This window comes from Neomonachus schauinslandi, chromosome 5 (assembly GCF_002201575.2).
Source record: "Neomonachus schauinslandi chromosome 5, ASM220157v2, whole genome shotgun sequence".
NCBI classification, from domain to species: domain Eukaryota; kingdom Metazoa; phylum Chordata; class Mammalia; order Carnivora; family Phocidae; genus Neomonachus; species Neomonachus schauinslandi.
Genome location: NC_058407.1, coordinates 19,331,577 through 19,475,755, shown reverse-complemented (window position 1 = coordinate 19,475,755; position 144,179 = coordinate 19,331,577). Strand labels below are relative to the sequence as shown.

General features: G+C 39.0%; 1 protein-coding gene across 3 annotated transcripts; it reads right to left on the bottom strand.

The window, feature by feature from the left end:
• Positions 1 to 49,929: 49,929 nt before the first annotated feature.
• On the bottom strand, positions 49,930 to 120,843 carry IGF1 (insulin like growth factor 1). 3 transcript variants are annotated; one of them, XM_021687575.1, is made up of 4 exons: positions 119,973 to 120,843; positions 115,300 to 115,456; positions 67,363 to 67,544; positions 49,930 to 51,236 (listed from the first exon to the last, which is right to left on the bottom strand). In XM_021687575.1, exons 1-4 carry the CDS (start codon positions 120,033 to 120,035, stop codon positions 51,177 to 51,179), a joined length of 462 nt encoding a protein of 153 aa, XP_021543250.1. In that variant the 5' UTR covers positions 120,036 to 120,843; the 3' UTR covers positions 49,930 to 51,176. The 3 variants fall into 3 exon arrangements, with proteins under 3 accessions (XP_021543250.1, XP_021543251.1, XP_021543249.1); XM_021687576.1 differs by lacking the exon at positions 119,973 to 120,843 and adding an exon at positions 118,154 to 118,168 and having other exon boundaries at positions 51,007 to 51,236; XM_021687574.2 differs by lacking the exon at positions 49,930 to 51,236 and adding an exon at positions 65,703 to 65,858 and having other exon boundaries at positions 119,973 to 120,146.
• Positions 120,844 to 144,179: the final 23,336 nt, after the last annotated feature.

Genomic DNA, 144,179 nt, shown 5'->3' with positions numbered 1-144,179 from the left:
TGCTTAAGAGCTTAACTTTAGAAACAGCCCAATCTAGATTTGAGTCATAGCATGATCTCTGAGTTGGCTTCCAGAAACCCCAGGGTTCTCATCTGCAAAATGGAGCTAGAAATCCCCATCTCATGGGATAATGGTGGAGATGACATGGAATGCAGGTAAAGGGCTTAGCATATAGTACCTGGCCCAAGGTTTCAGACACTCAGTAAATATTAAATATTACAATTATCATTCTTGTTTCCTTAGGCAGAAATCTGAAAGTGAAGAAACATTGGAAAATTCAAGCAAAGAATGTCAGCGGTTGGTCCCATAATTTGGAATTGAGGATTGAAATCAGGCTTTATCTTCATCTGTTTTTGTTTCTTTGATTTTAATACAAAACTTGAGGAAGGCCCCAGAAATAACTGACCGCTTTTTGAGGGTGTCCCTAGATGCTTTGTGGGCTCCACCTGGGTTGCAGCTGTTATTCTACCTACTCCAGACAAGGAGGTCCCTGAGGTTAAGTGTTCTTCACAGCAACACCCAGGTCGAAGGCAGAGTTAAAGTATGCCCCAGGTCGCATAGCTCATTCTCTGTAAAAGCATCTTCCCTAATCCCCGGTGCCATTTGGGAATGGTTTCAAAGGCATTCCAACTGCAGAATCATGCCAGTGCACTGGTTATCAATTATTTTGTTGATCCTTTAGCAAATCCTCAAACTGATTTTTCTGCCCTCCTGGGACACAAATCACAAAGCTGACCTTAACCGCTTTGGCAACCCCCTCTACTCCCAAGGCACACAAAAGAGCAATGCAGGGCTAGTGATTTATTTTTTTCCCACTCAGGTCACCATCAAGCCCAGACAGATAGAGAAGATCTGTCTTTAATGAGAGAAATGTACCATTACTTGGTCATAAATTCAACTTAATGGTAATTTTAGTAGGGCAGCTTGCCCAGGCTTTGTAGAAACACAAATCAAAAATCCCAAATTCCAGGCATATCCTCCTAGAAACTCTTTTGGCAACTCCGTTCCCTTTGCTTTTTAAGGAAATCCATTTCCCTAGTTATAGTCTGTAGTTGCTTAGGGTAGATTTGCACAAAGTCTAGAGTCACTGTGGCAGCAGAGAGGGGAGTGGGTGGCATGCTGCTCAAATTATTTTTGCCAAGCAATAGGCCCTGACTTCAGTCGTCAAGGAGGCACAAATGAACTGACACACAGATTCGGTATACAGCCCAGGAAAAGTAGTTTGCAGTAAGAGTATTTAGACAATGCTGTCTAAGGAAAGGTTTTATTTTTTCAAATCCTCATGTCCTTGGCCAGTTCTAAACCAACTAATACTAGTCCTTACCAAGGACTTAGATTGCAGAACAAGTTTTTATCCCCAGAGTTGACTTAATTTAGTTCCTGGGTTAGAAATACACATAGATTATGTTCAGGCATAATGCTACCAGACACCCTGCCACACTCTTAGAAGTAGACTTGAATGTATCCTCTTACCTTGTATCCTATCCTGTGCTCACTTCCATTGTAACAACTAGCAGCTCCTTTTGTGCTTAATTATTCATGTATGTTGCCTTCCACTAAACTGTGTCCTCCCAGGTGTAGGATCATATCTGAGTATGTTCTTCTAGTTTCTAGCCCAGTATCTGACATGTGACAGATGTATAGTTAACATTTGTTGAATGAACAGAAGTATGAATAACCATACCTTTCCAGTAAGGTCTGACTTTTAAGTCAGGGAGCCTGGTAAATGGCCAATTCTTTTTATTTTCAGGATGATATACTTGGCTAGGTGAGGCAGTGCTCTGGAAGACAGTGTAGAAAAAACAGAACTGAGGACAACTGCCTCCTATAAGTAGGGTAACTGGAGTCTATTAAAAATATTACTTCATTAATTTAAGCAAATATGTATAGATTGTCAACATAGTTAAAGCATGTGTCCCAGCTACTGAAGAACATTCAACATGACTAGAAATCAAAGAATTTATCATCTATTAATCTTTAGTTCTAAGATCCAATGTATAATGTTATCGTAAATTGTTTTTTTCCAATAGCATGGTGCTATCCAGAGAAAAGACGTGAAATTCCAGCTCTCCTCTTCTGATTTGGTTTTGTAGGTGGGTCTACTGACACTCCTCTCTTCAGTTATAGAGGGGAGTTTAACTGACAGTTTATTTGTGTTGCTATTCATTCATCTAGCTTATGGGAAGGTCAGGATTAGAGCAGGAAGGGAGGCCTGGAACACCCATGGGGTGGCATGTTTGGATCCTTATAATTCTCTAGGAAAAGTGATGGAGAGCTATCATCTGTACACCTTCCATTTACATGATGTTAACTTACCTATGGCAATTATAGCTCTGTAAAACTGGAAAGAAGGAGTTCAGCAATAATGACAAAAGACAGTGGCTCTCAAGCTTGGGCAAGCATCAAAATCACCAGGAAGCCTTATTAAGACACAGATCGCTGGGCTCCACCTCCAGAGTTCCCGAGTCGGTTCTGGGTTAGGATTCCAGAAGTTGTATTTCTAAAAAGTTCCCAAGCAGTGCAGATGATACTGGTCCAATACCAGCTGATCTGAGGTAATCCCTGATATTTACCTTCAACCATGTCTTGTTCTGCCATTCTCTTGTGTAACCCCATAGGGTGATTCTATTTTTATGGCTTTGTCAGGGTAGCCTTGGACTGGGTTGAAAGAAAATCAGTTTGAATTATTTTGTAGCCATTTCTTAGTGACCCAGGGCAAGTTTTTTAATGTCAGATATTTTCATTTCGCCATTTACCCTATGTACTTATGAGCTGCCTCTCCTGCCATTAGTTGGAGATAAAAACAATGATAATATCAATGAAAGCAACACATAAACATACTGTTAGCAAAGACATGTATACATGTGAGGTATTTTACTCATGCCCTTAACCTTGTGTGAATAACTACCTGAAATGATGAATTTAACATTAGCTCTTGGATTCTTTCTTCTTTCCTTCATCTGCTCTGATTAGGAAAATAATTGTAGTTTCAGTCTAAATGGGGAAATATCAGCCAGGTCTTTCTGTCTTCTAGATAGTTCCTGTAGTCCAGCCAAACTATCTGGCTTTCTGATTAGACAGTTTTTATAAAAAGAAAAAAAAAAAAAAACTTTTTCCCAAGAATCGTTTTAGTTATTTTCCCATCTCATGATGAAAGGCTTATCTAAAAGCCCAAACTTCATTCAGGATTCTTACCCACTCTTTGTCATCACCCATCCTTCCCTGACCCAACTCACCCCTCAGACAGCCAGGGATTTAAAAATATGTTGGAAGATTTTAATGGTGTCTGCAGAGTAGAAATATATTCTTCTGTAATGTAGCATTCGGCTACTGAGCAGAAAGATAGCACAGTCTGTCTAGCTCTTTGTAATTAGTTTCATGATACTGTTTTAATTATGGCACAACTTAATCACTGGCTATGCACAGATTATGCCACATAGTTAAAATAATTATGGGGATTTGATAAGATAATTCTTTGAATTCATAAAATGCTTCTTTTCCAATGTGCTCCACACTTTAAAAGGAAAGAGAGCAAAGAAGGATAGCCAATTAATGCCAGTATTTGTCGTTTTCTGCACCTTGTCAGGACTGGCCAGGGCAATATTATTCCTTTATTTCAGGTCATCTTCTATCTGCCCAAAGAAACATTTTATCCAGTACTCAAAGATTCTGAGGATAGTGTGAAATGATACATAACCTGTTTGCAGGTAATATTTAATACAGACTACATACCTAGTAACCTACCCAAGCCTGTGTGGATGCATTAGTTCTAAATCCAATGCTTTGTTTACATAACTGATGGCTGCTGTCTGATCATAGATCTTAGAACCATTCTACAATTTTTATGGTTTATTGAACATTCATTCGTTCACAGTAGTATGCCTACTATGTGCCAAGTGCTATTCTAAACCCTAATAGTAAACAAGATAAGTAAAATTCCTACCCTCATGGCACTGATGTAGGGGACATCCCAGATGTAGGGGAACTGACAGTAAACAAACAATAAAATAATGACTTCAGATATGATTAGTCCTATGAGTAAAATAAATCAGGATTAAGGAATAGAGAGTATATAGAGTGGGGAAATTTTAGATAGATCAAGAAATAACTTTTTAAGAAGATAACATTTGAACAGAGTCCTGATGATGAGAAGGAATTCAACATGTGAAAATTAGAGGAAAGGGAATTCTAGGTAGAAGGAAGAAAAAAGGTAAGGGGCTGAATCTTTATTGAGTTTAGTGTCTCTCGGAACAGCAAGCAGAGTAGAGGGGCTGGAGCAGAGTGAGTAAAGGGGAGAGATGTTGGGGCTGAGGCAGAGGCAGAGGTCAGGTCAGAGGGCTGTGTGCTCAATGGCTATAAGATTGGATTTTAAGGTGATAGTAGGTCTTAGAGGGTTTACATTGGCTGATTTACATTTTTGATTTTTGATTTCTAATCTGGCCGAGGAGATTAGATTTATGAACAAGAATTGAGATGGGAAAGACTAAAGGATATAAGAGGTTTTTTTTAGACATTTGAGTTTGAGATAGTTATTAGTGAGGAGTCTAATATAAATCTGGAACTCAAGGGATAGGTCCAAGTGGGAGAGATATATGCGGAGTCCTTCTGTATACATATAGTATTTATTACCTAAGCTGGATCCAGGGCAAGTGGAGAAATGAGGCAATGCAAAGGAAATATATATGTCATTGCTCTATCCCAGAAGAGATTTTTAGAAAATGTTGTCTTTTTTTTTTAATTTGAGTATAGTTGACACACCATGTTACATTAGCTTTAGGTGTACAACATAGAGTTTCAACAAGTTTATACATTATGTTATGCTTTGTTATGATGCCTGTAATAAATAATAAGAAGTAACAGAGTATGACTTTAATGCATTTTTTGTTTGTTTGTTTAATAGCAAACAGAGCAAAATTTAGTTATTCAAATAAATCTTATCCTTCTAAGACCATTTTGGAGGGCTAGCCAATTGGCCTAACAATACTGCCATTGCTTAAAACTTTTTTGGAATCATTGGGACCTACTTTTATGTTTGCTTATGCCACATGAGAAAGTCAGCCTAACTTTTTCATAAAATTTTATCTCATTTTTGTTTAAAAAATAGAACTGACTTAAAAATTCACCTGCTATTACACTTGTAACATTAAAAAAAAAAAAAAAACAAATACTTCACCTAAGGGAAATGAGTTGACATCATTAATGATTTTAAAATGAATTTGTCACTTACTTTGGGGATTCTCAGAAGAGCATTTGGATATGTTTTGAGCAATAAGGGGATGACTGGGATAAGTACACAACCGCCCATGTGATAACTTTGAAGGAAATGCTGTTTTGGGGTTTGAAGCTTTAGTTTTAGTTATTCATTCACTTAGTCATTCATGAAAAAAATGTATTATCTGCCACATGGCAAGTGGTTTTCTAGGCCGTGAAAATGCAGTTATGAGCAATAAAAAGAACAAGACAATGCTAATTTTCAGGACTTTATCTTTGGCCTAAAAGATTAGTACGTCTTAGCCTTCAAAAATCCCATTTCTGCAAATGGCTCCATTAATCGGTTTATTGAAACAAAAACATTTATATGAAGGAATAACATTTAACATTACCTTTGCCTTCCCAATCTGTTTTCCTTTTCCTATCATATTCCCAGAAACCTAACTCTCAACCTCTGATTTTTAAGTTTAAAGTAATCTGTTCCTATATGCCATAAGATCCCCTTCAGACGTGGAACACCTTATTATTTTTCTTTCTCTCCCATTTTGCTACTAGGAGATGTTCACAAATTTCTGGAGTAGGATTCTAATTTATTAATTAATTCATAGTAAGGTGTAAATGACTTGATGCTGATTTACTATGGCCTGAATTTTTATTTTAACAACAGAACAAGATTTAGATCAAATACATCTGTAATGATGGAAAGTAAAGCACTTGCAAGTAGTAAAATGATATATTTCTTGGCTGAGAGCCTTCTCCATGTCTCTGAAATCACAGCCTATACAGCTTACTTAAATCGGCAATCATAATCTCTAGGAACAAGAAACTTTCAGTTTCCTCTTGATGCTACTATTTCTTTTTCTTTTTAAGAGATATTCTGTAGCCCTCCAGTGCCATATAATACATTAGCAAGCAATCTTCATAGCTTTGCTAGAGCAATGGACCAAATTTTGCCTTGGCCTTTGTTTAGCTGGAAGGTGCCTACCCACTGAACTGGGGCTCTCCACTACCATTGCTCCTTCAGCCTTGTGCAGCATATTATTACAATCAGCTTCACTTGTTCCCAGTTCTTTCAGCATCTGTAGTGGCAGCTGGCGCATCTCCCACTTCATCAGGAAGTGCATTCAAGGGTATCCGGCTAGAAAGCTCCCCTAGCAAGCATTTCTTCATATTACAAAATGAAGAAGCAAGGTTTCAGTTGGAGGTATTCAGATTTGGGGTCAAGTAAGGTAGAGTAAAGTTGGGGAGATCTTCCATCATCAAAATGTCTTCATCATGGGTGAGACCAGACCAGTAAAAAAAAATCCATTATTTTTTTCTAGTGGACTGGCATTCCTTTGACCCTGGTTTAATCAGAAAAGGGATGAGCAGAATTATGTGATTGGCACTGCCCTTGTTTGTTTTCTAAATTCTCAAAGAGAATTGCTCTCATACTATGGGTTTCCCTCAAGATCTACCATTCCGATTACTGCGGTTCACTTTTGTGTGGCATTTTCTGCATTTTGCCTTTGGACACCCATTTCCATCTTTATTCCAGCAGTTAATAGGAAAATCCCATTGTGCCATTTGTGGTTTTGTTCTTTTTTTCTTGAGAAAACAAACTCTATTTTCCTCCACCTGCTTTTACCTCCTGTATTCTGTACTAATGTGTAATTGCTTGTCAGAGAGGGGCTGATGGTGATCAGCACATGTCAGAAAACCATCCTGGTCAATTAGAAAGAGCTATGGTTTCAGAGGTTTAGCTCATGTGAAAATAACTGTGGCCCAGACAACTAACTTGTATATTTTCTCCCTGGGGGAGAGCTTTGGGACAACATCTCTCAAGGTCATTCATTTTTGCCTTTTAATATTTTAGTATGCTGTGCATCTGGTAATGAGCATTAGAGCCAGAAGTGTTGCTAGCCTTCAACAGTCTTTGGCAGATATTGAGATAGATGTGTCTCTTGAAGAAAGACTAATTGGAGCCTGATATGTTTAAGGAAACTAACAATTATCAAGTACTTACTTTGTGCCAGGCTATGTGCTAGGAATTTCTGCATGTATTATGTCATAAAGCCTCAAATTTTTTGTGTGTATTAGTTGGAATATAGATTTTACTTAGTTTTATTTAAATCTTGTTTTTATTAATTTGGTTTGAAGTGTTACCTATGCAGTTTTATACTAGAGGGAAAGTGAATTTGGTGCTCTAAAAGAACAATGGTGGCAGTAAATAATTTGGAATTAGACCTGTTTGTGAAGTATATAAATTCAAAGTACACAAAACAAATTTAAATTACATTAGGGCTAGTCAACACAACCAGGGTCAAGTGAGTAATTCCAAGAATTTGGTACTGTGGTAGTTACCAAGACTGTTCATCAATATTTCCAGACATCCCCCTTGAGTAATGCCCTGTGTCCTATAACATGTTAGTAAACAATCCTCATGGTTAGACTCTATTTTCCCACATCCTTAAAATTAGGTGTGGCCATGTAACTTACTTTGGCCAATGAAATATGAGTAGATTGATGAGTATCACCTTCAGGTAGAAGCCTTTAAAGCTAGTGCACAAATCACCATCTTCCCATCCTTCAGTCATTATGACTAACAGCATTCCAAAGGGGGAGGCTCTGCCAACTGAGTTTGAATGAGGATAATATGAAGCCAAATTCACTACTGACCCAATACAGCATGAGTGAGATGTCAACTTGTTCTAGGACATTGAGATTTGAGGATTGTTTGTTAATGGAGCACAACCTAGATTATTCTACCTAGACCTTCTCTCCGAATATAGGCTCCATCCATCCAGAATGTAAAAACCCCAAAAGTCCTTCCTAAATGTATGCGCTTTTCTTATCTGAGTGGTTTAACCAGAGGTTTGAATTGACTAGCCCCTTGTGATGACTGGATAGTATAAAGGATAAGAGGTCTGCGTCATCAGCTACGTCTGTTCATGTACTGACCCTGCTATTTTCTACCTGTAAAGACTTGAATGAGTTACTCAATCTCTGAATCTCAGTTTCCTCATTTGGAAAATCAGACAATTAAAGTTCCTACCTTACAAGGCTATTGTGAGGTGAAGTAAAATAATGTATAAAAACACTCAGCTTGGAGGATACCCTTTTAAGGTCTTGGGGAGGGAGGGAAATGGGGAGTTACTAAATATGGGCGTAAAGTTTCTGTCAAGCAAGATAAATCAACTCTAGGATCTGCTGTACAACATTGTGCCTACAGCCAATAGGCACATATTGTACACTTAAACATTTGCTAAGAATGAATCTCACTTTAAGTGTTCTTTCTACAGTAATTAAAAAAATGAATGTTAGCTATCATTCTATTATCTGGTGCCATTTGAGACTGGCTTTATGGATTCAGTCTTCTTGCAGTCTAATTGTTTGGGTGAGTGATCCCTAAAGTTCCTTCCAGCTCTAAAACTCTATGCTTCTATGAAATACCTTGCTTTCTAGTCCCTAACTTTACTTAGAGTTGATTTAGCTGTGGTTTGAGCTTTGAGGTACATGAAGGAACAGATGCCAGCAGAATTTCTTTGGCTTAACAAGAAATCAGTCTACCAAAAAATCAATTTATTTTGCTTCAACTTTCTCCTGTTAGTTCACTCCATTATTCCTTAAAGTTGCTCTAGAATTCTATTTAGCTTTGTAGTTGCTTGCTTCTTTCTCATTCTGAAATATATTTTTATTTTTGGCCTTTGACACTGGACAACATAAATTTTCTTTTTAGTAGACTTGCTTATGTATATAGTAAATAAAACCAGGGGTATGTCAAGGAGACTTCCCCAAGAGATTATGGAGGTTTTTGATGGTAAGTGTAGTGTACTAAGATCTTCTAGAGACACTGAAGAGGGGAGAGGAGAAACACTTGTTAGACACATATTGACTTTAATATTATACCAAAATATTTCATTGCACAAATTTGTAGGAATATTTCTGATTTGCTGTGTATATTTGCCAGTACTCTCTGGGAAAGAATGCAGTGTCCCCTGAAAAAGTAGTCATCATTGGCTAAAAATGTTTTGTTAAAATAAAAAAAGTGTAGTCTTTATTTTATTATTGCAGTTGGGATCAATGACTATGCTTTGAAATGCAGATGTGGATTGTGAAGGTGTGAACAGAACTGCACAAGGAAAATGGCATTGTCTAGGATGGAGGAAAAGGGCAGGACCTGTGTCAGATGTGACCAGGTAGTGCCAAGGTTATATGTAGAAAAGATGATGAGGGAGGAGGATGGTTGAATTCCTGGGACAATAGCCTGAGAGCTTGGGGAACTGGAAAGAGGAGAGGGCAGGAAAAGTGACCCTGGGTGTGGGGGAGGTGAGAAAATCTTGGCAGGAAAAGGACGAGATCAGAGAGGATGCAGAATCAAGGCAGGGCTGCAGACAAAGCCCTCAGGACCAAAAGCCAGAGAGAATCCCAGTTTGTTTAGTCCAGAGACAGGAAAAAGGACATCCTCTAAAGGGACCTAGGTTAAGGGCTGGAGGGAGAAGATAGATAACAGGAAAGAACCCAGCTTCTCTGGGGACCCAAAGAGCAAAGCCTGCCCTTCCACCCACCTACCCCCCTCTTTATCCCCACCCTAACCCTTCTCACAAGACAATAGCTTGAATCTGGAAGGTAGAAATGGAACAAACTGCCTGAAAGAAGAGAGAACCTGAGCCCCCAAGCCAGGGGACAGCCAGGGAAGGTCTGGCAGGAAGGCCAACATACTAATGGGGCCTGCAGTCACAGGCCATGCCAGGAAGGGCTTGTCTCATACTTTGAAAGCATTCTTTTATTGAATAAGTGAGTGTGTGGCGTGGGAAGCATTGAACTTGAGCTGAGCTTACCAGCAGCATGGCATTCGGTTCCAACTCTAGAAGCTGAGAGCCTGAAATTTCCTCACAGGTGGGGAAGTGCCTTGTCTGGAGTTGATGCTGAACAGGTACTGTGTGAGGGAGATGACTCCCTCCCAGAAGCTGAGTCAAATATGAGTGGGAGTGGAGAGAAGGAGGAGGAGAGGTACCCTGTGTTGGAAAGCAAGTGCATTGTGGCAATTCCCTCTTTTCTACCACCCCCCACTTCCCCAGTTCTCAGATTAGGTGAGTAATGGGGAACTCAGATTGATAACTCCATCACGCTACGGTTGCTTTCACATGATGGCATTGTATAATTTACTGTAATACTTCCATCATCTAGGCTATCTAAGGGGGTCACTGAAAATCCAAAGCAAATACAGGAAGAGTTTGTAAAACAACCAATGCTAAGAAAATTTCCAGAATCCTCTGTCAGTTAGGTGTCATGAGTCCTTAGCTATTTTTCCTTTGCAGTCTTTATGGATCCCAGTTGAAGCAGATCTGATTTAACCTTAAGGGACTTTGATTCCCCTAGTTTGGGTAACTAGATCCTTGACTTGAATCTTTTCTTCTGAGGGGTCCTCTCAAATGTTCTCTGGGAAGATAGCCTTGGGTGCTAGTACCTCAAACTCTGGCTCTCCACCCGTTAGCTATAGCTTTAGGAAAGTACCTTACTTCTCTGAACTTCAGTTTCCTTATCTATAAAATGGAGTACCAGCACTACCACGGGGAGGTTCTATGAATGGATGACATGATATATTTGAAAAGTGCCAAGGCATGTGGTATACAGAAGGCATCCAGTAAATATTTCCTTGCTCTCAGAAGACCAGACATCTAGTCTGTCTTACTGGGGCGTTTTGCCCCAGAAAAAAGCAAGCCAGCATGGTGTAAGGGTGTCAAAAACTGCTCCAAAGAGACAACCTTTCTTCTAAATAGCTGAACAGGCATGAGTAATGGACAGTCTCATTGCCGCTTTGATCCCTCAGCAGTAGAGCTCTTCTTAGAACTGGGTCAGCCACTAACCCCTCCATCAGTACAACAGAGGACCGGGCATGAGAACAGGTGAAAATGGGCACCAGTGCATGTATGTTTTATGTAAGTTATACTTACCTGAGGTCAACTTAAAGGAAGTAGGTCTTAGCAAGTCTGGGGATGATATCAAATAGGATCATTTGCTAAATGTGGCTTTTCAGGAATCCGCAAATCCTAACAGGAGATACAGTTAAGTGCTTCTTGGACCTTCAGCTATATCACCCTAGAACCCAGTGTGGTGACCTCATGATTGCACTAACATTGCATTCCTGTCTTAGCCACAGGTTATAAAATAATTTACACAAATGTGACCTTAATGATGACCTATCTTTTAGCCCTAGGCCTGGAAGGGGCTGAGTACCTCCAGCCTGGCTGTAACCTCCCCAGGCCTGCAGTATTGGTGCTGAAGGCTGCTGTGATTCAAGGGTCAGCAGTGTGCATAATGTGGAATCCTGTACCTGGTGGACCTTGAAGAGCTTATGTCATCTGCCTGCAGGGAGCTGCATTTACCAGGTTTCCTTGCCACCTGGTTTGCAGATGGGTTTGGCCACTGCGAGGTATTGGTGGAAGACCAGAAGGCAGGGTGGACCAGAGTATTTCTCCTCCTTTTTGCTTCAAATGAGGCCTCCAGCACTAACTGCTTTTGTTTGCTTGTTTATTTATGCAGTTTCAGCTCCTATCGGTCAATCCCATCCTCTGTGCTCCCAGCTACTGTGGAGTGGTCCCTACCACAGTTCTAAATCTCACCCACTGGCTTTAGTTACTGGCTCTGGTAATACCACATCTTCCCTGTGTCCCTTCAGCCCTAGGCTAGTGGCATCTTTCTGTTCTTGCTAATACCTGAGTTGCCTCACCATTTTCCTTGACTTCTTAGCTCTTTCATCACCTGTGTAACTAGTTCCTTTGACACAGTTTCTGTTTGAAATGCTTCTGGCATGTCTCTTTACCTTGCTAGACATCAACTTCTACACCTCCTTCAGTTAATGCTATTTTATCTTCATGTTGGACATGAGGCTCCCAGACAAGGTTTGTAGTCCCCCAGGCCATACACTGGGAAACTAAGCAATGGTTCTTTGCAACAATTAGGTGTCCATGAACATACCCTGGGTTTCACTTACCCCTTGGGCTTATGACCCTGTGAGGGAGACAGGGTGCTTGTAATTTCTTTTTTTTTTATCTTTATTTTTAATATTTTTAAAATTTTATTTTATTGTTATATTAATCACCATATATTACATCATTAGTTTTTGATGTAGTGTTCCATGATTCATTGTTTGCATATAAAACCCAGTGCTCCATTCAATACGTACCCTCTTCAATACCCATCACCAGGCTAACCCATCTCCCTACCCCTCTCCCCTCCAGAACCCTCAGTTTGTTTCTCAGAGTCCATAGTCTCTCATGGTTCATCTCCCCCTCCGATTTCCCCCCCTTCATTTTTCCCTTCCTACTATCTTCTTCTTCTTCTTCTTCTTTTTTTTTTTAACATATAATGTATTATTTGTTTCAGAGGTACAGGTCTGTGATTCATCAGTCTTACACAATTCACAGACTCACCATAGCACATACCCTCCCCAATGTCCATCACCCAGCCACCCCATCCCTCCCACCCCCCACCACTCCAGCAACGCTCAGTTTGTTTCCTGAGATTAAGAATTCCTCATATCAGTGAGATCATATGATACATATCTTTCTCTGATTGACTTATTTTGCTTAGCATAATACCCTCTAGTTCCATCCATGTCATTGTAAATGACAAGATTTCATATTTTTGATGGCTGCATAATATTCCATTGTGTGTGTGTATATATGTATATATATATACATATATATACATATATATATACACACACACACACACACCACATCTTCTTTATCCATTCATCTGTTGATGGACATTTTGGATCTTTCCATAGTTTGGCTATTGCGGACATTGCTGCTATAAACATTGGGGTGCACGTACCCCTTCGGATCACTACATTTATATCTTTGGGGTAAATACCCAGTAGTGCAATTGCTGGGTCATACGGTAGCTCTATTTTCAACTTCTTGAGGAACCTCCATACTGTTTTCCAGAGTGGCTGCACCAGCTTGCATTCCCACCAACAGTGTAGGAGCCCTTTCTCCGCACCCTCGCCAACATCTGTTGTTTCTGACTTGTTAATTTTAGCCATTCTGACTGGTGTGAGGGGGTATCTCATTGAGGATTTGATTTGGATTTCCCTGATGCCGAGCGATGTTGAGCACTTTTTCATGTGTCTGTTGGCCATTTGGATGTCTTCTTTGGAAAAATGTCTGTTCATGTCTTCTGCCCATTTCTTGATTGGATTCTTTGTTCTTTGGGTGTTGAGTTTGATGAGTTCTTTATAGATTTTCGATACTTGCCCTTTATCTGATATGCCATTTGCAAATATCTTCTCCCATTCTGTCAGGTGTCTTTTGGTTTTGTTGACTGTTTCCTTTGCTGTGCAAAAGCTTTTTATCTTGATGAAGTCCCAATAGTTCATTTTTGCCCTTGCTTCCCTTGCCTTTGGCAATGTTTCTAGGAAGAAGTTGCTGCAGCTGAGGTTGAAGAAGTTGCTGCCTGTGTTCTCCTCTAGGATTTTGATGGACTCCTGTCTCACATTTAGGTCTTTCATCCATTTGAGTCTATTTTTGTGTGTGGTGTAAGGAAATGGTCCAGTTTCATTCTGCATGTGGCTGTCCAATTCTCCCAACACCATTTGTTGAAGAGACTGTCTTTTTTCCATTGGACATTCTTTCCTGCTTTGTCAAAGATTAGTTGACCAAGAGTTGAGGGTCCATTTCTGGGCTCTTTATTCTGTTCCATTGATCTATCTGTCTGTTTTTGTGCCAGTACCATACTATCTTGATGATGACAGCTTTGTAATAGAGCTTGAAGTCTGGAATTGTGATGCCACCAGCTTTGCTTTCCTTTTTCAACATTCTTCTGGCTATTCGGGGTCTTTTCTGGTTCCATACAAATTTTAGGATGATTTGTTCCATTTCTTTGAAAAAAGTGGATGGTATTTTGATAGGGATTGCATTAAATGTGTAGATTGCTCTAGGTAGCATTGACATCTTCACAATATTTGTTCTTCCAATCCATGAGCATGGAACGTTTTTCCATTTCTTTGTGTCTTCCTCAATTTCTTTCATGAGTATTTCATAGTTTTCTGAGTACAGATTCTTTGCCTCTTTGGTTAGTTTTATTCCTAGGTATCTTATGGTTTTGGGTGCAGTTGTGAATGGGATCGACTCCTTAATTTCTCTTTCTTCTGTCTTGTTGGTGTATAGGAATGCCACTGACTTCTGTGCATTGATTTTATATCCTGCCACTTTACTGAATTCCTGTATGAGTTCTAGCAGTTTTGGGGTGGAGTCTTTGGGGTTTTCCACATAAAGTATCATATCATCTGCAAAGAGTGAGAGTTTGACTTCTTCTTTGTCGATTCAAATGCCTTTTATTTCTTTTTGTTTTCTGATTGCTATGGTTAGGACTTCTAGTACTATGTTGAATAGCAGTGGTGATAGTGGACATCCCGGCCATGTTCCTGACCTTAGGGGAAAAGCTCTCAGTTTTTCCCCACTGAGAATGATATTCGCTGTGGGTTTTTCATAGATGGCTTTTATGATATTGAGGTATGTACCCTCTATCCCTACACTCTGAAGAGTTTTAATCAAGAACGGATGCTGTACTTTGTCAAATGCTTTTCCTGCATCTATTGAGAGGATCATATGGTTCTTGTTCTTTCTTTTATTAATGTATCACATTGATTGATTTGTGGATGTTGAACCAACCTTGCAGCCCAGGAATAAATCCCACTTGGTTGGGGTGAATAATCCTTTTAATGTACTGCTGGATCCTATTGGCTAGTATTTTGGTGAGAATTTTTGCATCCATGTTCATCAGGGATATTGGTCTGTAATTCTTTTTGATGGAGTCTTTGATTTTGGGATCAAGGTAATGGTGGCCTCATAAAACGAGTTTGGAAGTTTTCATTCCATTTCTATTTTTTGGAACAGTTTCAGAAGTATAGGTATTAAATCTTCTTTAAATGTTTGGTAGAATTCCCCTGGGAAACCATCTGGCCCTGGGCTCTTGTTGGGAGATTTTTGATTACTACTTCAATTTCCTTAGTGGGTATGGGTCTGTTCAGATTTTCTATTTCTTCCTGGTTCAGTTTTGGTGGTTGATACATCTCTAGGAATGCATCCATTTCTTCCAGATTATTTAATTTGCTGGCATAGAGTTGGTCATAATATGTTCTTATAATTGTTTGTATTTCTTTGGTGTTGCTCGTAATTTCTTAGTGAGCTACTTTATATAAACACTAGTTAAGCTTCTTGAGATTGTCCTTGTCCTCCCTCCCATTGGTTAAACTAATTTCTTATTGAAGTCAAAAAACTTCTCTTAGTTCATCATCCATTTTCCCCTTTTCTTTGGTTTATGTTACACACTCTATGTTATTTCTCTAGACTTTGCTGCTAGAGACAAGCCTTTAAATAAAATGAATAAACACAAATGCAAAAGCAAGGCAGGGATGCAGAACATTGAGGACACACAGATCCATTAAAGTGATCAGCAGCTACATCTGATTTCCAGGAACAGCAATGGCCTCAGGGCTATCATTAATGTACTGTGTTAGTGGTAATGGCAATGGTGTCTTCACCAACCAGGTTCTGTAGTGTGATTTAGAATATGATCCATGAATGTGTAGAATCTGAGCCTGGTTTGCTGACTTTCCTAGAGATTTTGTGAGCTATCCAACATCATTTTTTTGGTAAATCATAAAAAATTTGTTTCTGATACTTATAGCTAAATAATAGATATAGAAATTGAAACCATGCACAATGTTTTCTGATCCATAAAAACCATACATTCTGGTGTGCCCACGTGCACTCTAATCTGATGTGCTTTCAAAATGGGTCCACAATATCTGAGTTCCGTATAAAAATTCACTAAAAGGGCCTGTGATAATTAGATAATTAATATGATCTGTCCTTTGAATGCCAGTAGGCCTTTGACCTCAGCTGTGCCAGTGGTGCCCAGTGGGCTCTTTACTTAAGTGGCCATGGCAGCAGGAACTAACCTACTAGCTTAATTATGTGGAATTCCCTTCACTAAGGATTTCCCAGAATCACCAACTTGTCAGCTCTAGTGACCAGCCCTAATCATCTCAACTGATACCATTCCAGTCATTCACTGGTGGCAGGTTCATCATATTTGACTTTTTGTGGAGGGAGAAGCAGTATATCCTTACTAAAATAGATACTATTTGGATTTTGATTTGCTTTCCTTCCCTCCATGCTTCTGCCAAAGCCATCATCAGCAGATACTCTGATTACCTTGTTCATTGTTACAGTATCTCACCCAATGTTTCCTATCACAAAACTCACATTTTAGGAAAGGAAATCAATGGGCTGATGCCCATGGAAATTCATAGTCTCACCATAAACTCTGTCCTGGAAGCACCTGGCTTTTTACAGTAGAATGATTAAGATAAGACTCAATTATTGTGCCAACATAAAGTAAACATCTTGAAATGTTGGGGTGCCATCTTAGAGGTGAGACTTATGTTTACTTGTGTTTGATATATGATGCAGACTCTTACAGAAAATATGGATCCAGGTACCAAGGTGAAGAAATGGGACTGCCACTTCTCACAATTACAGTTAATATTATGGTCATTATATTATGACTTCTGGGCAATAGTTGTATAGAAGCTTTAGTACTTGGAGGAGACATGCCCCTCCCAGAGGAGACAACAGAAACTGCCACTCTGCCATCCCAGGCTCCTTTTACCACTGGGCCAGGAAAATATAGGCCATAGCATTGGCTGGGGTGACTAATGTGACTGATCTTGGTTATGAGAACTTTCTGGTACGGTGGGGTCAGAGAGGAGTATGAATGAAATCCAGAGGAAACTCCTAGGACTTCCCTGTCCAGTCATAAGTTAAGGGAAGCTATTTCAATTCCCTCTAAGTGGGAACCACTGAAAGCTCAGATCCCTCAGGAATAAAATTTTGGGTCAGTCCACAGTACAAACACTGGCCATCTGAAGAGAAAGTAAAGGGATGAGTAGTGGAGGGTAGAAATAATACATATTTACTATGGTCTTCTTACCAGGGGAGTCATGGTTTGAGAGTAGACATGAAAAGAGTAGGAAGTAATCCTCATTTTCAGGAACATAAAGGAAACCCTCCGAATGTTTACTTTGCAACAAGAATAAAATCCAAAATTTACTCTGATTTACAAAAGCCTGTGTGAGTTGGCCCCTGCCTACCTCTCTCACTTCATTTCATTCTACCCATTGCCTGCCATGTTAAAGCTTACCAGTGAAGCTCCTTCTAGTCTCAAGGATTTGTACTAGTCGTTCCCCCAACCTGGAATGCTTTCCCCCCACCTGGAATGCTTTCCCCCCAGATATCTACATGATCTCATCTCTTACTTTATTTGGATTTCTGCCCAAATGCCCCTCATCAGTGAAACTTTCCTTGCCCACTCTATATGAACTCTCCACCTCCTCAACCATGCTTTAGTTCTTTTTTTTTTTAAAGATTTTTTAATTTATTATTTATTCATGAGAGACACACACAGAGAGAGGCAGAGGCAGAGGGAGAAGAAGACTCCCCACTGAGTAGGGAGCCTGATGTGGGACTCAATCTCAGGACCCCAGGATCATGACCTGAGCCAAAGGCAGATGCTTAACCGACTGAGCCACCCAGGTGCCCTCCATGCTTTAGTTCTAATGGGTATATTGCATATTAGATAATAGACATATGTATGTTTATTGTCTGTCCCTCTCCAATGGAATATGATCTCGATGAGGACAGAAACTTTTTGTTATTATTATATCCATAGGGCCTAGAATAGTGGAGGTGTTCAGATTTCATTGAATAAGTGATTTCATTAATTAATTGGGTAAATTATTATCTAATTTAGATAAATGTATTACCAGATAACAGAAAGCCTTGGATGTCAGATGAGATGCCTGTATCTCTCAAAGTTCAGACAACTTACTAAACATAACATAGAAGATGTTTTAGAGAGTTTTTGAAATTGCTCAGGGTTCTTTGCTATCTTCCAAATTCTTTAGCCATTCAGAATTGTGCTGATGGCCTATTCTACTCTGAAAATGCTTTTATGTTTTATGTTCCTATTCTTCCCAAACTAATCCCAAATCTCACTTCCAAATCTCCCAAATGAGCACCCTCATTTCCTTTTCCAGCAAACTACTGACTTTTTTTCCCCAACATTTTCTTCTCCAAGTGATATGTCTTGATTATCTTGATTATCTAGCAGCTGCTTCATAAAGATCGTGGGAGAGGGCCTTATATCTTTGTTATCACCCATCATCCTGCTTAATTAATGTGCCTGTTTACTTCTGCGTATCAGCTTTTGAAGTTATTCTGAAGATTTTATTTGGTATTTTCATTATCAGAATGTCCGCACTGCCACTCAGATGGCTGGCTCTCAAGAAATATAGTATGGAGTTAACTCTTTACTGTCCCATCAGGGTAGTCAAGGTGGCCTTCTTTTCCACTTGTTCTGTCCACACTATCCTGCTGCTTCAATGTTTGTCCAGAAATTTCTGCTGCGCTTCCATGCCTCACTGCTTTTCTCTTTGAGCTCACTTCACATATACTGGTTCTACCTCACATTTAAGCCCTTAATTGCAAACTGTTTGGCATTTTATTTCAGTGAGGGTTTAAACTCTTTTCTGCCTCCAGAAACTGGAGGTTTCTTACTGGTACCCACATTCTCATTACCAAGATTTCTCTTCTGTCAATGATCATCAGTAGTGGAGAATTTGACATGCCCTGCTGCATTCTATTTGAAAACCTCTACCTATTCATTTGTCTCAGTTATCTTTCTCAACTGGTTTGTAACTTCTGGGATCCTTGATTGTATCTCATGTTTCTACAGTATTCCTCCAAATAGTGGCTTAACATCTGGGATAGTTCTAGGCACATAGCAAGTACTCTTTTCAACAAAAAGTAATTGATTGATAGATTTTTTTTTTTGATTACTAACTGACGGTTATACTGAAATTTAGGTGAGTCATTATGTATATATATACACACACACACACATAATGACTCACCTAAATTTCAATATAACACTATATATATATAGGTTTATATATATGTATACATATATATATAATAACATATATATTATATATAATGACACACACATATATTTTAATACCTTTATTTCAATTCCAAACTTTCAGTAAGGCTGTTCTTGGATCGATGCCATGATTATGTATTGTTGATGGGGGTCCTAGAGCTCCATGGAAAGTCCGGTTTTAGTTCTGCAAGCATTAACTCCCATTTCAAGTATGGCAAAGAACAGGCACCCTGTTATCCTCAGGCCTCTTAGCCCAGCCTATGGGGAAGTGAAAGTGCCACTAGAAACTGAGCTCAACAATGTGAGCAATCAATCAATCAATTATAGCTATGTAATAAAACCCCAGTAAAAACTCTGGACACTGAAGCTGAGTTTCCCCAGTTGGCAATTACTGTGTTTGTATTGTCACACATTGATGCTGGGAGGGTAATGTGTCCTAAGAATGACACAAGCTTTGTATTTGGAGCTCTCTGAAACTCTGTCCTATATGGATTTTCCTTTTGTTGATTTTAATCCCTTTAATAAATATGACTGTGTATATAATAGCTTTCAATGAGTTCTGTGAATCTTTCTAGTGAATGATCAAAACGGAGGTGGTGTTGGGAATCCCCCAAACTTGCATTTAGTGTCATACATGAGTGAATTTTGAGAGACTGTGCCCTGAGACTTTGCAGTTTGGCTAACTCTAGTAATGACACCCCTATAGTCCCCCTCTTTCTCAGAGTTTGAAATGAGCAGAAGCACAACTTTACATTGTTGTAGTTTGGGAGAGACAGGGCTGACCTTTGCTTTTGTTCTGATTTATTTTCCACCCACTCAGTCTGTGCTGGCTTTGTTTCTACAGCCTTTCTCAGCTTCTGTTTTCCTTTTCCACAATGTCCATTACCTTATACTAAGCCTTACTCAGCTCTACACTTCATAGAGGTTGGATGGACAACAGCTGCCTCTCAGCTGGTGCAATTTACTATAGGTTCTCTAAAAGTTAGACATGGGACCTAGGGATGACCCATGACAAGTATTCCCCAGACTTCAAATTTCCCTCACTCTGCACCAGGTACAGACTTAGTACCACCAGGCCAGGTCATCAGGTGCTTGGGGATGCTGGCTTTCCTTTGCATTAAAAACTTTTTCTACCCATTCTCACCACTTCCTAAAGTTTCTTAGCCAGTTGTTTCATAAACCTGACTGATTATAAGGATCACTTGGGGCTCTTGTTAAACTTTCAGATTCTCAGCATATCTCATGAAAATTTTGTTTGTAGGTCTGAGAGTCTGCATTATTTGAATTTAAATAATTGTACCAGTTATTCTTATGATTATTAACCATATCCATGAGCCTGATTTCTGTTTCATATCCACTTCTAATTTTCAATTACCAGCCTATGTATTTTCCTTGTCCCTGCTGGTGTTAGGACACAAACCTGAATCTGTTTTGTATGCCCTCTGTGTTGAAAGAGTCATGCCCTAGCCTTGGTCCTGGGGCTGGCAGTCCTCCTACCCCACCTTGTTATGGCCAACACTCCTCTCTGGCACTAGGATCTTTCCTGTGCCTTATCCCAGTGTCTGTAGTCTTGCCACACATGGATGGATGGATATCAAATATGATGACCAACTCCACAAAAAAACTTCATTTAATTCAGTAAACATTTACTAACTTGAGTTATGTCCCAGGCACTGTGCTAGGTGCTGGCGAGATGAGAAAAGGAAAATACTCATAGTTTAAAGGGTGTGACAGACACATAAAGAAACAGCCATAATACCATATGATAAATGCTTTAGCAGCAGCATGTATAAAGTGGTATGGAAACTCAGACGGGGAAGTGATTAATTCCTCCCGGGAAGGGTCAGGAAAAGTCACGGAGAAGAGTTTACATTTGGGAGGTGACTGAAAATTCTCTCAGAGGTCAGAGTGAGGGAAAGGCATTCCAAGGAGAGAGCAAACCCGAATCAAAGCCAAGGAGAGTGAGAGTGCTCTCTGTGCTCAGGCAACTTGGACTGAGTATCCTGGTGGACAAAGAGCAGTGTTTTTTCCAAGTGTGGTCCTCATGCCATTTGCACCATAATTTCCTAGGGAGTCTGTTGAAAATGCACATTTCAAGGCTTCCACCTCTTACTCACTGATTTAGAATCTCAGGGGTGGTGACTAAGCCATTTTTATTCTTAACAAGTCTCCTAGATGATTCTTAAGCCAATTAATGCAGTGATTCTCTACTTCAGTATGCTAAAATCATCGGGGGTGAGGGAGCTTTACAAAATATTAATCCTGAGTCTCACTTTCAGAGATTCTCATTTATTGGATCTTGGGTGTGGCCTGGGCATCAGGGCAAGCTCCCCTGGTGGTTCTAATGTGGAGAACCATTCCACCCCACACTGAAAACCACAGGACCCCAGCATCAGATTCAAGAGGGTGAAATGCTAAAGATTATGATGGAGATGTAAGAAGTTCATGAGGGAGTTTGGGGAGATTGGGGAATTTGGTTTTGATTTTATGAGTGATAGAATAGGGGTGTTGCTCCTACAAGGTCACATTTTTCTTTAGGTCTCATTAAATGGTGGTGGTAGGAAACAAGACCCAATCTGGTTTGTACACACTTTGTGTTGGGGGAAGGGATGTTCTCCTGGGAGCTTGTCTACATGAAGTGGCTCAGCTGTGTGTGACTGTGCTTTCCTGGTAACTGGGCACTGAGTATTCCTGTTACTTCTTCAGAGATGCATTGGGCACCTATACTGTGCCCACTGTTGAAAAATCCCTGTCTGTATCCCAGGTGAATTCTGAGCCATGCTAAGCTTAAAGGAGGCAAGACTGCAAGGAGATTGGTAGTGGGGGGTTACATAGTCTCCTTTAAGCTCAGAGGTTAGAGGTATAAACTTCAACCAATTCCATGAGATTCACAAATAGAAAGAAATATGTGGATTATGTTGCCTTTGGAACATAGAGAAGTTTTGGGGTGGACCAAAATAGCATAGATGAGGGAGAGGTAGGAGATGAGGGAGAAAGTACAGGAAAACAGTCAGTCACCATCCCAGGCTAAGGTCCTGGAACCTTAGTGATCAACTTGATCAAGATAGAATGAGATATTTCATGGGTAAAGGTGTGAAGGGAAAGGAAAAGTCAGAATTCCAGTACAGGAGCCATCTGAAGGCCCTACCTAGCAGCTAGTCAAGCAGACCTCAGTGAAATCTCTTCCCCTTAGAGTCTGCTCCAATGACCCCATTTCCCTCTTCTGTGTTCTCCATACTTTCTTTTTTTCATTAACCTTCTGCATCCTCATTACCCATAGGGCTCCCAGGAACAACTAGCAAAGCCTGCCAGACTCAGAAGTTTTTAAATGAGCGCACGAGTCACAGCCTTTTTGAATGTTAGAGCTGAGAAAAGTGTGGCTGATTCTTGGTCCAACTCATTTAATTTGTAAAAGAAGGAAAGTGACTACCCAGAGAGGAGAGGATACACAACTAGTCAGTGGTAGAAATGAGACAGACCACTCAGTGTTGTATGTAAGTGATGAATCACTAAATTCTACACCTGAAACTAGGATTAAACTGTAGTTAACCAACAGGAATTTAAATAAAAACTTGAAAAAGAAATCAACCAACCAACCTCATAAACAAAAGACAGACCCATGTCTTCTGACTTTCTCCCTGAGACTGTGTCTGCTGTACTAAGCTGTTGTCACAATGGTGAATTCTTAGGTTTTGCATGCTTTGAGTGAGAAATTTTATATTCATCAGTTTGGTTCCTACAGCCACTTTATAAGAAGGCTATAGCAATTAGTTCATCATGTTGGCTAAGGCACCTGAAGAAGAAAACTACTTTGCTTAAAAACACAAGTTCCTCCAGAAAAGAAGAACAAATTTATAAAATAGGGAATTTCAGGCTCATATAATTTTAGGCCATATGATCAGATTTTTCATATAGTAGGTTCTAGAATTATAGTTTGCCATTATCACTATTTAGACTCCCAGAACCACTATCCTGGGACAAGGAAAGGCTTTTATGATTCTGTGGTTGAGTGCAGGAAAGCCCATTATGTGGTTACATTACTTTGGTGCTGTGACCTTTGTCTTACTTCCTTTTCAAGTCTTCTGACCTTATCTGCTGCTGCTCTCACATAAGAATGTGGTATATGAGCTCATTGCTTCTCTCACAAAGTAATACAGTGGTGCCTTTGGCTGTGGCTTTATGGAACTGGGGAACCCAACATAGTCTCACTCAGTGCCTGACACATAGCAGGTACTCAGGTTATCTGCTGAACCGAGTTGAGATGACATCTGCAGAGCTGGACTGAATTACTATCAGGGCCACCTTGGACAAGTCGTTTCCATTCTTCAAGTTCACTCTTTCCTCCTACAAAATAACAGACAAGAACCAGACACTTTCTGATGTTCCTTCCCACTCAGAGATTATATATATTTTGGCATCTCTTTCAAAAAATCTCAGAAATTTGGACCAGGAGTGACTTTGAAGGTCAATTAGCCCAACCCACAGCTTGTTCAAGCCAGAGCCAGACTATTCAAAAAAGTGGAGATTTGGCAACTTTGTGGTCTGTGTAATAGTGAAAGTCAGCCAAAAAGAATAATTCAGATTAAAAATCATTTGAGGGCCAGAATTATTCTTTTTTTTGCTCAATATCCATCAAGTCAATGAGAAATAGTTAAGTATCTGCTTTGGTTTTCTTTTTTGTTTCCTATGAATGTATACCTTACATACAGTAAAATGCACTAATCTTAAATGTACAGCTTGGTGAATCTTTACATATGTATCCATCCATGCAACTATTTCCACATCAAAATATAGAACATTTCAACACCAGGGGAAAGCTCTCTCATGCTCTCTCTTAGTCTTTGTCCTCTCAAGGAACAGAGCTCTAATTTCTACCACCACAGGCTGGTTTGGCCTAGTTTTGAACTTTACATGAATGGAATCATACAGAATATAACCTATTATGTCTAACTTTTTCACTCAGAATTATGTCTGAGATTTATCCATGTTGTTTCACATGTCAGTAGATTGTTTTATTTTTACTCGCTATATGTGAATTGTATGACTATATCACATTGTATGACAGTCATACAATTTAAGAATTTACCAATGCAGAATATTAGCTACAGCCCAGGAGAAAAAGCCAGAAGACTTGGGGTCTAATCTTAATTTTACCACTAAGTAGCTTTGTAAACTTCTCTCTGGGCCCATTTTCCTCATTTGTAAATGAAGAGGTTGGGCTAAAGAATCACTAGTAATTTTTCTTACTCCAAAGTTCAACAAATAGTATGAGTCACAGACTCAATAAGGAATTGGAAGATGGTCATAATCATATATCTGACTCATATTGAGAAGAACCATATCAAGAATGCATAAGGGACTCCTATAAACCAATAAGCAAAAATGATAGACAACACAACAAAAACAAGAAATATCCTTATATGCTCTGTGTGTGTGTGTGTGTGTGTGTGCTACTGTTGTTACGATAGAGGAGAAATTTGTTGAGTGGGAAATCTTGGGGTGTTATGACCATGTAATGAATATACTTAGACACTCAGATCCATTTGGTCATCTACATGCTGCAGAAACTGATTTTTTTAAAAGTATCTCTTTGTATTATTTTTGTAAGGGAGGCACCATATTTAAATGAATGCATGAAATATACATAAAAAGGCTTCGCAAACTGTAAAGCTCTCTGCAAATGAAAGGCATTATTATTATTCCAGATATATGAACGGAGCTGACATCAACCTCCATTCATCCCATTTGCAGGTATAACAACCAACAAGGGTATTTTCCTTTGTTCCTTTGCCATGGCCATGGGAGAGTTTCTGAACCCAATACACAAATAACAGCTGTGATTTTAATTGAGACTTTTGAGTGGATAAGCAAGGTGTACACTGAACACATAGCAACAGATAGACTTTCACTTGGGCAGCCACATTATTATTTCCTCAGACTTTGAAAAGGGAAAGTTTTAACAGACCTCTTGGAAGTGACCCTTGTTTTTTCCCCCCACCTGTTCACAGTTACTGTCACAGAATGTGTCATCTCTCTCCCACGCACACAGTGGGAAAACAACTTTGTCATGCAGAGTAAAGAGTATTTTGCTGTGTCAGGAATATGAGAATCTGCATATGGTTCACTGTCCATTTCCCAATTAGGTTCCCTCCCTAGGCACTGGAGTTTCCTGCCCAGAGAGCCTGTCTGGGATCCTTATCATTTCAGCAGAAATAAGTCATCATGAGAGGCCACTGCAAACCAGAATTTTGCCAGAATGCTTGTGGTCTCTGCCTTGCCCTTTCTAAAGATTTTGCAACTCTGGTCTGCCTTAGAAGGGTGAGAAATTGTCCCAACAATGTAATCAACCCAGATTGGTCAACCAAAGGGAATTTGCTTGTTCACTCACATTTGCTGTCTGTATCTTCTTGGATGAGGATATCCCCATGGCTCTGCCCCTTGACTAGAGTGACTAACTATTGGGTATTCTCTTTCCAGTAGTGGGGATAGGTGTGTTTTGGAATGTGTATTTGCCCATTAATGTTTCTCCTATGATGTACTTAGCAGCTCTATAGTAACACACACACATACACACACAACACACAATAATAGATGTAGAGTGAAAAGGGTTTCAGAGTCCATAAAACCTGGGTTTGAATCTTGGATTTATCACTACACCTGGATGATAAGCCTCAGTTGCCTCATCTGTAAAATGGGGATGAAAATACCTTCCTTGCTCTCAGGATTCTTGGGAAGTCAAGAGAGGCAATGCATGTACCCCTTCCCAGAGAGGTCTGGCTCATGGTAATTGCCTCATAAACAGTGGATTGTTCCATAGGTTGTGCAACTGGGACAGATTACCCAGTAGTGCAGGGAGGTGGCCAGCCCAAGTCTTACAGTAAGTTAATGGCAGACTTAGGACAAAAGTTAAAGCCCAGAGCTGTTTTCCACTCTGGAGCAAATCAGGCCATGTACAAGAATTGCTTCCTCAGGTTTTGGGAGGAGGCAAAATGAAACAAAAAAAAAATGAAACAACATACTTCAATGAAGTAAATTATTAAGCTTTGATGATCTCTTAAATTGAGTAGACTATGGTTGGCTGGCATGAAAGGGAGGTTTTTATTTTTATTTTTGTTTTTGAAATACTAACCTCTCTTTATGTTTCAGCATTTCTTCCATGTTTAGCCAAAGGCATCTATATTGCTTTGAGGAGAGTTAGGATTGTTAGATAAGGAAAGCAAAAAGAAAGAAACTAATAAAATATGTTCATGCAACCTACAACAGAAACATAGATTTGAATGTCAGAGCTTTTGATTTGTAAGAGACAGGTTTTGTTGATAGAGGGGGAAAAAAAAAACCCTTGAGAATCCAAAGGAAAGGTCCTTAAGGAAGCAGGCTAGAGAATCTATGGCATAAAATTAGGTGCCATTTAGGAGAGGGTCATGTTAGCTGTTTCAGCTTTTTTGTTGAGGACCTTCTGTAAACAGTGGCCTGCATATCACCTTTGCATGGGCTCTCAGCAGAAGCGAAACCCCACAATGTCCCAAGATTTTGCTAAGCTCCATAATAGCTACCTATTTAGATATTTCTCCTTTAGTGGCCAATGACACTAACAAATAACCCCAAAACAGAGCCACACTTCTTAGAAGGTGGGTGGAGATGTGGAGGGTGAGCCCCTAGCACAATTATCCTGAGTCACCAGCCATCTTCATTACTTAAGTTTAACATTAATTTTGGGAGTTAACACAGCATAGTGATTAAGAGTGTGTGCCTAATATTCTGGTTCTCTCTTCTTTTTAGATGGGAAACTTTGAGAAAATTTATGAGACTGTCAACCCATTAGTTTCCTTGTCTGCCAGATGGCATAATCACAATGTCTGCTACATAGGTTTGCTTTGGTTAAAATGAATTAATACATATGAAGGACTTAGTTAGAATAGTGCCTGATACATAGAAGAGTCCACTAATTATTATTTCTAGTTGTTCTTATTATCTGTGTTCAGCCACACCAGAACAAATTTCTGTGTGTGTGGTACAGATCTGACAAACTGACAGTTTTTTATAGTAACCAAGAGGTCAGTTACATTTCATTGTTTCAATTTCATAGATTTGTTCATTTGATTTTCTGTTTATTCATTTATACGTGCTTTAAAGAAATATTTATCTAGCCCCTTCTATCTGACTGCCAGGCACTGTGCAAGGTGGTGAGGATAAAATGACATAAGAGAGACATATTTCTACCCTCATGTAATTTGCACTCCAGCTAGTCTTTTCAAATAACTTCTTTCCCTTTATCTGATCTGGGGACACAGGATAATCTTCTGAGAATATTCCCTAGTGTTGGCAATCTGGGGTCTTGCAGCAGGTCATAAAAGGCATGGTATATGGGTTTAATAATGTCAGGGGAAATTTTCAGTTAATCCCTTGGACTGTGGGTACACTCAGGATTCAAAGGCCAGACCAAAATGGCATGAAGAGAAACAGAGAACTGGTAATTATCTGGTGAATTTGGGTCATGTGGAAAGCCAAACCAAATTACTTTAGCCAAGGAAAAAATGATTTTTTTCTCTTCACATGAATTGGTAGTTTTGCAAGATTTTGCAGGGGTCTCCCTTCCTCTCTTCGCTTTGTTCCACCAGGTATTTCCTAGAAATCAGCATATTGTGGGAAAGATCTGAAGACAAGGACTTTGAGGGAAATGACAACTGTCCATTATGGGGTATTATTTTGGGAACGCTGGTCTTCTTTCCAGTGCATATGGAAAATCAAAGCAAGGTTTTCAGTCATACTAAGTCGGCAGTGCTATCAAAAATCCAATCAACTCTTAGGTGCTCTAACTTTGAACTAAATCTGACAACTTTTCTTCATTTGTGAAACAAATGTTTTGAGTTAGGTGCTTTATTTTAGTTGCAAATTGTATTATGAATTTGTATTTCTAAGGCAAAAAAGCAAATGAAGGGAACATGCTTAATTTTTATGTTTTGAGTCATTTATTATCCTTTTAATAGAAGATTTCAATGTATTCCCCATCCAGGAAATGGTAATGGAAATCTCCTACTTCAACATGTAATCTATAAAATCTTGTTAAATACTGTAATGAGAATTTGTCACTTTGTCACCTAGCTGAACTTTTACAACCCTGAGACCCAAAGTGAAATGACACCTTCCCCAATTCAGATGAAATGCCCACATATTTTACTCTGCTCTTACCAAGAAAACCTTTCAGCCAAAATCCAACTAGTCCAAGTCAATTTTTAAGCAAAGTGCATAACCAGAAATTGGCACAAACATTTGTGTATCATCCTTTCCATATTCAAAAGCTGTCTGAGACTCATTTGATTAAGCATAAAAATAACTCTGCGAATGTCATTAGAAAGGCTGATGAACATTCCATGTCTGGTCCCTTGAATTTGTATTCTGAAGATGCATTATTAGGTCACTGCTAAATAGCTTCTCTTGTAGGAACCTGATCATGCTCTCTAGAGTCTGAAGGAATTATTTTTATATTGAGTTTAGGAGTTTTAATTTTTCTATTTCCATTCAACAGAAAGGAAACAGCTGGTAAATTAGGGAAAGCCATTACAGTTTATTTGACTATGTAATCTCCACTGGCTTCTTTGGTTAATAGAGCATCTTTATTCCAACCAGGGCCCCCTCCCTGCCAAATCTCCTCATTAAAATGAGTTGTGATTAGAAAAGAATAAATGACATTTTATTTCATATGTGGCTCCTTCCAAGCTTCATACTCCACTTTAAGTTTTCCTCTTACACTACTTTTCCTTGGCCTTAAGCATTTATTCTCCCTGGCAGCTCTTCAACACAGGATGTGCAAAAGTTTTGTCCAGTCTTATAGACTACTACTGAATGTAGCATCTCCTTGTCTCCTCCTTGGACTCAACTGTTATCCATTCATTTACTCATTCCACAAACAATTCTTACACACAAAATGGCCTTATGTACTTTAGACTCAAGCAGTCATCTCTAAGGATGATTTATTGGTTCAGACATGGAAGTCCTCTTTCTCTTTCTCAGATTTGTTTCTCTATTAGGTGGGGCAGTGGTGTGTGTGTGTGTGTGTGTGCGTGTGTGTGCATGCGATGCTTCTTTACAGAGTCAAGAAAGACCAAAATACACCTTGCATGTGGTAGAGTATGTTTCAAATGTGGACAGATGTTGACTGAAAAAGTATCACTTGAGGAGTTTGTTAAAAATGGAGATTTTAGGAGCTTAGCCTGAAGATGGTGTAGGAAGATCCTGAACTCACTTCCTACAGACACAACAAATCTGTAGCCACCTATGTAATGATTCCCTCTGAAAAGACCTGAAAACTTGCTGAACAGCATCTCCACAACAAAGGATAAAAGGACCATATTGAGATAAGCAGGGGAGGCAGAGATGCAGTCTTGCTAAAACCCCACCTCTGGCATGATGACCCACAGTTGTGAAGGATCTCACACATATGGAGCTTATCCCTAAGGAGCCAAGGGTTTGTGCTCCACATCAGGCACCTCAGCCCTTGGGATCTGTCCTGGAGAGACAAGTCCCCAAAACATCTGGCTCTGAAAACCAATATGGCTTATGTCTAGGAGAACCAGAGCGCTGTAAGGAATGAAGATTCCACTTTTAAAGGGTTCACATGCAGACCCATTTAGCCTGGGACTCAGTGAAAAACCAGCAGTTTGGAAAGCACCTAGACCACATGATAAGATTAATTTGCCAATCTTAAAGCATCTATTAGAAGGGCAAGAGCTTGTTAACACTCTCTGGGGACTGAGGCACTGGCAGGTGCCATTTTTGCATTCTCCCTCTAACCTGCTAACAGGGGGCCCACCTCTGTGCTGCTCCCATGGCCCTGCCAAAGCCACACATGCAGCTCATACAGGGGATGCCCCTTGAGCACTTAGGTCTGGTGGCCAGAGGGGTTCTCTTTCTTGGCCCCATGGATCTGAAACAATCAGAGAGATAGTTCCTGGTAGGCTACCACTCCAAGGCACTGCATAGACAGCGGACCAAAAAATACCCCAGTCTTCCTATGAAAAAGGCCAATCTACTCATCCTGGAGCTTCAGTCTGAGGAGAAGGCTCCACACATCTAGTGGCTCTCAAGGAACATAGGCCAGGGGATGCCATTGTTGTGCTCTCTCTTGACCTCACTACAGCTCACCATTCCCTCCCAGAAAGGAGCTCGTATGCTTGTCTGGAGCCCTGATTTTTGCAACTGTTGCCGAGGGGCACCTCCAAATCACATGGTTTGAAGGCCAACAGGGTTTACAATTGCAACCCCACAGGACTGTATATATTTACATATCTTAAAAGCTGCTTCCCGAAGTTCTAGCTTCCAATCAGCCTGAAATTAGGTGCTGACTGAGAGCCTGCCTTCTGGAACACTTGACATACCCTTAATAATCAGACTGCTTAGACAATCACAAAAGTTCAGGAGACAACCAAGAGCTAGGGCAACATTAAATGATAAGATTCATCTTCTATACAAGGCCACTCCTTCAAGACTGGGAGAGATGTTTCACCTAATACATAAAAATAAACACAGAGAGTCAAGCAAAATGAAGAAACACGGGAATATGTTACACACATAAGAACAAAATAAAACTCCAGAAAAAAACCTTAATAAAATGTGGATAAGTAATTTATCTGATAAAGAGTTCAAGTGGTCATAAATATGCTCGCTGAGCTTGAGAGAATGTATGAACACAGTGAGAACGTCAACAAAGAGATAGAAAGTATAAGAAAGTACCAAACAAAAGTCATAGAGCTGAAGAATACAATAATTATATAAAAAGCAGCAAGAGAAAAACAACTTATTATGTATAAGGGAACCCATGTAAAACTGTCAGCAAATTTATCAGCAGAAACTTTGCATGCCAGAAAGAAGTGGCATGATATGTTCAAAGTGCTGGAAAGAAAAAACTTCCAACTAAGAATACTCTACCTGACAAAGTGATCATTCAGAATTGAAGAAGATAAGCAAAAGCTATGGGAGTTTATCACCTACTAAACTGGCCTTATAAGAAATTATATAGTAAAGGCAATGGATCAATCAATTATAAAGCTAGTATGAAGGTTAAAAGACAAAGGTAGTAAAAATAACTATAACTATAATACTTAAGAGATATGCAAAATAAGATGTAAAATGTGACATCAAAAACATAAAACATGAGGGGGTGTGGAGTAAATAAGTAGAGTTTTAGAATGTGTTCAAAGTTAATGCGCTATCAACTTAAAATAGACATATATTTATATGTGAGCCTCATGGTAACCACAAAACAGAAACCTATAGTAGATACACAGAAGATAATGAGAAAGGAATCTAAGCATTAACATTACAGGAAAACCACAAGGGAAGAAAGCAAGAGAAAAAGAAAGGAACAGAAAGGAACTAAAAACAACCAGAAAACAATTACCAAAATGACAGTAAGTACATGCCTACAGTAATTACTTTAAATATAAATAGGTGAAACTTTCCAGTCAAGACAAAGAGGGACTAAATGGAAAAAAAGACCCATATATGTGCTACCTACAAGAGACCCACTTCAGATGTAAGGACACACACAGACTGAAAGTGAAGGAATGGAGAAAAGATGTTTCATGCAAATGGAAAACAAAGGAAGCTGGGGTAGCTATGCTTATATCAGACGAAATAGACTTTAAAACAAAGAGTGTAATAGAAGACAAAGATGGACATTACAGAATGATAAAGGGGTCAATCCAATAAGAAGGTATAACATTTATAAATTTTTATGCACTCAACTTGGGAGCACATAATTATATAAAACAAATATTAACAGACTTAAAGGGAGAAATTGACAGTGATACAATAATAGTAGGGGACTTTAATATCCAATTTACACCAATGGATAGATTACCCAGACAGAAAATCAACATCAGACTTAAATGACACATTAGACCAAATTGACTTAATAGATATATACAGAGCATTTCATCCAAAAGCAGCAGAATACACATTCTTCTCAAGGGCACATAGAACATTCTCCAGGATTAAACATATATTAGGCCACAAAGTAAGTCTCAAAAAATTTAAGAAGATTGAAATCATCACACATTATTTCTGACTACACTGGTAGGAAACTTGAAAAGAATTACAAGAATAAGATGGGAAAAATTCTCACAGATATGTGGAGATTAAGCAACATGTTACTGAACAATCAATGGATCAATGAAGAAATCAAAGGAGAAATAAAAATACCTTGAGACAGATGAAAATGGAAATACAAGATGCCAAAATATATGGGATGCAACAAAAGCAGTTCTAAGAGGGAAGTTTATGGTGGTGAGGCCTACCTCAAGAAACAAGAAAAATCTCAGATAAACAATCTAACTTTATAACTAATAGAACGAGAAAAAGAGGAACTAATGAAGCCCAAAGTTAGTAGAAGGAAATTATAAAGATCAGAGCAGAAATAAATTAAATGGAGACTAAAAAGACAATAGAAAAGATCAATGAAACTAAGAGCTGTTTCTTTGAAAAGATAAACAAAATTGACTAATCTTTAGCTAGACTCACTAAGAAAAAAAGAGCAGAGCAAGGGTTCAAATAAATAAAATCAGAACTGAAAGAGAAGTTACAACTGATACCAAAGAAATACAACAAAGGATCTATAAACAAGTATATGCTAACACATTGGACAACCTAGAAGAAATGGTAAATTCCTAGAAACATACAGTCTTCCAAGACTGAATCATGAAGAAACAGAAAATCTGAATAGACCAATTATTAGTTAGGAGATTGAATTGGTAATCAAAAAACTCCCAACAAACAAAAGTCCAGGACCAGACAGCTTAACTGGTCAATTTTACCAAACATTCAAAGAAGATTTAATACCTATCCTCCTCAAACTCTTCCAAAAAGATGAGAGAACACATCCAAACTCATTTTATATGGCCAGCATTATCCTGATACCAAAACCAGGCAAAGATATCACAAAAAGAAAATTACAGGCCAATATCCCTGATGAATATAAATGCAAAAAAATCCCCAAACTCAACAAAATATTAGCAAACCAAATTCAGCAGTGCATTGAAAGGATGATTCATTGTGATCAAGTAGGGTTTATTCCAGGGATGTAAAGATGGTTCAACATTCACAAATCAATCAATGTGATATACCACATTAATACAATAAAGGATAAAAACCATATGATCATCTCAGTGGATGCAGAAAAAGCATTTGGCAAAAGTCAACATCCATTTATGATAAAAACTTTCAATGAAATGAATATAGATGAAATATCTCAACATAATAAAGGTCATATATGACAAGTCCAAAGCTAACATCAAATTCAACAGTGCAAAGCTGAATGCTTTTCCTTTAAGATCAGGAACAAGAAAAAGATGCCCTCTCTCACCACTTATATTCAACATAATATTGGAAGTAGTAGCCAGAACAATTAGATAATTAGGAGAAATAAATAAAAGGTATTTAAATTGAAAAGGAAGAAGTAAAAAAACTGTTACTATTTGTGGATGACATGATTTTACATACAAGTGATCCTTCAACAACATAGGGGTTAAAGATGCTGACTCTCTGAACAGTCGAACATCTGTGTATAACTTTTGACTCCCTCAAAACTTAATTACTAATAGCCTACTGTTGACCAGAAGCCTTCCCAATAACATAAAGAGTTGATTAGCACATATTTTGTATGTCATATGTACTGTATACTGTATTCTTACAATAAAGTAAGCTAAAGAAAACATGTTATTAAGAACATCATAGGGAAGAGAAAATGTATTTATAGTACTGTACTATATTTATTGAAAAAAATTCATGTACAAGTGGACCCACACAGTTCAAACCCATTTTGTTCAAGGGTCAACTGTATAGAAAACCCTAAAGGCTCTGCCAAAAGCTTTTGGAGCTAATAAACAAATTCAGTAATGTTGCAGGGTACAAAATCAATACAGAAAAATCTGTTGTGTTTTTATACACTAACAACAAACTACCAGTAAGAGAAACTAAGAAAAAAATTCTATTTATAATCAAAACAAAAAGAATAAAATACCTATGAATAAATTTAACCAAGGAAGTGAAAAACCTGTGCACTGAAAACTATGACATTGATAAAAGAAATTGAAGAAGACACAAATAAATGAGAAGATATTCCATGCTCATGGATTGGAAGAATTAATATTGTTAAAATGTCCATATTACACAAAGCAATCTACAGATTCAATGCAATCCTTATCAAAATTCCAATGGCCTTTTCACAGAAATATAACAAATCTAAAATTTTATAGGATCACAAAAGATCCCAAAAAGCCAAAGCAATCTTTAGAAGGAAGAACAAAGCTGCAGGCATCACACTCCCTGATTTCAGAATATATTACAAAACTATAGTAATCAAAACAGTGTGGTGTTGAGATAAAAACAGACACTATCTATCAATAGAACAGAATAGAAAGCCTAGAAATAAACCTATGCATATATGGTCAATTAATTTATGATAAAGGAAATAAGAATATTCAGTGGGGAAAGGGCAGTCTGTTCGATGAATGGTGTTGGAAAAACTAGACAACCACATGCAAAGAATGAAACTATATCCCTATCTTATATCACACACAAAAATTAACTCAAAAATGGATTAAGGATTTCAGTATGAGAACTGAAACCACAGGGGCATCTGGGTGGCTCAGTCGGTTAAGGATATGACTCCTGATTTCAGCTCAGGCCATGATTTCAAAGTTGGGAGATCAAGCCCTGTATCGGGCTCCATGCTATGTGTGGAGCTTGCTTAAGAGTCTCTCTCTCCTTCTCCCTCTGCCCTTCCTCGCTCCCTCTCCCAAAAAAAAAAAAAAAAAAAAAAAAAAAGACCTGAAACCATAGAACTCCTACAAGAAAACAGAAGAGATAAGTTCCACACTATTGTTTCTCAGTTCATATATTTATAAAACAAAAAGAATACTGCTCATTTAATTGATGGAGAAGCTTTCAGAATAGCTTTAATGAAGCAACACCAAACAATATTCTCCAAATAATTCTTTGATTTCAAAAAATAAATGTCTGATAGAATGTACACTTTCTGATTGACTGTAAGTTTACTGAAAGTTGAATGAAAGTAAAACTTAATGCTGTACATTTTCTCTAGTATATTTAACCTATAGCCACGGAGAAGTGATCATATTGGCATATATATTTGTAATCCTCAACCTAAAATAGATATTCTCTGCTAATACATTTCCCTACTAAGGCTGTCCTCTTACCTACCACAATAAATGTATTTTAGACCTTTTACTGCCACCTCAAACTTTGACGTCCCCCACACCCTACACAGTCCTCACTTTTTTTATTATATATGTTTCAGGTGTATACAGCATTATAATTCAACATCTGTATACACTAAAAAATGATCCCCCCCCAAAAGTCTAGTTACCACCCATCACCCTGCAATTGGCTGCCTTTGCCCTCCTTTGCCCACTCCTAACCCCTTTCCCTCTGGTAACCACTGATCTGTTCTGTATATCTATGAGTTTTTTTTTTTTATTTGTTTGGTTTTGGTTTTAAATTCCATTCCATATGGGTGAAATCATATGGTATTTGTCTTATTCTTCTGACTTATCTCATTTAGCATAATACCCTGAAGTTCCATCGATGTTGTTGCTGATGGAAAGATTTCATTCTTTTTATGATGACCTTGAATCCTACCGACTTCACAGAGAATGTAGACATCATCAGACATGCACACCCCATTTTTTTTTTTGCTACCATGTTTATAAGCCTATCTGCAGCTGCACTTTTTTCCTCCTTCCCTCCTGTTATCATTGAGGAAGTACCCCCTCTCTTATCAAATACCACTTTTTTTTTTTTTCCCTGCAAGGGTCTGGATCATATCCCTTCTCATCTTTTCAAGGACTTTGTTCTTCAAGTTTCCCCTTTTCTCTCACTTTCATCTTTGATCTTTACCTTTTTACTGGGTCATTTCTTTTAATATACATACCTTCTCTAGTGTCTTCCATTAAAAATAACTCTTGGGCTCACATCCCCTTGTGTCTCTGACACCTTCTTGATCAAAAGTTCTCTATACCCTTTTCTTCATTTCCTCACCTCTCATTGATTCTTTACTTTCACCTTAATGTGTGTTCTCTCTCTTATCCACCAAAATTACTCAAGAAAAGCCACTGATATCTGCTATGTTGCAAAAGTAACCTACTAATCATCATCAATCTAGTGGAACACTGACAGTCTCCTTGTAACATTTTGTTGACCTCGCTCAGTAGCACCTCAATGTTCTGGTTCTCTTCCTATCTTTGTGATTGCAACTTCTCAGAACCTCCTTTCTTTCCCCAAACTCTGAGTAATATAGCTCATTGGGGTTTAGTTCTGGGTCCTTCACTCTTCTGCATACTCTTTCCTTAGCTGTTTTTATCCATTTTCTTGTTCTAAATGATCTTCCTTTCCTCCTCCCTTCTTTCCCTTCCCCCTCTTCCGCCCTCCTTTTCTTCTATCTATCTATCTAGTCTATTGCTATGGTCTGAGTGTTTGTGTCTGCCCAAAATTCATGTGTTCAAAACCTAATGGTCAATATGTTGATATTAGGAGGTGGAGGCTTTGGGAGATGCTTAGGTCATGAAGGTAGAGCCCTCATGAATGGGATTAAGGCTTTTATAAAAAGAGACTCCCCAGAACTCCTTACTCCCTTTTGTCATGTGAGGATACAATGAAAAGTCTGCAGTCCAGAAGAAATCTCTAACCTGATCATACTGGCACCCTGACCTCGGACTTTCAGTTTCCAGGACCGTGAGAAATAAATTTCAGTTGTTTATAAGCCACCCAGTCTGTGGTATTTTGTTATAGCAACTTGAATGGACTAAGATATTTATTATCTATCTATCTATCTATCTATCTATCTATCTATCTATCTATCTATCATCTACCTATCATCGCCATAAAAAATGCTACCATAGATATCATTCTACATCTTGCTTTAGACATCTATTCATGTACTTTATAGAGATACACCCCATTTTTAAAAACTATGTGAAGTGTTCATTACCATGAATACAATCACAGTTATTTAATCGTTTCCCCACTGTTGACATTGATATTATTTACAGATTTTTGCTTTAACAAATAATGCTGCATAAGATATCCTTGTGCTTTCATTTATGCACACACTTGTCAGGGCTTCTCTAGGGTAGTAAGTTAAATTGATGTAGGATATAGACATTTTAAATTTTGATCATTACTGCCCACTCACCCTCCAATGAACTAGATATACATCCACAAGCAGAATATGAGAATACCTGTTTTTCCATACTCTTGTCAATACTTGATATTATCAAACCTTAAAATTTTGTTTGAATACAGGTTTCAGGGGGATTTTTATTTTGGACTAAATATGCATTGGATGGTCAAATGTGTTGCTAAGGACAACTCCAAGGTTCTGAACTTGGTTGACTGAATGATGATACCATAGACAGAAGTTCAAAATGGTAAATTCTTTACATGGGTGGGAGCTGAGAGAGGAAAATGGGTTGAAGTCAAAGTGATGGAAGATATCCAAGTGGAAATTTCCAGTAAGCCTTTAGATGACTAAGGGATTCAGAGAATGTAGTCTCTTTCCAAATCTCTTCTTTTTGCCTATATAGAAAGTGTTTATGTGTTTCCCTGTGGCTCTGTTGATTACATTCTTATGTGTGGTTTGAAGCTTCTCTGGCTTCAAACCTGTATTTGTTTTGGGCATGGTTGGAGTAGAGTGCTAATGAGCCCAAGGTCATGGGTTTGATCCCCAGAAGGGCCAGTTAGTTTCAGAGGAAAACTGTGTTCTGTGGTTCACAGACTTCACCCCTAATCTTGTCTACTTGTCTCTAAACTATGTAGTTGGTCCCAAGGGGGCCCATGAGAAAGTGTGAGTGATTGTGTACAATCCATTAAAAATACTGAAAGAGTGGCTTCAAGTGGGTTTATCTGGGTTGCTTCTTTAAGAAATTTTGTCTGCCTTCTTCCTTCAGCTTGTGGACAGAGTTCATATTTTCAGAGACAACGTCATGACCAAAAGCACATAGAACTGTATTGTTTATGGCCACCCACATCTGTTTTCCCACATTTATTTACTTCTCAGGTAAAAGGCAGTATGATGATCCAAGACTGTGTTGTTCAGTGCAAGTGTCTTCTTGGAAATATTTGAATATTATCAGCCTGACTTTGGGAATTGGCTTACTAATATTGTACAAATAAACCCTGGAGAGCATGAATGTGCCCAAAAGACTCTTAGCAAACCTTTCACTGACAGATTTTCCTTATCTTATCAGGCTGCTCTAGCTTGCTGCATACTCTTACTGGGAAATACAAGTCTACACTCAGAATTCTTGCGAAATGGTCATACATGGATACAGCATAGAATGTGCTATGTTTAAACGAGTGACAATGTCCATAGAACAACCTTTGGAAAAACCCACAGGAGGCTTCTTCTACATAAGCAGAGTTGCCAGGATTTGCTGGGATAGCATCTGAAGTCTGTTTCTGTGGATACTGCATTTTCAAAAATCAATCCTAGAGGTTCTCAAATTGCTTTTCCAGTTGACTGATACATCCCTGGGTCCTGCAGGAGCAACCCCAAAGAGGATTTGGAATAATGTTACACACATATTGAAAGATTCAAAGTAAATCCTCACAGCTTAAGAAGGACTTGAAAATAGGTTCAATTTTCTTTCAGGAACTCTGTGTTTGCCACATCAGGGATATTTCTATTTGACATTATGGAAAATTTGAAAGGCTGAGGAGTAAAAGACCAGACCATCAAATATTATTTAATAGATTGCCAAGAATTACAGTGATGACTTAGAAGAATATGGCATGGAACAAATATGACTAAAAGTAAAATGTAGAATAACTAAAGGTATATGCTGATGAATCCAGGAAAAGTGGTTAAAAAATTCGGGGAGTTTAGGTTGTACATAATGACACACAAGGGACTTAATTACATTGTTTTCTTGAATTGATTATAGTGACAAGAGTAATTATTTTGGTAATATAGAGAAACAGCCTGAAAATACCATATAAGTAGTTAAAAATCATTATATGGAAAGTTTGTAGCCCTGATGGCTGGGCTGGGCTGGGGTGAATAAAGAGAAAGGATCAATGACATAGCAAAAAAATGCTAGATTTGAGATTTTACATTTGCCTTTGTAGTGCAAGGAATTTTAGGTTCAAACAGTACTTTTCACCTGATTTTGCTAAGTCAGAATCAAATTAGGGAAAAAAGTGACACTGATCACTTGGTCAGTGTCAGAAAAGTTGAGGCTATGAACCAGAATGTACACAGAAAAGAGTATGACAAGGGGTACTTGGATGGCTCAGTCAGTTAAGCATCCGACTCTTGATTTCAGCACTGGTCATGATCTCAGGGTTGTGAGATTGAGCCCCACCCCTACTCCCCTGTCAGACTCTGTGCTCAGCATCGAGCCTGCCTGAGATTCTCTCTCTCCCTCTCTGTCTGCCCCTCCCCCTGCTCTTTCTCTCAAAATTAATTAATTAATTAATTAATTAATATTTAAAAAAAGAGTGTGACAAGCCAATGGAGAGGTTCTACCCTGGATATCTTAGATCTTTAATTAATTCTCTCATAAGTAATAATAACAAGGGAAGTAGTGATACTGAAGGTAACTGTACAAACATTAGGAACCACACCACACAAGAGCTGATGAGTAGACCAGTGCAGGACTGTGCCAGTGTTTTAATCTAACCACAGAGAAACTGAAAGATGAAAAGAACAAATTAATACAAAGTGATGAGTTTCCCTAAAGGTTAATGTAGTAAACTTAAGAAACTTCCCTTTACTCTGAGATTATATCCATGTTATTTAAATAAATTCCCTTGTAATGACACAATGATCGATGTTTCTTTAAAAAAAAATCCTTATTTTAGCCAAATATATTTTTCCACCTTAAGTCAATTTATACTTTTAGTTTTGGAAATTTCACTATTTTGAGAAATCTAGAAGTTTAGGGACTTGCATGATAATGTTTAACCCTCAAATAATATGAGGTAGATTATATTTATTATTATTATTATTATCACTTTACAAAAGAGGAAACAGCCTCACAGACATTGTTTTAATTTGTCCAAAACATCCAACTAGAAGTGTCAGAATCACAACACAACCCATATCTGCCTGATTTCAGTGCTCATGCTTCTTACCACTGTGTTATTCCTTTGGGTATCTAGGTCCATTGAAGGAAGTAGAAACCATTCTAGGCATTGTAAACAGAGGGTGTTTAAAACAGGTGATGGAAGAAATGAGTAGCCAAATCAGAGAGGGGAGTCAACCCAGAGATCAATATCAGGAAGTCACTACCATCCCTAGGACTAGAGAGACCCAGAGAGGAGGTGGTGTTCCCATCTGAGAAAAATTACCTGGATGGGTCTAGATTCCCTCCAGGGACAGGGTGCTATTCGGGGTGGGGGCAGGGTCCATGGAGCGAGGAACTGCCATTGCTGCCAAAGATGCTACTTGAAACAGAGAGAGAAAACGGGGGGAAATACCCTGGCTTCTTCCCTCCTCCTGCCCTGCTTCTTTCGTTAGTGCCTCTTATTATTAGGCAAACCTACTCAGAACAGAGAACGTAGGGACTGGGAAATGTTCCTTGTGAAACAGAGTCAATGAAAGGAATGTTGGGAAATGGATAAGAGAGCAAACAGATAAACAACCAGTATATTATAGCCTAAATATGTATTAAATTATTTCAGTGTACCTTTTACTATGGCAGTGAGGTCTAGAGATACTAGAAGGAACTTTTCAATATTTACAGTGTAAGAGAATTTATTTGGCTATAGGAGGAGGATGGGCATGTTTCCATTTCCAAATGACCTTTAAAGCAGAGAGAAGCAAAAGAAATAAGGGGAGAATTTTGGTCTTGGGGTAACCGTGCCTTTGAGTATTTTAGGTTCTATAAGGGTGGCTGAATTAGATGTTCTGGGCCAAATAAGGTGACAGAGGCCAACCATGGGTATCATTTCTGCCTCTGTCATCGTGTCTCCTCTCCTCTTTAGAGGAACAGTCACTTTCTCCTCACTCTCTCTCTCCCTCTCTCAGAAATTTGGAGTTGCGAAGGACGGTTCCATATTTGTGGAGTAGAATGATGGATTCAGCGACCGCACTTATTTAGAGACTTGTCATGAATAGAGACAAGGACCTCCCCACCCCCTACTCTCCAATTTCCATTTGGAGAGAGAGACTGTTACTAGTGTTTCCCCTGGAGGAGGTTGGGGGCTAAGTAGGAGCCATTGAGTTAAATAAACAAAGTAAAGTTAGGAAATTATAGGACAGGTACTCCAGTTTTAACTTTCTTGGTAGTAGCCATTAAAAAGAGAAACCTCTTGGGGTGCCTGGGTGGCTCAGCTGGTTAAGTGTCTGACTGTTAGTTTCAGCTCATGTTGTGATCTCAGGGTTGTGAGGTTGAGCCCTGCCTCAGGTTCCTTGCTCAGTGTGGAGTCTGCTTGAGATTCTCTCTCTCCCTCTCCGTTTGCACCTCCCCCTGCTCTCTTTCTCTCTCTATCAAATAAATAAATAAAATCTTTAAAGAGAGAGAGAGAGAGAAACCTCCTTTCTAGGCCACATTTCATATCTTGCTTGAAATCCAAGGTTGAATTTTACTTCTGATGTACTGTTGCAATTGTCTCAAATCCAATTTACATCTGTTTCTGTTTTTACTGATTGCTTTATTCTTTTGAAAATCATCTCATCCCATCACAGGATGAAGGAAAGAACATTTAGAAACCAGATGTTATATTAACCATAACCATTATCCTTTATTGGGTCCCAAAGAGATTTAATCTCTATCCATAAACAGGTGAGGAAGACACCAACTTTCAGCTCAGCTTTACACTTTAAAGATGCCTCATCGAGAAGAGGGCAAAGGCTCTGACATCCACCTGCCATTATGACCCAGAGAGGATTGTAATTGGTATGTATAGCCCAGTGGTTCATTTCTAGCAAACCCAAAGCTCCCCTTTATGTAACAAATATTTTATGATATACCCTCTGGTGTCCCAAAGAGAAATTTATAGATAATGCTGACATACACAATTTCAATAAAAATAAAAATGATGCCTGAACCATAATATAAAGGAGAACTAAAATGAAAATAGTTTATAATAAAATAAAATGCATTACAAGATAGAAAGGCTCAGGCACAACTCCATTAGAACAGGTAATGAAGTGGTCAGATGTTTACACTTAATGTGGAGAATCATGAATGTTACAGCTGCAAGCTGACTGATCCACTCAGAGAATGGAGAGATTCAAACAGCATAATTAGCATTGTTATCAATGATGTTTTTTCTAAAATAGTGGACAACACTTGGTAAAGTTCCAAATGAAATAAAGTACCACCTTCCTCTTAATTTACATGGTAATTGCATTCCTGGAAAATTCAGTTTATATTAAAATCATGCAAAAATACTTTGAGTTTGTAAGTAGATTAGAGTTATAGCCTAGGCTTAGGTGATTACAAATAGGTTTGTCATCCACATGAAATGTCTGAAGCCCTAACCCCCTGCCCAATTAAATGCCAATAATGCCTTCCTCAATCATCATGAATGACAACCCCAAATGTCCCTACACATTTCCAAAATGCCATCTAGGGCTAGCATTATACCCTTTGGAACTCCTGAGAGTGGGATAACTAAGGCCCTTTCGAAGGGCAGAGATATAAGAACATGGGTCTCATGAAACTCACTCCCCAAATCCACATTTTTGTCTGTGGAAGCCCTGATTCAACCTTGATACCACACTGGCTTTGACAAACTGTCAAGAGAACAACAGGTGTATTGTTGCCAAAGCTCTTGGCAAGGTTCTTCATCATCAGCTTCTAGTTTTACTTATGTGGAAATGGCTTATTTCTGGACTGTATAAGGACCCAAGTCACACCTCCTCACTGAGGAATCCTGAGATTGGTTTAACATCAGATATTATATACACCATGTGAAGGTCTATCAAGAATTGACATTGCAGTGTGAATGAGCAGAGAAATGGCTGGAGTTAAGGTTGAAAGCCCAGTTAGATACATTAGTTGTTGAGCAAAAATGCTTATTTATCTTGATAATATAATATTCATAAATAGGTTATCACTCAAAGGTGCAATTAGCTATATTTCTGCCTGTAGCATGTAAAACCAAATTTTAATAGGAATAGATCTGTCACCATATGGAACTGTCCTTGTGTCTGGATTGGGGCATGAATGGCAAAGTACTAAAAACACAGGTTTTGATGTCCTCAGACCCAGATTCAAGCCCATCCTGCCTGTCTGTGACCTTAAGTAAGTTACATAATGTTTTTGAGTCTCCATTTTCTCACCTGTAAAATAGGGTTCATAATAGTGCCTGACTCATAGAATTTTTGCAAAGACTAATGAGATAATAGAGGTAAACCACTTGGCATAGTGACTGACCCCTAGCAAATGCTCAGCAAATATGAATAGTATTTTTATTTTATTTGTTTTTTTGGGGGGAAGGGGCAAAGGGAGAAGGAAAGAGAATCTTAAGCAGGCTCCATGCCCAGCATGAAGCCCGACGTGGGCTCAATCTCACAACCCTGAGATCATGCCCTGAGCTGAAACCAAGAGTCAGATGCTTAACTGCCTGAGCCACCCAGGTGCTCCCCGCCCCCCACTCCAACTTTGCAAGTTCTTTCTAAGGGAGAGGATGAAGTGTTGGATAGGAAGTAATTCTAGGGAGAGTTTGTTGAATGGAGGAAGGAGTCTTACTAAAATGACAAGAGACACATGAGCAGCCAGACTTTCCTTAATGGATTTTAGTTAACAGTGATGTTTGACATTAGCAGCCAATTTCTGCCGCGTGCTTTATTGCCTCCCACTTCATCATCCCCAAAACCTTTACTGAAAGGCTGTGCCCAGCTTAGCCTAGTGTGAATAAAGGGAGAAAAGCATTGTCTAGGGAGAGAAACAATGCAGTTAGAAGCTCATGGCCATAGGCAGCAAGATGCTCAGCACAAATAGGACAAGGAGGTCTGGAGGATAGGGTTAGGGAGAGCTGTGGGGACTCTGAGGGAGTGACGGGAGTCACGGTGAGCTGCACGTGGGAAAATAATAAACTGGTAGCTAGTAGTTCCTTAAAATCAAGTACAAGTCTCCTGAGTCTTTTTTATATTTAGGTAACTTTCCAAATAGTTCATGGAAGTTTTAAGAAAAGGAAAATAGAATGAGATACTTTCAAACAACAAGAGGGAAATTATTAATCTTTCCACCTTGTGCTTCTACAAATGCTGCTGTGAGTTTGATATTCAGTAAAGATTTAGAAAGATTTATTGAAATAACTCAATGCTGAGAGACCACATTCTTATGAAATCTCACAATATGGGTAAATATTGAATGCTACTTGTATATTATGTGCGCTATTTGATAGAAAATCTTTTCCCAGACCCTTTGTGTCATGGATTATAACTCACCGTTGGGTTACAGTGAGTGGGGTTGGTTAATTATACCTGCTTTATTGTTAATGCATATATCGTACAATTCATACATCTCTTACATAGTTTGTACAAGCTCTTTCAAACATTTATTTTTAAATATAATCTGTAAATTCTATAAGATATCTCCATTCTGGTGTATGATTAGTTTTATTTTTCTGGGTAAGTTTTCTTGTTAATTTGTTGCAGTGACCTTCATTAATAAAAATGCTACATAACAATAGAATTCTTAAGAATGACACATTACACCAACATTGTCCAAAAGAACTAATTAATCAAACATGATTAATTTTAATGTAATTACTAAAGAAAGATATATCATTTTATTATGACGCTCTAGCCATACATTTTTCCAAATATGCTTACTTAACAGTAAATGTAAGATAATGATTCAGTTAGTTACAGTTTTAGAAGTCATTAGGATCGATATTTCTCTGCCATAAATGAATAATGATTTCAAATACAATCAGAGTTAATTTAATAAAAAATATGCTTTTGAACTAAGATAGATATAACGAATGACCAATCATTATTTTCCGGTTTCAAAGCAGCAGGGAAAAATTCAGTGTCTGTAAGTGTACTTATCACACTTGGCCTGTAAGTGTGATAAAACCATATGAAGCAAAACACATGATGTAATCCCAGTTCTCATAGTTCATTAACTCTCTTAGTAACAAGAGATCTGACATGGTATTTGGGGCCTTTATGTAAACTGAATACAAGCTGCATGGTGTTTGAAAGTTTTTAATATTTTGAATAGACATTTTAATGATACACAGACACAGATAAGAGATGTGAGTAGACAGTTTGAGGTTTCAGAGTCCCTCCTGCAGTGTGTTTAGCAGCAGGTACAAGATAAATATCCAAACAAAATCAGATTAAGGGATTAACAGAAGTGACTTTGCTCTGGGTAGGTAAATGGGGCCAGTGGGTGACTTCGAAGGGATTTTTGAGTTTTGTTTTTATTTTTCCAACTTTTACATCAGTGCATTTTGGGCAAAAGAAAATGAATAATGTTTACTTTTAGGATGCAGTAGGTCTGGGCAATTAAATAAAAGGCAGATTCTAAGGCTTGCAAAAGGTCATTCTGAAGGTATCAGATGATTCAGCAGGGATAAAGTAGGAGAAACTATCTCCATCTTAACTCACATTTCAATTGGTCAGTTACATTTGGACTTTTGTGTTCCCCTTTTAAAATTAACATTTTTTTTTCCTTCAAAGACCCTATCAATGACAGCTGAAGAATGGGGAGAAAGAGGGGCCATGTTTAAGATCAAGGTGCAATCATAAATTAAGAGGGAACATGTGGAATATATGTTTTTTAAAGAGGTCCCTTTAATTCTAGGGTTTCAGCTTGGTCACCCCTCTATAAAAATTTGAGGCAAATACTAAATGAATAAGGACTGGGAGGAATAGAGACAGTTTCAAAAATTCCCTGGGCCTCTGTCTTATCTATGAGAGGTTTCCCCCAAGAAAGTATTGTTCTAGATAGGACTTGGTCATTTTAATTGGTATCTTTATCCTGTACCATATGCACTTTAAAGCTTCAGACAGTCCTCTCATCTCCTTTTTTTTTTAAATAGAAATCACACAAAAAAGATATCTATGTATCAGTTTCTAACACCTAACAGGAAAGTCTTTTAGAATATTAAAATAGCAATAAGCAAATATGTACTATAGGATTAAACACTAGCATTTAAACAAACCAAAAACAAAAAATCAACAAAATTTTCTCTTGTTTTTGCTCCCTCATATTCTGAACTTCATGATCATTGCAAGAGAGGGAATAAAGAATTACAATTCTTCTATTAAAATTTTTTTAAATAAATGATGCCATAATGACGGATAAATCAGATTTATCTTTTGAAAACATTGATGGGAAAGCCCAGGTGATTTGAGTGGGAATGCTCTTTCTTATGAAGAGAGCCAAACAGGAACTGTCTCTAATAAATTAGTACACTCTTTTAAGATTAAAAATAGCAAAACCATTTTAAATAGTCTGATTATAGCTTCAACAAGTCAAACATACACTTCTATCTAGCCTATAGTTTTAAAAAGAGTCTATGTGGGTTTAACTTATCATCCCTCATTCCAATATAAAAAAAGAAGAAAGAACCAAGTCATTTTTGAACATTAAGATATTCATAAAGACTGTATAAAGTAAAAAACAAAACAAAACAAAACCCAAAAACGAAAACAAAAACAAATCTTCACAGATTGTTAGCCATCTCTTTCAACGATTTCTCATAAATTCTTCTCTTTCCTTATCAGTAGATAACCCCCATCTCATAAGGAAATACTTTCCAACACTTCCCAATGAGATCAGTGATTGCTTTTTATGAGAGCTACTGCTCTTTGAGATGTTTAGATGAAGGGAGAGTATCTTCTATAAATCAGTAAATGCCAAAGAATGACTTAAGGGGGATGTGGCAGAAGCTATCTTTAGCAGATTTAATCTATGCATTTTTTCTCTTTGTTTTTATTTTCTCCACTTGCTGACTATCTGTTTTAGAGCAGAGAGCACAAAAATCAATAAGTAACTTCATCATGTTTTGTTCTGCCATTTGTGTGTAAGGTCCTTTTTTTCCCCATGTATACTCTATGCTCTTGGTCGAGGTGTTTGGATTGGATAACATATTGCTAATTTTGCTGAGTTTGAGAGCCAGCAGAATAACAGAGCCTTCTAACTTTACAAAAATTCCATCTTCTGTCCCTACACCCCCAAACTCACAATTTGGTGAACAGTACGCTACTTGTGATAAAAAGTTGAAAGGTGGTGGCGACTAGACCTCATGCTATTTTATTAAGCCATCTATCTATAGAATTGTTGTTTTCATACTTTAAAAAAATATGTCTATGCTTTCTTTTTTTTTCCTTTTTTTTTTTTTTTTAGTCAAGTACTTTCTTAAAGAAACAATAGCACCACATTGGCATAGCCGGCCAAACAATAAATGGGAAAGCAAAATGTGCTACATCATCCATTTGAGCAGTCTTCCAAGCGCATAAACTAGTAACAGAAACCCTGGAGCCACAGTGCATGAGATGGTGTCATCACACAAACATTGACATTCCAAGGAGGGGATGGATTCTCCAGGGAGGCTAGGCCTTTTCCCCCCCCCCCCCAATAAGTTTTTTCAAGGAAGTGATTTCTTCCCAGTATTCCATTGGACTCTTAGATTGAGTGTTTGTGTGTGCACGTGTGCGTGCCTGTCGGGGGGTAGGTGTTGCAAGTTTTTCTTTATTTTTAGAAGAGTGGATTCTGATGGAAGGGTACATTAACTTTTTCAGTGGATCTTCCTCATCTTAAGGTGTTCAAAAGATACTGTAATGTTATTTGGGGAACTGAGAACTGAAATTTGATCTAGGTATTCAGTATTGTCAGTTAAATTAAAGCTAAGCCTGTAAGCTGAAAGCTTATTCTTACCGATATTTACAGCTTTTTCATAAACATTTTGAAATTGCCTCATTTGAAAAATCCAAAGCAAAGCTTATAAAAGTTTTGAGATGTGAAAATTTAGGTGCTCCTTTCTATTGATCCTGGGTCATTCTGCTGTAGTATGTAGATCAACTGATTTTTGAGGTTTTACATTGATCTGTCTTCCAGTTTTATTTCATTTAAAAATAAGATAGTATAATTAGTTAATTTTTAGTTCATTGATTTATGATACAGTTGGAGAGGATTATGTGTCAGAAAAAATGAAGAAAGATAATATAGCTTTGCATATTTAAGCTTTCCTCACTAGGGTAGTTTTGGCTGTGAATAGAATTATTAAGTGAATCAAGTAAGTCATAGACACTCTTAGAATTACCATATCCAACTGTGCCTGGAAACCCATAGGTCTGCAGAAGATTGCATGTAAAATTGTTGCTGGGAGATAGCAATTTTAAAAGATATACATGAAGAAAAAGAAATAAAAACCAGAAGGGCCATTTTGGGAAGAGAGTTCCAGCATCTAAATCCACAGAACACATCTCTCTGGAAAACAGATTTAAGGGCAAAAATGACTTCTAGTTTCTTTTACATTTGTCTATAGTGATCACAACATTGCTCAGTATGACAGAGGTGCTCAATTCAAGTAATGCTGAGGGTCTGAGGGTTTAAGCACTTATTGGCTGAGCACGGGTACCCACTATATAGGGCTTCTTTTTGCATATGTTTGAAGATCCAGGAGGTCTTAGACGTTTTCTGATTTCTGAACCTTGAGGTGAAACAGTGGGATGGAAACTAAAGATGCTATTCTGGTTTTCCATGCACAATTTCCAAGAACAAAGAAATACACTTTGCATGAAGTAATCAAGCCTCGTGGCTTTTCACCAAAAAGTTTGAAGGCAGATAAAAAGATCTGAATGATGGATGATTCATTGTTCTAATAAGAAAATCTTAAAATGTAGATGGGAAACATTTTCTAGATCACCATGGGCCTATCCTCACTGTTGGATTTTCTTGATATCAATTTTCAGTTGAATGGATAAGATGCATCTGCAGAGGGCCAGGGGTCACTCTTGTCAGCAGACATAAAAGAAAATTTCTAGTTCTAAAGGAAAATTTTGCCTCTCAACTAGCAACTCTAGTCAAGCATATTTTAACAAAAATTAAAAAATTGTACATGTATATGTAAATATAGCTAAGGATAAGAGCAAAATTTATTAAAGAAAGTGATTTTGTGATTTTGTAGAATAAGATATTATTTCAATATTTGAAATCCTGGGACATTTTTTTAGGTTACCCAAAAAGAAGGAATAACTATATTGTTCAAAATGAATAGAGTATCATTTATAATTTTACAAGAAGTATTACTAGATTACTAGTAACTGCCTGGAGGAGTCAATGAGTGCTAACAGATGGAGTAGTCCCTCTTTCACTGGTGGAAGTCTTTTTTTTTTTTCTTTTTTCTTTTCCTTTCTCTCTTTGCACTTTGTATTCATAAATCCAAATGCAGAATTCAGATCTGATTGTAAATCAGATATTTCTTACTTATTTTGAAAGGGTTTTAAAAGAGATGGAGCTGGCAGCTTTTAAGAACTAGATAGTTGGATAGTTTGTGGGATAGCTACATTGACAAGAATTAGCACATCAGGAACATTCAGCTGATCAGTTTCCTAGCTATGATGTGAATGGGTTGTTTCTACAATTCCTTGCATCCCAGCAGCTGAAGGGCTCTGACCTTGTGCCCTTATGGCAACCCAGGATAAAATCTGGAGCTTTATCTTTGTAATCTTCATACCACCCCTGTGAGGTAGGTAGATGGCGTTTTGCCCCCATTTTGTAGATGAGGAAACTGAGGCACAGAGAGGTGAAGTGACTTGCCCAAAGTCACACAGTGGTGAGTCCGTGACAGAGTCGGCAAATGTTTATTTCTTCAGTGAGAAATAGAAGCCAGGACTGTTAAATTCCTAGCCTTCTGCTTTTTCCACTCCTCTCTGGACTCCCCAATCAAATTTGCATTAGCGGACTTTGTGTCTTAAGTTTTTCTTGGAAGGGATCATTGGGGGAATTTTGCCTTCTTTCCCAAATGGATGGATTTTTAGGACTCTTCCCCTTCGTATCATCTTTGGCTCCAGGCTTCTTCTGTTTTGCTTTCACCTTTTACCGTTTTGGCCAGACTCTTTCATATAACAAACTACAAAATAGCACCATTGTACTAAAAAACAGAGTTTTACATACTGTTTGTGATATATCCTGTATTCTTGATATGCTAAATTTACATAGTGCTCTATATGGAAAAAATAAAAAGAGAGAAGTTACTAATCAGGTTGCACATTAACTCATCATTTGAAGGAACTGTTGAGAGTTTGAGACTTTCTATGCTTAAAACATATGCCTAAAAATGATTGGCCTCAAAATTTTTTTTAGCAAGATGTGGAAAAATAAAGCTTTGTGTCTAAAATAAATGGATCCAACTTATATTTGGTACAAATGCCACAGATGGAATCTTTTGGGTTAAAATCTTTTGGGTGTGCTACTTGACTGCTTGTTGCTGCTCTTGAGGAGGCCAAATTTGGCAAATATAAAGATGAAGTGGGGGGAGGGTGAATATAGACAAACAAGATTATCAGACACTGTAAAACAAATGGCCTGTGTTGCGTAGAAGGAAGTGCAAATTAAAAAAAAAAAAAAAAGAATAAACCACTTAGACAAGACTGCTGAATGAATGGCTCCAGCAGCCAAGACTCAGAAACAAATTTAGTGCAACTGGATCTATACAACGCCCATGCATTTGTGGCTCTTGAGAAGCAGGGACTAAGATATATTTATATATATATTTTTCTCTATAGAACATTATTGATAAAGGATCAACAACAATCTACCAACTCCAGGACCATTTTTGCAAGGTGCAAAGCTTTTAACAATCACTCCTAAAGACAATGTTGGAATGTTTACTTGCGTATTTCATTGGGGGGAATGCCCATCTTATGAAATATTATCAAACTTATTTTTTTTGGTAAGTCTTCTGATGTTTATCAGGTAACTCCTACAGAGCAAATGATCCTGCTGGTGGCATGTCATTCTTCACAATTCAGGAATGTCTTCCTACATTCTGTAGTTCTTGTTTCCTGCACTCCCTCTACTTGCGTTCTTCAAATGTACTTCCTAAAAATAAGGGAGAAAAAGTGACATTAATTTGATGAAGTTTTATGTACCCTACCCATCTATTTCTAACACTGGGTCTCAACCTTTCATATTTGATACTTCATCAGTCAATCTCACGGACAGCTTGAGCCTGTTTCTTTTCTAAGAAAGACATATGTAAGTAGATAGGCCTTTAGTTTTTAGTTTAGTCAAACTTTACTCAGGCTACTTTTATGTGCCCCTGGTGTCATGGGGACTACAGATTGCTTTCTAATCACACAGAAATGTGTTTCTATTCATCTGCCACTATCGTGGATTCGTTGACCAAAGGAGACTGAAAAATCCAGAATTCTGGCCCGTGGGATCTTTTCCTACTAAGAGGGGAAAAAAAAAAAAAAAAAAAAAAGAACACATTCTGGGATCATCCTCTGTAGTTTTATTGCATTTTGTTTTGGTTTAATTTTTGTAAAAAGGAGACATTTTTCATTTTTTTTCTTTTTCTCCTATGGAGAAAGGGAGAGTTTTAGAAGTAGAAGATTGGGAAGTTTTATAATTGACTTAGAATCTGTAAAATCACAGACGTACTGAGCTGGGTTCAAATCTTGACTCTTTCAGTTTTAGTTATGTGAACTTGTGCAAGTGGCAATCTCTTGTGTCTCAAGTTCATCTATAAACTAGCATAATAATAGTTCCTACCTTGTAGGATTAAGAATTAAAGAATTAGTACCTAAAAAGACTTATAATAGGCCTGGCACATGGGAAGCACTACATAAGTATTAGTTATCATTATTTACTTGTTATTATTATTATTTCATCTTTATTGGAAACTATTCCTGCAATAAAAACCCTGCGTTCCTTGCTTTAGTGCTACCATTCACTTATTAGCAAGCAATGCTGTTATCCAAGGAATATTGAGTTTTGCTTAGAATAGAAGCCCTATATAGTAGAGACCCCTCTGTCTGTTCACTGTTATATCCCTTTCTCTAAAACAATGCCTGGAATATTGCAGTTGCTCAATAAATAGCTATAGAATGAATTAAAAGACTATACTGGGCCCTCTAATAATGTATAGAATCAAGTCATTATACTTTTCCTATAGTTATTATTTTATCCTTGAATATATTTAAATAGCAAAGTTTATACAAATAAGATATGGATTAAATCCAGGAGGAAATGGCATCTGCATGCATAAACATAAAGAGCTTTTCTCTTGGTTTCACCTCTAACCAGGAGGCCCTTAGAGGAGGACATAATGAATCATTATTGGTACAGAATAAAGTTCAAGAATCCACAATATCCCTTTTTCCCAGAACATGTTTTCATCATGACCAAAAACAAGAGTTTTCACTAAAGGTGTCTGGAATCTCCAAATTCTTCCTTCTGGCTAAAATAATGACCTCTCAACCCAATCATTCTTAGGAACTTATAGATCATTGTAAAGGACTTTGGAAAGTGTTCAGACCTGAGACCTGCAGGGTGTGAGAAGCTGGGACAGAATCGACTACAATCCCTGGAAATAATACCTATTGGCTAAGGCCCATAGGGATTTGGTAATTTTTCTTACACATATTTTTCAGCTCTACCTGAAATGTTAGAGTTATCAAGTCCTTCAAAAAAGCTAGTTAGCACTTTGTACGTTGATGGTCAATATCCTGTACTGACTAAATAGAAGGAAGATAGTTTCATTGTGTAAATATGTTTATTAAAATAACTAGCTCAGTGGCTATTAAAAACTTATGGGAAGAAGTTTGGCATTTGTATAGGATAGCTTGAAATGCATCTGTTTAAAATACTGGCACTTTTCCCCCAGATACCATACAACTTTACCAAGTCCACTTAACATGCATTTGTTGATATAAAAATATCCACTGTTAAGCTACCAGTAAATTTATATTCCTATCTTACATGTTATTCTGCATTCTTTTTTTCTTTTTTTTAGATGCAGTTTTTAAAAATTTTATTATATTATGTTAATCACCATACATTACATCATTAGTTTTTGAAGTAGTGTTCCATGATTCACTGTTTGTGTATAACACCCAGTGCTCCATTCAATACGTGCCCTCTTTAATACCTATCACCAGGTTAACCCATCCCCCCACCCTCCTCCCCTCTAGAACCCTCAGTTTGTTTCTCAGAGTCCATAGTCTCTCATGGTTCGTCTCCCCCTCCGATTTCCCCCCTTCATTTTACCCTTCCTACTATCTTCTTTTTTTTTTTTTTAACATATAATGTATTATTTGTTTCAGAGGTACAGGTCTGTGATTCAACAGTCTTACACAATTCACAGCGCTCACCATAGCACATACCCTCCCTAATGTCTATCATCCAGCCACCCCATCCCTCCCACCCCCCACCAATCTGCATTCTTAAAGGAGTTCTCCTGAAAAATGGAAGAAAAACAAATGGGGCTACAGAGTTGGATCACTATTGTCCCAAACTCCTTGAAACATTTCTGTTTAGTATGCAATGAACCCTGCAGATGGTATGTGGCTCATCAAAACCCCCACATGGCCATTATTAAGGATACCACTTCTCTACCAAACTACTAATCAAATTAAATAACAGATCTAAAAATATGCTAATTTGAGTTTGCCTTGTTTTCTCTTTAAGAGGCATACCAGCTTAGAAAAAGATTTTAAGAATCTGGATAATGAGCACACTAGGAAAAATGCTCAAGAATGAAATAGTAACAAATTAAAAGATGAGGTGTTTAATCTCCAGTCTCTCTCAAACCAAATTAATCCCAGATTTACAGAAGAAAAAATTCAGGTATCTTGTCTATGTCTGTCCCTCTTCAAATTCATGAAGAGCTGTAACAAAAAGGATTGAGGTTAGATTGGTCAACCATATGGATCTTATCCTTTTCCCCAACAGAGAGATTCTTCTTCTTTTCTCTCAAAGCAGAGGTGTAAACTGTCAATCTGAGCACCTATTTCTTCTGTTTCAGCCTTGCAGCAAAGCCACGGGCAGAAACTAACTTGAGTAGAGCAGACACTGCTCCAAGTAGCATGGTTCCCATGCACACACGCGTAAGGTGGAGGCCATTCAAAACCAGCTGGGATGTTGTCTGGTTTGCATTTGGCTCCCTTCCCAGGCTCTCACATGTGACTTCTTTGTTGCAGACAATGACAGTGACAAAACAAAAGCACTCAGGGATTTGGTCTCAGTCGCATCTGTTGCTTTGCTTATTGTCTTAATTTAATTACATTGGCCACCCTTGACAATGGGCAGCAAGTGGAGGCATGTTAGAAGCAGCCGGAACTGGCACCCACCTTCAATGCACTTCTTGAAGGGTTATGAAACTGTCCCACATTCAGCCAAGCAAAAACTTTTCACTTCAACAGCTTGTCCAAGACAAACAAACCAGCTGACACTGTTTCTAGTGTGCAACTAGACAGATTTTTGAAAGGAAAACAGTAGTGAGTAAATATTGTTTCCTATTGACACCAGGGAAGGTAAGATTATTGAAAAAAAAGAATGTTGGCCCTTTAGCTCACTCAGGTTGGTTGAGGAAATTTATCACTTCGAAGGAAATGTTAACCAACTCATCAGGGAATAAGTTTCAGAACATCTTAATTTGTGATATATATTAGAACACATTGTGTACCATACACAGATATTTAGGAAGCTGGAAAATGCCCTGAAGTATTACATGACATTCACATTCTCCCATTGTCTCTTGGCTCTTATCCTAGCTCCTGGCTTTACAAAGGAAAGCAATCCACAAACTTTTTGATTGAAAAGATCACTGAGAGCTAATAACAATGGCAGTAACAATAACCTTGATTAACATTTGCAGACGCTTTATAGTTTACATGGTAATCTCCAGTAAGGTGATATTATTTGCATCAGTCTTATTTATAACCCAAGGCTTGCTAAGATTTGGTGACTTGCTTGAGGTCACATAAAAAACAAACTGATAGACCTAGGACTAATAATTAGACAATTTATTATTTTAATAAGATACTTCTCTCGCTCAGGGCTGGGCACTACATTATATATGTTAATTGCACATATTTTTCTTATTTAATTTTCCTAGTTCTCTTGGGGATGGATAATATGTCTTGTTCATTTTACCTTTAAGGAATCTGAAGCTTAGAAAAGCAAAACAACCAGTTTCCTCTGATTCTGGAGCTCACCAGTTAGCCATTCTACCATATTACTTCCCCAAAAGATAAAACATTTTTGCATGCTTCAAGACCCAAATATCTTTCCAGTAATAATAATTGACAATGTTATAAGCTGCCCATGATCCCAGATGGTGGTATATGCTTGTTTAGAGGGTAAGGCAAGACTCTAAACTACGGAGGGGTACCGTCCCTTACCACGAGAGTGAGCTGGGCCCCATTTATATTATTATTGATAGGAATTTAGTAGCACAGTATTCATTTATCAAAAGCTAACCCTGTGGATATCATAAGCCCTTCTTTTTGCCCCACCTATCTTTATGAGATTTTGCCTGAGAAACAGTATCTAAAGAAGGATGATAATAGTCTCTTTAAATTTCAGAGAGGAAGCAGTGATGTTTTCAATAGACTATGTTTCCATCTCAACAACTCCAAACAAGTAAGTATTGTATGACATAAAGTCTAAGAAAAGCCTGGCACCCTATAAGAAATGCTGGGAAAATAATGTCCAGCATGGAATATTAGCAGCCTATTGTATATCAGATGAGATCGGATGCATTTAGGGTGATATGGCGGTAGACAGCAGCCTATTGTATAGCATAAAGTCCTAACTCAGCATTGACCTTCTAAAAAGGGCAAAATAGGGGGGAAACAGAGGAGCAGGTAATTGGAAAGATCGCCCAGATATCAGCTCTTTACCTGTAGAAAAGGATGTGCTCTAGCTATTTTGCTGGTTTGGCCTGGAGACACATGAAATTGTGGAGGATGATTTAGATGTTTCAGTATCAACTTTGATATCTCTTTACTTCAGGGAATCACAAGTTCAAATTCCAGGAGAGTTGGGTCAGCCTTTCATCTCTGGGAGCCAAGAGAGTAAGTGTCATGTGGTCTACTCAGTGCTTTGGGATGTGACTTTTTAAAACCAAAGGACAAAGGTGCACATTTCAAGAGACTTGTGCTCCTGGTGGGATGGTTGCCTCTTTAACAAGGTAAAAGGTATATAGATTAGACATAATGTCAGTCTGCTCAGCCTCTTCCTTTTTTCCTGGAAATTACCTCATCCTACCTTTTCTGTGGTTATGGTGGGAATGGCCATTTTTTCCAATATGACCCTTTTCTCTGGCAATGGTGAATGGCCCAGAGCTGACATCTTCCCCAAAGATAAGACTGAGTATGTTGGGGATACAAGGTAGACCCATTCCTGGGAAACACAAGATTCCTTTATTGGCAAACTTTTGATTCAAGGATTCCTCAGTGGCTTTTCTGAACGTTTCCTTAGACTGTACAGCAGTCCAAGACATTTCCACCCAACATTCTCTCCATGGGCCCTTCTCCTTCACTTGGGGTCAGACTTGCATTGTGTTCTGATGGCTTGCCCAGGCTTCCCGATTCCTCCCCGCCCCGCCCCATTTCACACAGATATTTCCCCTAATAAAATCCTGCTCATTTAACCCAGTCTTATCTGTTTCCCCAAAGACCTGGGCTTACACACCTGGTTTGGATCCCACCTCCCCACACAGGAATTAAGGGACCTTGAGAATCACTACATTGTTCTCTCCTCTCTTTCCTCTTCTGTAAAAAGAAAGGGTTGGGTAAGAGCACCCACCTCATAATGTTGTTATGAGTGCAGGTGATCACCCCTACACATTTACCTGGCATAGTGGTGTGTAAGAGAGCCTACTGTTTCAAGGGCCCTTGATTTTGATCCATTTTGTGAACTCATTTATTAGCAACATCAGTCTGCTCAGGCTTCAGTGCTATCAGAGTCCACTCTGCCTCTATCTTTGTTAGAGCATTGATGTGCTGTAGAGTAAATATGTCTGTGTTTGTTTCCCCACTGAAAAGTAAGCTCCTTGAGGACAGGTAACATATTTCCTTCACCTCTGTATCCTCCCCAGATGCATGGTGCTTCGAACAAGCATAGCAAATCAGGAAAAGCTTGCTAAATTGTTTTAATTTTTCTATAGAAGTAGTAGTATAGAGTTTAAATAGCAACCCTTGCATGGCTTCCTACTTCCTGCTGTGCTCTCTATGGGGACAAATAGCACAGAGCCCCTTCCTGTTTTGGAACTTACAATTGGTGGGTTGTGGTACAAGAAGTATCAACGAAAAATGCAGAAAAGAGAGTGCAGTGCATGGTTAACACACTGGAGTCCCTCTTCAGTTTAGATTCTGGTCTGGCCACTTGTTAGAGCAAGACCTTGGCAAGACATATAGCCATACTCAGCCCAACTTTTTAAATCTGTACAATGGGGATAATTTTAGTATTTAGCCTATAATCTAATGGTGAAGATTAACTGAAATAATTCACTATAATCCTTACCACTGGGTGTGTGTTTAATAAATACCAGCTATTCTTACTGCCCACTGCCCTTTTTATAGTTACTGTTGTCAAAGCACATCCCATAGGAGGGTGTTGCCTTTCCCTGGCGGGAAATCTACTTACTGAGTGCTTAGAGCTCCCTGGAATGCTGGGATACCAGATGTACACCTCTTTTTTTCTAGAGACTGGTGCATCCCCAGGAATCCCTAGGGATTTAGGGAATTTATATTTGTCCCATAATTATTCATGGATTATCCAGATTTAGCAACTTTCTTACTCTTCAAAGGATACCACCTGACTCTATTTCAAATGTTTCTGTCTGTGATGTAAGAAATCACTACCAAAATTGTTTAAAAGCCTGGAAAAAAAAAAAGAAAAGGAAAAAAAGTGCTGAAGGGTATTTTCCCTTGTTGGAAAGAGGTATTTACGTTGCCTTTAATAGTCTTGAAGGATGTTGTAAAACACTTCAGGGTTCAGATTGCTTACACTGTTGATTTTATGGGCAGCTTGTTTAGTTAGCTGTTTGTGTTTGTGTTACATTTTTAAATAAAAAAAAAGTTTAAGCATACTATCTTTCCCAGAGGGAGTTGACTTTGGAATTGCTGAAAGGTTCAAATGTTGTGGTATTTTAAAAAGTGAAACACCACATTCTAACAATTTCACTGATATGGGCTAAAGATTCAGCACATTTTTACCTAAAAACTGGATTTGATTATTTTTTTTCTCAAGCCTCCAAAGTGCCATACATCTGACATACAACTTATGCTGGAGTACTTAAAGTAGTATATGAAGTGATTTATATTGCCATGTTCTGAGGAGATGTGTGGCCCAGAGCTGTAGCTTTTGGTGTCATTTTAATGCCATAGTGATGAGTTCACAGGATCGGTAGGAAAGGGTGTTGCCTTCCTCCACTCATTCTTTGTATGTGTGACACATCTGGGCAGAACACTCAAATACTGTGTTCTAAATTTTCCTCCTCACTGAATTGAGAGAAATTTTGGAAGTTTGGAAGGCTTGTCTGAACTTTTAGGATGAACAAAATAACACTATGACAAGTTAAAGTGATTTGCATCTGTTTGAGGTTGATGGGAGCCTTTCAGCTTATAAAAGTAAACACTCATGGTGCCAGCAGAGCTTTTCCAAGACAGAAAATGGCGCAAGAACAATTCATGCGTGTATACGGTTTTTAGAAATCAGAATTGCTTCATTGTGCCAAAATCACTTCTACCTCTATCCTAATATTCATTTGAAGAAGGAAATAAATGTCATTATTTACAGAAAGACAAACCAGAGCATCCAACAGTGGCCTAAGTCAACCGATATTGACAAAGTAACAGTAATAATGCTATGTATTTATTGATTCATTTATACTTTCCTTATTTTCTAGTCCTGCAATGCCTCATGGAACTATTCAAGCATGCCACCCACACACCATGACATAAATATTGCATATTCCCAAGTCTACAACAGTCAACTGATTAGGAATCCTTACCCAACCCTCAACCTGCCATGGTCTTGTATCTAATCATTTGGAATTTTTGTCTTGCCATAATTGTTATTTATAGCTGTGAAAAGAGCACATCATATTTTCACAGATGGCAGGTATGATTGGTCTTTGATTACTTGACCTCCTGGAGCTGGCCAGACAGAAAGCCCCATATAAACATTTATATATTTTACACAGAATTTTATAAAAACATTTGGCATAAGAATCCCATCTTAGAAGACTGGGCTACTTGGTCAGTTTTGGGTTTGATGTATAATCTCTTGATCTCTCAGTGGGAACTTTGGGGTTATCTTACCAGACAGAAGAACTGCCATCATGCTCAGTGTTTCATAGGTCTTGCTCTTAACATCCCACCTTCCTATGGAAATTCTCACCCTACTAGTTAGAGAAGCCAGAGAGGATGGTATAAACTATTGCCTCCTTCTTTCCAGAGTGACAGTAATACACACCTACTCAAATAAATGTATGTACCTTTGTATGATCCAATGGGAACAAAAGTGTATATATGCCAGAGTGCACTGAGGAAGTTAGAGGTTTACAGTTATGGAAGGGGAAAGTGGTGGAAAAGGCATTGGATAGTTTTTGCCAATAACCCCAATCTCTAATAGAAGTAAGAGCAGGGGATGCTGGAATGAAGACAGGCTGGATGAACTGAACTATGATTGTGCTGGGTCAAGAATTAGTCCTGAAAGTTTCTAAAGTTGCAAATTGGTTCTATGTGAAAGTTTCTGTTTTCTGATATACAGAGCCATTCTTTCTCTCTGTAGATCAGATTGGAAGTAGTTGAAATCCATGGATCCTTAGAAGATATAATAGAAAGAAAACCAACTTCTTTCTCCCTCTTCAATAATGTTGCCTTTATTTCCTGAATAATATTTAATTTAGAACTAAACCTGGGCCTTTGAGAAGACAAAGGAATAATGTGATTTCTCCTGAATGATGAATAGTTTTCACATAAGAATTTGCCTTCACTGAAAGAAAAGCCAAGAAACTGTATTTACCTATAATTTTGGAAAGTGATTCACCCCAAATCCCTAGTGGTTGCAACAATGCTAGAACACAAAACTATGTAAACACACACACACACACACACAGAAAGTAGAGAAAAGAATCCCTTTCTCCTCAAAACTATTTTCTGTAGTTAATTACAGATTGTAAATTACCAGCAAGAACCTTTGGAATTAAAATTAGTTGGATGCATTCTTATTTCTATCAAACTACCACTTTTTTTTTTTTAAGATTTTATTTATTTATTTGACAGACAGCGAGAGTAGGAACACAAGCAAGGGGAGTGGGAGAGGGAGAGAGAGAAGCACGCTTCCCACTGAGCGGAGAGCCTGATGCGGGGCTCGATTCCAGGACCCTGGGACCATGACCCGAGCTGAAGGCAGACGCTTAACCGACTGAGCCACCCAGGCGCCCCCAAACTTCCACTTTTCAAAAGCGTTCATTTCCTGAACATTAGCTAATAAAATAAAGATAGGAATTTTCCAAAATGTTTTCTAGCTCTTGTTACTTATCTAGCAGTAGCCCATCAGATCTGTAATTGAGCTTATAGTATATGGTGAGAACTTTCCTGGCTGCTCGCTAGAAGTACCAGATACGGACTCACAGGTCCATTGTCCACATCTCGCATAATTTCCCTGCCATTCTCTATTTCTTTTTCTCTCTTTTTGAGTTTAAACATAAGTCAGTATTTCTAAATAATCTCTTTTGGTTGCTGGATAAAAGTGAGGTAGCACTAAAGGCATTAAAGAGTCCCATCAAAGATGAACCCCAAACATGTGGACATCAGGGAAAAGTGCTCCGATATCAGTTAGCACCCTGAGGATGGAAAAGCTGATTTTGACCTGGAAGTTTAGTGGCCACTGAAGAACATTTGCTAACCTCACCTGCTCCTTCTTTAAATGTGGGCTTGTCTTGCTTAGGTCAATAAATCACTGTCACTGATTTTTATAGCAATTAGTAGCTGGACTTTTAATCATTTTGATGAGCATATAACCTGAGGAATTCTTCACTGAAAGAAAAGCCAAGAAATTATATTTACCTATAATTTTGGAAAACAAGTCACCCCAAATCCCTAACCTCATAAAAGAGCATTCTGGTTTGTCTAAAACAATTTATCTTCTTATTGCTACCAAAGCCATCCACTTTAACTTCAAACTATCAACTTTGCCCTTAGATTAAAAGTCAGCTCCCTGCTACCTATTAAATAGTGAAAAAGCCTTATTCCCTTCACATAGACAAGTAAAGAGAATAGACCTCATCTTTCCCCCATAGATGCTAATGGACTTGAGAAATTGCAAAATGTATTACTTAAGAAAACATAATTTCCTGTTGGTGTTTGGTGGGAGGTGGTCAAGGGGTGAAGGGAGGGAGGAGGGGCTCTTGGCGGACTTCTTTTTTTGCCTTTTTTCCACCCTTACATCCTAACAGCACGCACATTCGAAGCTGTATGAGGTTTTGTTTGTTTTCAAGAGATGTTTGAAAGAAGATCAAATGCTTGTGAAAGGCACTGAATCGGCAGCCCTAGAAACTGAAATGTCCCGGAAGCTGTGTGAGCCCGGAAATATCCCACATTTCTATTTATTTTGGCAATTTTACTTAAAACTAGTAAGAGCTGGAGTTCATGCTACAATTAAATTTTCCTCAGGCACCAAGAAATGAAAACACATATTACATTTGATTTTAACTTGTTGAGAAAAATGGTGGTTTTCTGAAAGTTCATTCTGTGACCTTGAAATAAAAGTTAACGGTTCCATGGGAGAGCTGAGCTTCCACTTAAGTTGGAATTATTCATAGAACTGGGGTTCTTTGGGTTGGAACGGCTCTTAGGTCACTGAGTTCCTTAGGTCACTGAGTCTTTGCCTCACTTCTTTTGAATGAAGCTTATCATAGAATATTATTATAGTTTATCCAAAGCCTTGAGTCATAATTGACATTTACACCGTCAACAATAAATAGGGAAGAGATAATTCTCTAAGGAACTTTTCCATAGGACATGAATTATTAATTCTTCTGTGGAACTTGAAGAACCATCTGTATTTGCAGGCTACTCTCAGGTGGTGGTCACAATTAACATTGGCAATTAACATCTGCCTGAAACCCAGCTACCACCTCACCAAAAAGTGCTGGCAAGCTTGGCCCTGAAGGTTTTAGTGATACAAAAGAGATCTCGCTTCCATTTAAAGAGATCTATTACTTTTTCAGATGGCTCTAATTTTCAGAACTAGATAAAATAATATTAACTAAAACTCTAATAGTGATTACTATATGCCAGGAACCATTTTAAGCAATATAATATGTATTTGTACACACATGCTCACATATACATTTATATAGATATTATCTCAATAAATCTTCACAACCATAGGAGGTAGATTCAATTGTACCCTTGTTTGACAGATGAGAAAACCAAGGCACAGGTAAATGACATGATTTGCCCAAGGCCACACAACCAGTAAGTGAGTCAGGATTTGAACCCAGGCAGCATGACTCTAGAGTCTGTATTCTTAACTGCTATGTTTTACTGCCCCTTCAATCTTTATAATTTTCCTTCATGCCTAGTACAGAGGTTGGCACATTGTAGGTGCTCAATAAAAATATTTTTCGACAATTTGATTTCAGGATCATGATTCCTTCCATCTCCCCATTAGTTTTACACACAGTCATCAATTGGCACCAAGATATGGTAGAAACAGAATTTTAAATGATAATTAATACTCTGCCCACTTCAAGAAAGCACTGAGGAGAGAAATAGGTATATAACATTCACTATGAAGTACTACTCAGCCAGTTCCCACCTTTAGCAGTGGGTCCTTGAACGATTTCAGTTTAAGCTCTAGAAGGAAGTTCTAAACATGCAATGCAAGGCTTGTGTCAGTGCAACTCCTTTGCCCTCCTTTTTCTTACTCTGTCCTTGCCTCATTGTCCTATGCAAGGATGAGAGGAATCATTTCATCTCAGCAATGCTGCTTATTTTTATGGTCTGTCTGTCTCTACCACTATTCAGCTGCCTGTCTCACTTATTTGTCCATCTATTTCATCCATCTATCCATCCATCCATCCATCCACCCACCCATCCATCTGGCATTATATGCCATATATCACTAGGTGCTTGTGTATTGACACTAGAAAGGAGGAGATGGAAAGACAATAATAGGTTCTTCCTATTTACTTAGTTCATATTGTTCAGAAATCATATGTAGGCATTCAAGATGACTGCTTTAGAGTTGATAAAACCCATTCCAAAAAGAAGTGTATTTTAATCCACAGTGTGAGAGTTAAGCATTCTTTAACTAGAAAGTTCCATTCCTTTTTTTTTCTTTTAAAGTCTTTGCCTCACTTCTTTTGAATGAAGCTTATCATAGAATATTATTATAGTTTATCCAAAGCCTTGAGTCATAATTGACATTTACACCATCAACAATAAATAGGGAAGAGATAATTCTCTAAGGAACCTTTCCATAGGACATGAATTATTAATTCTTCTGTGGAACTTGAAGAACCATCTGTATTTGCAGGCTACTCTCAGGTGGTGGTTACAATTAACATTGGCTTATCCCTGAGGCTGGTCTCAAAGCATGGATGTCTTAGTGGAAGAACTCAGCATCTCCTGAATAAGGTGGCTGGCTAGATGGGCTTAGGCACCAGCCTACCCTTGTCTATTCAGATAGGCCAGGCTTTTGTAACCACAGCAGAAGTGGCTTAGCTCCCATCTGGGGCTTGACATGTTTCTGACTGGACCTTTTCCTCCTGGATTGAGCCTTGGGCGTGGCCTTATATGTTTTGTTATGTTATATTTATTATATATCCTGGGTTTTCACTGCACCATAGAGGAAGGATGATTCTGAAGTAGAAACAGCAGGGGCATGAAGGACCAGGTGGAAAGGAGGTTCCTTTATACCATGACATCTTCAAAGTAGGTTACTTGGATGAAATACTTCACTTCTTGGTTTAGTCATCGTCTTACCCCAAGTGTCATCATTTGCTTGGCTGACCACTTCTCTCCTACACCCTCTCTCAGCTCTTATAATTCACAATTTGGATGATCTTGAGACTTTTTGTTTTATATCTATGAAGACGCTAAGCCTACTAATTAAATCAAAGAAGCTGAAGGAGAAGATTTACAAGACCTAAATTCTGTGATTCTACTTAGCTTTTTTTATCTTCAGGGAAATCCAGGCCCTTGCTCTCATTCATGCCCTTCCTTCTGGTGGAAAACTATTAAGTTAATGGAAGATTTCATGTGCCGTCTATTTCTGCCCCATCTTTTCCTTTCAGAATTCTTTCTTAGTCCATGTTGATTATGTGCTCTTCTCTGCTGGCCAGAAGGAGGGCAGCTTAGAACTCAAGCATGCCTTTACCCTTTTATGGATCTCAGTATTCTTTTCTTTAAAATGAAGGGATTGAACCAATCAACTTCAGAGGCTTTTTGTCCTAGTGTTTCCATGGAACAGAAACTCACAGGATTTCATATCTGAAAAACTTGATTTGTGTGTGTGCATGTGTGTGTGTGTGTGTGTGAGACAGAGATAGACACATACACAGAGCTTTACAAGAGATAGGATTAGAAGGCAGTAATCAGACATCAGAAGTCTTCTGTTATGGGCTGAATTGTGTCTCTCCTTGGCCATTCATATGTTGAAGTCCTGACTCTCAGTACCTAAAATGTGTCCTATTTGGAGATAGGGTTTTTACCGAGGTAATTGAGTTAAAATGAGGTCAACGCCTTTATCTGAACTTCAAGCTTCCACAAATGTGTGAAAATATCTGTTGCTTAAGCCACCCAGTCTGTGGTACATTGTTACGGCAGCCCAAGCAGACCAATACAACTAATACATCTTTTATATCTGATTCCAAAGTGCAGAAAAAAAAAAAAAAAGGAAAGGTTCAGTGACCTCCTCTTGTAGGTTATCTCACCGGCCTCACAGGCCTTTAGGCAAATACTCAGTGCCCTTTGGCCTGAACCTGGACTTGACTAAGAAACCTAGCCTCCATGACACTGCAGGAAAGGAAATCTGGGAACTTCTATGACACAATTCAGTCTTGCTGAGAATTTTGGGCTAATATTTAACTCTGGACATACATTGACATGGCCAATTCTTCTATAATAGCTTCACACAAAATTTTAAAATGCATATAAAAGCCTTGATTTTTATCTTAATTCTTTTACTCTTATTTAATTGGTTTTTTTTTGGGGGGGGTAACGTAGTGTCTTATTTGCCTCTTTTATAATTTGTGTTCTTTTTTTCATTCTTGCCACTGTTTTTCTTTGGACTTCTTTGGGCATTATATTTTTCTTTTCATTCTCTCCATGTTTGTTATCCACATTCTACAACAGGTTCCTTCTCCTTCCATCACATGCATTATCTAGCTCCACCAGGCCTACTGTTCTTCATTCCTCTATAGCACTTCCCACTTTTCTTTATCGCTGTCTGCTTCTCTCTCATTGTCCTTGCCTCTGTCTGCTTAGTCCTTCTCTCCTCCAGTTTCCATTTTTTTTTTTTTGCCTCTGCATTCAGTTTCTAGCTCCAGTCTCCCTTCTCTGCTCTTTTCTTCTTTCCTTTCATCTGCTGACTTGCTTCCGTCCCCACCTTCTGTTCCCCTCCTGGGCGTTTCTTTGGCCCACCTTTCCTTCTCCTCTGAGACTTCATTTTCTTGGTGGTAGATGGGGGATGATACTGTAAACATCACAAAAATAATTGCATTGAGAACAGGTGGTTCCCTTGGTGTGTCCCAGAAGACAGAGCCTTTGAGTTAGCCCAGAATGCCCGGGCTCCATGTGGTACAGGAGACAGCATTGGTACTAGAGGGATGTCTAGGCCTCAGTCACAAGACCCAAACTTCTAGAACTCTGGGACTAATCTCTGACCCCCACCCCCTCCCCAGCTAGAAATTGCGAGGCACTGGGTCACCTGGGAAGAGAAAGAATTAACTTGCCTTTGTCCCCTCAAGTACACTTCTCAACCACATTCACCTAAGTTACTTCCGTGATGCTTGCTCCCTGACTTACCCACTGGCTACTGTGTTCTCTGTGCACCAGATTATGCCCAAGCCCTTTCCATCATTCATGGTGACTCCCTGGGGTCACTCTCCACTAAGCTCCCTGGTCCTCCTCCAGGCTCAGCTGCAGTGTAGGACCAGGAAGCAGCACATGTGTCACTGTGGACTTCTTGGTTTCTCTTCTTATGCTTTCTGCACAGTGCTAGTTTTGGCTCTAAAGAGTAAAACCACAGTTTTTTGTTTTTGTTTTTTGTTTTTGTTTTTTTAAACAGTGTCCCCAAGGAGACCTACTTGGGCTTTACTCTCCTTACCCACCCTTCCTCACTTTCTTTTTTCTCCTTCACCTATCCCCTATTTTTCAGTTCTCATTCTTTCTACTTCAGGACTAAAATTTAATCACTTCTCATTTGTTCACTCATTTATTCACTCATTCAACAAAACTTATCAAGTGACTAATATGCATCAGATGATTTATGTACTTTTGATGGCATAGATAGTAACTCTAAGGTTTGTTTGAAGTCTAGGTCATAGAAAAAGGCACCTACAGATTTTGATCACTAGAAATTTCTAGGTATTCTTAGAGCCAAACAGAAATTTCTATGTTTAATGGGTTTTTTCTTTAATTAAGTTTGCCATTGAATGTGAATTTCAAATAGTTCCCATTTTAGCATATTTTTTTTCTTTGCAACTTTGCAGAATACCAGGACTTGAAAAGTTACATGCTTTGTTATTAATTACAATTATAAAAGATGTTAACACTTGTCCAACAGTTACTTTGTGCAGGATGTGAAAAGAATTGCATGTGTATTTATCAATTCTTAAAATGACTTGATGTAGAAGGTATTATTATCCCAATTTTACTGATGAAACTAAGGTTTGGATAGGTTATGTTATTTGGCCAAGGGCTCTCAGCCAGTGACTGGTGAAGCTAGGACTTCAGTTTTGTCTGATACCAAAGCTTATGTTTAGTGACTGTTCTCCATTGTCTTCTGGTATCAGATAGTCCAGAGCAGTGGAAAGAATCTGCAATGTGGAGTGACCAAAGGGAGGGACATCTGAGGTGAGAATGCTGCTTTTTTTGACCTGTAAGCCGGGAGATTGTGGGGCATAATTTGTTTGGCCTACCCACAGTTATCCTCAATATCTTGAGGATGGTGGATCCCTCCCCACCAGCGGGCTTACCTTCTGAGCCTTGGGCATGTCGGTGTGGCGCTGGGCACGGACTGAGCGGGCAGACTTGGCAGGCTTGAGGGGTGCACAGTACATCTCTAGCCTCCTCAAATCACAGCTCCGGAAGCAGCACTCGTCCACGATGCCTGTCTGAGGTGCCCTCCGACTGCTGGAGCCATACCCCGTGGGCTTGTCTGTGCAAATCAAACAGAGTGGCCTGGCTTTAGAGGGGAATCGGCTATCTTCACAGTTCCACCCAGCCCCTGAAGCCTCTCCTCTCCCCACACCTGGCCAATCTACATGTCTCAACCTCTTCCTGAAACTTCCCCAACAATTCCTGACCTCACAGATCCTTCTGGATTCCAGTGTGTCTCTGGACTCTGCCCCAAACTCCTTAGCACTAACTCAATGCACCATGTACTTTATTTGTGTTAATTCTCGAGTTCTCAGAAACCTGTAGTCAAGAACCTTGTCTATGCACAAACCTAATCTTTTCTTATATATTCACTTAGTTTGGAGGCTGCTAAGAATATTAATTAAAAGAAGATTATGTTTTAAATTTTCTTCATCTTTTTAGCAAATCTGCATAGTTTTTGTGTGCAGGGTGGCTCAAGTGTTTGCTCTTTTGCTTAACTGCTTCCATTGTAACATCAGGTTGAGTATCAAAGGGGTTTTAAGTCTGGAAAGGGCTCCTCATTTTACTGATGTGGAAACTGAGACTCGGAGTGGGGAATGACTTGCTTCAAGTCATTCATGCAGTAAGGGGTTGAATCAGGATTTAAACTCAGATCTATTCCCTGCAGAGTTCAAGTGCCTCAGAGAGCCCAGGAGACCTGTTGTGTAACTATGGACAAGTTATTTAAGCCTCCTGGGCCCAGTTTATCCATTTGTAAAGTAGGTTTGATAGTATCTTTGTTATAAGGATTCTTTGAGGATTACATGAGATAATGTATGAAACGTGCTTAGAACATCACCTGATATAGAGCAGATCCTAAATAAATGTTGGTTTACTTTCTCTGAGTACCCTTTTCCAGGATCTTATATAGTCTGTGAAGAAACAACTTTAGTATTAAGTGCATCCAGAAGCCTTGGAGTTTAGAATTGATAACAGTACTAGTGTGGTGGGGCTTCCTCTCCTATCACCCTGGAGAGACCAGAACAATCAATTCTGTTTCTTATGGAATTACTACACTGAGACAGAATGAACTAAATGTCCATCTTTCATGTGATTCTAATTGCCCAGATGGCACATCATGAATCAAATTTCTTGCAAATTAGACCTCGTTACTTGGCAAATAGGTTTTCGTTTAGTTTTTTTTTGGACACACTTGTCCTGGCTCTAGAATTAAAAGAGAGGACAAAACAAGCTTATGTGAACTTGCCACTCAGGAACTTAAAATGTACCTGAGTTCCTTGTAAGCTTTTTGTTAAAGTAGAACTTCTGTTAAACCAAATCTTGCCTATATACCAATAGATAAAGCAGACAAAAGTGAAACTGCTCTGGCTCAGACAAAGGCAGGGGGTACTGAATCTTGGCTTTCTCTCATCTCCCTTACCTCCTTTGGGAGGTGGGGAGCCTGGTCTTCTGCACTGATATCCAGCTTTCCTGGAGGAAAATGTATGAACCACGGATCCTGAAGAATCCATCTAATCAATCTGGCATATATTCAATCTTTATTGCCGACACAGAAGACAATGTTATATTTTAAATAAAAAGTCTTATGTTTGTGTAATAATGGCACCATTCTTCAGAATGGCATTTTGAAAGTCAAAATCCCCATGTATATTTTGAACTCTCTAGTTAGGGAAGATCAGATCCATAGTAATGGCCTGCTACCAAACTAGTTTGGCTGCCTTGCTGCTTGAAGGGCCAACCGTTCATGGCATCCTCCACAAACCCAAATGTTTTCCTGATGTTTGGCACAAGAGCCAGGGGATGCTTCCTCCCTGTAAGGCAGGTTTATTGTCATTCTTAGGGCAGCTGGGGGTAGTAACTCAGTGAGGGTTCATTTGTGGTCTCTTTGGGTGGGTTCTGCTTTCTTACTTAGGGGCAAACCCAACCTCATGGTTGAGGGGTTTGGGAGGGACCAGGCAGCTGGCCCCAACTGAAGCCTCAGTAGTGCTTTCACTTGCCATTGCCACTAGAGCTGAAGACTCTCTGGTTCTGCTTGCCAGCCAGGCCCTGGCAAGCTGAGACTCGGCCAGTCCCCCGGGCAATGTAAACAATGTTTTTTGTTTTTTGTTTTTATAATCTTTTCCTGGGACTATAAATTAGAGGAAGGACACAAATGGGTTTACATGGTTCTTTGTAATCCACAAAGGACTTCTACATACTTTTTGCTAAGTGGTTATTTCAAGAGGTTGAAGGGGTCAGCCAGTTAAGAGGAGCTGATACACTGGTATTTCTCTTGAGGTGGGAAGGAGAAGGTGGCTTGGCCTACTTTGAGGTATCCCTGTTGTTCACCATAGGTAATGGTTGCTCTTTGTCAAAACTATACATTTCTTAATGGGACATAATTGGGATTTTTTTTGTTGTATAGTATAGAATAATAATTTTATGTTTAAAGGGGGTTGGTAAAGGTGGTTCCAAAAACCTTCAAACTTGGCTAACTCAGAAAAAACTAATTTCAAAATTCATGCTTATGGGTTGAAGATGGAGAGGTTAGGGTTTGCAATTCCAGGACCTCTTTATCATTTCTATTTCATGCATCTCTAATATAATCTTCATTCTGTAGGAAGACACCACCCTTAGTCTTGGGAAGGCAGAAAACACTGTATATATCACATATTCCATTCTTGGCGACTATCAATAGCCATGAAACTCAACACAGGTCTATTTCCTCTTATGAAATGGAAAGTAATCATCAGCACAGCAAAAAAATAATAACACACACTGGGCATCTGCTTTGTCCCCTTTCTTAGATGAGCTCAGAGTTTTACATGGCTCAGTCTATAAAATAGCTGTGTTTTTTCAGTCCATAGATCAATGAATTTAGGAACAGAAATTTAGGGCTTTTCTGTAATGTCCCATAAAAAAGTTTACCTTTTGTCTATATCTTTTATTTTTATTTTTTTAATTTTGTTATGTTATGTTAATCACCATACATTACATCATTAGTTTTTGATGTAGTGTTCCATGATTCATTGTTTGCGTATAACACCCAGTGCTCCATTCAATACGTGCCTTCTTTAATACCCATCACCAGGCTAACCCATCCCCCTCTAGAACCCTCTAGAACCCTCAGTTTGTTTCTCAGAGTCCATAGTCTCTTGTGGTTCGTCTCCCCCTCCAATTTCCCCACCTTCATTTTTTACTTATTGCCTTTTAAAGTTTAATTCATCCTTTGAAGTGTCCTATAGGCTCAATTTCTGGTTCTACATCAAGATATGTAACCAAAAAAATCATTTCATACTAATTGAGAGGCCACAGTTGAGGGTCAAAGTTTTGTCCTTTATCTTCAAATGCCTCGTATTACTTCTTTTTTTTTTTAAATTGAAGTATAGTTGACATACACTATTATATTAGTTTTAGGTGCACAACATAGTGATTCAACATTTATATACGTTATGAAATGATCACCATGATAAATCTAGCTACCATCTGTCACCATACAAAGTTGTTACAATGTTATTAACTAGTCCCTGTGTTGCACATTGCATCCTTGTTTTTCGTTTGTTTTATAACTGGAAATTTATACCTTTTAATCCCCTTCCCTTATTTTGCCCATTCCCCACCCCTTTCCCTCTGGCAACCACCAGATTGTTTTTTATATCTATGAATCTGTTTCTGTTTTGTTTTGTTTGTTCCTTTGTGTTGTTTTTTGGATTCCACATATAAGCTAAGTCATATGGTATCTGTCTTTATACATCTGACTTATTTCACTTAGTACGATACCTCTAGGTCCATCCATGTTGCTGCAAATGGCAAAATTTCATTGTTTTTTTATTGTTGAGTAATATTCCATTGTATATACTATATACCACATCTTTTTTGTTCATTCATCTATTGATGGACACTTAGGTTGCTTCCGTATCTTGGCTATTATAAATAATGTTGCAATGAACATAGAGGTACACATATCTTTTCAAATTAGTGTTTCATTTCCTTCAGATAAATACCCAGAAATGGAATTGCTGGATTATATGATCTATTTTTAATTTTTTGAGGAACCTCCATACTGTTTTCCATAGTGGCTGCACCAGCTTGCATTCCCACCAACAGTACAGTCATGTTACTTTTTTTTTCTAGAACTAAAATAAAGACATTTGTTGCTATGGGCTAAAACTACAAGTCTGAAACAATATAGTTTACTAGAAAGGCCGTAAAATCATTTGCTCCAGTATCAATTTTGAGAAAAATGGGGATTTTTAATGACTGTAAATTATAGCTGTTGTCATTATGATTAATTTTTAAATGAGATGGAATGAATGGTTCTATCCTTGCCTTTATAAATTCCTCATTAGGAACTATGTAATTCTGCTCCAGTGGGCAGTGTCAGAATTGGTAGGTGAATGGGAAACAAATATTGCCTTAATATAAGAAAAAACTAACAATTTGTACTCAAAAGTGTTAAAAATGGGACAAACTTCTTTTAAAGATAATGAACTTCCCATTGCTAGAAACAGTTAAGTAGAGGCTGTATGAACACCTGCCAGAGATCTTAGAAGCATATTCCTGTATTGTACACAGTGTATGACTGCCATGGTCCTGTCTATTTCAGAGATTCTATAACAAGTAAAGAAATGGAGGAGAAAGCCCTTCTAGGCCAAATATTCAGTATGGTTGGAAGCTACTTACATTGTCTTCAAGAAATAGGTTCAAATATTTTTTAACTTAGAAAGTGAAAATATTTTTTTTCTATTTATTACTTGAGTTCCCCAAGAGGCTTAAAATATTTTTCCTCACTTGAGACTACCACAAAAGAAATAGAATAGAAAAAGGATAGTCCTTTCTACAAGTAGGTACAGTCCCAGAGTTCTGTGGTACTGGTGTTATGAAGTGGCCATATACTCACTTAACCATTAGCATGAACAGATAGGCATGTATAAAATTTCACAGAATTTTTCTTGCTGATAGAGTCTTGACATTGAAAATTTGTATATATATATATATATATTTATTTATTTATTATTTATTTTGTTGGCAGTTTTGCTCTAAAGCTTGCACACCAAATATTGCTTAGCAGACAAGTTGGCCACCACTTAACCTAGGCTTTGACTCCACTAGGAGTAGACATAATGCACACAGTGCACTGCTGTATCTTGAAAGTTGGACAACAGACAGAATTCCAATGGTTAAGCAGCTGGCTTCTATAATAATAGCACTTCCCTTTAAATAATGCATGGTCAGTGGAGTAATTCAATAATCTTCAGGGCAAACTTGCTAGTTACAAGGGTTTTGGGCAGAATTGTGGCATCATCAAAACCACACCAATTAGCTGAGTCTCACATTTTGTCATGGATGCAAGCAACTTGCTACCCTCCATCTCTGAAGGAGAAGGTGTAATGCTGAGATTAAACTGGAGTCACCACTTCCAGAACAAAGAGCTCCAGTCATTCATTACTGGTAGAAATGGTACTACCTCTACTGGTACTATGTATGCTTGTGTTCCTTACAGGCTTCTCGGAATGCAGTTGGGATGTTGTACTCAATTTTCATTCCCTTTGAAAATTCTCCTCTTACTGAGAAAGCTTTACTTTAATTATTTTAACCCTATCAATGGAAAGAAGAGACATTGATTTGAAGAATCAGTATTTAAACAATGAAAAATGCAAACATTTTGCAAACAGGGAAATATCCAGTTCTGAAGACACAACTTGCTACTCTTTGGGTTCTGAGGAATAAAACTATTCTCTAGAAATTGCTAACAGGAGTGGGTTGTAAAGTCAATCATATTTTGAAGGCAGAAAAAAAGAAGTAAGACAATTCAAGTTGGCTATTTCTAAAAAAATTCACAATTATGTGTTTGATGGAAAACACAAATGAGGTTATTAAGTAGTAAGAAACTACTTCCATTTAACTTTGATTAACTGAGGATTGATCTCAAAATTAACTACCACAGTAAGAATCTACAGAAGCCAGGAAATTAGGTTTCTTACACCAACTATTTATCCAAAACCTCCAGACATGTTGACAATTTAGAGTAACTCAGAATGATTAATTTCTTAGGGCAACGTTTCCCCATGGGCCACCTTGTTTAATAAAAAAATCATTCAGTTGACATAATTTTGCATGGTATACTCTAGGAAAGTTTGGTAAAATATGAGTAATCGTGAAGTTGTCTCTATTTTAACATTTTAATTGCTATCTTCATTGGTGGAAAAGTGAGAATCACTTCTCAATCCTTCCTACACATTTTATGGCTTTATATGGAAAACTAGGCTCCTCTAGTGAATTCCTAACATAAGGAAAATTGCGATAAGACTATTTATCCAAACACAAAATGTGATACATTGATGGTTGATATTTTCTGAATTCATAGGATTTTCATTTAGCTTAAATCCTTTTGATGAGTCAATATTTTACCTTTAAAAAATTCTATGGAAATCACACTTGAATGAAAACAATTATTGAGATATATGTTGTCATATGCTTAGTAAAGATATAGAAAGAGGCTTTCACTTCTGTAAACTAGGCACATCATTATGCACTTAGAATAACATACATACAAACACTTACACATGTATCAGGGAGTCAAGTGACTTACATTCAGTATCAAGGCTACTGTCAAACACTTTGAAATTAGGATTGTTTTTGAAGAAGTTTTTCTAAAATGTATACTTATTGCCTGCCTTATATGTTGCTGGTGGACCCTATACATTTGTGCTTTTCTGCAGAAGGATCTTTCCAAGTAGGATTGACCTTTGACATCTGTAAAAGTGAACACTGAGAAAATGTCCACTTTTCTATGAACTACATGTCACAAACTTTTCTGGAAAACCTATCACATTTAGGCATTGATTTCATTTTGGCCTATGTTAATTTTTAACTGCTGGTGTTTGCTGGTCCTACTACTTCTCAGTTGGACAAGGTTATCTTTTCTAGGAATCTTGGCCCTATTGACCCACCCCCACCCCCACCACTCAGCAACTCTTTCTCAGCTACTAAATCCCCACAACCCCCAAAGACCAAAATCTTCTTGTTACCCAATCAAGTCAATGTTTGTGTATCTGTGGGTCTGAAAGGAATGAAGCAGAGATCTATGGGGCTTCCCCTTTCTTTAAACTCTCCTTTCTTTTGGAAGCCTCAACTCAAGGGCAGGTGTAAAAATAGTGCAATTTAGTCCTCCTCTATCTCTAAGACCAGGAAGCTAAAGCACAAGGCCTCGGGACAAGAAAACTGGCGATTCAGAGCAGAAACATTACCGTTTTAGGACTCTGGAGAAATGGGCCAACAGAGTGGGAAGCAACATGATGTATTACTTTAGCCTGATACAATGCCCTGGAGGACAAACGTCTTGCCAGGACAGCACAATTTACTAGCTTAGGTCTGATTCCAGGGCTTGGAGGAGATAGATGTAGCCAACAAAATTATACTTTGGCAAGAGAAATGCTTTGCTGGACAGAAATGTTGTCCTAAGGGAATGGTTTGGTTTATCAACGTCTAAGGTAAAAGATAATCAAATGCCAAGAGGTCATTTTTATGTTTGAATGACTTCAGTTGGGCCTGCTATATAAGTTAGCTACCATTTTCTAGTTATGTAGTTTCAGTTCTTTAGATCATATTACAGGATTTGAGTATGATCTGCCTGTGACATCAGTCATACCAATGAAGGAGGCAATATGTGGAATGGCTGAAAGCACAGGTTTTGGAGTCAGACAGGTCTGGATCCTGCCACTTATTCACTGTTCACCTTGGGCAAGGCACCAAATATTCTAGGACACAGAGGTTATATAAAATGGACATATGTAAAAGAGTACTTCCCAGGATTGATGGGAAGATTAAGTGATAATATATGTAAAGTATTTTGCACAATGTCTGGTATGCAATAAAGTCTAAATAAATGTTAGCTATTTTAAGTAGTATTACTATGGAGTTGAGTTGGATAACATAGCTAGCTGGGCAGGTATCATCTTCTTCCCTTACTCTTAAAAATGCATCCTTTCCAATGTTTGGTTGAAAAAGATCATTTCTAGATAAAGGAGGACTGTTTGCCATTAAAATAAATGACTAACTGTTCCTTTGAAAGGATACCCAAACTATATGTTGTATAGATTGTTCTAAATAGTTTAAATGTAGAATAGACACTCTGAAAATGGTTGCTCCTATCAAGTCAAACAAGGCAAAGTCATATGGGCTTATCTTGACCTCTTGTTACTTTTGATTTCTCCCCAATTCAGTGTTACCATCCCCATCCATCCACTTATTTCAAAACAGTGTTGCAAGGCATGAGATGGGTGTGGGCAAAATAGATGGTCAGAAGTGGTTTCCCAATCACTTTCTTTTCTTTTTTTTAAACTTTATTTTATTAAGTTATGTTAGTCACTATACAATACATCATTAATTTTTGATGTAGTGATCCACGATTCATTGTTTTCGTATAACACCCAGTGCTCCATGCAGTACATGCCCTCCTTAATACCCATCGCCGGGCAAACCCATCCACTCACCCCCCTCCCCTCTAAAACCCTGTTTGTTTCTCAGAGTCCATAGTCTCTCATGGTTCATCTCTCCTCCGATTCCCCCCCCCCTTTATTTACCCAATTTTTACATCAATATAATATGGATGGGACTGGAGGAGATTATGCAAAGTGAAATAAGTCAAGCAGAGAAAGTCAATTATCATATGGTTTCCCAATCACTTTCAACCAGCATATGTATTTTTCTTCTCTCTCTTCACTGCATGCCTCAGCTCTTTCTTTTCTCTTCTTCCTCTATATCTTCTCCTCTCCTGCTATTGACAGCCACTGATGTTTTTACTCACTGATGAATTTTTAGGACAAAAGTTGATGCTATGCAGACTTCATAGTGGGCTAGGAATTAGAGTTTAGTTCCCTCCCTGGAATGACTGAAAACTAGGGCTCCCTCTCCTGCCAACCTCACTTTGGGAATAAGCAGTCACCAAGTATAGAGTGTCACCAGGCCCCCTTAGTCACTACTCCATCTTGGACCCATGCCTGAATGAGATGAAAACAGACAACAGGAGAAAGAATACGAAGGGATGTTGAAGAATTACGTATATGGACTTTACTTATCTCATTTTTTTGAGAAAGACTATGACGGAAATTGTAAGATGAGTCTGGCTCCAACCTGGAGATTGTAGCCATGCTACCAACATTATCTCCTATACTTGCATTGTTATTGTTCGTTTACTCTTTCAAATGTGGTAAGAGAGGCCTTGTAGGCAAAACATAAGGCACACTGGTGAATAGAGGGTAACACCCCTCTCTCTGGTGCCACAGAAAGATGAATCAGCCAAAAGGGTATTAAAACACATTCTCTTTATTTTTAGTTTCACTCTAAAGTCTATCATTTCTCTTTTCTTTACAACTTGGCACCTGCTCTGCATTCTCAGGGGCCCTGTTCCCTGTCAGTCTCCTCACGCAGGCCTATGTGTTTTGCTCAGGGTACATCTGGAGATTTTCCCAGGGGTGGGTGTGACATGGTCAGGATGGCAGGTGAAGGGGTGACAGCTGCCAGGGCAGTCTGGCATGTCTGAAGGGAGAGTGTTGGGGAGGTGGAGGCCCCATAAGGAGAGGCACTGGGCCTGCATCAGGGAGTGAGATGTTGGAAGGCAGCCTCCACAGCAGCAGAGACAGCCCTTGGCATTACCGCGGAGAAGGAACAGCCCGAGTCAGCGACAGATTGAACACAGGGAGAGAAGGAAGAGGAAGGAGGGAGAAGGTGGCTAGGGTGTTACATGATATAAATAACCACATGGTATGCACTTTAGTGCCAGTTGGGTTGCTTGTGATGTCCCTTTCATGCCGGTGTGTCAACAGTGCTGTTCCTGAATTGAAAGGTTCTGGGAAGTGTTTCTAATAGCACCTACAAGAGTGCCATATGCATAGAGGGAATAAAAAGAAGGCAATGTGGTATATTGAAAACAACATTGGATTTTAGCCCCAGATCCTTTGTGCAAACTTATAAGTCACCCAAACTCTCTGAGATGCAGTTTTCTCATGTTGATAGCCTAAGTACTGGATAAAATCAAGCACTCTTTCTAACTATATGACCCTAAGGATTATCTGGATGGTTATGCTACCCACTTTTTAATCAATAATGTACATATGGCATATCAGCACTTCTCCCTAATAATAGGTTAATATATAGTGAAGAGAAGTTTGATGAGAGAACCAGGAGTTTCCTCTTTGTCAGGTTTAATGTTAGATGAAAACAAGATTTATAGGCTGAATTTAAGGAAAGCAGAGATCAGCGTTGGATTTGATGGAAGAAAATAAGGAATGTCCAATATGGAGGCAGGTTTGAGTAAGAGGAGGGGGCAAGACCATCTATGGGGATTGAAGAAACCAGTTCAAGGAGGATACAGGTGTGAATTAGAAAGAGGGTAAGAAAAGTCATTTTTCAGAGCTGTTGAAATAGTAGAGAGAATCAAACTACATTCTGGAAATCAGAGTCCTGAAGGCTTTGAGGAATAAGTGAGGGATGGGCTTTCACTTGTGTGGGCACTTGGAAATGAAAATTAGTGTGAAATCGTGGGCAGAGTCTTTTACCATTACTCTTTACAAAGCTGCACCTTCAAAAAATGAATAAGCGACAAGCCCTGGGAGGGTTGCTAATATTGGCCAGAATGCTAAACTTCGTAGCACTCAGAGTGGCCAACTTTTTATTTCACTAGTTTCCTTGGTGTCTGTGAATGGTATATGAATCCTCTGTGAGATATTCAGTTCCTTCCAGGGGGACATATGCATAGTTTCCCTGGAAAATTCCAGCTACCACCATATGCTATCTCATTTCTGATAAAGTGAATGGGCTTCCAGACACGTCATCATCTCTGCTATTGGTACCCAACATCTGCCCAGAGAACAAAATTAGAAGATGACCATTATAAACATGGTTTTTCAAACATCACCCCTTTTTTTTGGTAAAATAAACTAATGTTAAGGTTATTAAAATTTTAAAATCGTTGTACAAGGAGTCCTCAAGCAAGCTGCTATAATTTTTCTCCCTTTTCTCTTAATATTTGATGCTTAAACATGACGAAGAGACCTGAAGTTCTTTCCTCAAATTATTGTATTTTAGAATTTCATACATCTTTGGACATGATAGCAAACTTAAGGTCAACTAAAGAGATTTCTTAGTAATCTGGCAATCACTAAGCCTGTTAGCTTTTAACCACCCACTCATCCCAATCTCCTTCCCCCAAATATTATTTTTCTGAATTGAAGAAGTAAATTATGAATAAGGATAGGGAGAGGTATGGTTAAGTTGTGGCTTGTCTCCATGATAATACTGTTCTTAATTTTATTTCATCTAAGACTGATAGCATGCCTACCTCTTCAAAACTTATGAATGCTATTTAGCAAATACTCTCAGTTAAGAAAAATCTCTGATTCTCTTATTTATTTTACTAAATTTAGCAAAGAAAAATACTTTCATCTTGTGATATTGGGAAATCACAAAAGAGAAACCAGCTCCTTTCTTTTAATTTTTTCTCACATAGTCAAACATGCTATGAATGACTGCATTGCTCCGCTCTGGGATCCCACTCTGAAGCAGTGGCCTCTTGGCCTCCTAGCCAGTCGCTCACTTCCATGAATTTACTTTCTGTGAACTAGAGACGGTTGCCCCAGAAGTTGTTTTTCAGTTTATCACAAAACCTATCCATGGTTGGGGAATTAATTAGCCTCATTAGGAACAAGCAACCTGAGGACTAGTGTGTCATATTGGGGCAGGATACTGCCTGTGGGACATTTTATTTCCCTTAACACTTGCCTTCTATCTGCTCTCTTTGGCTCAGATCTGGGTTTGGGAAGGTTGCATGGTGGCACTGCTTATGCTAATACTTAGGCAAATTAGCTCTGTCTTAACTCCAGCATGAAGTGAGGGCCCAAGTGAGGGCTAACAGATCTCTTCTGATGCATAGTCTTTTAGCAGGGCAGCCTCCATTTTCTCTTCCCAGCTTTCCAGAAAGTATCTTCTTCCCTGTAACCCCACACCAAGCCTCTCACACTGGTGAGAAAGGAGAATATCAAATCCATTGACCTCTTGATGGGTATGGTCTCCATAATCTTCACTATGTCAATTAGATGCATATTTATATAAAAACTACATATAGAAACCTTCAGGTTGATGAGAAGAAATGATCCTGAAGGTCTTGTAGCAACTTCTATATACTTGGGCTGAGAGGAGAGAAGTAAAGCTTTTTGACTGAGTAGTATGGGTTCTGATAAGAGAATGTGGAGAGAGCTGCATACAACCTCATTTCACAGTTCAATCACTTGAACTGTGAGTTCAAGTCATTGATGATGACTTCTTAAATAAAAGAATGATAGGAAAAAGGGGGCTGTTGGTCTAGAAACATTTTAATTACTTCTAAAGACTTGCTAACATTTATTTTTCTTCTCAAACAACTTCTTGTTCTCCTCTTCTTCCTCCTCTTCCTTTACTTCTGGTTCAAGATGATACTCTGGTAAAGGTCACTTGTGAAGTCCTAGTCTTTACATATCTTCTCACTGAACCAGTGCTCCCAGGGTCCACTGAGATCTGCCCTTGGCAGGCATTTCCCACAGTCAGACTATGAATCGTCATAAATTCCTTGCATTCTTCACATCTGTGCCTTCTTTTGCCACATCTTTTTTCCTGGTACTCAACAGGCCACAAATTACCCTGGACTTTTCTTTCCAGGCTTTTGATGTCTTAACACTCTCTTTTCAAACCAGATTCCTCTCTTGTCCTTGGCTGTGGCTCTTGGCTTCCCAGACTTCTCATCTCCCTCAGCTGGTTAGTCATCTGAGGCATCACCAGCAGTGTCTCTTTCTTTTAGCCTTCTACCTGGCCTGAAATTATGCATTTCTTTAAATGTTAGAGTTACTATGCTCAACCATGCTATCTGGTTGGATGCTTAGTTAAACTCCCTAACATGTTTTAAACACCATAGTGCAGACAGTACCTCCATGCAGCAAGAACATTTGACAAGACTCAAACCCAGAGGATAATGATTAGCCAGTAGAAGAGAAAGAACTATATAACAAGACCCAAAGATACAATCAAATGAGGTTGCAAAATTTTCCATTAAATGCAAGTTTCTCTTGAGAGTGAAAGGCAGCATTTCATTCTTTTGTTCATTTTATATTTAAACTTATTTCTTTGACATTTAGAACAATGGGGGCCTTTGCAATAAAAACACTACCAATAGCTTCCCTTTGTTGAGTGCTTTCTATTAAACTACTATAGTAAATATTACTTTTCCTGTTTTTTTTTTTTAATTTACATCCTACAGTACTACATGGAGTAGGCATTATTACTATATCCCATTTTACATATGAGGAAATTGACACTTAGCAAGGTTAAGTAACTTGACCCAAATCCTACAGCTAGAAAGTTGCAGAGCCAGTTCCCTTCAACTTAAAACACCTTGAAAACGGGAGAAATCCCAGGTGAGGAAAAACTCTGAAGTTGATACTGTTACTGGGATTCTCAAAGGCATGTAATAATAATACCCATGAAGGATGTGGGTGAGGCCATCTATGTCAGCCAACCCCAGGGTTTGAACGCATGCAGTAGACAGTTCTAGAGAGTGTTAGAAGGAGTGCCATGCATGGCTTTTGCCCTTGAGAGAGAAGTCTATGCAATCCTGCAGTTTGGGGTACAGCTGGGTATGGGATGCTCACATCTCACTGTGATTCTTTCCATTTCCAGAAGGGGCAGCAGCCAGACCATCTTGTTTCCAGTTCTTTTGAATTGCCAAAGTTGTAACAACTTTAGCAGAAATTGAAATAAAGAAATTTTACCCATAATCTTGGTATCTCAACAAATATTATCTTCACTTAAAAGTTTTTTTCTAGTTCTCATCCAGATGCATACATCATTTTGACATAGCTACAGTCACAGCCTAAATATAATACAGTATTGTGTTTTCTTTGCTTAACATTATATTGCTAGCATTTTCCATATTGCTACACAATCTTCATAATTATAATTTAAAAGCAGCAGAGTATTTTGAGTAGATTTTTCATCATTTATTTCTTTAACCATTTTCCTGTTACTAGACATTTAGGCTATTTCCAGTTTTATCATTATTTTAACTTATGTAGCATTATTTTTGTGCACATATCTTTCTACTCTTTGAGATCACTTATAGGATTAAATTCTCAGTTGAGACGCCTAGGTGGCTCAGTCAGTTAAGTGACTGACTGCCTTCGGCTCAGGTCATGATCCCAGGGTCCTGGGATCAAGTCCCGCATTGGGCTCCTTACTCAGTGGGGAGCCTGCTTCTCCCTCTGCCTGCAGCTCCCCTTGCTTGTGCCCTCTCTCTCTCTGACAAATAAATACACAAAATCTTTTTAAAAAAAGAATAAATTCCAAGGAATGGAATTATTAAGGCTCAAAGGATATTGTCAGACAATCTAATTTTGATGAAAGACCATGGTTTTGCATAATGACCAGAAGGAAAGACCAAAGGACTAAAACAGAGAATTGTATCCAGATATTTTCCCAGGATTAGAAAAGACACAACCAAGGTGGAGCACAAAGAGAAATCTTACCTGCATCCCATGAATTAGAATAAAATAACCATTTCTGTTTTCAATTACTAGTACAGTTTCCTCTGAAGGAAATATGGGGTGTAACCAAGACTTGGGCTTGGTATCCAAAGGTTTGCTAAGTAGAAATAAAACCAGGGAAAATGAAATTGATGACAAGAGACTCTGGTTCTCAACATTCAAAATTACCAAGTACCTATGAGGTTTCTTCTCTAGGGTGGGGAGAGTGGGAGCTCAAGGAGCCAAGACAGCACCACACCCTACTGTATGGAGTAGGGGAATTTGTATTGTAAATAACAAAAGTCTCTGTTCCTGTTCTCCTTCTGAACCCAAGTTCTCTGTGGAATACCAGGCTCTTGCCCAATCTGCTTTTGGGGAGTAATATCCCTGACCATTGACCTCCCCATCCAACCCCAAATTTGGCAAACTGTATCTGTCCTTCTCCCACATTATTTTTCCCCTGCTTATTATCATTTAATCATGGATGTTTATGGAGCATCTAATATGTTCTAGATACTGCTCTCAGTACTGAGAATAAGTGAACAAAACAGACAAAAATGGAGGGACAGGTCACAGTTCCCTTTATAATCCTGATTACTGTGATAGGCTTGAAGGAGACTGTGTGCAGGGATGCTGAACTCAACAGTTCAATGACAGTTGCCCAGAACAATTGAAGTCTGAGTCTAGAAATAGGAGTCTCCTTCAGGCCCTTGTGAAAATTCTTGTCTGAGGACTTCATTTCCACCAACCTCTCTGAAGGTGTAAAATGATTACTTTATACATCATAACCAGCACTTACCTACCTATTAGCCTTTATTTTCTGTTTTATGAAGACTGGCACATTTTCCCAACTTGATTCGAAGCATCTTAAGAGCAGAAATTGTGTCTCATATTTCTGTGTCTAGAAGGACAGCACTGGGCACTAATCAGGCACTTCATAAATGCTTATTAATTAGTTGGATTGGTAAGTCAAGTGCACAAACAGTACACAAGGAGGTGCAATATGAAGACATTTTTACCTTGGTAAGAGTAATTCCAACATCAGGACTAGTCTGTTTATTTTAACTAATGCAGCCGTAAATATTTTCATTGAAATAACTTTCTACTCCTTGAGATCATTTATAAAAATAAATTATATTAATAAGGGGGCTATAATAGTATGTACCTCTATCAGGCTGTAATGAGGTAAGGCACAAAGAGAGCTTGGAACAGTGAGCAGCACAGAGCAAACATGAAATATCTCCTCCCATCACCATCCTTAGCATCACTATTCATGGATTAGTTATGAGGCTGTGCAGGGAAGTTATACCTCCAGAGCCTGTTTGCCTGAATTCAGATGCTGGCCCCACCATTTCTAACTATGTGGGCATGGGTAAGGTACTTAACATCTCAGTTCTCATCCACAAAAAGGGGATACAAATAGTACCCACCTCAAATGGTATTTGATGAGTGCATGAGTAAACATTTACCAAATGTTAGTTATAATTATTCAGCAAAAAGTCAATGAATGGCCATTATGTTGCCTGGACTCAGGGTTTAGAATACTGATGAGGACAAAGGAGACACAGTCCCTGCCTACACCCTGTCCCCCTGCCCCTACTCCCCAGGAGCCTGAGAGTTCAAGTGACTTATGAATCTGGAAGTTCCTTTGATTTCAAATGGTAAAATTTCCCCATCCACAACTTGTCTCCACTAACCTCCATGCAAGGATGGATTTCAGATTTATAAATCTGTGGGGATTCCTGAAGCATCCAGTGTGCAACATGATTAATGAACCAGGAGGTGGGTAGTTACACAATGATGCACATCAAGGCTTCTCCAACTTGAGCCTGCATCAGTATCTTTGGTTAAAACAACATCACTGGGTCCCACCCTCAGAGTTTCTGTTTCAGTAGGTCTGAGGTGGTGCCTGAGAATGTGCATTTCCAGCTAATTCTCAGATAATGCCAAGGCCAATGCCTATGTGTGATGAAGACTTCCAACATGTGTATGTAATATATGATTTAGTAGAACACTAGCAAGAAGGAAAGGGCCAATGAGGACAGTAGTTCTGGGAAAGACCTCTTACACTTGAAAAACTCCAGAAATGCTTGATATCTCTTTTGATAATTGCCTAATAAAGGTATCCATATGTTAGTCTGGTAGCAGGACCAGTTTTATTGCAAAAAGGAAAAAAAATAAAACAACACATAACCCTCCAAAGTAAGAAAGAAACTAAACTGAAACGAAAAACACATGTTGACCTTTTACCCTTCCCTGCATTTTTTATTTGCACAGTCTGTGTCATTCTGACTTCCAGCTAGCACCTGAAGACAAGCCAGGTCTCAGGGAAGGAAATTAGAGCCTTAACAAATTCCCCGACCACAGGGAAAGCTAGAAAGACAGGGACGTCCTCTGATATTGAAAGCCACTTTCTCTAAGTACCAGATTCAATTTATTTTTAGGCTTTCAAAATTTTCAGGTGGGTATTCAAGCCAATCTGCTCAATTGTAAAACTTACTTCAGAAGACAGACTTCCCAAAGACCCAAATCTACCTTTTCTATGCCTTCACCCTTTATAACCACCCAGGGTAAAGCAGAGAAGCCAAAAAGATGGGGTGGGGTTTTGGCACACCTTCAGGACCACATCATCAAAACATCTTTTCATGGATCATTCAAAACTCATGGCAAAGGAGAGTGAAAGGGAAGTATGTCACTGATGATTGCCTATAGAATCAAGGTGATTACATAAACCAGAGGACATTCAGTTTTGCAGAAAAGAAAAAAATCATAATTTGTTATTTGTCAGTCAGGCTACACATAATCATCAAAATTTCTCAAGCAAGTGTCAGGATCAATCCTGCTGAGGAAACAGGGTTAATTAATCTAATTGCCTTCATACAGAAGTGGCAGGAAGAGGGCAAACACTGCTCTATTTCTTTTTCAAGCCCTTCTCGTGAGAGTGTGTGTGAGGCTCCCGTAGCCCTAAATCAAACGGTACCCTGCAGGCAGGAAATCCATATTGGGAGCATGGGGAGGAAAGCAGGAGCCACTGCTGGCTTGGCAGTTATAACCCTCCTCCAGGTCCCTGTTTCCATTTCCCTTTTAAAGAAGAAGTTGGGCTTTTAATAATTCCCTTTCTAGTCACTTCCTTCTCGTTGCTTTGCTAGGTCATTTCAGTGCACGCCTTCTTCACAGATCTATTTCTGGAAAAGATCAGAGGGAAAATGATCTCATTCACTAATTGGGAAGCCAACTGGGTATCCCCATGGTTGGTTGGTACTTCTTTGTTGGGGGGTCTCCCCACTCTCCCTGGCTGTTTCTCAGGCAGCAGTCACCACAGGACCCTCTGGGGAGGCAACCACAGGCTCACAGATACTTATTAGCATCCTTTGTGTACTGAGTACTCCACCAAGGCTGACCAAGCTTGGGAAGAGGTAGAACACCCAGTCTCAAGAAACCCACAGGCTAATAAAAAATATGAACCAAGAGGTCTGTATGATCTGAGAGCAGAAACAGAACTTTAACACTGAACAGGTCCTTAGAAATCTTCTAGTCCATGCATGCGTTTTTGTAGGAGACCTGTGAACCCTCCACATGATGTGTAATTATGTATGTTTGTGTATTTTCCTGGAAAGAGGAAATTTGAGACACTCAAAAGACTCTCAAAATGCTCCATGATCTGCAGAAACAAGAGAAGTACAGGCCCAGGCTCATGGAGAAGCTCATTTTGTTTCTGTCATACCATTCAGAAACATCCAAGGCTAGCCTGCATACTGGGTGCTTATGATTTGGGATCATATCCCCAATGCCAAACCCAATGTCAAAAGACACCAAAGGATCCAAGACATCTCCTCAGCCCAGCATTCATCACAGAATGTTCTTTCACAGATTCCATGCCAAAAGCTTAGGGAACAGCTGTAAACTTCCCATTTGGGAGAGCCCTAAAGTTCATCAACCTATTCAAGGCTATAAGAAACCCTGCAGTGAAGAAATCTATGTGATGGTATTGAAGTCCATTCTCTCTACACCTAAGGGACCACTGGATCCTTGTTTTCCACAAATGTCTATTAACTGCCTATGGAACTAAGGCACCTGTATCCTGAAATTCATTTATCATTCCTTTTGATTAAAGAACATGAAAGAGTCCTTTGGAAATGTAAATAATTTACTAAGGAACAGTGCATTATCAGCCATTAACATCCCAGCAAAAGTTAGTTCTGGGTCTGAGAGAAGAGACCATGAGGAAGGTTTGGTTTGCTAAAGAGGATTGGTTCAGGATAGCAGAACCCTGCTAGGCTGTAAGGTCTTCAGAGCCCCCTCCTTGGGGAGGTCTCTCCTGTCTACCCCATCTAAGATAGCCACCACTATGATGTTTATCATCCCATTGTTTCTTTTAGAACATTTATCAAGATTTGACATAGTACTATTTATTTATTGGTTGACTTGTACTTTGTCTCCCTCCTCCTCTACTTCTCTTAGAATGTGAGATCCATAAAGGCAAGAGCCTTATATGTCCTGTTCACTGTTACAGCCTCTATACCCACCACAGGTTTGCAAAGAGTAAGTACTTCATGAATACATTTTGTATACCTTGTATGTATATGTTACTAGATGGATAAAGAAGTTATGATTTATCCATCACTATATCCCCAGTGCCTATCACTGGTGCTTGAAAAGATGTTTGTTGAATAGATGACTGGAGAAGGATGGTCTGCTATGCTTTTCATGCTCAAACCATGCTTGTGGGTATTCGGAGAAAATTGAGACTCCTTCCTCAATGAAATAATAGACTAGAATGTTTTTCAGATTGCACGAAGCCAGGAAAAGATCTTCAAATATTAGAAGGTAGAATTAAAATTTAAAGTGACCTTTAACAATGTAGAAAGGGGGAGGTCATTAAAAGCAGGAAGATGTTTAAAATGGATAAAAATGGGCTCCAACTGGCAGAGACAAGTACTATAGCAAAATAGCTGTGGCCCCCAAGTCAGCGAGAAAGTACTACAACAAAATTGTAATACGAGGCAGGCGTATGTCGAGAATTATGAAATGAAAGCCTAGAGAGTAATCCTTCTACAAAACTTGGCATTGCTGAGGTTTTAATTAGAGTGGGAACTCAGATTTCATCCTCCTATTTTAAGACTCATTTGGAGAAGCTGGAAAGAATCCAGCTAGGAGTTAAAAAAAAAAAGAAAGAAAAGAAAAGAAAAAAAAAAAGATTAACTGGGTAGAAAACGGAGTTAAGATTTAGTCCCCCAAAAAGGCTAATAGTTGACTTACTTACCACTGCCAGGTATAAGAAGTGTTATTATCACACAGAATATTCTTCCTCATCTCCACTAAGGACTAGACAAAGGTAAACAGACTAGTGCTATACAGAAAGTGTTTCCACTTAAATACTAGGAAGAATTTCTTGATTGTAAGGGGGAAACATGCTGACCCAGGGCTCTGTGGGAAGCTTCCCTGGAGATCTTTAAATGTAGGATGACAACCATCTGCCTTGGAAGGCTTAGATAGAGACAGGGGACTGGACCTAAGGACCTCTTGGATTTCCTTCCATCTTTGATTTTGTGTTCAGAATCATAGCCACTAAGCACCCCCATTCTACAGTAATCCTCCATTCCCGTCATAAGACAGACCCTGCACTGTCAAAATCTGAATGGCTTCCCCTGGGAGGAGCTCGATTGTTCTCTTCTGAATGGGAAGGAAACTGATAGTGTTGCTTCAGCTGCTTCCCTTCTCCAGCCCCCACAGAAAGAGGCCAGTTCTTATCCTGATGGGCCTTCCCAAATACTGGAATGGGCCTGCCCTCCATCTTGTGTGGGATTAGAAAATGTGGATCCAGTTGGAGACAATTGATACTTCCAAGAATCAAGGAACATCAGAGCTGCAAGGCATTTCAGAGCTAATTCAGACCGATCTCCTTGCTACTCAAGTGAGAAAACTGATATCTTGAAAGATTAAATGACCCTCTCCAGGTCACATAGCCAGTTCTTTCTGTATGGGACTAAAATCCAGACCCTCTGGCTCCTTATTCTACACTGTCTCTTCACTACTTGTGTTTTTACTTCAGTTTGAAAGAACATTTTTAATCAGGTAAATCTCTAAAAACATATCTTTGGTAACTAAACTGTAGCAGAAAAAAATGAGCAAGGAAGAACAGAAATTCTAGTAGTAGGTTATAGTTACCTGGCATCACTATTCAGCATGAGTGAACAAGGATAGGTCATCTCGACTCTCTAGAAGATCAATTTCCCCATATGTAAGTGAGGCATTTGGACCAGGAACATTTTAGGGCTTATTCCAACTGTAGCATGTTTTGATTCTGTAATTCTAAATTTTAGTTAGAAAAATAATAATGATAAAAACTCAGTTGCTGGTCTAAAGGAATGAGTTTTTTAGGAGACCATTTGTGATGTAATTGGATGATGCTCAGTTCTTTTGAGACCCCAAAATGGCAATTTTATTTCTTCCTTCCTATTTAAAAAAATAACTTAAAATTTAAATATTGGGATAAGGGGTATCATGCTTTGGCTATCATGTGTACAAGGAAACTTCCAAACCTATTTCTTTGGGCTGCTGTCTCTCTGAGCTTTGGACCGGCACCAATAATAGCCTTGGGAATTGTCTTCTGAATGCACCATTATGATTCAGTATCTCTAAAACCAAAGTCAGCATCTTTGCCATTGACTAAAGTCAACCAAAGTAAAATCTTCCTCTGGACTTGTCCATGTCTGCACTATCATCCTCTTGCTTATCCAGACTCAAAATTTTACAATCACCTTTGTTTACTTGCTATTCCTTTCCCCCTTTATCCAGGCAGGCAATATATTGCATCAAGTCTTATTTATAGCTCTCAAGGCTTCTGCCAAATTCCAGGCACTCACGACTCTCCTGCCCCTAGTTTTTTCCCACCCTTGATTCATCTTTTGATGTCCTAGAACAAAGGGGGCAGGTGACAGAAGAAGGCAGTTTCAGGAATCAAGAGTGACAACTAGGAGTAGGAAATAGTAGGGAAACAAACTGTGGAGTGAACTAACCAAGGAAAAGCCTAGTGCGCCAAATATTCAGAGCTTTTGGGCAGTGCGTGGGCTTCCCATGGAATGTGGAAAGAGGTCACAAGCCATTTTATGTAGATAGTGGATAAAAGTATGACCCAAGCAGACCAGAAAACCTGGGGATATTTGGTTTATACATATACTATCTCATTTAATTCTTAAAACAATCCTATGAGATGAACGCCATTATTATCCTCATCTTACAGTTGAAAATCAACCTTTGATTTTTGCAGTGCATACGTGAACACCTAAGTGATATGACTTAAAGATTTCTGGGATGGTCCTTCTGGCAGGGATTCCTTCTCATTGCCCAATATCCATTCTCCCTCTTTCCATGATAATGGAAACATTAATTTTCAACTGACTATATTTCCCAGCCTCCCTTGAAGCTATGTGTGACCATTTGCTCAAATTCTAGACAATGGAATATAAGCGAAAGTTTCACAAGACAGCTTCTGGGATCCTTCCTAAAAAGACAACCAGCATGTATCCTTTGCTTTTTAAAAATCTTCCTGCTGGCAGGAATGTTGTTCTAAGTTGCTCTAGCAGCTATCTTGGGCCATGTAAATGAGGGCCACACTATAAGCATGGTGAAACAGAAAATTAAAAGGAGGCTGGATACCTGAGCTGCTCTGTTCAGCTGATAGTTCAGCAGCTCTGAATTATGTATCTTGGGACTTGTTATGTGAGAGAGGAATAAACTTCCATGTTGGTTAAGCCAATGTAATCCTGGAACTGTTACTTGCACAGAATCTTAATGATAACTACTTCTTTAAAGAGCAAAGTTTATTGAAGGTCACTGGCTTATTATTGATGCCTCAAATGACCCCATTATGGCTTTGTCTCATTGGATTAGGATATATTTATACAGAACTTCTGGGAAGGAAGGCAACAGATCCCTCAGGGTGCATGAATGGAGTAGGAAGAGGTATAAAATAGACAAGCCTAAGGTTCCTATAATTCTGTGGCAGGGCTTACTAGGTGCTGCAGGGGATGGGGGGTCAGGATGAAAGGGGCAGAGCAGAGTTAGGGCCTCCTTTGCTCTTGACAATATGGAAGAGGCCCAATTTATACTTTGTCTACTTAACAGTTTAGTTCAGGGGTTGTTCTTTTCTAAGAAATTCACCCATATCTGTGATTACACAGAGCAAAAGTTCAGGTTACATCAGTTTTGGATTAATGGTGATGATGACACCTTTCCATCAGCAATACTAGACTGAAACAGGAGAGTGAGGGTCAGATAAATAAAGCATTCTCCCAGTGCTGCCTCAACTTCACAGGGGAAGAAGGAAGCACCCTCCATGAGCAGCTGTTCATTGATTTTTCACTCATAAATTCATTCAACAAACTTATTCATTGTCTACTATGTGTTAGACATACTTTCTATGGATTAAATATTAAGAGAATATTAAGGAAATTTAAATCTATGGTGACAAAATAATTTCTAATCTGGATAGTCTTCCTATAGAACTAAGATGGAATTCAACTTAAAAACAAGTCACTTTAAAAAACAAACAAAACTTTTTATTACCTGCCATTTTTAAGATGCACCATCCTAAGTGTTAGGGGTATGTGAAAATAGTTGGTAAGGCAAAACCCTTGCTTTCAAGGAGTTTGTGACCCAGCAGGGGATGAGATAACTCATAAATACCGTAATAAAAAAGCAGAATAAGGCTAGGTGTCTGAGCAGGTACAAGGTACAATGGAGGTTCAGAGAAAGAACCCTGCTGAATCACTGAGGGGTGACCTCTATTCATAAGAGATGACCATCTCATGGATTGGTATAACACCCCATTACTATGTTTTTCTGCTTGCAGACCATGGGGGGGGCAGTAAAGTTGGGGGGTTTCAGCAGAGTCCTTCTGTCAAGATGTTGAAGAGCAGAGGGATTTTTTGCAACCCTGTAATTCAATAGTCCCTCTATCTCTATTCTTTTCTTTTTTTAAGATTTTATTTATTTATTTGAGAGAGAGAGAGAGAGAGCATGAGCACAAGCAGGGGAGGAGGGGTAGAGGGAGAGGGAGAAGCAGACTCCCCGCTGAGCACGGAGCCCCACATAGGGCTCAATCCCAGGACCCTGAGATCATGACCTGAGACAAAGTCAGATGCTTAACTGACTGAGCCACCCAGGTGCCTTCCCCCCGCCCCCCATCTCCATTCTTGACAGAAACTCTTATCCTCTGGTCTACCAAGGGTTTCTAAGTCTTGTCATATTTCTAAGTCTTGTCACTATGGTAGAAATGAAGCACAAACATGGGTAGGCACAGAGACCTCTGAGGGACTACACCTCATGGGTTCTCCTTTTCATCTCTAGTAGATGTAGGGTAGAGAGAGGGGAGAGGGAGAGAGAGCAAAAGAAGTGTTCAACCACATTAAATGAGAAGGCACAAGATGAAGACTTAAAAAGCATTTAGTAAAGTGATAAATTTTTGTGAACTGAGAAAATCCATCCAGAGTGTATTTGTTTTACAAGTGTGGATTTTCACATAGTAGATTTTCTAAAGAGGAAGCACTCTTTTCCAGGGCTTTTATATTATTTCCCTATCACTCTTTCCCTCACTAAATTTCATGCTTTTCTTGCCCAATTCACTCAAAGCTAAAAATCTCCTTACTTTTACACAACTCTCATAGAAATTGCTCCATTACAGAGTAAAAGAGCAACACAAAGAGGTAAGTGAACTATTTTGGCTGTGACAGGAACCGTATTTGCCTTTTGGCACTGCTTTCTGACTTTCTTTGTGAAGTCTCTCTTGCTCTGATGGCCCCAGCAGCTTTCTGCATGAACAGAAACACAGACACCAGGCAATGCTCTACTTGGAGACAAATGGACTCCCAATAGCTCTAGGACTAAATTAGACCTGATAAAACACTGCTTTTCTGGATTTCTCAATCTCTTTTCACCTCCCATTTGAAGGCCAGGGTTTTCAACCATTTCATTTGGAGATTATGATTTTTACTCTGTGTTGGTGAATACAGATAAAGGACACATTGGCTCTTCTTTCAAGTTCATTTGGTGCACTTAAACAAGTTCTCTCCTATTCTTGATTTTACTTTCTCAAGTTCTACATGTTGTTTTCCAGTATTCTATCCTTCTATCTATGCATCTAATTTTGATTCATTCTTTCCATTCTAACAAAGAAAAGGATTTTGGAAAACCAAAAAGTCTGCTGGTGAGAAAAATAAACAATGTCAAAATATACATTCTAATGTCATATCAAGTGAGTCAGTTTCATATCTAATTTGATATGATTTTATCAATGATCCCCCACATTAAGTCTGGCTTATCTATTCCCAGAACTATTCTAGGTAAATCACTTGGCTCCTAGATTGGGATTGAGTTCATCAAAGAAATTGTATCAAAACCTGTGACTTCCTTACACATTCAATCAAGGACCAGAGACCATGCTCTTCCTTGCACAAGGCACTTGGATATTTATCAAACAAGTAATTTGAGACCTGCCCAGTGTTTCCTACCATTCTCTATTTTGTTTGTGTACACAAAGTAGGTAATAAATTTCCAGGAAGCTGGCACTTCTAGAAGCTTGAGATCAAGGTGCCAAGACATAGGCCCATGGACACTTTATTGTTTCCTTTACTTAACACCTCAGGAACTGTGGGCTTTCCCAGGACAAGAGACTCTAGTGTACATGAAATATCCCAGTATGTGTAGAAAAACAGAGGGAACAATGAGTCTGACTCCTGATAGAAGCAAACTAGTCACACAATTTAAGCTGCCTCCTTTGATTGTCTGGGATAAGACGAGGAAAGAGCAAGAGCCCAAACTGAACCTAACATCAAGGCTTCCTTGCCACAAGGCATCTAAACCAATGCCTGTAACAGTGGATATGCAACAATGCCTGCTATAGAGGGCAACAATAATAAGAGAGGGTAAGAAGAAGAAGATGGGAGATTGATTAGAAAAATATTCCAACGGTTAGGAAGAAAAGAAAGCTAGGGGCATGTATTGTATAGTTCTCCCCCCAGACAAATGTAGGGCATAGGAGTCTCACCATTCCTTGTTCACCCTTAGCCCTGGACCTTAGCACATTTCTGGCTAAACTCTAAGCACCTAAGTCAGGAAACCTGTCAGTTTGGTTCAGCACTAAATCCCTAACACCTGCTTCAGAGCCTGGCATATAATAGATGCTCAGTAAATAACTGTGCACTCATCCATCACATTTCAGCACTCAACTTTGCATATCTCAATTTGTGTAGTGTTGGCCTTGACAATTAGATAATTGTAGGTCATTCCACATGCTTGTCTGACATCCTTCCAAAGGCATCACACTGTGCTTACTTGTTGTTGACTCTCTGAACTTGGAGGTAACTCATGACAAACATTAAAAGGATACTTTTCTAAAAGGACATTTTAGACATAAATAGACATAGACATAACAAGACATTCTCTTCCTATTGGGTAACCTCACCTATGGGAGAAAGAAATCTTCCAGGCCAGAAAAGAGCTGGGTGAAAGAGGGAGAGATTGGGCTGGAATCTCTCTGAGCAACCTGGCCCTCAGTTATATCTAAGCAGTAAAGCAATTTAAGGACATAGGCCATAAAAAGAAAATAGTACCTGTCTTCCTGAGCAGTCTAGTCTGGAAATTGCTGGGTTAGCAACACATTGCACCCTGTGAAAACTTGTGACTTCAATGTGAAAAAAGAGAGGTTTTAATTAAATTGGGTGTTTTTGAGTCTCCCACAGGGAATTGGGATTTGGGGGTTGAGAAACCGAGAACTTTATTAGAATAAAGGGAGTCTTCTCAGAAATCCTGGAACCCCACAGCCCTTGGTGAGATACTTCATCCATGTGTGGCCACCTTTTAGCCTGTAAAAGCACTGTTAGAGTTAGCACTCTTTTGCAGCCAAGCAGGGTAACCCTGGAATGGTGTTCTTGGTCTGTGGCCTGTCCACATTATGCTTCTCCAAATGGTTTTTGATGGGCTGTAGGATTTCAGGAGTGGGGGAGTTCCCTGTAGGGCTCAAGATTTCTTAGTCTTTTGTTGTTTTTGTTGTTGTTTTGAATTTGGAAAGATGATATAAACGAGGTATGGTGGGATTAGGGGATATTTCCCCAGGCTTCAACCAGTGGACTCTGATATTCAATTCAGCTATGTTAATTGAGCACTTTCTACATGTAAAGCACTATCCCAGGGTCTGAGGATATGAAGGGGGATATGAAGACAAGTCTGGATTATAGAAGTTTATAAATGAGCACATACTTAACTCTAATATAAGTAAGATTGGAAAAATTACTATAAATTCAAATAAAGAGGAACTTGGAGTAGGGAAAGATAAATTCTTACCAATGGAGTTGGAAGAGATCTCACTAAGGAAGGAATATATGAGCTTGCCCTTAGAGGTTACCCAGTATTTCCATAGCTAGGGAAGAGGGGATGGAAGAAAAAGCAAAGAATAAAGGCATGCTATGGGCAATATGCTGAAAGGTTACCAGGTACAATGGATGCTGGGGTCAGCTGCCTGAGTTAAAACCATGGTTTTGCCCCATTTGTCCCACTTAAAAGCTATGTGCCTTTATACGCATTATATCCTTCTCTGTGCCTCAGTAGTCTCACTTTAAAGTGAGGATACTGATAGTATACACTTCACAGTTTTGTTGTGAGGATTTAAAGAATTAATACATATTAGTGCTTAGAATAGTACCATGGATATAATAAATGCTTAGAAAGTGCTAGTTATTCTTCTCCTTCAATACAAATGTTTCTCTAACCTATCTCTTTGGGCTTATTTTGCACTATTCTCCACTAGCATACTACCCCAACAACTGGCTGGACGGCTTATGCACGTGCAAAGATGCCCTATATTTTGCTGTTCATGGCTTTTCCACTAAGTTGTTTTCTCTGCCCAGAATTTCTCCATCTATCAAAATCCTATCTATTCAAAACCTCTCTTAAACACCAGATGCAACTTCTAGCCAAATGTGAGTATCCTTATTCCACTTCACAAGCATCATGGCAAATTTTTGGAAGCTTCCTTTCTTGAAACTTCCCATTAACCAAAGCTACTACTGATCTTCTGGAGTGATTCATGAGGTCTGGGGAATGTCAGGGTTTTCCCTTCCTTTTCCCTAGGGGGAGTGAAGGGCAGATTCATCTCTCTGCTTTTTCTAGATTTCCCTGAAAGATGACAGCCACACAAAAGGAACAAGGTAAACCTGGTCTCTTGAATGTGCTCTGTTTTACTTTACTTACTCCTGAAGGCCATTGCCAGCTTTGTGAATAAGACAGGACTCAGAAAGAGCTCTTCATGAAGTTCCCAAGAACATTCTGAACCAGCCTATTTTAGAATGGAGAAGGGTCTCATCTCCTCAATTTTGAAAAGCGTTTCATAGATTGAGTTAGAAGAGTGATACAAGGGGATGAGGATGGAAGATTCGCCATCAAAGAGTCAGCAGGTTCAACGGCCAACACTGGAGGGAGAATTGGGCTGTTGAACAGAATCCTAAATACTTGATTGGGAATGCAAGGCTGAGTGGGAAGAAGCCTTTCCTATTTTCTGTTTACCTACCTGTCTGGGAACAAATGGATGATCTCAATCGCGTGTTTTTACATCCTACTGTGTCAGTCCAGCATAATGCAGTGCTCAGTAGAGAAGTTCAGGACTGAACATGCAAGCCTGGAACTTCATTTCCATTCAGTTCTCTCAAGCCTGGAGAATTTTGGCTGGGAGTGTGGGGGAAGGGAATGAGAAAATGGGAGGACATGGCCCCTATCACCCACTGTGGCATTCCTGAGTTTTGATTAAGAAGAAAATATTGGCTCTGACATTCTCAATTTGCAAGATCCAAATGTATTTTGACTTTTTAAAAGAACCAAGGGCTCGGGTTTCATGGGAATGATCCTGCTCAGAACTTCTGACTCAAAACCTAAAGCTGCTCCACTTCTCAGTAGTTGAATACACAGCAAGTGCAGTTAGCAAAGTGACATTGCAATGGCTGTGAGTTGCACAACAGCATGATGTCAGCCTTCTGATGAGAGCTGGGCTGTTGAGCAATGCCACTTGGAAGAGAGAGGTCACACACAGAAAACTGTCCAACAGTTCTAAGAATTTTATATCTTTAAAAATATTCAATATATTTCTTTATGTGTTGGGGCCCAGGCTTTCCAAATCCCTGATTAGTGTTTTTCCAGAAATCTCCCTTGAATCTTGGGTCAGGCAGTGAATTTCCAGTTGACAAGCTAAGTTCATTTTCAAATATCCTGCAGTGAAATCAGGATAGAGCATTTAAAGTGGGGGAGGAATTTCCCAGAAAGGTTCCTGCTCATTGCGTCTGCCCTCTCCTCCCAATTACTCTCACTTACAGTCTCTTTCTTAATGCTGAGTCTGGGATAGCTGAGATCAAGAGTCTCCAAGAGGCAAGGTAGGTTAGACTCAGGTAAGGTTTTCCAACCCTTCATTCTAGCATGCAGGAAACATGCATTCCATTGCATTCCATCATGCCTGGTACAGCAGCACCCTGCTGCTCCATCCACAAACCCTCGTCCCAGGATGAACCTAGCAGACAGCTTGGATGGGAAACTGCCACTTCTCTCTCTGGCCCTGGGAAGAGATGAGTCATGAACATGAGCAGAGGACAAGGAGTTGACTAACCAGACCCAAAGAGTGGGGTTCATCTGGATATTGAATGGAAATCATCCCTCTGGAATGAAAGGAAAATGGCTGCATATCTGACAAGTGATCAGTAGCAACAGCCTGTGGGATACGACCCTTCCTCTACTGATCTTTTACTTTGGCCCTTCAGTCATTATGCTAATATTTGTTTGCTAAGGACCTGCAATTTGGTAAAGAATCTCCTTCATGAAAAGGCAAACTTTTGTAATAGTGTATGGTGACCATCTTGGGAGCCTCTGAGGAGAATATTACCTCTTTTGAATTCCTAACGCTGATACTCAATTTATTCAATTTTTTCAATTTAAAAAGTGGGGTGTGTGTGTGTGTATTCTAATTTAGAAGATAAGGAGAGATCCTGAGGAGGTGATGAAGTATGAATAAATGTACTTCAAAGACTAAAAGTGGATTCTAAACACAAATGTCTTCATTTAGGGAAAATCAGAGAAAATACCTCAGGGAGGAAAAGGTATCAAATCTAACTGTTAGCATGTAATAATATTTTGTCAGGAGCTTTTCCCTCATTTCAGTTCAACTACAGACTTTCAGCTAGAACTAATCTTCTAATCAAAAGGGAACAAATCTATTTATAATTGACATAAATGATAGTCCTATTTATAGTTCTCTTTGGTGTTCCATGTTTCTCTGTGGGAGATTTTCCCTGAAACAAAAGCCTACTTTTTGAAGCAACTGTGTTCCAGGGACAGCCTTGATCATTTCTGTTGCCCGAGAGATATATTTAATTAACCTCTTATCCCTACTCATGGGATGGTGGAATATGGGAAGCACTGACCAATAATACAGCTACTCCTACTTTTGCCCTTGTAATTCCAGCAAAAAGCATACATGACCCAAAAAGGAATGGCTGTCCCAACCTCTAGAGGAAGGTGCCTGAATGTCATTTTGGCTAACCCAATTGCAACTTTAGAATGTACTCTAGCCTAGCACTCCATCAATTCAAACAACACCTCATTCAAATTATCTCTAGAAACCTGTAGCTGGCCTTGATTCCCTAGAAATTTTGTATGACTCCAGAGGTATTATCTTGCCTGATACTCATAAAACCCGCCTTTTGGAGGCAGAACAGGGCTGACAGTACCCCATTTACAAGCAAGAGAATTGCCTAAATGCACTCAGCTTATAACTAGCAAAGCCAAGTCTCCTCAGGGTGTTCAGGTCTCCTCACCTCATAATCAGAGCCCCTTTTGATACCTAACCTAAAATATTATTCAAATATACACAGATACCCACAGTTAGATTTCTGTTTAATTTGGAAAAATATCTGTTTTGAGGAATCCTTGTGCTGAAAGAAAAGGAGTCAATAATGCCCATGCTCTCTGTGTCAGATCCTGTCTGGCTGGGAAATATAGAGAATCTCGTGGAAGGGGAACCTCATGACTCCAGGTAGGATTTGGATACATCATTGAACTTGAGTTGGAAAGATTGGCCTGGCAACTTCACAAAGGGAGGGATTTTTTCATGTACTTCCCATCAACTCAAAGTCAAAGCAGCTTGTTCACCCAGTATTTCATGCCTCTCTCAAGCAAAAAAGCACATCCATACCTCTACCTAGTTAAGGACCCAGGCAGACAGAAGGTACATGAAGGTAACAAATTCCACCTTCCTTTTAAACATCAATGGAAAACCTCACAAGACTATATATAGAGAGAAGAATGAAAATTCTCAGTATTCATTTGGAAATTTAGTAAACTTATGTTTTGACATCTGCCATGTCCAGGAGGAATAGAAAAAAAGAATGTCATTTTTATATTTTATTATTTATTTTAATGCTGTCAGTTTACCTTGATGATAATTCCTACACATGGGTAAAGTTTGCATTCCTAACCAGACTGAAGGTAACTTAAGGCAGGCTTTTATGTTATATCTGGAGAACATGGTGTGTGCTTGTTAATATATTAGTTGTCTCTACTTGCATTCTTGTTTTAACTTTCTCTTAATTTTTAGCACTATCCTGGATACATATTAGTCCATAAAACATTACTTAATTGAATTATATTTTAGAAGAGTGACTGTCTTCCTTTTAGTTCATATTTTACCACCTGTCATTCTGATCAAAATCCGTTAAGTTGGATCCATTTCTGGAGCCACTAAGTTCTGACTCCATAACCTTGCAACTTGTTGATGGGCTCTTCCTTCTGCCAGGGCAAACAGGAATGAGAGTGCCTTTCTGGGTGTTCAGTAACTCTGGAAATGGATACCTTTGAATGCAGTGTGCAAAATTCTTTCTGTTTCATTTTTTTCAAGGGGGTTTGTGCTCTACCTGGCACTGGCTCAACTCACTGTTTCAGCCCCCCACCCCTCTCCAGGAATAGACTGACTCCTATAATTCTAAGAAAGTTGAGCATACTAATGGGTTTGCTGATGCTCCTTGTGAGACATGCAATAGGGATTTAATCGGAAGATCACAGCCAGCTTCCAACAAAAAGGATCATGTTCTGTTTACCTAAATTCCCTCAGTAGTTTCCTTTAGATACAGCGTTTCTCACTCCCTACTTGAAAATGCTTAAAAGTCCATGGGGACATTCTGACTCAGCCATGTCTGCATTTCAAATGAGTTACTACCTTCTTATGGGCACACACTACTAATCTAGGCCTGGAAGGCAAAGAAAAATAGATAGCTTAATTAATTCCATGCAGACATGGACCATGTTGTGTTCAAGGGATTATGTGGGATTTTACAGAAGATTAATAAGACAGCCCTCAACTTTGAGGAGCTTATAGCCAACCAGATGGTATAAAGCATGAACACTCACCAAAAAACACAATATAGAATAGGTTATAAGTGTTGTAAGAGTAATAGTATTGTTATTTAGAGGAAAGAGAGTTGAAATCTGGTAGAAGGTTTTTCAGAGGAGGTGACATTTGAAAGAAGAACAGGAGAAAAGCCTAAGAAAATCTTATATATGGTAGGAAATCATCTAGGTTAGATGTTGGAATATGTAGGGAGTATTTATAAACTCAAATGCCTATAAAAGCCAAGCAAATCATGTAGAGGTGTGAGTGGGCCATAGTAATGCAATAGAAAGTGGTGAAGATTTTGGTGCTAATGTAGAAGTAAGAGTCATTTATATTGACAGATAATTCAAAGTTTTGCATTTGCCAAACAAAATACTTCTGAAAATTGGATAAAATTTACAGACTGCCAGTTTGTGAGCTTTGCTGTAGGGAAATGTTAGGAAATACAGTTGAAAAGTTAGATAGAGGTCTTATATAAAATGCCTTACTGTCAAATTGTGGAGTTTGGATTCAATTTACTTAGCCATGGATGGTTACTGAAGTTGTTTAGAAAAGGAATAAAGTGATTAAAACTGTGCTTTAGAAAGATTAATTTCATGGGTGGGATGGCTGGTGTCAAGCAATATTGGACACAGAGTGATCATTGAGGAGGCTGTTGCAATAGTTTTGGTGAGTGATGAGGAGGACCTAAATAGTGATGGGAATGGAAGGAAGGACACATGTGTAATCTTCCAGTGAATTGGTAACAGCTGTTCTGGATCTTGGTGCAAAACAAACTACAATGCTACAACTCACTTTGTCTAAAGAGTTGGGTTTGATGGTCTCCATTGTCCTAAACACTTGGAGTGATTGCGTAACTTGTCCATTGCATTGCCTGGGAACTTGGTCTTTCCTGCTTTACAAAGTCACTGGCCAAAAGCTCCACTTACTCTTGAAGAAATATCCCTTTGATGATCTCTAAATAATTGAACATTCAGTTTTTCAGATTTGGGCTCTTCCTTCACCAGGAAGACTTGATCATCTTTTAAATTTTACCTGAGCTATACCCTTGCTATGTTTGAGGAGAACAATGAAACACCTTAAAGAAAAGTTTTGTGGAATCAGCAGTGACTAGTCTAATGCATGGGTGATAGTGAAAAGGCAATAAATGAGTGTCGGGTTGAATAAAGAAGAAAGGTAAATGGTTAATATCCAAAGAGATCTTGCATATCTGGGGAAGGGGTGGCACAGGTCCATGTATGCTGAGGCATGATGGGTATATAGATGAATAAAGCAAGCCTGTAAGGCACTGTGGTGAGCTGGAGGGGCATATATCCTACCTATAAAGCTCTAGACAAAGCTGCTACTCAGGAATACTGGCCAGTAATGCTAGATCACCTAACTCTTCAAGAGAAGCTGTTAATCCTTGTTTTTTTTTTAAATTTAAAATCTCTTGTTTTTTATAATTCCAAAATGTAAAAAGTATATTTGCTGGTGCAAACAAAACATGTTTGTGGGCTAGATTCAGGTGGGGTGGGAATAGGGCACCATTTTGTGACATCTGCTCTAAAGTAACTCCATGAGGGTAGTTAATATCTTTACTCATTCCCTTCATCATTAGTGTTTTGCTAACCAGAGGACACTCAATGAATGGTGTAGGTTGGAATAATATAGGGGAGGAACATTTCTATCTGATTCAAGCTTGGGGTTCATGACTGATATTTAATGGGTCCTCACATACGAGTGAGAAATCTCTTTGAAGGCATGGCTTCATCCTCTCTTGGGTAGTGCTTAGCACAGAACAGGTGCCCAGTCAATGCTATAATTAAATAGGTTAGTGCCATAATTTTACTTCTATACATTTTACTAAAGCTCTGAATAAAAGTAATGAAAGAAGAATTCTAATAAAGGAACAACAGTAGCTCTATATCCAGTTGGATTTCTTAAAGGATTTTAGAGATTTCCATGAAACAACAGTAAATGTTAGTTTTGGAAAAGGTCTTAGAGAGTATCTTGTCAATATTCTTTCAATGGGTAGATTGCCAAGGGTTAGGGATGTTGCATTAAAAGGCTATGGATTAAGTCTAAATAAATTAAATATATAATTGTGAGCTAAGTCAAATACCACCAATTGAATTGAATATAATCAAGAGGTGACAGATACTTAAAGGTTAAGGAAAATGTATATGAAAAAAATGTGAAAACTATATCTATGACTTATTTTTTTTCCCTCTGGAGAACTGTGAAAAGAGATCATAGTGACCCCATTTCAGAAGTGGAATGTCATGGTTCAACCTAATATTATTGTTCCAGTGGAAACAGGTTTTGAGACTCATGGGACTATTCACCAAATTTACCAAGTTATGTAGTGGTAAACCTCTGAGTAAATCCAAGATACTCGAAGTCCCTCATTCAAAGCCCTCCCTCTTTTTTCTAGTGTCATTCAAAGAAAAGAAGTTATAAACTGGCCCTCTCTCACTTTTACCTGCCTTGCTGTGGGATGAGGTCTTTCTGAACAAGCACGTCCTTTAGCAATCTGGACTTTCATAAATGGGTTCAGGCTGGGGAACTTGCCGAATTCCAGAAAGGGTCTAGTGAGACGGCTTTCAACTGGGGAACCAGCTGCCTCTTTGAAAAGCAGCTTTTTTAAATTTTTTTTAAAGATTTTATTTATTTATTTGAGAGAGAGAGAGAATGAGAGACAGAGAGCACGAGAGGGAAGAGGGCAGAGGGGGAAGCAGACCCCCCGCTGAGCAGGGAGCCCGATGTGGGACTCGATCCCGGGACTCCAGGATCATGACCTGAGCCGAAGGCAGTCGCTTAACCAACTGAGCCACCCAGGTGCCCCTGAAAAGCAGTTTTAAAGTTTACCCTTCATCTTCCAGTAGAAGACAGAAACCCAGTTCTCTTAACTCAAAACCATTTCTTTTAAATTCCAATAGCAAACCTAATGGAACTAATCAACTCAGAGTCATAAGAAATAATACTAGAACCTGGCTAAGCATGACAAAGGAAACAATTTGATATGAGTAAAACACACATTTGTCCACTCAATGCAATTAGAAATATTTTTTTTAAGGACTCTTGCTTGGCTGTTCTTATAAAATATAACTATTGAAAAAGAAGCTGGCAAGATCTTAAAGACTGGATCTCAGTTCCTGGCCCCAGTGATGGGTTTGGAAATTGCAGCCACAGCAATTAGGAGTTCCAATTTCCAGTTCATAGAAGGTCAGGCCTTGGGGTTATCCTTGGGGAAGTTCTATACTTCCTCCGAGGAAAGGTTCTACCAACGTGAAGGAATTGGGGACTTGATATGGTTGAATCAACATATATATTGTTAATGATCACAAGCATGTTTGGCCCCAACAACACTTTTCAAATCTTCAGTGGAAGTTCAACTCTGACTAGCTTGTGTTTTCTTTCTTAACAGATGAGTCACCAATCAACATATACCTGTTATTCCCTAGACCAGGGCTCCTCAAATCCTTATATGCATACGAATCCTCTGGGTATCTGGTTTAAAATGCAGATTTTGTTTTAATTAGTCTGGAGTAGAGCCCTTGATTTTGCATTTCCAACAAGCTATCAGGTTGCTTTGAGTAGCAAGGCTCTAGTCTTCATACATTAAACTGTATTTTTACTATGTGACATGTGTGACCCTTAGAACATTTGTTAATCAAACCAGATTTTCCTATCATAAACAAGAGACTTCTTGCCACTTTCCATGGTCTTCAATAACATCTGGTTTCTTCTAAGAGACTTCTCTGTTCTTTATTATTGCCATTGTTTTTTTGTTGGGGGCGGATATTGAAATCATTTATATTGACTGAAATCAATTACCTGATGGATGACTTTAAGACAATAAGTGATCAGTGCCTACTTCAGAACCAGCCAGAAATAAATCCTTCTGTGTCTTTAGCTTACACAGCATAGTGTTTTCATGCAATGTTACTGAACCCTTGTCTGGCTTCTCTGGTAAGGGAGATTTCCATAATTGCATGCAAAGCACTAGTAATCTACAGAAATACCAGCCAGATTTGTGGCACTAATATCTTTTGTAAGTCTTATGATTCAAATAACTCAGGGCCCACAGACTGTCTATCTTAAGGTAAGCCTGAAATGATGCTTATTTTATGAGTATGTCATTGATCTTCTCAGAATCTATCCCCAAATATCTGTTCTATAGTGGGAGGCAAGAATAAGCAGAAAAGAAGGATCTTTGGAAAGCCAAAAACATCTCTACACCAAATTGAGAGAGAGGAATTATAAGGTGAATGCAATTAACTGGCAGTCGTGTCTATGCTGAAAACATAATCATCCCTTTAATAAGGAACATTTGCTGTGCTTGACAAACTCACAGTGAAATGGTTGGATCCATAGGAAGGAACATGCTGAAAATGGTTTCAATATGATCCTGTTTTTTCACTCAATAACCATTGATTGAGGGTGTCCAGCCAAAAACAATGAGAAAATGAGCCAACAATAGTCTTACCCTTTGACCATATTAGATATAGTTGCAGCTGAAATTTGTTATATGTTTCAGTAATAACAAAGCATCCATATGGAACAAATATTTGGCAGTATGGCAGCTGATGAAACCAGGAAAAATTAGACAAATTATCAATCGCTCGCTCCCAAATTACCCCAAGAAGAAATTAGATCCATTTTCAGTAGCTTTGCTTTCAAATTTCTTCATTCCATGAGTCACCACTACCTTCTGCCAAACTAAATATGTCTATGAATGGCTGGAAACTTTAATGGAAAGAAACATAAAACTCAAAATACGTAGGAAAATTTAAGCTTCTTCATGGAAGACCTTCATGGAAGACTAGCAAGTCAGGAATGTGTAGAGACAGAAATAATGCCTCGACAATACCTTTTGTTTTGGGTGGCTTCTGAGTTAACAAGCAATATAAAATGCATAAACTAGGCAACCAACAAACATGACTTGAAACTAAAGGCATCTCTAAAAAGAAATTAGCTCTTTACTATTTTCTTTTAAACCTCTAATCCATCAAACTACTACAATCTATGAAGATCCATAGTCCTACAGTCAGGTTGATCAGATTTGGAATAAAGAGACTTGATGTTATCCAATGGGTGATAGAAGTTGGGAAAAAAAAGTTTTCTGACTGGTTAAGGTCAAACACTATTCTAATACATTACACCAGAAGTGACTGACATAGCAGTTCTGAGTTGCTAGTGCTACCTTTATGTGAATTTATCAAGGTTAAGTTTAAAGTGTCCTCCTGTGCAAAGAGCCCTAGACTAAGTGAGGTGACTGAGTTGCAGTTCTGGCTTTCCCACCAGCGTGCTTTGTGATATGCCTATTATGTTATTTTCTGGATCTCGCTTCCTTCATCTGGGAAGTGAGTACACGGAACCAGATTGCTCTATACAATTCTTTCTAGATCTCCAATTCTTCAGTTATGCTGTGACAGATAAAAATCACTTATTCTCTGAGGGCTGATGCTCCAGCTGTTATACCTACCCTGGGGGCTTATTTGTCAGGGATCTACCATTTGTTATAAGCCTCCCCTTGACTACCATCCCTCCTTTTAGTATGAATATCTCAGATGAAATAGAGAGGAACTGAGTGGAGGTTCTGTGTACAAAGCCACTTCCACAGATGGAACCTCTTTGTGAAGGCTCTTTTGGTAGACCTTAAAAATTCTCTGTGGACTAGAATTAGCTTACTGTTGAGCTAGGAGAAATTTTTACTGGGGCAATAGTGAAGGGGTCCCGAGAAATGATATCTCAAATAGGCTTTTTTATTCTCTACCTTAAATCTCAGATCCTTAATGGTGGCAGTAGCAAATGAAAAGCTATGGAGGTATATTCTGGGGACTGGTAGAAGGAAATAACTATTGGGATGACTCTGTGAACATCAAGTCAAGCAGGTTAACTAAGTGCCCAACACTGAATGTTGTGGAGGACAGAAAAAAAAAAAAAAACAAAACAAAACCTTAAAACTTTATTCTTCTGGAAGAGCTCAAAATAGAATGAAAATTCATAGCAGGAGTGACCAGTATTTGATTGTGAGGTTCAAAAGTGTCTTTGCTAAGTCAAATATTGTGTCTCTGAGAGCTGTTTGATGAGAAGCATCTGGGATAGAAGAACCACATGCCACATGGTCACTAGACCATATGTTGATAAAACTCACAATTTTGATTTCATCAAAGCCATGTCCAAACAAAAAAAATTCAATTCTCCTAAGTCAGGCTGAGATAAGGAAGCAGTTACGCTGGGCAACCTGAGAGTGCAGAGATACTTTTCTGATTAGTGAGTACATTCCTTCTGCTGAACACTGCATTTTGAGGCTGAGCAGAAATCACTAATAGCTGATTTGGGAGAATGGAAATCTTTTGCCTCCATGTGAAACCTCAGTGACTACCTAACCACCTTGAGGACACAGACTCTTTAAGCAAGCTTAGTGTGGTAAAGTGATAAGCCCTGTCTTTTTGCTGCTTCCTGCAATGAGGACATGAACAGTAATACTGGGTGAACATTCTGAAAATCCATTAGTTAACTCTTGGGCTGTCTAAATGCAAAGCGATATGTTAATAGAAGATACCAATATACTTTTCTTTCTAATTAATAAAGTTGAGATGATACACTGCCAAATTAACTTTTCTAAATTATAATTATTGAAGAACAATTGAACTAATGGGTCAATGCCATTAATAACTGAAGTCAAACCACTGAAATAATTTGTGGTGATGATAAGAGAGACAGGCAAAGCATTCAACTCAATCAATTAACAGTAACATATTTGGATGGCCCCTTAGGTTTTCAAAGCCTTCTATAGTTGAGCCTCAAAACAAGGTGTAATATTTTAATTCCCACTTTACTAATGAGGAGAATGTAAGACCCAAGGATATTAACTAACTGCACCAAGGGGGAGAAGTGCTATTAAGAAGGGGAACTGGGTGAGGCTCAAATGTGGAACTTCTGGTTTCCAATGTAATACTTCATTGATCTTTCTGTTTTCTGCTGGGGTTGTTTCTGGGCAATAAAATGCCTCTGATGATATTTAGATAGGAAAGACACAGAAGGCAAGAGAAAAATTATGACCACCATATCTGAGCCAGGCCTTTTCACTTGTGGGATATTGACAGCTATTTATTATATGACTAAGAAGGAAACGGCCATAAATATTGAGGTCATAGATAATGGGCTTCTTTTTCATTTGCTCCAAGTGGTCATAATCACATTTCTAAGCACAAAGTTTTGCTTTACACCATTTCTACCTTCCTTTACTGTTGTTACTAAAATAAATGAGTTCTATAGCTATAACACAAAAGGGGGTGCCTACAAATACCTTCTAGATAGCCTATAGGAAGAGCTTTATATTTTCAGAAAAAAAAGTTTTTAAAACCACAGTGAATCTTCTCATTGCTTAGTCTAGGCAATGGAACATAGGCTCCTGATTAACCAGTGACTGATAATTAGTATCTCTGTTTCTTTCACTCATGGCTTTCCTATCCCTCTAGTCGCTTCTCTTCTGGACACCTCTAGTCCAGTAGTTCTCAACTAGGGGTGATTCCACACCCCCACCCTGGGGGCATCAGGTAATGTTGAGATGCTTTTGCTTGTCATGACTTGGAGGAAGGATACTGGCATCTAGAGGGGGGTAGTAGCCTAGTATGGTGCTAAGCATTCACAATGCACAGAAGAGCCCCCTCCCCCAATAAAAAATTATATGGCCCAAAATGTCAATAGTGCTGAGGTTGAGAAACTGTTGCCAATGACACTGCTGGGGGAGGTGAGTGGGGAGTATGAGAATGAAGTAGGATTTAAAAACATGCCACTTGGTCTCACAAAGGGTCTGGGGCTGGGGCAGTGAGGAAGGAGAAGTAAGGAGGCCAAAATCTATAGTGTCCTCAAATCAGTTTAATCCAGAATTCTAACTCTTGGTGCTCCTTTCCCCAGTTTCATAGATAATCAGGAGTTATTGGCTGCATGTAGGTTGGCTCAGTGCAGACTTTCTTAATCACTTGCCTCTGATGAAAGAGCCCTTTCACCAGGGTAAATGGCACAGAGGTAGTACCATCTTCCCAGCAATATTCACAGAATTGACTCTATGACTAACCAGATTTCAAAGTTTAAAAAGACCCCTCCAATAGCTTTTTAATACCTCATAAAGACCACAGATGAAAGAAGAAAATCTGAAGAGATTCATAGAGTATTTGCTTGGAAGTCTGCAAAAAAATCAGGTGTAAATTTCTTTTGGCCTGGGGCCGTCAGAGAAATCTCCAGAAAAAAAGCTGATCCAACAACTCGTCAGACTGTTTCAGATTTTCCAGGAGCACAGCTTTGCTAAGTCATTCCAAAGCAGCTCTACCCAAGTTGACATTGGAGAGAGTGACCAAAGAGTCAGAATAATATAATATACAATAATAGTCTAAATTATGACCTTAAGTGGACTTGGAATGCCTAAAGTACATCTGAAGTTTTTGTGTAATGTATAAGAAACAGGCAAGGAATTACTTTAGTCTGTGCAAATTTCTATAGCAAGGGAAAGTGTTAAACTTAAGTTTCAGGTGAGTTTATTGGAATGAGAGAGCCACCAAGATCTATATTCACTTGGGTGAGCTTGATTGGAGGCCTCTCCCAGGCCATTTTAATTTACCAGGTAACTTTGACATAGGCATGGTTCATTGCTGCCAGAGGCCAAACACCCAATTGGAATCAGAAAAGAGAATCAACAGTGTCTTTTTCTATTTCTGCCACTAAATAGCAGTGTGACCTTGGACACATCACCTCTCTATGAGTTTCATTCTTGATGTTTGACTATTTTTCAAGGGTTTCCAAACTTATAGCAATCTTTAATTTTACTTCCTTTGAATAATCAGGTATTTTTAAGAAGGAGATATTAGAGAGATATATACTTAATCAATAATCAGGTTCTTGGGTGTTTTTCCAAGGGCTTCAGCATGACTTTTTTTTTTGGCATGGAAACCCTATCCTGTAGTATGCCTGAGCATTAAATGCAAAAGGTTTTAATTTAAAAGACTGTGTGGTCTCTACTGGTTGCACAATTTCTTTTTGTGTCCGTGCTGCTGCTGATCAAATATTGCAAAGCCATTAATTACCTTAGGACAAATGCAGAGGGCCATGTGCAAAAGTTCTGGCCAATTGCATAAAGCAATATGCCAGATACAAAGTAAGTGAAGGGTTTTTCTTGGTATTTAAGGTTCACTGAAAAAGTAAGAGGGGCAGCTATGCCAAGAATGAAAAGCCAGAGCTTGCCAAGTGCTTCTTCAAGTGGCTTTAGCCAATGTGAGACTAAACAATGCATTAAATAGGCATACAACTTACTGCAGTTAAGGAACTGCACGTCAAATAACAGCTCTTTGCTGTTTTAAACATGATCTCGCATATAGATAAAGACAAACAAAATGCTGTGTTGTCATCTTCTTAGTCTAACAGCTAATAAGGCCTGAGGATTTGAACTTTCCAGGCAATCAAAAGTAATTCTTTGTGATGTAAGGGCTTGCTGATGTTTCACAGGGAGGTGTAGGATGGAACTCTGCCAGGGCAGCAGCCCAGTGCAAGAACGATTTTTTGCCACCATGGTTGTCAGAGATCTGGCTGCATAAAACAGCAAAGGCTTTATAGCCCATTATTGAGAACAATGAGAAATCTACTTGAGAGAGATCTTGTACCTGTTTTCATTGTCTGATGCTTTGTTATAGGCTGTGAAATGGGAAGGAAGGCTGGTAGAAGAATGAGGTTGGCTCTTAACAGAGGCCCTGAGGAGGGCTGGCATGGTACATGATGTCTGGAAAAGGTATATGGTGGCCCAGGGAATTGAAGAATGCCAAAACTCTCTTCTGGATCCAAAATGCCTAACTTACCAGCCACTTAAGATAAGAGACATCCAAAACCAATAGTGTCAAACAACTGGTTGAATGATACCTGCACAGGTGGAAGCCTTACATCCAAACCGCTGGCTGCTCTCGTAACTCCTTCCATGGCCAAGCTGGAGAAGCCTCTTCCTGCCTGGCACCTTATCTGGATTATGGCACCTTGTGATTCCCTCTCCTTTACCGCTTCTCTCCCATAACACCCAGAGAAAAATTCCCGGTCCAAATAAACAGCCCTTCTTTAGTTGGTCTTTGAGAAAAACCAACAGAACTAATAGCTGCAAGACGTGAGGCAGTTGAAGTTTGCTGGCAGAGAAGGAAGAAAACTTGAAGTTGTCCAGAAGAAGATCTCCCCCGGATCATACTGCATATCCTGGGGTTCACAGGTGAACTGCAGTGTTCAATCTGAGTGGGGTCCAGTCTCTTGAACAACAGCAGCCCCTAATCAAAGACTTTTCTTGTGCACCCTGAAGATATTCAATTAGTATTTCCTAAATTTTTCTGGAAGATAAAATGTAGGGTGATCACATGAATATCTCCCTCGTGCTTCCTTTCAAAGAAGTGTTCAGAATCAACTGGATTACTCTCTCTCAGAAGAGGGCTGGGATTTTTGGAAGCATCTCTCCATGCCATAACATTTTGGGCCACTAAACAATGTAAATGGCCAAATGAACATAATTCTTGGAGACAAGAGACCCTAACTTTGGTTCTAGATCTGTCCAGTGAGGTAGGTCACAAAATCTCAGTGTCTCATGTTTCTCATTTGTCCAGTGAAGCAATAATTCTTGCCTTCCATGGGGTAAAACCAAAGTAAGAGAGCTGATGCAAGTGGATTTTGAACAAGTAAATATACTAGTCAAATACAAGAATTCTTCTTGCTACTGATATTGTTATATACCTATTACTACTAATAATAGGTTTTATCAGCTACCCTTAAGGAGAGAAAATGAGTGTATAACTAATTGGGCTGTTCAGATACCTCAACCTTTACAATATACTCTGCAACTGACCCCACAAGAGAGTAAATAAGTATTGCTAACATGTATGGTGCTTACTATGTGCCAGGCAGTATTCTAAGTTAATATGTTCTAATACATTAACTCATTTAATCCTTACACCAGTTTTATGAGGTAGGCCCCATTTTACAGATGAGGAAATTGGGGGAACAAAGAGGTTAAGTAATTTGCTCAAGGCCACCTACCATGTAAGCTAGAATTCAAACTCTGAATTCTTGGCAATAGAGACCATGCTCTTGGTCTTGAACCCTTCACTCTTCTGCTTCTTATAATTCTCTATCAGGGAGATGGTCTTAAAGAGTATTAAAATGTCAGAAAAATGCAAGTTATTTTCTAATTTTTCACAGAAGCTATCACGTTTTAAGTGGTCCTTTGTTTGCATAGACTGGTCCTCTGGGATGCAAGCATTTAGCATCAATATAAAAACACATTACTTTTCTTTAAGACTATCTGTGGCCTATTAGCTTAGTGGTACTAATGAGCCCAGGGCCATAAGGTAAAACCCCACATGTGCCAATTAATTTCAAAGAGAAAAGCTTTTCCACAACCAGAGACTGTACCCTTAACTTTGAGCAGCTGTCATACAAATGCATGGCTGGCGGTCTAAGGGGTACCAAGCCGTGGAATACAAATGGTGTAGCTCAAACCCAGCCCCACTCAAAGCAATGCTAATGGTGTATATCTTTGAATGCCCTGGACTATACACTCCCTTCTTTAATTGGAAAGGCAGTATCAATAGGCTGGCAAAAGGCGGTTGGTCAAGGTTTGGAAGCCTATAGATTCTTATTTGTCCCATCTGACTTAATAAAGGGCAACTAAAAACTGACCTACTCACTTGTTCTCACATCCAAGAGAGTGAGAAAATGTAAAGATGAGAACTGTCAGCTGGTCCTTCCTCACAAAGAAACATGGCAATCTGCTTGCATGTGCTCCTTTGGCCAGATGACTTTTGTGTATTTGGTCATGTCTGAGCTTCTATTCCACTCCTGAGGGGTTGAAACCCAGATTAAAACAAAACAAAACAAAACAAAGAAGCTAGCTACTCTTTCTTTACGTAGGTGAAATCTTCTATCTTTGGGGGCAAACAGAAACTCTTTAGGGAAGATAAAGGACACTAAATGTTCTTTGGTCACTACTTAAATCTAAGGTTCTCCTTTCTTGAATAGCACCAAATCCTTGTTCATTATAACCTGGACTATGAGTCTGTTAAAGTTATAAGAAGTCATTTACTTTAACAAAATCCCCTTGTTTTATGGACAAGGACATTTTGACCCAGGAAGTTTAAATGCCTGCCAAAGGCATACAGCTAATGAGTGACAGGTCTGGGAGCAGTTTTCTGAGCACTATATTTCAAATGAAAGAAACATGAGTTAATAAATAATACCTAGATCTAGGAAGTTTGTTGCAATCAATAACAGTGAAATTCATTGCAAAGTTTCGCTTAAACTCCATAAAGCAGTATGTTTTAACGCATGAAGAATGCGCTTAGTTTATTCAGACCTGTTCTTAATAACTACGAATTGGAAGTGTGTTTTACAAAAGCTATAAATCTGGAATAGCTGAAAGGGTATCCAACTTTCTTTTCTATTTGATTTACTTCTCCTTTTTCCCAGACCGCTGAGGTAAAGCATATACAGTTTATTTAAGGGACTGTTTATAGACTCTTAAAACTAAAAAGGACCCCAGAAACTTGCTTTCTTTTGGTTGCTCTTAATTGAAACCATCCAAGATGGTTGGTTGTCTTTCAAATATTTAAGTATCTCCAAAGAGAGAAATTCCACAAGCCCTTAAAGTACATGTTAAAATGGTTAATCACCATGACTGTCAAAAAATTATATCTATGGCAAGCTTAACTTCTTCTTTTTCACTTGAAGCTCTTTTCCTCTTGCTATGTTTCATGCAAAATGAGGTTATAACAAGCCCTCCTCTATGAGGGCTCCATCAATCTGGCAAGATAATAGCGAGCTCTTTCCCAATGTGCCACTTCATTACGCCACCATTTTCCTCACAGGACTGTGAGAGCACAAGACTGGCTGATACCTTCTCTTACTATGATGCATAGGGAAGAATTAGTAATTAGCTATTCACTGGAACTTTCATTTCATAAAATGTCTGGGGAAGCTGCATTAATTATAGAGGAACTGTTCCACTTATGCTGGAAAAATTGTTCACAAAACAGATAATCTAGAAGGTTGCTTCCACTGTGTTGTAGTAGAACTTGTGCTTATAGAGAAATATGAGCTCATTCACACACTGGGTCAGTCTATACAAAGAAAACATTATATATTTTTTTTATTCAGAACTGTTCTGTGTCTAATAGGTTAAGAAAACTCTCCTTGTTAAACATTCTGACCTGACAAAAAAGATAAATATGGAGGCAATTTTCTTTTAGATGTTTGAATTTCAAATGAAAATCAGAAACTGCTTTCCACTATTAAAAAAAGAAAACAACAACAAAACTGTACTTTCAAAGTGGATTTGAAGCAGCTTTAAATAAAAGGCACAGCTGCAATAAAACTTTGAAAGTAAGGGTAAAAACAATGAAAAGAGTCAACTGACAGGGGATAGAGGTGAGGAAGACTGCTTTCCTCTAAAAAAGTATCTCAAAGACCCATAAATGCTTAGAGCTAACTTCTCCACACACACTAAATCTCACGGGACAAAAAGGAAACTCAATACAATTTGTTGACAACAGTTAATGCCTGTTAGAATAATTGGCTCAGACACAAAACAGACCATCAGTGTAGCTTAGGGATGATGACCAAAATGCAGCCTCTAGTCAGCCTCACAGTCATATTCAGTTGAATAAAAGAAAAACAATTTTATCCAATAGCTGGGTAAATAGGAGATACGAATTATCCAAAGTAATTGACAAGCCTAATTCTTTATGGTTCTGAAGACTGAGATCCCAAATAAGTAATTCCATTCCATTCAGGTGGGCTCAATTTAATTCAAGCTTGTCAGTTCAATGATCAAATAGAGCCTTTTCTATATCAGCCAGGCATTGAGCTAGATACTGGGATTCAGTGGTAAATAAACATAGTCTTTGGCATCAAGGAGCCCATTGAGAGGGTAGATCCTGGTTAGGTGATTTCAATAAAAGAACCTTTTTGGTGCCTTGAAATTGGTTTCCATCATAGTTGTCCAATACTCTTAACCGTCTGTGTGCACATGTATCAGTATTATATGGTTACTTGAGACCAAATCATTATTTACATTCCCATATTCATTATCTAATGCAAACATCATAAGCACAGAATGATCCAGTTTCCTTCTACTGTACATGGAAATCCTGGAGCACGTCAAGTTGAATAAGGCAATTCATCCTGGCACATAACGGAAGACAATTGTGGATTTGGCAATTACCTTGATCCTTGGATCAAAGGAAATTGCACAAATGGATTATCAAGGCAAAAAAAAAAATCCTCTTGGGCATAATATGTGAGAATTACTTATTCATTTTTTTATATGTGGATCAGTAGCAGCAAAGTAAAGAATAATGACAACCCATCATTGGGTGATGTTGATGTAGCACATTTGCCTTTCACTATATATTTCAAAGGTAAAACAAGTCTGCTATTTGAAAAGTACCCACCCAATGAACTTACTCATCTGCCCTACAACAGAGACCTGGATAGAATTGCTTTATTGCCAGAAAAATAAATGAATTCATTCTATTAAAGCATTAGCTGGAAACAGAGAGGGGTGTTTGCCCATTCAAGTAGTAAAAAGCACTTCTCATTCTCTGTCACTAGTTGTTTAAAGACTATTTGTTGCCAAATCTATGGTGAATACAAATCATCAGTCCCCCATCAGCCTCTCCCTTGCCATCTCTCTGACTCATCCCAGACTGCTATATTCAAGCCCCTCCCCCTACTCTCTCTCTCTCTCTCACACACACACACGCACACACACGCACCCATGCACGCACGTACAGGCACACACCACCTTCCCTGGGAAGAAGATGAGAGAGACCTAAGTGTGTGAGTCATCAGAGGAGCTATTCAAAACTTAGTGGGCAACTGAGGTAAGCTGTCTACACTCCAGTGATAATGAACCTCCAAGAATGATTCATGCTCACTGAGGACCTGAACATCAGTTTCCTGGAACTCTCTAAAATTCCAAATAATTATATAGAATGAGCAATTGGCTTTAAATCTTTCACTGTCCTATAATATACGATGAGATAGATGTCTCTGAGGTAGATTCTGTAAGTGCTCAGTTCCCCCAGGCAACATTGACTTATGTTTGTGTTTATTATTTGCAAACATTGCCTGGGCTGTCTATTTTTTATTGACTGTCAGCTTTTTAATCACCTGAGACCTACTTATGGGATAAGTAACCCCACACTTGTCAGAAACCCTTTTCCAGATGGAGATATCACTGGAGAGTCCCAGAGAAAAGCTAAGTCGAAGGAAGGCAATAACAAAACATCAAGGTCAATTTTCATAGAGGACAAATTAATATGGCATTTCAGTTTGCATTTAGAGAGTGCCTGTGTTTTCGTAAATGTGCCTTTGAGCAAAGTTCACCTTCTGTCCCTGGTGATTTCACATTGCGCGGAGACATCTGGGATGTGCCCCCTTAATTCTTCTTCCCAGTCCACCTTACTATTTTACTCCAAATTACCTAGCACTTAAAACAGGCCTCCATGTTTCCATATGTTTATATGGGCACCAACAGATCTCAAAAACAAAAACCTCAATTCCCCAGGGTCATTCTGTCCCTTCCTTTCACTGAAAGGAAAGGAATAGCGAGGGTAGAGCACAATAATTTTGGGAAAGCTCAGCAGGAAGTAGTTAAAAGACAAACTGCTAAGGAGGAAAATTCCATCCTAAATCTGCAAAACTTGCCACAGCCCCGCTGAAACACTAGGCTTACTTTAAGGTGAGGGATCTCAGAGGCTGAGGAAGGCTGCCAGCCACGGGCAGTCATTCAGTTATTCACACACTGCCTGTGGTTGTAAATCCACAGAGCAGTGAGAGGGAGGGCTACTTACTGAAATAAAAACCCCTGTCTCCACACACGAACTGAAGAGCGTCCACCAGCTCAGCCCCACAGAGCGTCTCTGGTCCAGCCGTGGCGGAGCTGGTGAAGGTGAGCAAGCACAGGGCCAGGTAGAAGAGCTGAGAGGAGGACATAATGTGCATCTTTACCTGCCAGAAAAATAGAAGGATGGTCATGTTTCCTCCTTGGTCCTTGCAAGGGCAGGGGTGGTGAGGCAAATGTGCCTCACTCCTAGCATTACATTACTGCCATTAGTCAGAACTACCCTGCACAGCAGTGCAACAGAGTGTGTGACGGACCTCAGGGTGCTGTGGCCTGAGCACTTCTTGGCATCAAACAACCTGTGTTTAATCCCCTTGCCACCGTGGACTTCACTGAACCCCTTCTTTGCAGATTCCTATTGCAATTCAATGAGATAAAATATCTAGAAACATTTACTATGTAAATGAAAACTGCTATTATTGCAGTAGAATCCCACACCACTCAGAGATCCTGGTAAACCTTTTGAACTGTCAAAGGTTAAACTATGCTCAGTCCAGATTTGGGACCAAATACATTTTATTAATTTAAATTCTCTAAAGATTGGCCATCCACAGATGGCCCATGCATTCATTATGGACCAGAATATTAAGTTAACTAGAACATCATTCCCCAGCTACTGATTAAAGATAATTTACTTGGATAAAAACGGATTTGTGAAAATACTATATGTCCTTACAGGGTTTTTGTTTTTGGTTTTTTTCACTTAATGAGAGAGAGAAAGAGAGAAACAGAGACAGAGAGGAAGACAGAGAGACAGAGAAACTTCTTACCTGGGGAATATCAGCAGTTAACACAACCACAAGTGGAAGTGAAAAAAAAAAAAAAAACAGAAACAGGAAAAATAGGATTTAGGAATGAAATTGGCTCATGCTAAGTAGACCCTACATCTTCTGTATTCTAAAGTCCTCTGTGTCAAGTGCAGTATCAAATCAACATGTGTGGAGAGATTGCCTTCCATGAACAGGGCATTGGGCTCAAAACCTGCAAAAGTTTTTTTTTGTTTGTTTTTTGTTTTTGTTTTTTGGTTTTTTTTTCTGCCACAAGAATTCTGACTTCATGTCTTGGAGGGACTTATGTGTCTCTGTATCCATTTTATAGCAGAATATGCTGAGACACCCCCGGTGACAGACAAATGGCAGCCTGGCCAAAAGCAGGATTTCTGTGGCTCAGGGCTCTGTCCTCTCTCAAAGTAGTAGAAACAATGCTAAGGTGATCACTAACTTTTCCATATTGCTACTGTGGCACAAAGATGTGGTTTCTTCCAGGAAGCCTCCCAAGGTGAGTAGCTTTACCTCTCTCAGCTGTATTTACTTTCAGTGGCCTTGGAAGAGTCACTGGCAGGATGTAAGTGAGGGACCTTATCAAAAGGGTCATGGAGTTACGCTGGAAGCGATCATTATAAAAAAAGACTTTTCTGAACCTCACAGTAGTGGCAGACCCATTCAACCCCATCCCTTGTGGAGAAACAGACTCAGTCATTTGCCTTCCTTGCCCTCCATAAACTCTCAACTTAATGGCTCTCTACATCAGAGGCAGATTTTCCTCCATCATTTTAATTAAGATTTCCATTTTTGTGGCCAGACCTTCAGCTCAGCAACTGGGGGAAAAAAAAAAACACCTTAAACCCCTGCCTCTCATTAACAAAACGTAAATACTCAGTTAATGCTTGTAAAACAGTTTAAGATGAAAAGTGCCCTCTATTTGCAAATCATCATAAATAATGGACACAAAATAGAAGAGGAGGTGAAAGCTCAACTGAACACTTCTTCCATTTTCTCAATAGGACCTCTGCATGGAAACCCTTCACCTCCACATAGCCAAAGCCACCAGGACTGCAGGAAACAGGTTCTCATCCAATCTACAACTTTCTTAGTCATAAAATAATTGGGGGGGGGGTTTCCCCTTCAGTATTTCCAGTGGAAATCTCAACAGTTCCAACCTGTCTGGACTTCATTGCCTTTTTCAAAAGAGCGAACTGTGAATTGATCTTACAGAACATACCCCACACTCTGGCAATGGGCCAGTTCTAGAATGCATGCTACTCTACCAATCTTATTTCTCCATCCCTCCCTTCTTTGTTGAGTCTATAGTAATGCTGAAGCACCTGCAACTGTAGATGGCTTGAAGTTCTTCAGTTCTTGTAAAATCCATGGGAAGAGGTAGCCTTAGTGAATTGAGAACTTCGTGAGATGTCAAAACTATATTTTTAATAGTTATTTCTGGCATAACACATATAAGTTCTCACATATAGATCACTAGCATTTCATAATATAAGATTTATTTTTTTATAGCTTTTCGTTTTCCTTTTCTTTCTTTTTTGCTGAGTTATGTTGTTAGGTAAATATCAGCACTTACAGTTCTAGGACAAGAGAGAACCTCCACTGCATTTTCCCTTAGTTCAGGTAACAGTCCAGTACACCCACAGAGAACCAGAGAATTTTATCACATTATGTTCCCCCCCAAAGAAAACAATAACAAACTTGCTTAGGGGTTAAAAGTTTGAAACAAGTGGCCCCATATGTCCGTCCTTTTCTTGGTCTTTTATTTTGTCAAACACAAAAGAAACAAAGAGAGAGAAAGGAAAGATATAGAGAGAAAGAAAGGAAGAACCAGAAAGAGAAGTGAAAAAAAGAAAGAAAAAGAATTCAGAGCACTGTTTCTCAAAAATCATTCACAAATTCAAAATTTAAAAGACCTGTCTTTTTTATCTTAAATAAATGGAATATCAATTGATTCCAGATGTCTGGGCTACAATGAAAATGCCCAGCAAAATTTGAGGGCAATAGTCATAAGAAAATACTCACTGTAGGTGTAACCATTTTTTGTTTGTTCCAGATCTTTTACAGCAGGTCAGGGTGGGTATTATGAGGCTGATGTGAATAGAAAACTGAGGACTTAAAAACATGTGCTGCTTTGTGGGTGGGGTTTGTGAAAGCATCTAGTTACATTTGGACACCCAGGCAGGTATGCCATTAGCCTGGGTAAACTGCCTTTTGTCCATCAAACAATGAACAAATTGCACAGCTGGGATTTGAGTCCATCTCCCCCCCCACCCCCATCAAGGCACCAATTTCCATTGTGTGCCTATTGTAGCTGCTCTGAACAGGGACCCCAAGCTCCAGTCCTCTGCCTTACCCCCTTCCCTCTGACTCAAACACTTACAAATATCTTGAGACTCAGAGTACAGTTAGCTTGTGAGTTTTGCCTCTAGGCAGGACACCTTTACTTATTGAATTACATTTGAAGGACCACGAAGCTCCCTCAAGCCACTTCTTGCTCCAGGTACAAAGGAAAAGTAACAATATTTGAGGATTTTCTCTAAATCCCAGCTCTATTTCTGAAAAGTTCATTTGGAGAAAGTTTTCCAAACTGATAATTAATGCAGAGATAACACTCAACAACCCCTTTTATGATCATCTAAGTAGGAAGACAAAAACCTTAACTGTCAGACCACATAGTATATTATATATGCTCTATATACAGTATAGGGAGAGACTTCATTTCTTTTAAAAGCAAGGTAGCCAGTCTTGGCACCTGGAAGGTAGCAGAATCAGGTGCCTGACAAAGATGTACTCTTAACTCCTAAGCCACTTACTTGACTAAGAAAAATCCTAGTGGTGGAGTATTTGAGAGCAGCAAATGAATGCTGTACTAAGAGGCAGGGAAGTTTTATGAATTGAGCTCTTAGGCAATTGCATTGAGGAGCCAGTGACAGTGGCTTAAAAATGCTTGCAAATTGGAAAAACACAAGTCTTGAAGGATATAATTTTGCTGAGAATGGAAACTTGAACTAGGGCCAGTGATTGGAAACGAGAAGTTGGCATTAACAGCGGCAGCCAAATTTACCTAAAGAGACTTTACAACACCGAGTATAAAATCAGTTTTACAACACGAAATCCCAAGTCCAAACTTCACCCATGAAAGTCCTCTTCCAAAGGGAAAACTTGAACATGCAGTTGCTAGAAAGTTTCCGCTTTCCATATATACAGTATGCATTTGTTTAAATTATACGAATATGCAGGGTCAGCAAGAGTTGTCAAGTTCTTTTTCAGAAGAGCAAATTAAACTTCGCTGTAACTTTGACTCTCTGGGCATAAGTGCAGAGAGTTCTGGGACCTTAGCTCCAAAGATCATATTTAAAAGCTTTAATATCACCTAAAAGGTAACTTCGTATGTGGCATGCCTTGTAATAAAAAGTCCTGACGAGTTACACACACACACACGCGCGCGTGCACACACACAAACATGGTCTTAAAAAGAAAACATCTGCACCTGCAAAAAAAAAAAAAATCTAAAAGTTCATATCCATGCTCTATAGCCCTTAACCATAGACAGGATTTAAAGGAATCTTCTATAATGATACCACTGAAGCCCTGCACAAGTGGAGGATTTAGCATAAGTACCCTGCAATAGTTTCTACTCATACAGATATCTGTGCAAAGGCATCCATCTCCCGGAGCTAGTTTTTCAGATCCCACAGAATTGCATATTCAGCAATTTATAAATAACTCCCAGTTCCGAAACAATGAAAATTCTAAAGTGAATAACATTTCTAGGCAGAAGCAAACAGTACACAATTTAAAGAAAATTCCCCAATGACTTCAAAGAGTAAGAAATATTTACCTTCAAGAAATCACAAAAGCAGCACTTAAATAATTGGGTTGGAAGACTGCTGATTTTTCCCATTGCTTCTGAAGTGCAAAGTCTGGAAATGAATTGGTTAGCAGGAATAATGAGGCAAAAAGAAATCCAGAGAGATGGGAGATGTTGAGAGCAATGTCACATTTCAATTTTGAGGACTTTATTCCATTGCGCAGGCTCTATCTGCTCTGAATTTAGCAGTGACAGTGAGATTTAGCAAACAGAAGAGGGATTTAGAGAAAATCCTCACATTTATCTACAAAACACAGACACTGTAGACAGGAAACAGCTGGGGGAACATTTGCCTTCTCTCTCTCTCCCTCTTCTGGCAAAGTTATCGAGTAAGGACTTTTTTGGGCATGGTGACAAATAACATCATACCTTTGCATTTTAAAACTAGAGCACAGAAGCATTTTTTTCCCTTAAAAGAATGTGTGTTAGTGACAGGGTTAGCAGACATTAATATACTGATGCTGCCATAAAAAATAAGGATCTGTCCTCTGGTTAACTTTCTGCTGGGCATGGAGACACACACATCTGCTAATACACCTTACCGGTATTAAAGGAACATACAATGGAGGATGGGCAAGCATTTTTCTATTCTAGAGCAAATGCAAAAATAAAAAAGCAGAAATGAAGAAAAAAAAAACATCTCGAGCAAATCCTACAATTTTAACCCTGAAATGACTGGGATAAAGTAGGTTGGAAGACAGCACTGGGGTGACCCCTTGTCCTAGTTGCCAAGCAAGGGGAATGATCTCATTTCCTAGAACCTAGAAAAGGGGCAGGCAGGATTGCAATTGGCTCTCTTTAGGACACCGTCTCATGCTTTTTGCCCACAACAGGGCAAAGACTTTGCTAAGCTATAAAGCCAACTGAAAAAATAAAATCTTTTTCTTCCTTTCTCTACTAGGCTTCCTATTACCAACCTCTCCCCAACTCCTCTCCCCGCCCAGGGAAGGGCACCTGAGGGGCAAACTATTTTTCCATTGTTCATGTTTTTCTGCATAACTTGAACCTGTGTGTGTGTGTGTGTGTGTGTGTATTTTCTTTCTCCAATTTTTGTGTATTCTAAATAACACCAGCTGGCTAGCAATACCCTCTCAAGGGTTATGATGTCATTTAAATCCCTCAACTGGATGAGTGGCCGGCAACATGGTCCAAGCCAGCTGTTTTGCTATTTATAATGTATACTTGCCTTTGCCATTGAGAATCAAGTTCTGATCTTTTGTCAATACAGTTTGTACCAATTGCTCTTTGGTTTTGCGAGATGTAGATAAGAAAGTGGATTATGAAATAAGGTTGCAAAAGCCCAGATCAGACATAACACTTTCCCTAGATGTCTATCCAAGCTTGGTTTCCCAGGGTTGTGGAAATAACCTGGACCTTGCATTTCTCTCTCGTGATTCTCAGGGGACTTGATGAGACTGATGCAACAATTAAAAACAGAGGTCTGCTGGATACCCTAGTCTGGATCTTTATGTTGTCCTGCGGCCAGAAAAGTGTTTGCAGAGGTGAGTGCCCTCAAAGGAAAACCTGGTTGGTTTTGAAAGGGAGCTGGGTTTGGTCAAGTCTTCTGTGTAGTTAATAACTTATGGCGTTTACCTTCCAAAAAGAAGAATTAAAAATCTGGAGTTATGCTGTTTCAATGGTGCATTATATTCAGCATCATTTAGTGAGTGTCTGCTATGTGCCCAACACATGCATTACAGTCAAGGCGCTGAAAGGGCAGAGTGGCAGAGCCAGAGAGGAAAATGTCACTGTCATGTGGTGGGTATGTACTCTTTTAAAAATACGAACAGTGCACAATGGAAGCAAATAAAAAATTCTCTAGAAAGACAGGAAAGTGAAACTCTTTTGAAAATCCAGAATGAGGGATGTGTCACGAGAGGGCTTGGGGTACGTGGTTGGGAAGTTTTGGTGGATAAGATTTGACCCGAAGAGTATACACATACGCATCATCAAGAAGTGGCCTGGTAGGGAGCCACAGGTATGTGGGCAATTCCTGTCCTTAAAGAATAATCCAAATCTTCCTTTAATGAGCTCCCCTTCGTGCAGTTAATTTATGACTTGATTTACCAAAAATCTTTTCTGCAGCCTTTGTGGGATCATGCCCTTTGTGAAAAACAAAGTCCATCCTTTCGTGGACTATAATGATATAGATTGTGTTACACCAAAGAACTGTACCTATTGCCCAGGTAGAAAGAACCACATTTTGCAAGTGTGCACTCAGGTGTTGGCTGGAGTCTTGGCGCTGAGTGCCTTTTCCACCACTGGGCACCTTCACAGGTGAAGGCCAGGACGTTCCCATTATAGTTTTCGCATATTTTAATCTTTCCAAGATGTCCTAGAAGCTCACTGCCCATTTCTCCAAGGCTGTCACCTGGTCTGAGTACACTCTCGGTATGCACTGTACACAGATCACCTTGTTCCCAACCATTTCGTGTCAAAGGCTGTTTGGAATACAGAACACATATTGTTCCATCAGACACTGTGCTTCTGCAATATCGACACACTGACTCACAGTCTCTTGGTTTTATAACCCCAATTACCCTTAAAGGATAATTGGGTTTTAATTTATGTCCCAGTTTTTATGTCACAATCAAAGAAAACTGAAATTTCAGTGAGTCGTAATTATCATCAGCTGTGCTGTGGAAACATTCCGATTTGAGCTCTCAGTTTCCAATAGGGAAAGCAATTTCCTGAAGTGATTACTGTAGACTTCGATGTGGAGAATGGGTAGGGTAAGCCAGCGACAGAGCAGGGCAATAATTCCTAGAGACATGGCCATTTTCTTTGCTAATTCCAGGAGTCAATCTGAAAGGGAAAGGGGCAATAAATGTGCCACATCATTACCTTTTAATAACTGAGAGCTGTACCTGTTTAGGAGAAAAAGAAATGAAATGTATCTATTACTAGATAGATGAAGGTGGTAGTAAATCTAATCTCAGAAAAAGTTCAGGTCATGCAGTCCCACTGGGAGAGAAACATACAGGGTCAATCTAAAATTACTGGATCATTATGTAGTCTCCTGCCCAGAACAATCTGACAGGTATGGGAATTGTGTGCCACCAAAATAGCTAACTGCAAGGATGCGCTCATCATGAGAACATCCACTCCTGGAAATTCAGAGATTCACAGTTTCACCTTTTGCATGTGTAATGCCTGTGGGATATAAATAACTCTCCCCTAAAGCCTTCTTCTTGAGTAGTGCATTTGCATAAAGCTGCAGCCTCAGAAGACTTCTGACACCTCCCTTAAAAAAAAAGAAAAAGAAAGTTGCTCATCTCCTTAAAGAACAGGCTGATAGAGATTCACAGAAAGGGGTGGGCAAGGCCCACTCTTCACTCTTTTTTTGCTTAACTCCCTGTTCCCGGAGTTCCCCATGTCAACTTCGGAGGAGCTCATCCAAAAGGCAATTATCATATCCATGTGCAATAAGGCATATTTACAATTTATTTCATTAATGTCTTTGCTGACTCCCAAGAAAAGCTCAGAGTAGATATTTAGAGGGAAGGGGACTTTGGGATCAGATAAATGGTGAGGTCTAAGGTTCTAGGGCCACCCACCAGGCGAAGAACTTGGGGAACTCCTGGATATATGTCTTGGATCCTGATTTGTAGGGATAGTTGGTCTGGGAGTGTATTCTGCAGTGTCTGAAATCAAGGACTTGTTAATTCAGAATGTAAAATTCAGAGAAAAAGGCTGGACCTCAAAAATACAACATGCTGCTGACAAGAGCACCAATGTCAGCTCCAAAAGAGCTGCTCAGAAAGAGCTCTGTTATTCCTCAGAAAGCTCTTTAGCTCAAAGGAGGGGCTTTAAATCCTTAGAGGAGCATTTTCCCCACAGCTAGGGAAAACAGTAATAGGGAGAAGAAATCTTCTCACTAAATAAATCAGTGCTTTCTTTTCAACATTAAACTTGGATCTTATTTTTTCTAAAATGTCAAAAGAGCAAATGCTGAAAACAGTCAGAAGCAAAACTGTTGTGGTTTGGGGAGCAAAAGAATTCTTCGTAATGGCAGACAAGGAGTCACTACATGGGTCGAGGATTGCTTAGTGGAGTGAGAGAACCTGAGGGCTCTCCATAATTGCCCCAAGTTGAATAGAAAATGGGGAAAGGAGACACCAATTCCAAAGTTCAGGGGTAGTACCCACATAGGCACTTTCTTTCGGAATCGAAAAATGTGCGCGCCGCCTAGTGGCCTGCGGGGAAACTGCCACGGCAATCTTCGTGGTTAATGTGTGTTTGGGAGGAGTGGGGCGTTTTGAAAAGCTCTGGATTCAAGTATACTTTAAGCTGCACCGATCTTTAATTTTTTCATCTGTTTGAAATAAATAAACTGGGTATTTGATTCGCTGTAATTTTAAAAAGGAGGAAAGAGCTAAGGGGAGAAAGAAAGATAACTCTCATCGAGGGCACGAATGTCTTCCCCGTGGCTGCAGTCTCAGTGATGAGCTTCTGGTATGGGTTCAAAGCATTTTGTTGATTTAATGAAAGTCTGGAAAATAAGTGATGATAAAAGTAAACTATTTCACGTGAAAACGATCATAAACTCTCCTGAGAGTGAATAAGAAAAATGAAGGGCGGGGCATCGGTGGATAGAAAAGTGACTTGTTTACTGAAACAGATTTAGGCGCTTGCAAATGGATCTCGAATCCAGTCTCCCTATATGCTCTGCGCTCATCAGCGTTCAAAATGTGGGCTTTTGCACTGATGGTAAAAGACAGGGCATTAAAGAATCACACAAGGGTGACAGTGGTCTCATTGTCAGTTCTTTCTACCCTGAGCGTACAAGGGAGAAAAGCTCAGTTTGGTACTAGTCTGTCTTCAGTTTTCTCTAAAACTTGCTGATCTTCCTGTCTGATTACAAGAAACACCCAAAAAACAAAAACTATGGACCTTAAGCCCAAAGTCTTCGAATGCAGTGGTTTTATCCAGAATTTAACAGTACTGTTTTTTTCATTGTATTTATTTTTAAGGATAACTTCTATTTAGGGCAAATGATGCTGTTTTTGAAGCAAATATCTAACTCTTAAAAAATCAATTAAGAAAAAAATTTTAAGCAAGTAAATACTATTACAGGTGGCCAACAGTTATGACCAAAAAAATGTGTAATTGGTATTTGAATATCTGGTGTTTGGGAATCACTGCTGTAGAACATGTCATGTGTTGGGGGAAAAAGTACATAGTCACAATGAAAAAGCAGGGAACAAAGACCCTGTGTATAAAAAATACCACCATATAAATGTATTAATTATGTTTCTTGATAATTTAAATATCCTCTAAGCTCACACTCATTTTTATTCTAGTCTTTCATAGAGCTTAAAGATGTTGAAAAATGTTTAGAGGAGTGAGTAGCATTTGAGTTAGGTCTTGAGGTATGAGTTCACATCTAAGATGACAAGAAAACAGTAAAGTCTGTTCTGGGCAGAAGGAACAGCATGGACAAAGTTGTATCAGACAGACACAGGAGGTTCCCAGTGTAGGGGCAATGTGGGGGATGACCTGTAGCCATGCTCTCGGATTCCTGCACTGTGGAGACCTTTTGGTTTTCTCCTTTCCCCATCAGTTAGCCCTCGCTTAGCTAGAAGACTGGAAAACAGTCTAATTCTCTCATGATCCCCTTGTATAAAAAGATTTGTATGTAGCTGAATCTGTGATTAACTCTGGGAATGGCATCATGCCTCAAGGTACATATGGAACAACAGACCTGGACATAGGTCAATTTGAGAGCAGTGCTAGGTAAAAAGAACTGAGGCATCTCTTGCTCACCTAGTGGTCTTTCCAGAGCTTCCATTTTGAAAGATTAAATTGTGTTTCTACTTTGGTAAGTAAATTTTAATAGAAAAATGAAATAATTATACTTGATAAAGATTTTGCAGAATAAAGGTTAATGCAAAAAGGTCTTGTTTCTGGTGAGCCCTGAACTTGCTAGAAAACCTGGTTCAGGGGGCGCCTGGGTGGCTCAGTCATTAGGTGTATGCCTTCGGCTCCGGTCGTGATCCCAGGGTCCTGGGATCCAGCCCTGCATTGGGCTCCCTGCTCGGCGGGAAGACTGCTTCTCCCTCTCCTGCTCCCCCTGCTTGTGTTCCCTCTCTCACTGTCTCTCTCTGTGTCAAATGAATAAATAAAATCTTAAAAAAAGAAAAACTGGTTCATCAGAGCATCCCACCCTTCATGTGGGTCAGTTAGAGAAGTTTTGTTGTGTTCTTTGAGAGCAGGGAACAGAGCCGCCAGCCTTAATTCTTTACTTAAAGATGGCTGCTAAGGAACATTTCAGACTGCTTCCTGTTAAGGTTCCCTGCATAAATAGCAGTTTGAGTAATCAATTGAAGAGGAGATACAGATTCTAGGGGAGCACTTGGTAATGATCCATTTGGTAAGCATGTACCCTTGGAGACTGTAACTTATCCTCTGCCAAGCATAGAACCCTGATCCTGAAGTGAAAGTTAACTGTGGACACCTTGCAGGCATTTAGACATGTCTACAACACACTTTGCTCGTTTTCACAACACGTGGTGCGGTCCTCAGCTTCTTCCAGAACTCAAAATAAATATTTAAACACAGTTGTATTGATCAGAGTTCTCCAGGGAAACAGAGCCAATAAGGTCAATATCTATCTATCATCTATCATCTATCTATCATCCATCCATCTATCTATCTATCCATCTATCTATCATCTATCTATCTAAATTTATTTTAAGGAATTGGCACATGTGAATGTGGAGGCTTAGCAAGTCCAAAATCTGCAGATAGGCCAGCAGGCTGAAGACTCAGGGAAGAGTTGCAGTTTGAATCCAAAGGTGGTCTGCTGGTAAAATTCCCTCTTCTTCCAGGGAGGTGTTCAACTAATTGGATGAGGTCCACCCACTTTATGGAGGATAATCTGCTTTTCCTCAAAGTCTACTGATTTAAATGTTAATCTCTTCTAAAAATTACCTTCACAGAAACATCTAGAATGTGACCAAATATCTGGGTACTGTGGCTTAGCCAAGTTGACATATATATTAAACATCACACCACTGGTTCTCTAAAGGTACAATCACTAGTCCTCCCTCACTAAAATTGAACAACAATAATAGTCTTTTCCCAGTTTCAGAAAAGAAAACTCAAGTTAGTGGATTATATTTCCCAATTCTGAGTTTTCCTTCCGTACATTTTTTCTTAAACCTTTGGTTTCTATACTCACTCTTCCCTGATTTTGATAAAAGGAAGTCACAGGGCACTTGCCTTGACTATGTCATTATATTTTATGAAGATGTTACTCATTGGTGCCCCCCCAAAAACCTGGGTTTTTTTCCCTATCACTAAGGGGAACAAGTGTGCATATAACACACATACACACACTCATATACCTCAAACACATGCACATGTAAACATCTGTGCTTAGTTTCTCTAGATAATAGGAAATGTATTCATTCCCTTATTTTAAAAATAGATGTTTAGATCACTGGAGAGAAGTTTCAGGCCTGTGGTGGTATTTGGGTAGGGTGATGTCTTGCCTTTTGGCAAAATGGAGAGAGAAGTTTCCTACATGCTTTTGCCTCCAGAGACTTACGCCACGCCTGGCTTTATGGGGAGTGATGGCCCTTGCAGTACCTGGACAACAAGTGATTTCAACTTTCTTCTTCATACTTTTCTGCATTTTCCAATTTTTATTATTTTCTATATTCAGCAGGTATTACTTTTATAGTCAGGAAAAGTCTCAGAAATTATTGAAAACATCATTGATAGGCGCTGTCTCTAGTATTAACTGAATACGTAACATATATGTGTGTGTTTGAGTGGATGTGTATCTAGTAACTCAGTTTACCTCTGCAAATCTTTTGGACATCTATGATTACCATCTTGGTCTTGGCTTACTTACATGATATGTATATGCACTCGCTCATCAAACCTCACCTTCATTCTTCCACCTTCCCTTGTAATGTCTAAAAAAGTTCAGCCTCCTTCTCTCAATTTGCCCAGCACTGTTCTACATTGGATTAATGAATTCCTGGATTACTGCATGGGCTTCTTAAAAGTCTTCCCTCATGTCAATCTAGCCAATTCTGGTTTCCTCCTCAAATGCCATGTTCATGTATTTCACACCTCCTCAGAGTCCCTTGGCCACATCTAAGTCTCTCTTGTCCCATTCAAAACACCCCTTCAGCAGCCTCCTCTCTTGCTAATGCCCATCATGGCTTCTTCATAACCTGTTGTCCATCAGCATATCTCTAGCCCTACCATAGTGCTTGCTTTTAAATAGGTTCTCAAGATATATTTGTTAATTAACAATGATAATAACCACTAGCATTATTGAATATATATTCTATCCAATTCTTTATTTCATATTACTTTTTTAAAAGATTTTATTTATTTATTTGACAGAGACACAGCGAGAGAGGGAACACAGCAGGGGGAGTGGGAGAGGGAGAAGCAGGCTTCCCACCGAGCAGGGAGCCCGATGCGGGGCTCGATCCCAGGACCCTGGGATCATGACCTGAGCCAAAGGCAGACGCTTAACTGACTGAGCCACCCAGGTGCCCCTATTTCATATTACTTTAATTGTCTCACTTAATTCTCACATACCTCAATGAAATACTCTATTTCCACTTTCATTTCAAAGTGCCTGGTGCAGTTCTTGGAACATAATCAGATTCTCTAAAATATTTGTTGGATGAATGAAGAGAAAATTAAGCTAGGAGAATTTAACGATTTGCCTAATGTCATATAGCTGGTAAACAACAGAGCCAGGATTCAAATTCAGGCTGGTCTAATATACAACACTACATGATTTATACGTCTTTAGTAGCTGGATGATCCTTTTCAGTATTTTGTTATATGACCCCTACATCCCCCATTGTAAAATGTTGTACTTTCATTGCTGCTCAATAAAGGGATAATTAATTCTAAACATGAATTTAGAATAATTGTAATAGTAATTTCCAAAATAGCTAGTCTGAAAAGCTCAGAGAACCCTTAGGGTGGAGTCTGGTTATAGCCATGTTTGGAACATTTTAGGAGAAACTAACAAAGAAAGATTATGCTTGCTTCCAGCCTGAGCTGCTGCCTCAGAAATACAGAGAAAAAAAAAACAAGTCCCTACAGATTTTTCACTGTACTATGGTGCCTCTAATAAAGCAAAACAAGTAACCAAAGTCGCTTAAATAGACAATTACCCTCAAGACGCAAAAGGTGTAAGACTCCAAGGCAAAAACTCAGGCAGAGCTTGCCTCAGACAGGAAGCCACTTATACTCTTCCAATTGCAATAAGAAAAGAGTATAGATTTTCTGGGATGTAGATGTGAGCAGCTATAGTAAAGCAACTCACACTGTCAAGCATCTATCTACTGAATCCTACTCTGATTTATATAAACTTTGTTTCAATGAGACATAAACACCTTAACATTTCCTATTTAAGGGTAATTTATGCTCAACTTCTTAGACTCTTAGAGATTAGGGGAAACTCAATCTTTGGGCAAACTCAGTCTTTGGTTTCTGTACTTCTTAACATTAGGAAAACATCTACAGGTTGTCCTGGGATAGAAAACATAGCAAATCCCTCTCAACCTGCCTTAGAACCAGTGCAGCTTGAGGGTTCTCAGAAAGCTATGTCTTTACCTGTCTGGCAATTCCCAAATGGAGCTCAGGATGGATTAGGGACAGTTCCTAAAGTCTTACAGACTTTTCTCAATTCAAGGTAGGATGGTTTGACCAGACTGTATGTTCACTAACTAGTATTTTGACCTTTTGCTCCCAGTTATTCTTTGTGTCTGTTTCAACATCCCCCTTTCTTTCCGCTCTTTTCCTGGCTAATGAATACTAGCTGAACTAGTTCCCTTTAATCAACTGCTCTCTGGCTTTCCATCCCTGATTCTTCACAAGGAAGATGGTGACTTCAAATTTGGATCTTGCTGGGGCTAGATCACTGCCAATCCATCTGGCAGGCTCCTTCCCTGCTTGGGTTCCCGTCAAGGTAGCAATCCCATATCCTGGAATGGCTAGCTTCTCTGCAAGGTGCCAAGGTTGTTAAACTCACTCCACTGCTTTGGAAAGCAAGAGACATCCAGAGGCATTTGTAGTATTTTCAGGGTTTGGAGAGAGGCTGGGGCTGCTAAGTGAAGGCATCTGTTTTTCCCAAGAGGCTATCTAGGTCAAGTTTTCCAACATTTAAACTTTTTCTGCCCACTCACTTTTGTGAATTTTTCAGATAAAGCACGTGTTGCCAAACCAAAGACAATTTTCCAGGTGTTGCCCCCAAGGACAGCCTCAGTGGGCAAAGGACTCTTGTGATCCAAACCTGACCAACTCTTAGGACCCAAACACAAAATAGACAAAACATAAAACCCAATGCTCATGGGAAATGAAGGGAATCTTTTCAGTGGGAGAGAAGAACTAAGAACAGATGCTAAGTGTAGCCAGGAACAACCAGACAATAGCAATCATCAGCATCTAGTACCAGGGGTGATAAATTTTCATTTTTTGCAGTTTATAAATAACAATTCCACAGGATCCTCATTGAGTCCTTTTGAAAAATTTTAGCAGCAACCATGTCCCAGACATGCCAAACCCAGGGCTGTGTTATACTACACAAGAGGGATTTTCTTTGTGAAGGAGAGCCATTTCTGAAACATAGGACTAGAAGATGCAACTCATCAGTTGGGGCATTCTAGTCACCCACACTGAGGCCAGAGTTACCCCAAATTGGGGAAAACATTCTCCTATAACTACTAAACTATCTGCCTTTGTTAGTAGGTAATACTAAAATATGCTTACATAGCTCAGTGTCAAGTAATTTGGTTCAGTCCAGAAAATGGGCTAGAAATGCCAGGGCAGGGCTGACATGGGTGCCCTGAGTTACAGCATCACTTTAAAATGAGACTATTATTTACTTTTTTAAGGTAAATATCATGTGGCAAAATCGTGCCTTATACAAACCAGCTGAAGTGTGTGATGTAACCATGTTAACACGTTTTTATAGTCTTGGAAGAACACAACAGGATTGGGTCTATCAGTAATCATGTAAAGAAGCCGAGTATACATTCCAGATGTTCATTATGTCCCAATCATCTGCTGGGAGCAAAATGGAGGCTTTCTCCTTGCCCAGGAAGTCTGATTTTAGTAACTGAGACAGAGACACACTTGAAATATGATATGTGTGGAATTATAATGCTAAATCCCATAGTTCCAGTTAAGTAAGTGTATGTGTGCAAAACAAAACAAACACGTAAAAAGCAGTGGGAGGAAAGAGAAAAAGAAAAGAAAGAGCAAGCAAAAGAGATACTGAAGGACCTTTCCATCTGAGATTTTTCCCAGTTTAGCCTCATGGTGCCATGCTCATTTCCACTGTCAAACAGAACCTTTGCTGGAAAGGTCTAGGGGCATGGAATGCAAATGCAGATGTAGATCACCTTGCCTGTATCACTGAATAACCAACCTTTGTTAAATCAGACCTTTCAATGTCCTGCATGATCAGAGCAAGACGCTTCTATTTGTTGTGTTGCTTAAATTTCAAAATCTCTTCCGAAAGGAGGAGTTCTAAGCAACCTCTAAAGAGTCATCTTAAAAAGTATTTAGACTTTTAGACTGTAGATATCTGCTTCACAATGCTCTCTATCCTGGAGGGTAATGTTTTGAATCACACCAACTTTTTTTTTTAAGTTATTATGAAATTAATACAACTTCCAAGCCCTTTGCCATTCAGCCTGAACTGATCTTTGCAAACAAATGTACCTCTTGTTACATAACTTCATCTGTCCTTTGGGCCAAGTTAGACTACTTGCTATACTCTAAACATGCTTTGCCCCATTTGTACCTGTAGCTCCTACTAAATTATCTTCACCCCTGCCTCAACCCCAGCACATTTAGCTTGAAAATTCTGGCACATTTTCCACCTATCCTTCCTTAATCCTCCCGGCATTTCTTCCATGGCCTCCTCACCCCTGCGCTAGCTATAAGTGATGACTCATACCTGTAAGCTCCTATATCACTTGTCCATGCCCTTCTCCTCTTGTATGCATTTAGACACTTATTTGTATATTTATTCCTTCATTCATAAAGTAGTCATTTATCATAATAGGCAACATGCTAAGAAGTGGAAATACAACCTATATTCTTCAAGCTGTATTCTTCTATCCAGTACCTGATTGTGTCACTGACCCACTTTGAAAAAAGGCCCCCTAGAAGCACAAAGGGAAAGTGTGCTGTGGGCACTAACTGTGGGCTTTAACTAAACAACATGAACCCAAAGTAACTTTCTTTTAATGCAGGTAGAAATAGGTTGGACTCAAGATACGGTAGACAATTTAAATTTGAAATAAGATAAGAAATAGAAGAATCTAGAGGTAGTTCTTTAAAAAGTGAACACATAGAAATCACCTGTTATCATAATCATGGTGTCAGGAAGCAATAATAAAAGCTAAAATCTCAAGTTGCTTAAACCTTTTCGCTGGCAGAATAAGCTTAGTACTATAAGTTGAATCAAATGTCCTCCTCATTTGAAATTGTAGTTCCTATAAATTGAAAGCACAGTTAGGAAACAAATATTCAAATTTTCTTGAAACATGAGCAAGCAAATAAATTAAGAATAAATCTCAGTTAACTCATCTAAATGCTACAGATAAAGATTTTACTGTATTTGCCATGGGCCAAATAAGGTTTTGTCATGCATTCCTGGTGACATTACTTGAACACAGTAAGTCTTCCAAAGCCATCTCTGTGGTCTGAAGTCTCCACAGAGCAGACAACTCTCCAGTATTTGCATCTTAGTTGGTGCCCTCCTAACCATTATGCCCAGCCAAAATCCCCAAGTCCCAAAGGCCAAGGAGCTCAAAATCAACCATTCTGAACCACATCTCTTTCTGTGTTGGCATCAGACTTGTGAGCTCTGCCACACCAGGTCAGTTTCTGATTCTAGAGAGGTAGCAGTTATGGTTCTAATTGAATGTAGTGAGCATTCATGGAACCTCTGCTATGTGTCCAGCTCCTTTTGGTAGGCACTATAGGTTCACAAAGAAATACAAGACATGATCTATGATGACCTTGAGGAGCTTGCTATCTTGCTTAAGAGACATCAAACAAAAAAAATTAGAGATGATATAATCATGAAGTATTAAACTGAGCATGTGAACAATTTCTAGATTATGTGATTATTGATATGTGTTTATTGCTATGGTGAGCAGAGAGGGGAGAATAGGCCCTTGACCTTGGTTAGCAATCATACTTTATTTTCCTTTCTTTTCACTCACCTCCTCTTGTAGATGGCTGTTTTCATTTTCTCTTCTCTCCCAAATTCTCTACCACCTCTGCCACCATCCTCACTCTTAGTTGAAGACCTTACTTCCTGTTTCATCAAAAAGATAGAAACTTCACAAGAGACTTCCTACAAGCTCCTCCCACAGTACTTTTCTATCCACCCATTTTTTGTTGCTACACGTACTGTTTTCTTTTCCATTAATAGGTGTAAATATCCGCGCTCCTAGTTGACACTAACTACCATTTGCATCCCTTCTTGCCTATTCAAGGACCTCACTCCAGAAATTCTTCCCCTCTCTCTTATATTCTCCTGTATTAGCCCTCCATCCTGCATCATTCTCACCTGTACATAAATATGCTGGTTTTCCCCCATCTTGATTCTACCTTCCCATCCAGCTGCCACCTCATTTCTCTCCCTCCTTTTACCACGAGCATTATTTTTTTGAACTTTTCCCCACTGAACTACACACACACACACACACGCACACACGCACACACATATAACTATATATAGTTATATAGTTATAGTTATGTGGAATAGGGGAAATTATAATTTATCAGTGGTAAGAATTTCTAAAGCTCTGATTCCAACTGGATAGATTCTAAAGGTCCGATTCCAACTGGATAGAAATGAAGTATTTTCTTTAGGAAAAAAGCACTTCTCAAAAGTAGGTACAATAAAAATAAGGGCTTGTGTATTGTAGTGTGACTTCATAGCCAATATTCTAGCAAGTGGGTTATCTCCAAAGGCCTCAGTTTCTTCATGCACCTATGATTTCTTGGAGTTCATAAACATTTAGAACACAAAACATTTAGAACACATTGGTGAATTAGATACTGCTGCTTATATAACTGAATTATAACTATGATGATTTTAGTTTATTGGCAGCAAATAATTTAATCTATCTCATAGATTAAACCAAAATTGTGTTAGGTGCAGGTGGATAGCTATTTGAGAAAACTCATGAAAAATCAGAACCTGCAATAGACAAAGCTCAACTGATAAATTGCCAAGACAATTTCTAAAACAGCCAATCTGTAGACATCAACATGAAGAACATAAACCACTTAATAAATACATACCTATTCTCAGCCTCAAAGAGAGGCTAATCAATGTCATCTTTTCATCTTACTACTTAGTATTTGAAAACTTGGATGGCAAATACAGAAAACCATGACCACCTTCCATCTTTATGATCAAACCTTACTTGACATCACAGAAGAAACTACAGAAATGCAAATCCAACACTTAAAATAATTACTATGCATATTTTTGCTGGAGTTGGGGAAGGAGGGGTTGTAGCAACAAAAGCACATATCTGGTATCAGTGCTTAGTGTACCATATTTCAAGACAAGAATCAGAAGTACAGATTGAGAGATTCATGGCATTTTAGAATTGGAAAGGATGTTGGAAACCACCTCAAGTCCAGCTGCCTATTCATAAGATTCATTTGATATCTTACTGAAATGGAGAAAGGGAGATCTGATGAGGGATATGTACAGAATAATGAGGTACAGTGATCTCAACTGGGCAAGAGAACAAGAAGGAAGAAATGTGTATTTTTGCTACATATATTCACTTGTGTGGCACTTTGTAGAAGAGGCAAATGGTAAGGATGACCTCTTTGACACACTGATGGGCATTTGCTTGGGAAAAAGATTTCTTCTAGATTTGTGTGCCTCAGAAAAGAGAGGTAACACAAAAAGAAAGGAAGTTTAGACATAGATTTTTGGGTGGATAAGCCAAGCTTCAAGATGGTCCAGGTTGGGACATAGAAGCACCATGTTGGAAAGAGTAAATTATAGTCCCCCAAAATAAGTGTCACAGAAGTTGATACAAGACCTGGGTTTAAATCCCAGATGTATTGCCAAATAGTTCCATGGCCTTGGACAAGTTACTCATTCTCTCTGAGCTTTTCTATCTACAATCCCAGGTTGAAACAGACTGGGACTTAAATCCCAGCAGCATCATTAACTGTTGGTGTGACCTTGGGCTATTTATCTATAAAATTAGGATATGGATACCTACCTCACAGATTGAGCACACAAAAAGTGCTAGTAGAATAGATGTTGTTAGTATGAGAATGTTTGTATATATTTAGTACAAACCACTAACATAAAGTTTTCCAATTTGGAATTTACTTTGTTATCTGTATACAGAGTTTCCTGATGGCCTCTCTTTAGTAGAAAAGTTGGGTCAAGGTCAAGGTCAAGGTGACCTTTTTAAAACTGATTTGGGTATTCCCAAATTTATGTAAGTCCTTTTTTTTAAAAAAGATTTTATTTATTTATTTGACAGAGTGAGACAGCGAGAGAGGGAACACAAGCAGGGGGAGTGGGAGAGGGAGAAGCAGTCTCCCTGCTGAGCAGTGAGCCTGATGCAGGGCTCGATCCCAGGACTCTGGGATCATGACCTGAGCTGAAGGCAGCTGCTTAACTGACTGAGCCACCCAGGAGCCCAAATTTATGTAAGTCTTGATAAATAAGCTAGCTAACATGAAAGATTGCAGAGCTCTTAGGAAATATCACCTACTATAAAATGTACCATCCCTGTCATTAATCCACAGTGGACACCAAATCTAAATATGAACCTAATAACTATCCAAAAATTTCAGATTCTGAAATTCCTTCAAACTACAAATAGTCGTATTGATCTCTCTGTCATATTTGTTAGCTTTAATTTAGAAAAACATTACATTAAATATTAGTGTTTATTTTATTTTGATGATTTGATGATAGGAGAGTAGCAGTTGTAATCTCTGTTCTGCCATATTAACAGCTGAGGTGAAGTGGGAAGCATACATAAAAATGGGACAGAGGGAGCAAGATGTAGAGGCTCAAATCTCTTCCCTCCATACACTTAAGGAAAACAGCCTCACTTAAAAATACAAACAGTCCCTGAAAAGGTTACAGTTTATGCAGAGATTAATAGGAATTGCTTTGGGGTTCCTTATAAGGCTAACAGAGCTTCGGATGCTTTTTAGCAAGACCATGTTGCTTTCCAACACTTCCCACCTCACTACTGAAAACTGCTTCAGAGACTAGTCTCATAAAAAAGACTACAGTTAGAGCTGGTTACTAATTTCCCTCTAAAAGATCACGTGGACTAACCCCATCATGTTTTTGATCCCTGTTTACATTCCAGGTCATATCTCATCGTGAGATACTCTTTATCCTCCTCTACACATTCCTTAATCCGCCTTAGTCTTCTGTATTCCTTCCCTAAACTCTTCTGCTATGCTCTCTGGAACTCATAATATGTCATCAGCAAAATCCCCCATTTCTTCATCTTCTTTTGCTTCCCTTTTTTGCTCTAACTGAAACCCATCTGTCTCTCCGGAGGACAGCGATTTTTCCCAGTCTTGAGACTGTTTTATTTTTTCATGTTATATTTCATAAACAACAGGGTCTGGGGATGATGGATAGGTGTCCTCTTTATTCCCTATGATTACTTTCTGATTTGTGCTCTGTCTTCGCAAAGCTACTCCATTTCCAACTCCTTGGGAGCACAAGCTACCAGAATATGCCACCTTCTCTGCCACCTTATTGCTATTACCTATTGTCTTCTTGGTCATTCCCCTTTATGCATTGAAGATTTGTTGTCTGGATCATTGCTTTTCCTTCCGCCATTGCTCTTGTCACCATTCTTGAGGACTTCAGCATTCATATGAACAGTACATCAGACAACGTGGCCTTTGAACTCCTTGACCTCCTTGCATCCAGTCATCTGTTCTCCACTCTATCTCAGCTATCACCTCCTCTCCACACACACACTATGCCCTAGACATTGCTATTTCAATTACCACTATCTTGGATATCTCAGTTGGTAGGGCATCAGACTTTTAATCTGAAGGTTCAGGATTCAAATTTCTGTTTGGGGATTTGTGGCACTTGACACTTACTTAGGTTACCAAATATTATCACTTAAAATTACATTGCTGAAGCATGCTTCCACTTTAAATTGAATTCAATCTGCTTTTTCATTATTTTCAGAATATGCTAGATAAGCATGTTTTCAGGAAAGGAAAAAAAATATTCATCTCCAAAATCCTCATTTTAAGTATACCACTCCCTGCATACCATTTTCTATCTTTCCAGCTCATTTCTTTTAGTACTTATCCTCTAACCATTCTTTACCCCATTGGGATATCCAATCCTTTGATTCTACCATATTTCCCTGTTATTCCCTTATGCCCTTGCCTCCCTCTCTACCCAGTTTAGATTCTGTGACCCATCACTTTAATCCATCCCCATGTGCATATATACTTTGTCCATCAGTCCTTCCATCATACTTGTCAGGCAAAACCCCAATTCTGAATCTCTGTTGACTACGTGGGTGTAGCTGAATGTGGCTGAAGAAAACGATCAGGCTGAGCAACCTCAGCTGAGGTTTTTGTTTTTTGTTTTTTTACCAGAAACTCCAAATCAACCTACAGTGCAGTACTGCTTGGAAATCCACGACCTTTCCAGAAATAATGTGAGGAATGTTGGGGGAGGGGATAAGACTACAAGAAGAAGACTGGTTATGATTCAAATGAGAGAGAGAGAAAAGAGATGATGAGCCATGGACTAAAATGGTCACAGGAATGTGGGTCAGGGAATATTTTCCCGAAACATTTAGGGGGCAGAATTGGCATCATTTGATGAGTGAAACTTGACTTGGGAAATTAGATAATCAGCTTTGCTCATATCAGGAACCATCAAGTAGAAGCTAGAGACAATGGACAAATGAAGTCATTCTAGATTTAAGATTTTACCCAGAGTACTTCATTGGATGATTGGAAGGGACTTCATAGGAAGGTTATTGTTCATAGGAAGTTGTTCATTTCTGTTGTTCATAGGTTGTTCATGTCTTTGTCTTTGCACTCTGGCCAACCTTCCACAAGTTTCCTACCTAAGATGTCTCAAAAATAGTCTTTTTAGCTTCTCTCCATTCCTGTTTGTGAGGTTTCTGTTCTATATCCTTTGCTATTTATAACCTCCAATTTGAGGGGTTGAAGAGAAGATACTGATCCTTATTAGTTTAAAAAAATCATTCATTTAAAAAGAAAAATCCATTCAAAGAAAACCAAGTAGGAAGTTAAAAGTAAGGAATATGCTAATTTCAGTTTGGGACATTTTAATTTTCCTATTAAGTGACAGGGTCAATAGGCAATTGGTTATAATTGTTAAAGACATAGACCTGGGAATTGTATCTATTGTTTTTACCCACCTAGAATTCATTGTTCCTATTAACATCCTGATAGTCTCTGGGAAGTTACCCCTGTCCCCCTGAGCAGTCTCATCACTCTCTACCCCTTTATCTTCCTATGCTTATATTTATCTGTTTGTTTTATTTGTTTACTGACTATATATCCCTCTGTAATATAAGCTCCATGAGCCTAGGGACTTGGACTCCATTGGTCACTGTTGCATTCCTAGAACCAAGAACAGTACTGGGTACATAGTAAGTGTTTTATGTATGTTAAGTAAAGGTCAGTTTGTTTAAGGTTGACCTCACTCCTACCTCCAGAAATAGTGATATGACTCAGGCTTAAGGAAGTAATCATATCCTACTTTGTTGGAGACAATGATTGATTCATGATGGGCACATGAACTAATTGGCTCTGGAACTGAGAACATGTACTTTTGGAGCTTCAAGAGACCACATAGAGGGGGCCTGAACTGGAAACCAAACCAACTTGGATGGAAGCAGAACTAAGAGACAAAGAGAATGAGGCCAAATCCTGATAACATTATTTAAGATCCTGGGGAAAGACAAACATGTTACATGAACCAATAAATTCTATCTTTTGTTTAACATAGCTCAACATCACTTAGGTTGAATTGCCTTTTCTGCCATTTGTAACCAAGAGTCCTGACAAACACAGGTTGTAACTGAAGTGTTGTAAATAGATGACATCACATGGGCAGGACAGATAGTGAGATAATAGAGCACCAGGAAAAACCATATTTATGGATGAATGGAAAAAAGGAGACTAAAAAGAATAGCTTAAAATGTAAAAGAACCATCACTATCTAGCTCATAGAAACTAAGTGAAGAAAGAATTTTGTAAAGGAAGAGAAGAGGTTAGAGGTATTAAACTTAAACTCAGAGTCACCTAGAAGGCTTACTAAAACACAGATTGCTGGGCCCCACCCCAGCAGTTCTTTTCTTTTCTTTTCTTTTCTTTTATTATGTTATGTTAGTCACCATTCATTACATCATTTTTGATGTAGTGTTCCATGATTCATTGTTTGCGTATAACACCCAGTGCTCCATTCAATAGGTGCCCTCCTTAATACTCATTACCGGGCTAACCCATCCCCCTATACCCCCCTCCTCTAAAACCCTCAGTTTGTTTCTCAGAGTCCATAGTCTCTCATGGTTCATCTCCTACTCTGATTTGCACCCCAGCAGTTCTAATTCAGTAAGTCTTGAGTGGAGTCCAATAATTTAAGTCTCTAAAGGAGTTCCCAGGTGATGCTTTTTTTGCTGGTCTGGGGACCACTTTTGAGAATCACTGCTATAGAGATTTTGAAGAAGGTGAGCTTTGAAAAAAGTTTATTGGAATTGAAAATGTGGAAAAGGAGAACAGTATGTGTGTTTGTGGTGGATGGATGAAGATGCAGGGAGTTAGGGATGATTGGGAGGAGAAGAAGTAAAGACAATGAGGATAGGCAATTATTTCAAGACATCAAATTATCAAAGAAATGAGAGGGAGCCAGTTAGAGGGAATGGCAGAAAAAGTGCCTTTATTTAAAAATGAGAAAGATCTGGGCATGTTTATTTGTTAAAAATAAAGGGCTATAGTAAGGCCTTGAGAAGGTGAAGATACAAGAGGTACAGGAGGTGAGCCCTAGAGTAATGAGTTGGAGAGGACCAGAGAAATAGGTAAGGTTCTTGAGTCCTCTCAGTAATAGAGAGCAGGAGTTGGTGCAGATGTGGAGAAATTTGTGGATGGAGAAGCCCATGTTTGGATTGCCCATTTTTTCCCCTTAAAATAGGAAAAAGGTTCATGTGCTTGGATTAAGGCAAAAAGTAGAAGATTAGGGGTTTAAAGAAAAAGGAGAAAGTTTGAAATAGCTGCTGAGAAAAATGGGGAAAGTTAAACGTGGACAAGTACAAGTTATATTCAAAGTATCCAGGGCCCAGCTGTGATTGGAGTCCATGATTATAGAATGGAGGGACTTCTTCCCAGCAAAGCTTGGCAGCCTGGTTTAGGAGCAGAGAAGGCAGACTGCAGCATTTATCCAGGATAGGGGTCACTTTCCTTCTTGTTCTTTTAAGAACAATAATACCTCCATTAATTAGTACTCCAGGAATAAAGCTTTTTACTATGAAAACACGCAGTCTGAAAAACAAAAACATGTCCATAAATCATGAAAGCAGAACATTTGTAGCTGTAGGACAGAATTGCTCACTACACAGTTTCTTTTTGTCCTGGACCAGACCCTAGTCTAGATCACCATGTGAAATCACTGAAGAATATCTTCTGTCCCAGGTCCCCTTGACCTACTTCAAGGGTCTGACATCTCCTGTTCTCTTCAACCCCAACCCTCCACAAACCTGGGGAGGATTTGGTAATCTGTCTTGTTGCTGCTGAGAACATATTTTTGGAATGCCTCACTTGTGTGTTTCTTTAGTCAAGATTATGCATTTTCAATGCTTTTGCTCCGACTATGGAATAATATTGGATTTACCTTTCTTAAAAGAAATTTAGGTATCAACTTAAAGGAGGAAGAATATAGGTAATTGAGGTATGTTTCTAGTGCTTTGTATTGTATCCAGGGGTCAGCTAAGTCCCTGAAACATAGAATATGCCCCAAAATTATCTATTGAATGAATGAACAAATGAATAAATGAATAAATAATAAAATTGATGGTGAGTTGGGGTGGGGATGGAATTGAGGTGGGGATGAGGAACAGACATTGTTGGTGGAAGTGCAAATTATCACAACCTTTGTGGAGGGAACCTTTAAATTGTGTTTCCTCAGAAGCAAACACTGAGACAAAGATTTGAGGGCAAGTAGTTTACTTAGGAGGTGATCCCATGTAGCACTGGTAGGGAGAGGAAAAGGAAGGAAGTCAATAAAATGGTATGTTAATGAGAGAGTTATCACTGTGGATAGCTGAGGCTCAGTTCCACTAGGGACCTCTGTATAGAGTTGTTCCCTGCCAAAGGGTGAAGAAAGTGGGGACATTTATTTGTCATTGACTGAGGACTTCTCTTGGGTATGCTCAGTCCCCATTTTTTCTGGCCTACCTTGTGAGTGCACAAAGCACACTTTTATGGCCAGGGAAAAACCTCAGACAAAGAGGTGCAGGTGCTTGCAGTAGAAAGTCATTAGTGACTGAGGAAGGGGTATGGTGGGGGCATGAAGGGCAAAATTTTAAACACCTATACCCTTCTATGCAGTAAGTCTAATTCTATAAATTTATGCACTTGATGAAGACTCACATCTGCACAAATACATACATGTATACATACAAGGATATTCATTGCATAATTATTTATAGTAGCAAAATTTTGGACACAGTCTCAGTGTCTATCAGTGTAAGAGGCTGATTAAACAAATTATTGCACCACCATATATTGGAATCTTATGTGGCTGCTAAATAAATAAGAAGACTCTATCTGTATTAATACATTGATACAGAAAAATCATCAGTATTTATTATTAATATAGAAAAGCAAGATTAATAATGGTTTGAATAGTATGCCACCATATGTGCAAAAATGTGTGTATATATGTATGTGAATATATGTATATATATTTATATATGCATAGAATATCACTGGAAGGATATTGAAGAAATTGGACACAGTAATTCCTCTGACATGGAAATTGAGAATGAGAGAAAGGCAGACAAAGTGAAAGAGAAAAAACTTATATTTTTACTATAAGATGTTGTACTGTGTAATTTTTAATATGCTCAAATAGGACCTTTTTTTAAGAAATTAAAATGTTAAGTGAATTGGAGTACTTGTGTGTGTATGTATGTGTAGATTGTAGTTAATGAAACAAAATAGACACTTTTCTCCCTACTTCCGTTCCCACCTTCTAATCACAAGGGAATTGAATCTCAAAGGATTCCAGCAATTTTCTGGAACTCTTAGATGCCCTAATGCTGAGATTACTCCATTCCCAGCCAGTCATGAAAACTTCCTCCAGACTTCTTTTGCTGTTGCATGTTTCATAGGTCTCTGCTTTCCTGTGAACCAAAGAAATGGTGGCTGAAAACTGTTTTTAAGACAAACACAAACAACAAATAAGTTCTGGCATAAGCTGGACTAGATGTTCTTGATAATACATTGCCAGCAGAGATGTTCTCATCCTTGAGGGAAGTCCTCTGAGTGGTCATGACACTCTGGGGCAGGGAAGCCACTCCTTAGGGGTGCCCAGAATGTCTCAACATTTGGTTGGGCAGTGGCAGGTCACAGAAGTGTCTAATACAGATCTTCACTTTGAGGAACTGGTGCTTTCTCTGGGGTACTGGGGGCTAGAGGAACTATTTTTCCCTAATGAAACTGGTGAGCTGCTATAATTTCTTCTGCCTTTTCAGCCTCTCCATGGAAGAGAGGATTAATCAGCTAGTTGCTCAGTTAAATCCGGACAGGCAGCCACATTTAGCATAGACTGCCCAGAGTAGATGGTTTAATCTTTGGCAGGGAGTTGGGGGAGAGGTACTGAATTCCCATTTTTCTTAGTTGGCACCTTTGAAGAATAAAAAAGATCATAATCACATCCAGATCATTGTTACAACAAACCTTAAATGCTCTTCCTGTTTCCAGTCTTGCCATTTTAAAATCATTTTCCAAGATGTGGCCATAGTGGTCTTTCTAGAATATGGATATAACTCTGACGATCCATTTCTTAAAGCACTGCAGTGGAACCCTATTTTCCTATAAAGTAAAATACATTCCATTAACCAGGGTACTGAAGTCTTTCATGGTCCAGACCATGAAAGCTTTTTCTAGCTATATCACTTACCAGTTCCCATCGTTTGTATTTTTAGCAGTGCCTATGGATCCCTATATGCTGCTCATGTTCTCTTGTATTTCAAAGCACAGAGACACATTTCCTTGTCCTCTGGGTTCCCATGGATGCGTTAGAATCCTTCTCTCTCATAGTACTTATTATACTGTATTACAATTTCATGTTTGTTTGTCTATATCCTTTATTAGATGGTAAGCTTTTCTAGATAAAGTCAGTCTCTTATTTTTATATTCCCATGCAGTAGGCAATCAATAAAAGTTATTTACATAGACTAACTTCCCTCTACCCTATTCCCATCAAGTGCCTGTGCTTGGATGCCTTGTGTCCTTTGTAAACATCTCATTCTATTTTTTTTTTTTAATTTTTTTTTTATTCTTATGTTAATCCCCATACATTACATCATTAGTTTTAGATGAAGTGTTCCATGATTCATTGTTTGTGCATAACACCCAGTGCTCCATGCAGAACGTGCCCTCCTCAGTACCCACCACCAGGCTAACCCATCCTCCCACCCCCCTCCCCTCTAGAACCCTGTTTGTTTTTCAGAGTCCATCGTCTCTCATGGTTCGTCTACCCCTCCGATTTCCCCCGCTTCATTCTTCCCCTCCCGCTACCTTCTTCTTCTTTTTTTTTTTTTTTTCTTAACATATATTGCGTTATTTGTTTCAGAGGTACAGATCTGAGATTCAACAGTCTTGCAAAATTCACAGCGCTTACCAGAGCACATACCCTCCCCAGTGTCTATCACCCAGTCACCCTATCCTTCCCACCCCACCCCCCACTCCAGCAACCCTCAGTTTGTTTCCTGAGATTAAGAATTCCTCATATCAGTGAGATCATATGATACTTGTCTTTCTCTGATTGACTTATTTCACTCAACATAATACCCTCCAGTTCCATCCACGTCGTTGCAAATGGCAAGATCTCGTTCCTTTTGATGGCTGCATAATATTCCATTGTATATA

Coding starts and splice junctions, on each gene's coding strand:
- IGF1 (XM_021687574.2), bottom strand. CDS start 120,035: ATGGGAAAAATCAGCAGTCTTCCAACCCAATTATTTAAGTGCTGCTTT. Junction 115,457..119,972: donor GCTTTTGTGATTTCTTGAAG/GTAAATATTTCT, acceptor TTTTTCTGGCAG/GTAAAGATGCACATTATGTC. Junction 67,545..115,299: donor AGACAGGGGTTTTTATTTCA/GTAAGTAGCCCT, acceptor TGATTTGCACAG/ACAAGCCCACGGGGTATGGC.